This window comes from Rhineura floridana, chromosome 8 (genome assembly GCF_030035675.1).
Source record: "Rhineura floridana isolate rRhiFlo1 chromosome 8, rRhiFlo1.hap2, whole genome shotgun sequence".
NCBI lineage: Eukaryota > Metazoa > Chordata > Lepidosauria > Squamata > Rhineuridae > Rhineura > Rhineura floridana.
This window is the reverse complement of record NC_084487.1, coordinates 11982720-12126898: the sequence shown is the minus strand read 5'-3', so window position 1 is coordinate 12126898 and position 144179 is coordinate 11982720. Positions and strand designations below refer to the sequence as shown.

General features: G+C 42.8%; 1 protein-coding gene across 3 annotated transcripts; it reads right to left on the bottom strand.

Annotated features, from left to right (window-relative positions):
• Positions 1-30470: 30470 nt before the first annotated feature.
• Positions 30471-118125, bottom strand: LOC133390207 (transcription initiation factor TFIID subunit 3-like). 3 transcript variants are annotated; one of them, XM_061638299.1, is made up of 6 exons: positions 118101-118125; positions 75383-77181; positions 67754-67839; positions 40762-41023; positions 34165-34271; positions 30471-32878 (listed from the first exon to the last, which is right to left on the bottom strand). In XM_061638299.1, the coding sequence occupies exons 2-6, from the start codon at positions 77129-77131 to the stop codon at positions 32761-32763; spliced, it is 2322 nt and encodes a 773-aa protein (XP_061494283.1). In that variant the 5' UTR covers positions 77132-77181; positions 118101-118125; the 3' UTR covers positions 30471-32760. The 3 variants fall into 3 exon arrangements, with proteins under 3 accessions (XP_061494283.1, XP_061494284.1, XP_061494285.1); XM_061638300.1 differs by having other exon boundaries at positions 67754-67836; XM_061638301.1 differs by lacking the exon at positions 118101-118125 and adding an exon at positions 88103-88270.
• Between the last annotated feature and the right edge of the window lie 26054 nt (positions 118126-144179).

Sequence of the window (144179 nt, the reverse complement as noted above, 5' to 3'; positions counted from 1 at the left end):
GCTGGGAAAGATTCTCTGCTTGACACCCTGAAGAGCCTCTGCTTTACCTGGGAAGGGAAAGGCTGTGATCCAGAGGGAGAGCATCTGCTTTGCATGCAGAAGGTCCCAGGTTCGTTCCCCAGCAAAGACAGGCAGGCTGGGAATGTCCCTTGTCTGAAATCTTGGAGAGATGCTGCCAAGCAGTGCAAACAATGCTGTGTTAGATGGACCGTTTGGTCTGACTCAGTATAAGGCACCTTCCTCTGCTCCTATTTGGGAAGGGCTGAAGTTCAGTGGTAGAGCATGTGATTTGCATGGACATTCCCAGGGTCAATCTCCGGCATCTCCAGGTAAGCCTGTCCTGAAACCTTGAAGAGCTGCTGCCAGTCAGGGAAAACAATACTGAGTTAGCCGGACCAATGGTACACAGCTATACCAAAGTGTCCTATGTTTGTATTTGGGAAGGGCTGCGGCTCAGTGGTCGAGATCACCTTTGCATGCAGAAGGTCCCAGGCTCAGTTCTCTGCATCTTCCAGAGACAGCCAGGAGACGCTCCTGTCTGAAATCCTGAAGAGCCACAAGCAGTCAGTCTAGACAGTACCGAACTAGATGGACCAGTAGTCTTACTCAGGAGAAAGCAATTTCCCATGTTCCTACTAAGAATGCGCTGTAGGGAGAGCTTATGTTTGTCTGCACTGCAAACATGGTTTGGTTTTGCATCAGTTCAGCCGTCACTGTTCTCTCTCCCCTCCACCCCTGCCAGCTAAAGGCTAGGATGTACTTTGGTGTAGGCATTGGGAATTGTCTGTTAGAGGCCTCAAGTCCCTTTACAAATGTCCAGTTCCCAGGTTTTCTCCTGCAGTTTAAGTTTCCATTGTGTAGCTATATCATGGGTTTGTGGGTTAACATTCCAGCCCCAGGGCTCAAAGCATTCTAAGGCTAGAGAGAATAAGAAGGAGGAAAGTCACACACACATTTTACTACAGTCAATGGACCAGAAATACAGTAAATAAATTCAAAGGTAAAATACAAAGAATATAAATACAATAATGCAATAAAAACATACAGTGCTCTGCAGTCTCAATCAAAACATTAATGGTGTATAATAACAACAGTTACACTGAGCTATTAAAGCCTTGGGCTTGTCGTGAAAGTGGTACTTGCAGTTTCAGGTACAGGCCTGGTGCCAGCAGGAGGCCAGGTCAGGCACTGGCTGAGGGTCCCTACAGCTGGGGCTGGGAGGGTGGAGATCCTGCTCCGTGATCCCTGCCAGCATTGGATCATGGGTCACAACCAGACAGTGGTGTCGATTGCCAGAGTGGGAGCTCCACTCTCCCATCAGACATCAGCCCAGCACCTGCTTAAATATGCCCGGTCGCACCACCTTGTGCATTAGCACACTTGCGCGCATACCTGCCACCATCTTGGGTGACAGCAGACATCCGTGCTGGCACATGAGGTGGCGCAACTGGATGTATTCAAGTGCATGTGCACGTACACAGGGGGGAGAAGGGGGCCCGTGGTGGGCTGGTCCCGGCCAGTGCCGGCCTTGTGCAGGTGTTAAGTTGTTCTCTTGTTCTCACTGCTATTGGCAGAAATGTAGCCACTGTCAATGACACCCTTTGTGTTTTGTCTTCCATTAGATGTTTAAGATAAAATTGAACTGACCTTCCTGGTAAATTGGGCAATGACTGGACAGTCATGTGCTGCTGGACCCCAGCATAAAAGTTGAAAAACAAAAGGACATGTTCAATGGATTCAACCTCCTGATTATTACATGGGCATATCCTTAAAGAAAGAGGGGTGCCAGCAAACCTGCAACATTTGGGATGGTAAAACGTTAAGACTAGCCAGAGGAAAAGCTCTGCAATATTTGGCTATATGTGCGAGTGCTCAAAATAAGCAGCTAAATGGAATGGGCAGAGTGAAAGATGATGCAGAACTGAACTCTGGGTTTTGGCAAAAGAGGGTGATGTGAGAGAAAGTAGCCCTCTTCAGGCATTCAGGTAGCCTGTTAATTTTACATGTGAGGGGGGGTCACAAGCCCCACCCTCACCACAGTTCCAGGCCCCTCCAACTTACGGAGGGGAAATGTCTGAAGTGGAGAGCCCCCACAAATACAGGAGGCTCCTCACTTCACAAGGTCACCCTCCTCAAATTAGAGCAGAACAACAACAGGGGAGCAGAGCTAACGTGCTTTTCCCTGCAGGATATCCACCCAAATGTTAACATGCTGTCCGAACACCAGAAGAGGGCTGACGTCTTGCTGAGTATCCGAGTCATGCTTAGAGTAGACACATGGATATCAAGGGATATCACATAGAGTAGACACATGGATATCAATTAGCCATGTCTGCTAATTTCAGTGGGTTTACACTGAGTAGGACTTTGGTAGAATCTGCTGATTATACCTAACATTTTTGTTTGGTTTTGATTACCTCATTAATATGCAAGTTCCCAGAGAACAATTCTGTTTTCTGTTTCTGTAGCAAGGTTGTGATTGAGGGCCAGTTCTATACACAGCAGCAGAACTGAGTGGCAATGCTTTTTCCTTTTCTTTCCTGAACTTTCATACTCATGCAGTTGGAGCTGCATGCTTAAATGATCAGTTCCCAGCAACAAGAAAACAGCATGTTCAGGAAATGAGGTTCCTTGGCAACATCTACATCAGACATTTATTTCACTTTCAACAGTCCTGCCTTCCCCCAAGGAATCCTAGGAAGTGTAGTCTGTGAAGGGTGCTGAGTGTTATTAGGAGACTCCTATTCCATGACAGAGGTCCAGTGGCCAGAGTGGTTTAACAGTCAGCCCCTCTTCCCAGAGAATTCTGGGAACTGGAGCTCTATGAGGGGAACAGGGGTCTAACACCCAGCACCCTTCACAAACCACACTTCCCAGGATTCTTTGGGGGGGAAGCCATGACTGTTTAAAGTGCAATAAATATCTGGTATGGACGTGGCCCCTGTAACACCACAACCCCTGAAAAAAGAGAATGGCCTGCAGAAACCAAGATGCAATGTGTTTATGAAATTACATTTTAGCTGAAGACTGTCTATTAAAGCACTAATAATTTTGAATCCAACATTTGACATTCAAAAGTTGAGGGTCAAAAATAGTTAATCTGAATCACTTGTGTACAGCAATTCCAGGTCTGGAGAACAAGCAGATTTCAAATGTGATCAAGAAAAGGAGATGGCGGAGGAGGTAGCTGCACTGAAATCCTTGGGATCTACTGAGATGGCTATCAACATTCTTAATAAACAAATGTGGGATGTCACAACAAAACTGCGTAGTAGGCCGACTCCACTAGGTAGAGTGGGCAGCCTTACAGTGGCAAGGACCCTTCTCTTCAGAAGTTCCTATCTCTAAAACAGCTTTTCTCCCAACCTACTGTCCCCCAGATTTGTTTGGCCTCCAACTCCAGCCAGCTTGGCCAATGGTCAGGATGAGGAAAGCTATCGTTTTATTATTTATTTACTTATTTATTTTATTAAATTTATATCCTGCCCTTCCTACCAGGAGTCCAGGGTGGCAAAACACTAAAAATGCTTTAAAACATCTTAAAACAAAATACTTTAAAACATCTTAAAACAAAACACCTTTAAAAACATCTTAAAACAAAACACCTTTAAAAAAATCTTTATTTAAAAAAGACAGCTTTAAAAACATCTTAAAAACAATTCCAAGACAGATGCAGACTGGGATAAGGTCTCAACTTAAAAGGCTTGTTGAAGGAGGAAAGTCTTCAGCAGGCACCAAAAAGATAACAGAGATGGTGCCTGTCTAATATTTAAGGGGAGGGAATTCCAGAGGACATGTGCCACTACACTATAGGTCCACTTCCTATGTTGTGCAGACTGGACCTCCTGATGAGATGGTATTTGCAGGAGGCCCTCATCTACAAAGCACAGTGATCGACTGGGTATATAAGGGATAAGATGACCTTTCAGGTATAATTCAGCTTCATCTGGAGGCTAACAGGTTGTGGTGTGTGTGTAGGCTGCTTCAAAGTGTCCCTAGTTGGAGCTTGTGAATCAAAGGCTTGCCAGGATGCGCAACATCGTGTCACCCAAACGTTGGCAGAATGAGGAACTTATGAAGGCGGAGGCCTGTCACCACCTTTGTCAGGAATCTTGGATGAGTATCTTTTGTAGGTCTTGAGAAATTCAGTGTAGGATGGATCAGTCACCACCAGCTTCATGCTGGGTGGCTGATTTGTTCTTTAAGGTGAAAACACAAGTGGTAGAAATATAAGCACGTTCAGGTGAGGAACTGATCATCCTATTGGACCAGGAGGAGGCAGGTAACACAATTCTAGAGAGTCTTTTGTCGAACATGTTGGCTGCCTCTCATACATTTTATCTCAGACCACCAGTAGGTCAAGTTGAACATGGAAAAAGCAGGGTTCCTTGTCGTCACAAATATGCACTCTCTGTCTCCTCCGTCACTAGGACAGAGGAAGCTGCCTGATAACATTAGACCACTGTGGTCTGTCTAGTTCAGTATTTCCTACACTGGTTGGCCACAGGTCTCCACGGTTGCAGAAAGGAGGCTTTACTAGCCATACCCGGAGCTGCTGGGAATTGATATTGGGATGGGATCTGTCACTGAGCTACAAACCTTCCAACTTCTTGACTTGAGAGCTTTTGCTTGTTAGAGCCATACGACAATGGAACCAATTACCTAGAGAGGTAGTGGGCTCTCCGACAGTGGAGGCCTTCAAGAGGCATCTGGACAGCCATCTGTCGGGAATGCTTTGATTTGGATTCCTGCATTGCGCAGGGGGTTGGACTCGATGGCCTTATAGGCCCCTTCCAACTCTACTATTCTATGATTCTGTGAACCATAGCTCAGTGCGGAACGAATGCTACAAGCATATGCCTTGCCTGCAGAAGTTCCCAGATTCCACCTGTGGTTTTGGAAAAGGATTTCAGCTAGCAGAGGTGGAAAGACCCTTGCCTAAAATGGTACAGAGTTAGCACTGGATTACTTGGACCAGGGAGGAGGAATATTTTACTCTCCAGTTGTTGTTTATTAAATTTATATATCAACAGTCCCTCTAGCTCAGTATTGTCTGCACTGACTGGCAGTGGCTCTCCAGGGTTTCAGGCAAGGGTATCTCCCAGCCCCATCTGGAGATGCTGGGGATTGTACCCGGGGCCTTCTGTGTGCAAGGCAGATCCTCTGCCACTGAGCTATGTCCCTCCCCCAAAGGAGCCCAGAGTGATAATTAATTAAATAAAACATCAGATGCAGACGGGGAAAGATCGCTGCTTAAAATGCTTGTTGGAAGAGGTAGGCACCAAAAAGACAACAGAGACGGCACCTGTCTAATATTTAATAGGAGGGAATTCCAAAGGGCAGGTGCCACAACACTAAAGGCCCGATTCCTATATTGTACAGAAGGAACCTCCTGAGAAGGTGGTATCTGCAGGAGACCCTCATCTGTAGAGTGCAGTGACATTGTTGGAATACAATTCCCATAATCCTTTATGCTGGCTGGGGCTGATGGGAGTTGGGAGTCCAACCACAACTAGAGGGCCACAGGTTCCCCATCCCTGTTAGACAAATGGGCTGCCTGAAGATAAGGTAGCTTCATATGTTGGGATAGAAGTCAAGAATAAGAGAGCGTGAATGGAGCCAGTTAGGCATACGTAGGCTTTGTTTCAACTCAGGATGATGCCTAATTGGGCTACACTAAAGCTGGTTGTGGGAACCTTTGGCCCTTCAGAAATACAACTCCCGTCAGCCCCAGCAAGCATGACTAATGGCTGGAGATGATGGGAGCTGTAGTTCAGCGACACCTGGAGGGCCAAAGGTTCCCCACACCTGCACTAACGCTCCCCAGAGAAGGTGGGCCTTGTGAGAAGGGATTTGAAGCAGCATGATTGCCCAAAGCCATGAACAATCACTGGTCCCGCATGTTATAATCCATACCAGATCACAATGATGGTGGAAAGGAGCCAGAGTCTGGCATGTGACTAATTCGGAAGGGATAGGAGAGTGGCTCATAATAACAGTGGTGGAGCCAGTAAGATGGCTTCCATCCAAGGACCAGGCTTCTGCATCCACTGTGTCCTGGTGTTGCTTCAACAAAGACGTCCTACCTACGCACCATTTCCGTACAGAAGTTTAACTCCCTTCCTACACTCTTTAATCTAGGTTAGAAGCAAATGGGACTACTAATTAAAGAGTCTTTGGTGAAGCCGACAGTGGCCACTGTGTGCTCTTTATTTCCCTGGTGACCACAAATTGCTACCATTAACTGATTGGGCGATAAGCATCTTCCGCGCAAGGAAGAGAGCTTGATGCATCTGCCTGCATCACAGGCAGCACATACGGCATCTCCACCTCCTCACTCTGTTCTTCTTCTGCTACTTCTGGGTTTCTAAGAACTGGGTTTGGAAAGGGGAGGTGCCAGTTTGACGAAAGAGGAAGTGAGGAACGTCTAGATTGTAGAGGTGGTTAAGGGTGAAAAAACACTGTGGGATCGAGATCCGACACAGTCTTACCCAGAAGTACATAGTGGTTACAGTAGGGCAGCTTTCTGCAACCTAATGCCCTCCAGATGTTTTGGAGTACAACTTTCATCACCCCCTGCCTGCGCGGCTGTTGATGGGAGTTGCACTCCAAAACACCTGCAGGGCGCCAGCTTGGTGAAAGCTGCAGTAGGGCATCTATGTTTTTGGCCTACTCTAGTGGGCTTAGGGAAGGGTGCAGGATGCTGACAAAGAGCATGGCTTACATAAATGTGCTTTACAGGCGGTTTCCCTTGAAGACGGTCCGGAAATTGCAACTAGGGCAAAATGCTGGTGGTGGTGGTGGGGAGGCTGCAAGCATATTATTCCTATTTTAAAACAGCTACACTGGTTGCTGATTATTTTGGGGAAACAATTCAAGGTCAGTTATGGCATAGAGAAAAGCTTTTCTTGTCCTCTCCTAACCAGAGGTGTAGTTATCCAGGGTCTCGGGAGGTCCCAGACCTCTTACTTTTTTGAAAGCAGAATCCCAGCATGTCTCCAGCATCCTATGAGCCAATAAGCAGGAAAAGGCAGTGTGTTGGTCACTGAGAAGAGTCTTCTAACATGCTTCCTTGTCTTTTCCTGTTGATTGGAGCCAATCAGAGTGAAAGCAGGTGAGCAGACTCTTCTCAGTAGCTAACACACTCCCCTTTCATCCTTATAGAAGGTTGTTTAATCTTAGAAGGGGGTGTGCTATGAGGGGGAATGGCCATGACTATCATAAAGGGGCCCTGCACTTCTGAATTTATCACTACGCTATTGCTGCTATTGCTAGAAGCCGTGACATCCAATGAAGATAAATGCTGGAAGATTCAGGATAAACAGAAGAAAGTACTCCTTCACAGAGCATATAGTTAAACAATGGAATTCACTCCCACAAGAGGCAGTGACGGCCACCAACTTGGATGGCTGTAAAAGAGGATTAGACATATGCATGGAGGATTCAAGGCTATCCATGGCTAGTGGCCATGATGGCTATGCTCTGCCTCCACTATCAGAGGCGGTATGCTTCTGAGTTTCTAGAAACTGCAGGAGGAGAGAGTGCTCTTGCACTCAGTTCCTGCCTCTGGGCTTCCCATAGGCGTCTGGTTGGCCACTAGGGTTGCCAGGTTCTTGGCCTGAGACTGATCCTGTATCTTTAGAAGAGAAAGTCAGCCAAATGCAGGTGTTCTTGCAACACTGTAATGGGAAAAACCACAAGGTGGAATTCTCCCTTCCCCCTGCACAACTTTTAAAGATACAGAAGACCTCTTGGAGGCTGGGCCTGGTTGTGGTTGTTCCTATTACAGTGTTGCAAGAACACCTGCACTTGGCTGACTTTCTCTTCTCCTAAAGACACAGGATCAGTCTCAGGCCAAGAACCTGGCAACCCTATTGGCCACTGTGAGAACAGGATGCTGGAATCGAAGGGCCACTGGCCTTCTCTGGCAGCTTCCTATGTTCTTAGGTGCTTACTCTGATGTCTAAAGCCCTTAATGACCTGGGACCTAAATATCACAAGAACGCCTTCTCCCATATCAGCCGGCCTATGCTTTCGGATCAGCGGATGTGGCCCTTCTGGTGGTCCCTACGTGGGATGCAGGGCCATGCAGTGGTGGCTCCTTGCATGTGGAACTCTCTCCCTACTGAGATGCGTCTGGCTTCATCTCTTTATTGCCTCAGGCGGCGGATTAAGGCACATCTTTTTCAGAGGGCATTTGGAGAAAGAGGGGCCTGATTGCTGCTGCTGTTGCTGCTATTAGCAATTGACATCCAGTGATATATGTTGTTGTGAGTTTGCTGGGTTTTATGTATTCTTTTGTACTTGTTTTTGTTGTAAACTACCATGTGGCCTGTGCAAAGAGTGGTATATGAATCACCTAGAAATCAACAAACAGCAAACAGTTGTTTCAAAAACAGCTCTGGGGAGACACACACCCTTGGCTTCCCACTCTTAGGGCTGGTCTATGACTCCCACAGAGCAAGGTGTTTGAATGGATCATGCCACTTCAGACTAGAGACAGGGGATGCCACTGTTGAGTGCTCCCTCGTGTCAAAGGCATTCTGCAAATGGAAAGCTAGCCTATGAGGTTCTCATCCCACCCTTTGCCTCCTAGGCACCCTTTGCCTCCTATTTGCAGGCAATGTTTTGTAAACACTGGAAAGCATCCACAAATAAGATTTCCCCATCTGCAGCCTGAAGGGATGCAGTCCATTCTATCAGCCCATTAGGTTGCATGTAAGCCAACCCAATTCCAAGCCAGCATCCATCCAACATAGTTGCCACCACCCACTCTCTCTCTCTTTTGATCTAAGTGGGTGTGAGTGCCAGTCAAAGTCAGACTCCAAACTGACATAGTTCGAAAGATTCTTTACTGGCTCTTTGTGTCTTCATTTGGTGTTACGCTGTGTGACTAGGTTTCTGAAATGTTGTTACCTGCCTTGAGATGTAGATGAAAGAAGGCTATAAATTCCTTAAACAAATACAATATCAGAATAGATCTGTGCACATCTTCCTTTAAAAATTCAGCACATGCAGAGTTATGCAACATATTGCTTCTCTCTTTGCTCTGTATACAGAATCAGAACAAGCAGGACCTGTAACAAAGTGTTGCAGGATGGAGTGCTCGTGCTTAGGGTTCCAGCCAGCCAGCCATGCCCTCTTCAAAGATACTCCATTCCGGTCAGTTCTCCTCCTTCCAGACACCATTCTGTGCCTGCTGAGCATGCTCAGTCCTCATTTGGGTTTCCCCCTCAAATTTCCCCTTGGGCTCCTCAAAGCACGTTGCTACCTCTCTCTTGTCTGCGGATAGTACCATTTTCCATACATAAGGATCGGCACACGGCAAATGTGTTTGCTATTAACTGTTTCTTTCTACACCTAATAGACTGACTCACCTCCATAACTTAGGGCATTACTAACAACAACAACAAAATGCAGAGAACAATCAATTCATGTTTCTGGAAGGCACAGTCTCTTTTCTGTGGCCCTGCCGAAGGACACCATGCGTATTCAGGATCCTGGGTAATTATGCCTACTAAACTGATTACTTCATTTATTTATTTCATTTATTGTTTCCCATGAAACATCCGGAAGCAATTTAAAAAATGAACAATAATTATGGCTGCAACTTTATTAAAGAGGGAGCTGCTTTAATATACGCTGGTGTCACCATACCCACAGATGTATTTTGCACATGCCCAGGGGCAATCTCTCATTTCTGATTCATTCAAGCATTGCATGGCCAAACAATATTGCAGATTGTTTCTCAGGCCTCACCTGGCTTAAATGCATCCTTAGAAACTGCCACTACATTTCCACTATACAATGAGGACTGGGAACTTGTGCTTGGGATCTAGATTCCCTGTTAGCACACACACAGATAGCAGTCCTGTGCTTCCTTCAGAAAGGAGGAAGGTGAAAGCATGTGTTTTTTCCCCTAACTTGCCTGGGAACCATATGTATGTCACTTTAGGTTGGTGAATACAGGGGTGTAGACTTTCACATTTGGGGGGGGCAAGGCTGGGCCAAACCTAGGAAAAGGTGGGTGTGAGCCAGTGGTTATAGTAGTATCACAGCAGTCTTCGGCTGCGTTCTGTCTTTGAAATGCGCTTTTAGGATGCTGAATTTAAGATCTGTGAATGTACATGCATGTACAGAGGACAAATTGGTCAGTCTCTATGCAACAAAATAAATGGACACCAATTTAACTTTAAGAAAGGTAGCACAGAAAAGCCTGTAGGGGAACATTTTAATCTTCCTGGCCATTCAATTGCAGGAGTCTTGTTTCTCCTCCATTCAGAAGGGTGACTTAACAATATTAAATTGACTAAATTATAGCCTTTATAATTTAGGCTATAGTTATAGCCTTTATTTGGTAAATGCATGACTGTAGTCTCTGAGCCAGTACAGAACACAAAACAGTTGCTATGCAGTAACTCAGTTTCTGAGCCATGTACAGAGATCAAAGTATTGGCAATCTTCTTCTTTTCACTTCAGACTCTTAAACAAGTATCCAATAAGAGAGTGCAAGCACATTTGGGGGCAACTCCTAACAATTTTGAAGTGCATCATGACCGCCCCCATAGCCATGCCCCAAGGAAAATCCAGAGTCATGCCACCAGGATTTTATATATCTTGCTTTTCTAACACAATGCTTAGAAACGCCACCTTGAAAACACAGACATTCAAACCAAACCAAATGCTAATAAAATCTCAAAATTAAGTTTATGGGGCATGCCTGCAATCCTGTGCATAGTTACCTGGGAGTAAACACCATCAAACTCAATATCTGTTCCACTGGTGAAACACATTAGGCTTTAATGTGTCATTTGCTCCTGAGGAACAGATGTCACAATATGCTTTGCCTGTTACCAAATCATAAGAGAGCCACTCATAGGTTCTTTCCCAAGTATCTTGGTACTGTTGCCCTGGCTTTCCCCTCCAGATTAGGAGCTCTAATCATGGAAGACTTTCCCTCCGCCTTAGCCACGTTTCCTGTCAAAGAAGAAGTGGTGGAGATTCAGGTCTCCACTGCAGGATGTTGTAGGTGTACCTTCAGCAGTGGGATCATCAGCCTCAGAATGGGCTTTCTGCTTTCTGACAACAAATCTATCCATGGCGAATTGGTGAGAATGGTGGACTGAGCACAATTCAAAGGAAAATATTAGGATTCTGCAGGAGGAGAACCACTGTTGCAACCACTCTAGACCCTAGTATATTCACTGATCATAAAAAACCTGCCAGTTTAAGATCAGGGTTAAAGCTATCTCGGGAATACCATGGTCTGAATGATCCTGACTTTAGTGTTCAGTGATACATCTTTGCATTTGAGAACCTTTTCTAGTTCTCTCATAGCTGCCCTCCCCAGTCCTAGCCTTCTTCTGATTTCTTGACTATTGTCTCCATTTTGGTGAATGACAACGCCAAGGTATTGATAAACCTTGACAAGTTCAATGTCCTCATTGTCACCTTTAAAGTTACCTAAATCTTCTGTTGTCATTATCAAATCATTTGAAATGTGGTGTTGGGGCAGAGCTTTGCGAAAAAGACAAATAATTGGGTATTAGAACAAATTAAACCAGAACTATCACTAGAAGCTAAAATGATGAAACTGAGGTTATCATGCTTTGGACACGTCATGAGAAGACACGATTCACTAGAAAAGACAATAATGCTGGGGAAAACAGAAGGGAGTAGAAAAAGAGGAAGACAAAAAAAGAGATGGATTGATTCCATAAAGGAAGCCACAGACCTGAACTTACAAGATCTGAACAGGGTGGTTTATAACGGAGGCTATTGGAGGCCACTGATTCATAGGGTTGCCATAAGTCGTAATTGACTTGAAGGCACATACAGGAATACCCCGCATTAATGTACGCAATGGGTCCAGAGTGAGTACGTAAACCGAAAATGTACTTAAAGTGAAGCGCTACCTTTTTTCACTTATCGATGCATATACTGCACTGCAATCGTCATATACGGGCATAACTGATGTAAATAATGCATTTATAACTAAAATAAACACAGTAGGCCTTATTTTAAGAAAAAGTTTGTAGTTGGAAACTGATCGGGCAGTGGCGTCATGCCGTTAAGTGTCCGTTCTTGCGAAGCGAACGTACGTAAACAGGGGAATGGTGCTACTGTTAATATGTCCGTACTCGCGAGTGTCCGTAAAGTGAAGGTCCGTATAGGGGGTTATTCCTGTAATAACAAGTCTATCTCTTGTTGGCTCAAGCTGTCAGCTGAACAAGCTCATGTTAGTTGACAAAAACCCTCTATCATATCCACTCTTTTAAGCAGTTTGACATTGTTTCCTTTTGTCTAAATTGCATATAAAAATAGGAGAGGGATAGTTGTGTTAGTGTATAGTATCAGAAAAAAATAAAGAGTCTGTGGCACTTGAAAGACTAACCATATTTATTTTAAAAAGGCACAAGCTTTCTTAGGCCAGTACCTTCTTCCTTAGATGCATGAGTGAAAAATCAGGCAGGGCAGATATATAGTGTTGCACAGACTGCAATTTCAGAGCGGTATGTCAGTTGGAGGGGTTCTTGTGCTTACCTCGGGTTTGGTTTCCTTGGAGTGAAGGTCAGCAGAGAATGTGGCATCTTTAGGATATACAGTTTATTTACACATATATACAACCTGAGTGTCAGATAGAGGGGCTCGGAGCATTAACACTCCAGCAAACCTTGCTTCCCCATTAGGTTTCTCAGGGAATCCCCAAAGCCATAGCATGGGATTCAGCACAGAGAGCAAGCCCCCAGCTTCAGTTCAGACTAACATTAACACAGAGAGGCCACTTCCTTGGCAAAATCCTTACACAAATTAATGGGGCACTTGACAAACCTGGCTGGACCCATTAGCTTGTCAAAGGAACTGGTTCAACTAGTCTAGCAGGTTTCTCTGCTAACTCCATCTATACAGATTCAAAATCAGAAGCTGGAAAGGGGTCCAAATGCATCATCCAGACCAACCCCGCAATAGTAAATTCCTGGCCATTCAATTACAGATCTTAAAGTCATTAAGCTCAGGAACACAAGAGCTTAACTGGAAAACACTCTCAAGATGGCACATGACTCCACTTAGACTAAAACTATTAACAAAGATTGTTTGTTTCTATATTGTAAAACCTGTTATGATTTACAACTCAACAATTTTTTTATAGTAGGCTGTAGCCTACAAATGCTTATGCCATAACAAAAACAGTCTAATGACTATTCCCACATACTATTTGTTCTTATTTTTCTGTTGTCTGAGAGACACCCTCCCCCAACCATAACAAAACGGTTATTGCCCCTATAGAATATGTTGAAGATTTTATTTATATTTAATATTATGGAGGCTCTTGCCTTACCTAGCTCAATCTTCTTTACAGCTTTGCAGTTTGCTGGGCCCGGCTGAGGCCTTGCAGTCTGTTGCTCCAAGGGAGGTGGCTGGAGCCAGGGTTAAGGACTTAGGCACCTGCGAGGGCCATAGGCTCTCTCAGGCAGGGTATTAAACATTCTTAATAAACTAACACACAAACAAACTAATACTAGCAAACAGGAACAATGCCCCAGAGAATCATGGAAATTGTAGTATGAGAGAAATGGGGCAGTCCTTTGCTGCAGCTGCTGTTGTAACCAAGTTTATTGTATACTGCCTGGCGCTGGCTGGCCGAGGGGACGGCTGATCTCCCCCTTGGGGAAATCTAGGGGGGCTTGAGCCCCACAGTCCCCCCAAAGTTTACCCCTATGTGTGAATACCATTTTTAACCTCTCCAGCCCTTCTTTACTGCCCCTGTTCCTGTTTCTGCACCCGGAGAACTGCAGCCTGTTGAGGACTCAAAGGGTTGAGCCAGCCTGTCCCACCCACCATGGAGATCAACTGTAAGAACTTTATTTTTTATTATTATTATTTTATTTATACCCTGCCCTTCCTTCCAGCAGGAGCCCAGGACGGCAAACAGAAACATTAAAAACACTTTAAAACATCATAAAAAGACCTTCCATAAAGGAAGCCACAGATCTGAACTTACAAGATCTGAACAGGGTGGTTCCTGACAGATGCTCTTGGAGGTCGCTGATTCATAGGGTCGCCATAAGTCGCAGTCGACTTGGAGGCACATAACAACAACAACAACAAAATACAATTAAAACAAAACAATGTTAATTTTTTTTAAAAAAAATTAAAAACAACTTTAAAAAAAAGGGTTAAAGATATTAAAAGACATATTAAAAGCAATTCTAACACAGACACAGACTGTGATAGGTCTCAACTTAAAAGGCTTGTTGGAAGAGGAAAGTCTTCAAAAGGCGCCAAAAAGATAGCAGAGATGGCGCCTGCCTAATATTTAAGGGGAGGGAATTCCAAAGGGTAGGTGCCACAACACTAAAGGTCCACTTTCTATGTTGTGCGGAACGGACCTCCTGATGAGATGGTATCTGCAGGAGGCCCTCACCTGCAGAGCACAGTGATCGGCTGGGTATATAAGGGGTAAGATGGTCTTTCAGGTATCCTGGTCCCAAGTTGTATAGGGCTTTGTACACCAAAACTAGAACCTTGAGCTTGGCCCGGTAGCAAATGGGCAGCCAGTGTAGTTCTTTCAGCAGCGGGGTGACATGTTGGCGATACCCTGCCCCAGTGAGCAGTCTCGCCGCTGCATTTTGCACTAGCTGGAGCTTCCGGACCAACCTCAAGAACAGCCCCATATAGAGCGCATTACAGTAATCCAGCCTAGAGTTTACCAGTGCATGGACAACAGTGGTCAGGCTATCCCGGTCCAGAAACGGCCGCAGCTATCTTATCAGCCAAAGCTGGTAAAAGGCACTCCAAGTCACAGAGGTCACCTGGGCTTCTAGCAACAAAGATGGATGCAGGAGCACCCCCAGACTACGGACCTGCTCTTTCAGAGGGAGTACAACCCCATCCAAAGCAGGCAACTGACCAATTATCCGAACTTGGGAACCACCAACCCACAACACCTCCGTCTTGCTAGGATTCAGACTCAGTTTATTGGCCCTCATCCAGCCCACCACCGAGTCCAGGCACCGGTCCAGGGCTTGCACAATGTTATGGAGAAATAGAGCTGGGTGTCGTCAGCATACTGCTGACACCTCACCCCAAATCTCCTGATGACTGCTCCCAAGGGCTTCATATAGATGTTAAGCACCATGGGGGACAAGATGGTACCCTGCGGCACCCCACAGCACAACTGCCAGGGAGCTGAAAGACAATCACCCAATGCTATTATCTGACAGTGACCTTGGAGATAGGATCGGAACCACTGTAAAACAGTTCCTCCAATACCCAGCTCACCAAGTCGGCCCAGAAGGATACCATGGTCAATGGTATCAAAAGCCGCTGAGAGATCAAGTAAGAATAACAGGGTCGCACTCCCCCGTCCTTCTCCCGATAAAGGTCACCATCAGGGCAACCAAGGCCGATTCAGTCCCATAACCAGGCCTGAACCCAGACTGGGATGGGTTAAGATAATCTGTTTCATCCAAGACTACTTGCAATTGCTGCATCACAACCCTCTCAATCACCTCCCTAAAAAGGGGGTATTTGCAACCGGTCGGTAGTTGTCATAAACCAACGGGTCCAGGGTGGGCTTTTTCAGGAGTGGTCGGATCACCGCCTCCTTCAAGGTGCCCGGAACCACTCCCTCCCACAATGATGTGTTGACCACACTCTGGATCCACTCGGTCAAACCCCCTCGGCAAGCTTTAATAAGCCAAGAAGGGCAAGGGTTGAGAGGACACATTGCTGGCCGCAATATCGCAAGCACCTTGTCCACGTCATCAGGCCGCATCAACTGAAACCGTTCCCAAGAAGTTGCAGCACTGGACACCTCATTGGGGACTACAGTACATGTGGTGGGGGCATCAAGACTGCTACAGAGGCGAGCGACTTTACCCTCAAAGTGCCTTGCAAACAATTCACAGTGGGCCTCCAAAGGGTCTAAAACTCCATTTCCTGGAGTTGATGTCAACAGACTCCTGACAATACGGAAAAGCTCCACCGGACACCTACTTGAGGATGTGATGGAGGCAGAGAAGTGGGCCTTCTTCGCCGCCCTCATCGCCACACAGTAGGCACGGTTATAATGTTTTACTCGTGCCCAATCAGCCTCACAGCACGTCTTTCGCCACTTGCACTCTAGCCATCGTCCAGCCTGTTTCATTGCCCTTAGCTCACTGGTGTACCAAGGTGCAGACCGGGCTTCACAATGCCGGAGAGGGCGCTCGGGGACAACCGAGCTGCTTTAGGGGGTGCGGGAGTTTGTTGTATGGGCTCTTGTTTGTGGATGGCAGCTGTGTTTGTGGTGGCCAATGACTGATGATGGTAGAGCATCTTCTTTGCATGCATCCCTGGTAACCCTAGGATGGGCTGGGAATGCCCCTTCTCTGAAACTGTGGGCAGCTCCTGTAGACAATATGAGCTGGATGGACCATTGGGCTGGCTCAGTATAAGACCACTTGCTATGTTCCTATAAATAATATATATCTATTTTTAAGACATACAAGTGGTATGATGTAGACTACACTAACAGTAGCATACATGATGTGAACAGACGGGGGAATAGAAATTGTGTGGGCATGTAGAATGTGTGATGTTTAGATATGGGCAAACTGCACACTTGCACCCCACCCTCCATGAAGCAAACATGCACTATCACTTTTGCAATTGGTGTACATGCCTCCCTACACCAGCCGTGCAAACTGGGCTCCTGCTGGGAGGAAGGCGGGATATAAATCAAATAATAAATAAATAAATAAATAAAATAAAATAAACAGTAATATAATTGCTGCTGACAAATACTGCTTAGCGGTGAAGCTGCTATTGCTGGCTAAGGCCCAAACCAAAAAGCAAACCAGCCCTTGAGTGACACTGAAAATTCAGAAGTGCCTCGTCAGCAATTACTTCCAGATAGTTTCCTCTCCTGCCTGAGCCTGGAAAGGACAGCATGATCATGACAGGGTCAGCATGATGTGATCCATTTGGCTAGTCCTCAGTAGTAATAAAGCTACTGTATTCTGTACTAACTGAAGCTTCCGAGTGGTACTGAAGCGCAGCCTAAAGTGGCCATGTGGTTTGGCCTACTTTGCAGAGGATACTCAACTATTTTAAGGGCTGCCCTGTTAAAGTCTGGTTTACAGATAAGAAGAAAGCAGGGGCTTTGAAGACCATGAGCAGGCACATAGGTCACCTGATCACAGTCTTCTCCACTATCAGGAGATGAATGATATTTCAGTTTAAATCATAGTAATTATTTCTACATTTTGCATCTATATATATAAATTACCATATGCAATTTTTATGCAGAACTACTACCTTCTGTTTTTGGTGTAGCATTTTTGGTGATGCACAAGTAGACAACTTAGGGCAGCCCCAGTTCAACATCCCAGTGGGATGTTATTAAACTATGGCTAACCATGGCCAGATTATCCTTCTCTAGGAGATGAGACAATGGTGTATCAACCATTGCTGGTGACAGATGCTACAGACCATGGACCATTCCAAATTGAGAACTGGATCTTGCAGCATCCCCTCCTCCCAGTTCCAAGCTTGAGTCATAAAAGGCTGAACATTAGGCCTGCAGCATACAAATAGGGTTACCAGGTATCTGGTTTTCACTTGGACATTCTGGAGTTTTGGGGTCCTCTTCAGGTTACCCACTTAATCTCCAGACACTGCGATTTCATTTCTAAAAGATTAAGTTTCTAGGTGCTCTGGTTCAAGAGATATACATCAAAACATCAGCCACCCCCGACTTCCGGGAAGGGTGACTTAGCCTGTGCCTGCTTTTGAGACGGGCTCCTGCCTCAAAAGAAGCTTATTCAGATATATCAGTCAGTTTTTTCTTTTTTTTTTGACTGATTAAACTTCTCCCGGGTAGGGAGAAACGAAGAGATTAACCTCAAAGCCTATTTTTGTTGGGACGACCAGATCTCATTAATTTATGGGACGAGGTCCAGCCGACGAAAGTGGGACGGATTTTCAACAGCAAGCTCTATCTGTTAAAGCGAACGTTCATCTTATCTTCTAAGAGAGAACGCACTAACAGGCAAGCACCCTTCTTTCTATATTTTTCTTTTACTTGACTTAAATTGTTGCTGTTTAAAAGAGATTTGCCAGATTGATCGGTTTTTGACATCTCACTGGGGAGCCGTAACTTCTCTCTGCTACGCACTAATTAATAGCTTATCTCTGTTTTTGTTGCAAAAAGCTGTCCTGGATTTGCATTCTAAAGATATACACAGAAGAGGGATTTCTATTCCAGATTTTTATTTTGAAAAATATTATACTGTTTTGAGACTACTTTCTTTTTGGTCTATTTTATTTTGACGAATCTGTTTCTTGACGATTGCCATTAATTGTTTCGATCCTGGGAACTGCATTTTGTTTACTTAACTATTGGAGAGATAAGGCTGTCTGCTCTGTTTATACTGTGATGTCACCAAGTTTGGAGTATTAACCCAATTGTTGCTGAAATAAGAAGTGGTTTTCCTATATTTTTCTTTTAAAATGGCAATTAAGAAAGTGGCTGAAAATCTGGAAATAACTATGTTTCAGAAAATAATGGATGAGATTGAGATAATGAAAATTGAATTGAGTAAAATGAAGCAGGAGATTAAAGATATAAGGGTCCCTGTGAGAGAGGTGACCCTGGAAGGGGTCCCTGTGAGAGAGGAGACCCCGGAGATTGGAACAGGGGTCCCTGTGAGAGAGGTGACCCTGGAGACTGGAATAGGGGTCCCTGTGAGAGAGGAGATCCCGGAGATTGGAACCAACGTGGAACAGGAACAAGATTTGGAGTCTATGGACTTTAGAAATAAAATCTATTGTTTGGAACTCAATGTTATCTCTGAAGAAATGAATGAAGATTCTAGAGATAAAGTTATCAATGGCATGGATAATCTTCTGGACTGGAATGATGTGATGGAGCCCAATATAGAGAAAATCTATGGAATTAACTGCAGCCATGTGACAATGGAAAAACTTTTAAGAGATGACCCAGTGTATTTTGAAAAAAAGAACAGAGATATGATTTTACAGCAGTATTTCAGCAACCTATTCAGAATGGATGGCAAGAAAATATTTGGGATAGAGGTAATCCCCATCAGACTCTTACTATATGACTATGGCTTTGACAGCAAGATTATTATGGAATACTGATAATGGAAGATTGGATATTGAAATTACTGGACTTAACAAGACTACTGAAGATGGAAGATGGAAAATGGAACTAATAGAGATAATAGAACAATGGCTACTGAAATTATTGAACCTAACAGATTCTGATGTGATGGATTAATTGAAATGTTTATTTTGACTATGGTTATGACAATAAGATTATCATAATTAGTAATGAGATGGATTAATCGATATGCTTATCTGGAAAAAAAAAATTGATAGATATATTTCTTAAAGAATTGAAACCTCTCTTTGACTTTTTGTGGAAAGAATAAAGTAATGTTTATGAGATTTGATGATTAAGTAAGATAACTACTGGAGGAAAGTGATTTTATAATATGACTTAAGAGACAGGATTGTTATATATTATAGACTTATAACTGATTTGATCTTTGACAAATGGGAAGTCAATATTTTACTCTTTATTTTTTATTTTTGTTTTTTTTTTTTCTTTTTTTCTTTTTGTTTAACTATTTTTGATTTTGTTTTTTGTCTTTGAATGTTTTATGATTTTGTCTTGTATGTTTTATGAAAATCTGAATAAAAATTATTGAAAAAAAAAAAAAAAACATCAGCCACCCCCCAACTTCTGTTAAATGAGCTGGTAGCTGGCTGCTCCAACCCCACACTTTCAGGTTTGTAGCCAATAAGCGCAGTCAGGGTTGTGATTGACAAGACAATAACAACAACCCATCTCAAGTCCAGAAAACTGTTGTTTTTTCCTGCTTATCTGAAAATCTCATAAACTGAGTAAGTATATAGCTTTTAATCTTTTTCTCTCTTGTGTGCAGGAGTTGAAACAAGTTTAAATCTTCCTGGGTTATTGAAAAGGGCAGTGTTTTGAAAGCCTTCCCAATATGAAGCTTTAATCCAATACTTGCTTTTCTGGGACTAAAGCTGCAATGCTAATCCCACATACCCAGAGTAAACCCCACTGAATTCAATAGGACTTCCTTTTGAGTAGACGTGGTTAGGATTGTGCTGTAAATTAATGGGACTTTTGAGTGAACACAGCAAATAATTGTTTGTGTTGTAAATCTTTCTCTCCCCCTCCAACCCTATTTTTAAAGCAATTATGCAGGGCTTACTTAGGTATCACTGCTTTTAATATGTAGTAAAACGAATACTGATTAAAAAAAAAAGTTCTGCAATGACCAACTGGTTTTGACAATATATTATATGGGGTGTATGCATTTTTACATCTCCGGAGTGTGTGTATTTATGGAGTCTTTCCAACAACCCTGTGAGGTAGGGTTGCCAACTGGAAACCAAGGCAGCTCATAATAAGAAATAATTCCCTTAAAAATCCAGTAATCATAAAAACAAGTATAAACAGTTGCAAAACAGCTTAAAGAGGCATGATTCTGAATTTTGGGTTGCGTGAGTAAAGTTCCTTATCACTTGTGGTTGCAGTTCTGTGCACGCTTCCCTGTTTGAGTAAGCTACATTGAATACATTGGGACTTGATTCTGAGTAAAAAAAAAATAGGATTGCACTATAAATATCTTTACAGAGTTGTGTAAATAACATCTTTGACATGCATGCCGATATATTTCTTCATACTATGTCATGATAACTATCTGATTTCACACTATGGTTGTACATTATTTCCTCTACATTTTAAGTGTGCCCTTCTTCCTTGGGGTGGTCATGGCTCCCCTCTGTTTTTTTCATCCTGAAGGGCAGATTAGACTGAGAGGTGGTGAGCAGCCCATGGTCACCCAGTATACTTAATAGCTTGTTTCCATTAAAAAAAATCAAAATAATTTACATGCAGGCAAAGTTTATTAAGTAAATCCACACAATACTTTTAAAGCACATCCAACTCTCATTTAAAGCACGTGACTTCCCCTAAAGACTCTTGGGAACTGTAGTTTCCCCCTCTCAGTTATAGTTCTCACCACCTTTAACAAACTACAGCTCCAATGATTCTGTGGTGTGATTCATGTGCTTCAAATGTGTGTTGAATGTGCTTTAAATTAAACAAATTAAATATTATTATTATTATATTATTATTAAATTAATGGTGTAGATCTGCCCTAGGTATGATGTGCATTCATTAGTGAATTGAAAATAACAATTTTAAAAGACATTTTTAAACAAGGGAAAGGTTGTAACTCAGTGATAGGGCATATGCTTGCATGCAAAGGTCCAAAATTCAATCTCTGGAAGAGACTGTTGCCTGGAATCCTGGAGAGCCAGTGCTAGTCCATATCATCAGTACTGAGCTAGATGGTACCAAATGGCCTGACTCGGTACAAGGCAAATTCCTTTGTGCCTAAAAGAGGAAAGAGACCCAAGGGCCACAGTGACTCTAAAATTTATTTATGTATTTTATTTACAACATTTATATACCGCTTTATTGTAAAAGATCTCAAAGCGGTTTACAGAAAGAATTAAAATGAAATTATTTTAATAATAATTAAAATTATTGGCAAAAGCAGTTAAAGGCAGGTATTTAAAAACATTCAAAATAATAAAACCAACAATGAGTGAAAAAACAGATAAAAAACACAATAGGTTCTACATGCTGGGGTAGGCTTGCCTAAACAAAAATGTTTTTAGCAGGTGCATCAATAGGCAGGGAGTTCCAAAGTGTAGATACTGCCACACTAAAGGATTGGTTTCTTACAAGAGCAGAACAAGTACTATGTGTAACCCATTACATGGAAAGCACACCTTGAACTTGGCCTGGGAGCAAATCAGCAACCAGTGCAGATTTCAGAGCAGAGGTATTATGTGCTGATAGGGTCTCACTCATGTCAGCAATCATGCCACATCATTCTGTACTAACTGCAGTCTCCGTGTCAGGTTATGCTGCATAGGGATTTTTGTGACCTTGGCTGACTGGCTGCCAGGATTTTGTTAGTTTTGGTTTTTGGTTAGGAATCCTGCCTTGTTGTGGGATGCTGAGTTTTCTGCCTTACTCACAGAAATCTTGTTGTGGTTGGTATGGTATTGAATTTAGGAAATCATCACTGTCTTTTGTTTTTCTTTTTCTGTTTGCATTTCATTTACTTCTGAACTTACTCCCTTACATCTGAAGAAGCAACAACAGTGGTTCCATGTGGTCAGCTCAGGCTCTTTAAACCACTGATGATGCACCTTGTTGGTTGCATGATGATTTGTTTCTTGCCCAATACTGCTAAAAGAGAATTCACATACTGGGAAATGTGGCTGCAATTGTTCTTGTTCCCAAGCTACTGCCTGTGAAGGTAGACCAAACCATGTGTGTTTTCTCTGTGTCAATTATTATTTACTGGAATTGGGTTGGCTGTCAAAGTGAGTTTATAGCAGCCCACAGGGGAGACAGAAAAGGGTAGAAAATCTTCTTACTCTTACTAATTTTCTGACCTCTTTCTGAATTGAAAGGTCAAATCTGTAAAGAAATTTGGAGCAGCCATGTTAAAAGATAGGGGCAGGGCATTCCAGGCAGGGGGTTGCCAATCCTACTTGGATATGGATATCTTTTCAGAGGATCCCTAGTCAAGCTTTACCAATAGCACAATCCAAACCATATCTACTCAGAAGTAAGTCCTACTGAGTTCAATGTGGCTTAGTCCCTTAGTAAGTGTGTTTAGAATTGCAGCCCTTCAGGGGCATCCATCTTTACTTCTGAGTGCTCCCATCTAACATCTCCACAACACTAGGCTCTTTTCTTCCTACAGTGGCCTTCTGGTGACTGGCCTGGCCTGAGAGCACTTAAATCCTTTTTGCCAGAAGCAAGCTGGCTAGATTAAATGTTCCCTACTCAGGCTTCATCTTTTAGCTAAGATTTCTATCTTAATTTCCAATCAGAGAAATGTTTTTGTTTGAATTGTATGTGCAAAGCAACTGTGGTCAATGCTTAATGTATCATGCTTAATGACATCACTCAGGCCCACTGCTGTGACATCACGGAGGCCCGCCCCTATGATATCACTAGGGCCTGCCCCTGAAATCTCAGGGTTTGGAATGCTTCTGATCTAACAACCCTACTGGAAAGCCATTCAAGATGACAGACAAATGTACTTGCAGAGGCAATTTTTTTAGGTCTCAAGACTGAAGAACCCAGGAGGAACCTCAATTTCACTATGCCAGTTCAGGCTAGGACAGAGCAGCCCCATGAATGCAGAAATATATTGCATTTGTAACTAATACTACCACCAAGATAACCATCTGAGCCATATGGGATGACCATGGAACAGGGCCTTCTGCATTATGGCACCCCTGGATGTGGAAGTCCCTCCCACTGGAGATATGGTTGTCCCCTCCGAATTAAAAGCTGTTAGGCATCTAGTTAAGATGTACCTTTTTGTCCAGTTCTATTGGAGATGGCTGATTTAAGGTTTAGCTCCATTACTGCTGCATTACAGTAGGGCCCCACTCATACGGCGGGTTATGTTCCGGATCCCCGCTGTAAAGCAGAACTCATCGAATAGAATGCCTGAAAACCGCTGTAAAAGTGGAACAAGTGCCATATGAGTGGGGCTTTAGTCTAATTGCGTCTAATTGAGACCGCTGTATTAGCGAAGCGCTGTAAAGCGGGGCCCTACTGTACTGTGTTACTGGAGTATTGTTTTAAGATGTTGATTTCGTTTAATGGCTTTTAGACTGCATTTGTTGTACTAAGAAGAGTCCTGCTGATCAGGCCAAAAGCCCATATAGTTCAGCATCCTGTTCACACAGTTGTCAACCAGATGCGCCAATGGGAAGCCTGCAAGCAGGACTTGAATACAATAGCCCTCTCCTCATTTGTGATTTTCAGCAGCAGGTGTCCAGAGGTATACTGCCTCTGACAGTAGACAGAGAGAACTTTCAGGTTGAAGAGCAGTTTATAAATTCTACTACTGAAAAATAGTGGCTGTTAAGAACCAAATGGAGAATCGTAATGGTCTTTTAAATCCTCTGCCTCACATCCATCTGCCAGGCTGCAGTTATGACATTTGATTTGCAGAGCACATGGCTGAACAGTTGCTTCATGCTTTGGAGAAGACAAGCAGATCCAAGCCTCCCTACCCCCTCCGTTGCATTAAAAAAGGATTGTTTCCTAAAGAGAGAGTTGACTGACACCATTTGTTAAGAGAGAGAGACATTATTCAGAACATTATCTGCTTCATTCTCCAGGCAAGGAAATGCATCCACTTTTAGACTTTTAAAAACTTCTGAACAGAGAGAGAGAGAGAGAGAGAGAGAGAGAGAGGAAAAATACCCCACGGTGATCTAAAGATTGGACATAAAACTATTAGTATTGAAAACTTAGCCAGCGTGGCTTCAGTGAACTTCATTCATTAACATTCTTCCTGGCAAGGTCTCCGTATCTCAGTGTTCATTTTATACTTTAATTTAGTTAGTCGGCCTTTGTTTAATCGTCCTATTCAAAAGGGAACAAAAGAGGTTTAGGTGATACAGAAGGGTAATGCACTATATTTTATCTCTCAAAAGCTCAGGCGAACTGGGGAGGTTCTGATACTCTCTGATTTTCTTTTCTCCCCAGGACATTTGGAATCACAAATCAGGCAGGGGAGGATAAAGATCCCCACTGTACTTAGTGGCAGATACCTTCCAGAGGGGAAAAAAAGAATACCTTGTCATCCACAAAAATTATTTTCTCAGCTCCATAGACTATTCCAAAGGAAGGTTATCTCAGCAGAAAAATTCTACATGACACCTGAAGTTAAGTGCATCACGCTCAGTGCTGCAAATGCCACGCCACAAAAAGTTTTGATGGAGAAGTTATTTCTTTAATGTGGCCTTCTCATTGTAATCTTACTATTCACGGTGGGTTCAGATGATTGTTCCTCTCTGCACAGCAGCAAAGGGAAATCTGTTGCCTTTCAAGTGTCATTGGATTCAGGGCCAGTCCAAGACATTGTGCTTGCCTGTGGCAACGGAGAAGATTGTGCCTCTTTCTGTTCCATGTACAAAAGCAAACCCAACTGTTAGTTGCATCCTACGTTGACACTGATAATGGAGCTGTGGCCTCCACTGCACCTGAGACCAGCAGGTTAGTTTAGGGGGTGCAGGGCTGGTTGTGTGGCACACACAGCGGCACCCACTTCTCACCCCTCCTCTTTCTGCCAAGTGGTAGGGCCGTCCTTGATGGGACTACAGTTCCGATCAGCTCTATCCAGCACAGCCAAGTCAGAGATGATAGCAGTTGTAGCCGAACAACTTCTGTCGGGCCATAGACTCCCCATGCTGGTGATTCAACTCTATACAATCATTCAAGGTGTGTGAAAAGTGGGAAGAGCAGAGTTTCTCTCTCTCTCGTAGTACTAGAACTCAGGCTCATCAAATGAAATTATCTGGCAGGAGAGTCAGGACAGATAGGCAGAGGGAAGAACATCTTCCAATGGAACATTGATTGTACTGTTTATCCATCTCACAGAGTATTGTGGCTACAGCATACACTGGGTTGAATCCAACTAAATCCATTGAAATTAATGCATCTAAGTTAGTTAACTTCAATGGGTCTTCTCTGAGTAAGAGTAGCATTGAATGCCACTGTCTACACCGACTGGCAGCTCAGTTTCAGTTCAGGGTCTTCCCCAGCCCTACATGGAGATGCCTTTTGCCCGCAAAACATGTGCTTTACTGCTGAGCTGCAGCCCTTCCGTTTACAGTGAGTTTTGCTGCCACATGATCTGGTGATGGCCACTAGCTTAAGATGGCTTCAAAAGGGGTTAAGTCAAATCCATGGAATATGGGCCTATCAATGGCTATTAGTCATGAGTGCTTTATGAACACGATGTATTCAGAGGCAGTATGTCACTGAATAAAGTGAAGCCATAGAGGAAGCCACAGACCTGAACTTACAAGATCTGAACAGGGCGGTTCATGACAGATGCTCTTGGAGGTCGCCGATTCATAGGATCGCCCTAAGTCTCAATCGACTTGAAGACATATAACAACTGCTGAAGCTAAGCAGGGTCAGGTGTGGTCAGTGCCTGGATGGGAGACCACCTGGGAACCATATGTAAGCAGCCTTGGGTTTCATGAAAAGAAAGGCGGGGTATAAATGTAATAAATAAATAAATAAATAAATAAGAGAAGTTAGGGGGAGCAACAGGGGGTAAGGGGCTTCATGCCAATTGGGGGCTTCCTGGAGACATCTGGTGGGTCACTGTGGAAACAGGATGCTGGACTAGAGGAACCTTCTGATCTAGCAGGGCTCCTCTTATGAAGCCTCAGGCCTAGCAGTCCCTGCTAAGCCCCCTCTGGCTTTTTCACAGGCATCGCTTGCATCTCTTGGCAGTGATACTGAGTAGAAACATGAACAACTTGGGTCCAGGACACCTTAAGGATTGCCTGAGCCCTTATATCCCAGCCTGAGATCATCCAGAAGAGCGCTGTTAGTTCTCCCCTGTGTAACAGAGGCCCAAGTGGCCTCAACCAGAAGTTGGGAATTTGGGGTCACCAGTCCCATGCTGTAGAACACTCTTCTGGCAGAGATTTGGCACGCATCCTTACTTTTGATTTTAACACTTAAAAAAGAAATACCAACAGCCTATGCAGATGTTTGAAACTTTCCTGCGTAGCTAGTCATTTTAATGATTGTTCTGCTTTTAATTTTTTAAAGGTTTTTTTTAATATTTCTGTGCCCTGCATGATATTTTGTGAGAGGGCAGTATATAAATACTTTTATAAACAAACAAACCTATTTTGTTGATAAAAGAATTTTTGGGGTGTTAAAGTTCTGGACCTGGTGTTGGAGTCTGCACATGCAGATTAGCAGATGTCCAAAACACACAGGACCTTCCCAACAAGATGTATTCACTCCATTTCCAGAACAGCCGGTTCTGGTGGTGGCCTTCAGAACCAGTTGTGAACATGTTAGTTAGGATGTTAGAACAAACAGAGACAAGACCTAGTGCTCCCCCAAGGTGGCCAAGTTGAATCTGGGCAACACCACTGCAGACTGAATAGGAAAAAGACCCTGCTGTAACTGAGGTGTCAAAAAAATGCCTTATTAGATCCTTTAGGGGTCTCCAATGTAACCTGTGGCAGTGAACCTTCTTCATGACAAGAAAGTTGATACCCATTAAGATCTGGAGGGCAGGACCTTCTAATTTTCCCACCAGTGATTGAAGAACACTGAGAAGTGACATGGGACAGGACCTTCTCCATGGTGGTACTTTGTTCAGGGAATTTTTATTTATTTAAATAATTTACATATTGCTTAACACTGTAGTCTCTAAGTGGTGTACAGCAAGGGTAAAAAGATACAAGTGGCATAATCTGTTTAGCTTTTGGCATCGGTTGTAGATATACGTCTTCACCCAGGACTTTGTAGGGAGTTAACATGATGTAGCCAGTCAGTTGTGTTAAGATTGTTTACTTTATGAAAAGGTGTGGGAGGCAGCCCTTATAACCAAACTTGCCCACCATTGGAGAAGTAAAGAAGATTGAGTACCTATGGATGGACAAATCTGTGAATTTTTCCTAATATACATATTTTTGCAATCAATTCCCCTTAATATAGTGCCGTTTCCCACCTTATTTCAGTGACATATATTATTATTTTCAATAATATACACATTTGTGTGGACACTCCGCCCAATCCAAATCTCCTGCTCTGTGATTTTAATGTGTCCATTTTCCATTTAACTAATAATTTCATCAAGGATGTAAAGCTGCAAACATTTTCTTCATTTTTGTCTATCTTTGTTCTTTCCCCTTTTTCCTATTCAGTTTTTGTATTTTACTTGATTATTCTTCTTTTGGGTAACACATAATTACTTAGATTTTATATGATATATGATTTGGTACTAAATCTTTCTTTTATTATAAATCTTATTGTGTACCGTTGCTTTTTAAAAAAATGTTTATTTTTAGCTCTGGCCTTAATGTTACATGGGACTCTATTGTTGCATTTTAATAGTGTTTCGTTTTTATGCTGCAACAAACCTCCACTTATTATACAAAACATTTTTGGGGTTGGAGGGGAGGAAGAAACCAATTTACAAAACATATTGATACATTCAGAAAGGACAAAGTCAGCAGTTCAACGAAGATACGGTTAGATTTGCAGGGGACCAATGGATGCTACTACCCCTCACCATTTCTTCCAGGTTAGCAATAGAGAGAGAGATGAAAGAGTACAGCAAGTACAGGCTGGGTGTCAGCAGACGACAGCCTCAGGCGACTGCCATGGCCACAGAATTCTGGTAGCCCCCCCCATGCCTGTCCAAGCACCTTGAACAATAGCAAAAGGCTGTGCCTACCAGCGATCACTTAAATTTCCCACAATGCCCCTAGCATAGCATCACTCAGGAGCATTGTAGGAAATATAAATGGTGGCTCCTGGCCACCCAGCTCAGATGGGGGGGGGGAGTATGGTTTGCTGAGGGCTCCAGCAAACCTAGAGATGGCCCTGGGCAAGCAAAGGAAGGTGCTCTGGCAGAAAATGGCTAGCATTTACAGCTGGGGGGGGCAGAAGTGGCAAGCTGAAGCAAGGTACTGGGTGTGTCCCTAATAATATCTTAGTACAATATTAATACCGGACATGTAAAAGAATATATTTGCCAACATTGGCACAATAATTTCTATTTCTTCCCAGTATTTGCTTGTGTCCAACGGGTGGAGTTTTGTGTCTGAATGGCATTTTATTGCTGCATTAAGGCCCCATCTGCAGTATACATTTGAAGCGGTATCATACCACTTTAAACACCGAGGTTGGCTGTAGAAACCCTGTCCAAGTGCTTGGAGTCGGTGAGTGCTTGGATGGGAAGGAATAAGCTGAAACTGAACCCTGACAAAACCAAGGTACTGCTTGTGGGAGACAAGGGAGGGTTAGGGGATTTGGACCTGGTCCTCAGTGGGGTACAACTGCCCCTGAAAGACCAGGTCCGCAGCCTCGGGGTCATTCTTGACTCCCAACTGTCCATGGAAGCTCAGGTCTCGGCTGTGAGCCGGGCAGCACTTTATCAACTCCATCTGATACGGAGGCTGCCCCCCTACCTTCCCAATCATCTGCTCCCATCGGTGGTACATGCCCTGGTCTCCTCTCACCTTGACTACTGTAATGCGCTCTACATGGGGTTACCCTTGAAAACGGTCCGGAAGCTGCAACTGGTTTAGAACGCAGCGGTGGCCTGATTAAAGGCAGCCACCGGTGAGATCACATAACTCCAGTGCTCAGAGAGTTGCACTGGCTACCAGTTGCTTGCCGGGCCCAATTCAAGGTGTTGGTTTTGACCTTTAAATCCCTACACAGTTTTGGCCCCGTCTATCTGAAGGAGCTCCTCCAGCATCATCAGCTATGCCACCTAACAAGATTGGCCTCAAAAGACCTTCTCTCTATCTCACCAGTCAAAATAGCTAGACTGGTGAGGACTAGAGAGAGGGCTTTTTCAATTGTGGCCCCCACCCTATGGAATTCCCTTCCAAATGATCTCCGCCAGGCCCCCTCTACAATGAGTTTCTGCCGGGCCATGAAAACCTGGCTCTTCAGGCAGGCCTTTGGGGTGGGTTAGATTTTATCATTATCGCTTTTAGATTTTAATGTTACTGTATTGGTGTGTCATTTTGTGTTATTTTGTTCATTTTGTACGTTGCCTAGAGTGGCTGGATGGCCAGCCAGATGGGCGACTAGGAAATCCAATAAATCCAATAAATTAAAATTAATTATGGCTTCCCCCAAAAGAATCCTGGGAACTGTAGTTTGTGAAGGATGCTGACGGTTGTTAGGAGATTCCTTTCCCCTCAGAGAGCTACAATTCCCAAGTGTTTTAATCCCCTTTCCCAGGGAATTCTGGGAATTGTAGCTCTGTCAGAGGGGAATAGGGGTTCCCAGGATTCGTTTTGGGAAGCCATGCCTGTTTAAAGTGGTATAGTGTAGATGGGGCTTAAGTTTGGGTGTTGCCTTTGTATGTCTAGTGGGGAGGAAATCTGGCCCTTGCACCCATCCAAGTTTGTCATCTGTGCTTTTTTTTTGGACCACAGGTTAGCTGAAATTTCTCTTGGGTTGTATGCAAAGGTTCCCTTCCTCCAGACTGAAAAAGCTTTCTCCAAAAGAAGGAGTCCTTCCATTAAAGGAAAGGAACATGTGTGTCTGGCATTTGAGTGATGGTGCTACTTAGGCCATGACTCTGCCCACTTTTTGTGGCAAGTGTCACCCTTTAGCAACAAAGGGGTGATGGTGGTGGAGTCTGCCAACAAAAGTGGGAGGGATTTAATTTTTTTTTCATGGTGGGATATTAATGGAAAAACCAGGGCTAACTGATACAAATTGCACCAAGATTCCTGACCCAGGGAGAAGCCTGTTTCTTATGGAAAAGCAAAGCAGCAAGTCTTGTTTATACTTCCTTAAATGTAAAGCAAGATTCACATTTTTACAATTGTTTATTTTCCTCTTCAGGAAATGCAGTAAAATATCCAGCATTGTTTACAAGTTTTATGGCGAACGAAGTTTTCTTCTTCTCTGACAAGGAACATAGATAACACACACCTTATGAACACACTGTCTTTGCATTTTTTAAAAATGCATGTATGTAAAAGGTTCACAAAACAATTACAGTTCAAAAGCAGGAAAAGGGTGGTTCCTATGTTGACTCAAGGAAATATGAATGCGGTGAAGTCTGTCAACAGACTTACAACAATTTGGAAATAGGGAGGTGATCCCAGCTTAAACTTCTTTTGCTACTATTAAATTTGGTAAACTCTGCTTTTGCACAGCTGACGTACTTTCTGGCACTTGGGCTTTATATACAGAATACTGTAGCAGACATTATTTAAAACTGTGGTCGCCAAGAAATATGTGCTGTGCTGCAAATCATTCTGCTATCTCAGAGCTCGTGCAGCACATGCAATTCAGAAAGAGGATGCATGCCTAAGACCTCCCCCACAGTTGATCTTCACAACATGTCACATTCAGCTTCTAGGTTGGAGAGAAAGCTGGGAAGTTGCTGGGACAACCTCTTGGCACTGCAAGGATGTATGCCTCTCCCTCCCCTCCCGGCAACTTTATGAAGATTATAGAGGACATGGTAGGTTCAGTGAAGCAGTGCGCAGACACTAGCCAGGGACACAGTTCAGGTACTGCCTGTGATGGAGAGGTTACCCCTGATTTATCCTGGAACAAGGACCTGAACGCTGGCCTGTCAAGATGGCTGGCCTTCCCAGGACACATGAAAGGAAAGAGAGGACACCCCCCCCCATCCTCAGTTTAACGAGTTTATTCTTCATCCTGTGTAATCTTCTACAAGCATCATTCAGTTCCTTCACACCTCACTTTTTAAAACTCTGCTACAAAACACCACAAAACTCTGTGTTTTAATGGTAAACCTCATGCATGGTATTTATCTATTGCAAAGGGTGTATGTGTGTTTAAATAACTACATTTCCTCAGAATATACAAGGAAGTGAAGGCCCAGTCCTTTCTCAAGCATTGGCTCTGTGGACATCGAGGAAAAACCTGGTCACTGAAATGCACAGATGCACCATTCACGATTGTCGCCACCGTGCATGGATTTTGCCATTTAAACCCAAAGGGCATTCTCACATCTGCAAGTATCTATAGGTACATAAATGACTCAACAGAGAATATCTTTAAAACATAACTTGTAAAGCAACTCTGAAGATAAGGTGTATTAGGGTAAGCATTTTCTAGCCTCTCTCCCTCCATATATGCTTGCAGAAGTCTAGAAACTGTTAAGCTCTACATTAAAAAATAATGAAAATTACCCTGTTGCAATCTTTGAAAATAACTCAACAATACCTCATAGAAATCTACTTGAGTAAAAACCTATTCATGTGAAGCACTTGGACGCACCAGTGAAATGAACTAGCAACAGAGAGAAGACGACAGAATAAACTCAAATGGGAGGGACACGGGGAAAAGAATTTGTCTTATATTATTAAGAGACTGAAGGAGCGCAAAAAACAAAACCAGCCAACCAACCAAAAAAAAATCCAGACACACACACTAAGAAAGTAAAATGGCCACAATAGAAACTTTTCTGTTTTTCTTTAAAAAAATAGAAGTTATTTCACAAAAAGCTCAAGCATGTTTATTAATGTTAGGTCTTAAAAATCAAGGAAGGGGCAGGAGGAGGAGGAAATGAGGGAGCAACATGAAAAGTTTTCATATATTCTTATCAGAAAAATATTTACCAGCAAGCTGCCCCACCCCATGTCATTAATGATTATCTGGCTATGTGAAAAGAGGAGGCTGGGAGTCACAGAAATCACTCGAGTGGCTCCCAAAGGACAGTCGCTTGCATTCGGGAGTCCCTCCTATTCCTCAAAGAACAGACTCCAAAGAGGAAAAAAAAAAGCAACTGGAAGAAGGCAGCAATATTTACAAGTGTCACTGCTGTGGCCGACGGACAGAGCCTCCTCCTCCTCGGGCTCTAGACTTCTCAGCTCCCTGCTCTTCAGCCGGTGAGTTCATGGCAGACAAAAATTCTCTATCAAGGCCAACACCATTTGATGAAGGAGGAGGACGGGAAAAAAAGCCAGCTCAGGGTGGATTGTGTATGTTTGTTCCTGATTCTCCCAAGAAACATCAATCCTCAAAACTTGACGGCGATGGGTGAGGTGGAAGAATCCCACCACAAAAGAAGTCAGGGCAGGAGTGCTGAAGCAACAGTCTGACAGAACTCCGCAGTGACTTCAGTGTGCTTTGTGTTTCCACTTCTTGTGTTTTTTATTATCTTTCTTTTTGCTCGCGCATCTGGAGCAGAACCACTGTATTTCTTCTGGGGGAGCAGCCGTAATTCCGACGCAAAGCCTACGTGTTTGACAACACACAGACAAATACAAGAAAATGGATTAAGGTTCCCAACAAGCACAGCACCTGCTGTCATTTTTAAACTTGGGTTGCAAGCTCTACTTTCTGTGATTAATCGACAGAAGCTTGAATTGCAGATCTAACCCACTTACACTAGGGGGGAAAAATCTCACTGATCCAAAACTTGGGTCAGCCACACTCAAATTAAAACACAGGTTAAAAAAAAGAGATCATGCTAGACTTGACAATGACTCCATTGTTATTTGAAACAACAACAACAACAGGACTTTGCATTATGGAGTACTGTTTACAGTAAAGAGTATAATAAAGGAATGATACCTGGGTTCCATTATGACCAATCACAATTTCACAAAATGGCATCTCACAGACCTTTGATAATTTTCTTATATACTCCTCTCTTTTCAAAACCTTCTAGGGCTATGAATAAAATAAGATACTGAATGGCTTACGGTGAGGCTCCCCCTCTCTGTTAGCTGTATATAATCTTAATGTATTATATTTATGTCACCTGGCTTGAACTGTATTTTGTGAATAGTTTTGCAGTTGCTCATTATCAGGAGTATGTTATAGTCAAAATGAGTGTCTGCAAATAATTATGATTTTTCTTAGCACATTTTAAGGTCTGTCTCTCTCGTTTTGGCCATTTAGGTTCCCAATTCCTTGTGTGTACAACACTGCAACCCCCCAATTCATTTTAACTGGGCCCTACTGCCCTTTTAGTATAATCCTTTAAACACACATGCACAATTTAGAGCACTGGATCCTCTTAATTTTAGAACACAGGAAATGACACTGGTTTTAAAAAAGTTTTAGATTTCTTTTGTACCCTTTGTGTGTGTGTGTGAGTTATAACTCTAAATATGTAGGATGGCTAAGAACATCAGTTAATTGAGCAAGTCACACAACTTGTGGAACAGGTCCAATTTTGTTGCTGAAAAAAACACTCCTGAGATTTGCTTAAGCAAAGGAATAGGAAGTTCCAGTAGCTTCACATCCCAGCCATATCAGTGGCCTTGTGAAGGGAGTTCAATACTGCACACAGTTTGAACAGCCAGCACACATCTCTTAACTCTGTCCCTGGTAACAAGCCTGTTTGTTTAAAAATCGTAGCTGAGCACCACTGACTGGGACAATGGAACCATCACATTGTAAATAGCCAAAATCATACGTAGGTGAAAATACTGCCTGCTTCATATAAGAGAAGAAGAAATTAAGGAGAAATATTCCACAGCTTGACAAGAGACAGGCAGGCTTGAAGCACTTACCAGTGATACCAGTCATCACAGTCATCACAGCCAATCATCGCACTGCCATCATCCGGCTTCTCACAGCCAGGGCAGATCCAAATCTTGTTCCCCCATTCGTCTCGGATCTGGCATAAAGAGGGCAGAGAGATATTGATGGGTTTGGGGGTTGAAAAAAAAAGCAGCTAAAAGCTTTGGGAAGTAATTGGCTGCATTAACTGGAGAGCAGATTACATGCCAACACACTCTATTTACATTGGCACAATATATGAATGCACACGTACACCTCCCTCCTATAAACTTGTTTCTATACAAAACTGTTTTGTGCTTCCACATGACTTAGGAAGCTGAACACATGCAGGCAACCTGATCATGACAAAATCTGAGTTCCCCGTCCCCTTTTAAAGTATACATCTTTTGAGAGAGGAGTATCAAAGAATACCCAAAATAGTTACAGTACTTCCACAGCACCTAGAAAGTAGAAATTTGCTGCATACACAGCCCAAGATATTCTGATTATTAGAAAAGTCTAAAAATAGGACTCCTCACCTCCACCTTGCAACTAACAGCGGGAACGTGGGACAGACATTTTATCTCACAATCCTGGCCAGCAGAGACCAATAAGCTCTGTAAATGGGATGGAACGCTGTGCAGGGCAACACTGCCTGTCACACTCATGAAAGAGAAGGTCTGGGTGGTGGGTCTTCTGTAAGTCAGGAAGTAGTTCTACCCATAAAGAATTGCCATCCCTTTATCTTTGCATCTGGTAACTTGAGCTGTGTGCGCGCAGTTGAAATATCTGGTTTGTGGGGGGTGCAGAAGTGCCATTAACGGTTTGGGGGTATACTTTGATATTTGTCTCTCAAAAGATGTATTCTTGACTTAAACAGACACGCACACACCCCTCATTCATTTACTTCAGTTGTTCAAGTGCTTCACAAACAGGGACTGATGATGGTGAGGGCACTAAGATGCTTTAACCTCAAGCTGCACAGGGCTAAACCATCAGCCCCTCCTTCCACTTCAGAAGACAATCTTGATGACGTGCCCTTAATATATACAGTGCAGGGTGCATGTATTGCTGTGTTATTACTTATTAGCCAAACCCTTCCAGCTCAACTAACTGATAAGATCAAGGGTATAAAAATTGTTACTGAGTAACTTTCCATTCCTTTGACATTTATGCCACAGCTCCATTTACTGAAGGGTAAACGGAAAAAGAGAGAAGGTAGAAGGTTTACAGTATTCAGCAACAGATTGGTACAATCTGCCTCTTCCATTCAATATGGCTGTACATTAAGGATTCAACATTTCTGGCATGACGTGCCCTGGGACTGTGTCAACAGCAGACTGTTTCAAGCAATTTCTATAGCACATGTAAATGTGCTTCCCAAATCTTATGCCATTAATTTTTACACAAACACTGCAAAATGGGAGGGCTAAAACTCTGAAGAAAATCTAAAGAAAAAAATTATAGGATACATTACCAAACAAGTATTTACAAAATAAGTATCTGACAGAAATCACACAAATCAGTCATTTTTAGACTTAGCTGACTTTAAAACCTGTATGAAAAACCTACATGCTAGAAATAAGGCTACAGTTATGGACACACACAGACAGCTTTTGGTCTTTCGCTTTTGCTATACAAACCGCCTTACTCATGGTTGCTTTATTTTACAACTTGGGGGATTTAAAATGCTTATGTAGATGTACACAAAAAAGGTGTTGTTATCATTTGGAAAAAGAAAACCCCACTACTTGGACCTCCGAGCACTGGAGCAGAACTGGGGGGGAGAGAGATTTAAATCCACTCTCCACCATGAAGATCAGTGGGTGACCTTGGGCCAGATAATATCTCTCACCTGGCCCTACCTCACAGAATTGCTGTGAGGATAAATAGGAGGCAGAATCACATACGCTGTCTCAAGCTGCTTAGAGCAAAAGGCAGGATATAAATGAAGGCACATGAGGCGACCACCTTGCTTGAAGCTAAGCAGGCCTGGGTCTGGTCAATGCCTGGATGGGAAATCTCCTGGGAACTCAATGTATGAGAACTTGGTCTCCATGATGGAAGAAAGGTGAGACATACAATCAGAAAAAGTTGCCTTATACTTAATTCATCTAGTCCAGGGACAGTGATCCATCTAGCCCAGGGACAGGGAACCTGTGGCCCTCCTCCAGATCCTGTTAAACGCCAACCCCCATCAGCCCCAGCTAGCATGACCAATGGTCAAGGATGATGGGAGTTGGAGTCCAACAACGGGGGGGGAGGGTCACAGGTTCTCCATTCCTGATCTGGTCCAATACAGTTTCCTGTAACTGGCATTGCAGAGGCCATTCCCAATTCTGCTTCCTAAGAGCCTTTTACTTGGGACTGTAAGCAGGAACCTTTAGCGCTCTACAACTAAGCTATGGTATCTCCAATAATGAGAGTAACTACACACGCACGCACACAAGCACCCAGAGAGCCATCCTTTTGACTATTAGAATGAATGTCCTTGGCAACATAAGGTAAAGGAATCAGCTGAGGTCACTGTAATTTAGGGGACTTTGGCTTTATGGAATGAATACCTACAACTATTTTTTGCAAAGATAAAAAGTCCACTCTTGAAATGAACTAATAGTCTGCTGGATCACATACAGAAATTTCACTATTGATTTTAAGCAAACTAGCTCAGCTAGTTGCATTATGGAAACATTGGACAACTTGGACCTTTCTAATCAAAGGCAAACATGGATCAGTTACAAAGGACTGATTTGCAAAATTTTCATTCCCGTTTCACAGAATGAGAAGAAATAAAAACAGAGACTCGTGTCCCACTGCTGTATTTCAGCAAAGTGCTTTCTGACCAAGATGGTGGTTTTGTGATTAAGATTTGAATTGGAGCTAAATCCTTACCTCAAGCTTCCTGTTCGGCTATAAACAGGCCAATCATTCCTCCTGTGGTTCAGTTGTTCACTTATGAAAGGGGGAGGGAACTTCCTTTCTCTTTCATGTTCCTATTTTCTATTTCCCTTCTCTGAGTCACTTTAACCTACTTTATTGCAGATGTATTTCGGGCCAGAGATTGTATGACAGGTTAATATGGCACCTAGGGAAGAGAGTTGTTGTCATTTGCTAAAACCTTGAGATGTATTCTTGAAATCCTAAGATTTGGAAAACAATACATTTAGGGTTTATCTTAGTGATAATTTAATCTTTAATATTTCTGCTGTTGTTTTTTTTAAATGATGGATTGGATCTAGAGCAGGTTAGCTGCACTTACACCCTACTGAAATAAATGTGAAAAGTTAGTCACAACTAGCAAATGATTTCAATGGGATCAAAGTGCAACCCTGGGGTGTGTGTGTTAAATGTTTGTTTTTAAACACATCAGAACTGTACTCTCAGGAATCCATTATTTATTTATTTATTTTTACCCCGCCTTTCGGCCAAAGGCCCTCAAGGCAGCTTACAAAAAAATCCAACACAAATATAAAAATACAATATAAAATATATCAATAAAACAATACAATTTACAAAATACAATTTACAATCATACAGTTCCTCCATGAATGAATCTGTCATCCTGGCATCTCTTTTATAGAGTTCTTCAGTGTATTGCTTTCATCTTCCTTTTATTTCATCTCTGTCAGTCAGTGTGTTCTCCTGTTGATTATTCAACATCCCTACTCTTGGCTTAAATTTCCCTTTCATTTCTCTAATCTTTTGGAATAGGGCTCTTGTTCTTCCCTTTTCGTTGTCCTCTTCTATTTCTATACAATAACTATTGTAATAGTTCTCTTTATCCCTACGTACTAGTCGCTGTATTGTTGCATTTAGGGTTCTGACTGTGTTTCTATCTCCTTTTGCTTTTGCTTCCCTTCTCTCTTTGACCATTTTAAGAGTTTCTTCAGTCATCCATTGAGGTCTTTTTCTCTTTATAACTGGAGGTATTGTCTTTTTGCATTCTTCCCTGATCATGTCTCTGATTTCACTCCATAGTTCTTCTGGTTCTCTGTCAACTAAGTTGGAAGCCTCAAACCTGTTCCTTATTTGATCTTTATATTCTTCTGGGATGTTATTTAAATTGTATTTTGGCATTATGATTGCTTTGTTGGTCTTCTTTAGCTTTACTCTGATATTCGATAAGACCAGTTCATGATCTGTACCGCAGTCTGCTCCTTGTTTTTGCAGCAAGTATGGAACTTCCTCCGTGGCGCAGAGTGGTAAGCGGCGGTAACGCAGCCGAAGCTTTGCTCACAGCCGGAGTTCGATTCCAACAGAAGGAGGAAGTCGAATCTCCGGTAGAAGGGGTTGAGGTCCACTCAGCCTTCCATCCATCTGTGGTCAGTAAAATGAGTACCCGGCATACGCTGGGGGGTAAAGAGGGGCCAGGGAAGGAACTGGCAAACCCACCCCATACATACAGTCTGCCTTGTAAACATCGCAAGACGTCACCCTAAGAGTCGGAAATGACTCGCACTATAAGTGCGGGGACACCTTTACCTTTACGGAACTTCTCCATCTTCTGTTGCCAATTATATAATCAATTTGATTCCTATATCGACCATCTGGTGATGTCCACGTGTATGGTCGTCTTTTTGGTTGCTCAAAAAATGTGTTCGCAAGAAACAAATCATTGGCTTCACAGAATTCAGTAAGTCTTTCTCCTGCATCATTTCTGTCTCCTAAGCCCCATTTCCCCACAATTCCTCTCTGTTCCCTACTTTTGCATTCCAGTCCCCCATGATTATAATCATATCTTGTTTTGGTGTGTGATCAATTTCCTCCTGTACTTCTGCATAAAATCTCTCCAATTCTTCTTCTGCGTTTGACGTTGGAGCGTAGACTTGGATGATGGTTATGTTAATAGGTTTCCCATTTAATCTCATTGATATAACTCGCCCAGACCTTGCGTTGTAGCTCCTAATTGCTTTTGCTACATCACTTCTCACTATTAAAGCAACCCCGTTTCTTCTTGATTTCTCATTTCCTGCATAAAATATTTTATAGTTGCCTGATTGAAAATGTCCCATTCCCATCCATTTTAATTCACTCCCGCCAAGTATTGTAATGTTGATACGTTCCATTTCTTGCTTGACGATTTCTAAATTTTCTTGGTTCATGTTTCTCGCATTCCATGTTCCTATTGTGTGCGTCGTACAACTCTGGACTCTCCTTTTGCATCTGTGTGCATCAGCCTCTGGGCTTCCTTTCGGCTTTGACCCAGCTGCGTCATTAGCCACAGCGCTACTCGTACTTGTCCTTTGTTCTTCCCCAGTAGCTTGTTGAGTGCCTTCTGACCTGGGGGTCTCATCTTCCAGCACTATCTCGTGTTGCATTTTGGATACTCTGTTCATAGGGTTTTTGTGGTAAGATATATTCAGAGGTGGTTTACCATTGCCTTCCTCTGAGTTTGGATGCATCTTAGTCTGGTGTCTCAGCTTTGACCATTCCGCCTTGGGTGCCCCTGCTAGGAGTCTAGCCTCTTGGTCTAGACTCCTGACGGCTTTGCTCTCAGCTTCTTCAACACTCTCAAACCCCCTCACCACGGTAAGGGGTGCATCCTAGAGGGAGTGTGAGTGTTCATATTTGCTGTTAATTCTTAAGCCTTTAAAGAAGGCCAGTGCTAAGTATAAAAAATCTGTATATTTACTTGTTATTTCAAGGTCTCCCAAATGTCTATGGTAAATAAAGAAATTTCAGTCCCACCATTATTGCAACTGATCAAGGAACAGGTGTAAATGGTGAATGCAAGATGTAAAAAAATCTGTTTTGGGGATTTTACCAATCTGTCATGGTGAATGTTGGTCTTTTACCACTATATTATGGAAATAAGGCTAAAATCTGGTCATCAGGCACAGGTGATTGGTCAGCCTTCAACTATCAGTAAATATCAGGAATGCTTGCCTCACATAGCTTGTTTTGGACATTTACCAACAAGCCTCAGTAAATTTCCTATTTTACTCACAATAAACATTCTTGCTGAATCTTCTTTTGTAACCAAAGATTACCACCATCCTTTCAATGCACCTAAAATTCTCAGTGTGTAAAACTGTACCAGTCATTGAAAAATGAAGACTCTGACTGTAACTATGGAGAGAATATTTTTTAAAAATGTATTATGAATTTAAAAAACTGAAGACCTTGTATATTAAGAAAAAGTTTTTAAAAATCATATTATTTGCAAAGTAACTTCTATATGAGATATGTCAAATGAGTTTTTCTTTAAAAAGCCATGTGGGCTATTGCTAAACACTCAAACGCCAAATCATTTAGGATAAAGAGTACTTTACCCTAGGAAGTGCTTAAAAGCAAAATAATATTTCATTCATTCACAAAGTGCAAACTTAAAAACCAAAGATGTTAATCAGCTTGGCATGAAGCATTTTGAAGGAGGTCATCAAACCCTGAACATACATACTGATTTTATAACAATGAAGCTAAACTTAGCATGGGCTAACTGTGATATTATTTGAGTTCAGTTTACCATAAGAATTAATAGCTCTTAAGAGTTTCATGTTAACAAAATTTTATATAAGATATTGAAATGATTTGTTAGAAATGGGTGGACTTAAGCTCCAACATTTGAATCAACACACGTTTAACATGAAATACGTTAATATACATACCACATAATTACTGACAGTCTCTGTTACCACACTCCGTACTGGAGCTTTGGATCCTCCCATAGCAGACATTGCAGGAGATGGTGGTGGAATCACAGCTGGGGAAATGGCGGCTGGAGGCAGAGGAGGAACTACCGAAGGAGGAGGAGGAGGGGTTACATGGATAGGAGCTGGTGCTGGTGCTGGTGGAGGGGGTGGTGTTTTGGGCCGAGCTAGAAGAGCAGATGGTTTAGCCTCCGGTGTTGACACCACTTTGCTGATGACACTGTCAGACAAAAGGAAAAGGAAAAGAAAGATGTAACAGTGCCCAGAAAAACAGAGGAAAAGGGAAAAAACCCCACAGAGTTTTATTAAGGAAAGAATAGATCATTGACAGATTGTGATAGCCCTATAATACTTTTTCCTGCCATGCTTGTATAAGACCATATAGTGCTGAAACCAAATATCCAGGATGACAAGGGCAACTGTTACAAACTTCGACCCTGCTGCACCTCATGGGTTGACGGTGAGAAACAAAATCTTGAAATCACATTACTAGCAACTGAAAACTGCACAAAACATGCATGCCAGTTCTAAAACCATCCTACTAAACGACAGTCCCCTATGAAGAGGTTCAATTTATTATAGAAAATGTATAATGATGGGGCATAAAGAAGGAGACACACAAGCAGGAATGGACCTGGGTTGCATCGGCAGCCAAGGCAGGAAGCAGAAACAGCTATGAATCCATATTTGCAGTACAGGCTCCTTTCCCCTCTATAGTCTGACTGCCCCATATCAGGTTGCTCAGAAGAACCACCTTGCTGGATCAAGTCAAAGGTCCATCTAGTCCAGAAACTGATTCTAACAATGGCCACCCATATGCTGATGAAGTTTACAGGTAGGGCATGAAGGCAGCAACAATATTTCCTTGTGGGATATGTGTTTTGTGATTGAGCATATTATCTTTGTCCAATCCCCTCCTCGCACCTAAGTTTTCAATGATAGAAGCCTATCTAAGCTTTCCTTGAAAGTCTCAAAAGCAAGATTTCACACCTTCCCTAACATCTCATCCCATGGCAGAACTGCTTCTGTAGTTAACAATCTGTTTAGGTATATAAAGCCCTTAAGAGATTGGGACCAGTTTACTTGCAGGATTGCCTTACCCCCATGTGCCCACTCGACTGCTTTGATCTGTGGAACTGGCACTGTTATAGGTGCCACGTAATACTCGTACTGCACTTGGAAGAAATCAGTCTTTCAGTGCCTACTAACATCAGTCAGACGCCTTTGCTTTTCGGTGCCTGCTTAAAACATTTTTCTTTAAGCAAGCCTATTGATGTGTTTTAATCTCTTTTTAGTCTACTGTTAATTTTAAATTGTCTTTTAAATGTTTTAATTACTTGCTTTAGCTCGTTTTATTGATGATTTTAGTACTTCTTGTAAATCGTTGAGAAGTTTGATTACAATCAAGTGGTATATACATTTTGTTAAATAAATAAATAAATAAATAGATCCAATTAGATAACATAGCTTCATTTGATGGGGAAATGGGCACCAAATTCAGGTATCCAGTTGCAACTGGATACCTGAATTTGATAGCGCCCCCCCCCAAGCATTCAAGATTAGGTTGGAGATGTGTGCTTCTGTGTGGTTCCAATGCAGACATCAACAAGGATTTTGTGGACATTTATGGTTCCATTCAGACCCTAGACACAGTAGTCCTCAATCATCTTCCTTGCTAGGAAATTGCTGACATGATTAGCCCAGACCTGGAAAAGGAGGTCTCTTTTCACAACACGGCCTCAAGTGCCTGACCAAATTATAGCTTCCTATTAACATGCACCCTTTAATGCTGCCAATAGTGGCCTTACAAACTGCTGGTGAAAGAAATGAATGGTGGAATATGCCTGTTGAAGCTTTCAGAAGAGGCTCTGCTCTATGTCCTACCATCATCAGAAGTCTGAATGGTCAGAATGTGGACCTTTCCATAGTTGCAGTATTATGACCATGGAGTTCCCTCTTCAAGGAGGCTCATTTTGCTCCTTTCTTATTGGTCTTCAGATGCTTAACGAAAACTCTTATTTTGACAGGCTTTTAATGGCTACTAGCAATGATGACTATCTTTTATCTCCACTCTTGGTGGCAGATTGCTTCTGAATATCAGTTGCTGGGAATCACATGTGCGGAGAGTGGTGTTGCACTCGGGTCTTGCTTGTGGGCTTCTCATAGCTATCTAGTTGGCCGCTGTGAGACCAGGAAGCTGGACTACGTGGGCCATGGGCCAGTTCCAACAGGGCTCTTCTTATGCTCCTAATACTGGCCATCTGATTGGTTGACTTTTTCTTTTTTTGAAGCTGCTGGTTTTTGCTGTTGATTTTGCTGCTGTTTTATTGTTTGGGGTCTTTTATATTAAACAAAGACCATAAAAGATCAGAGCAATGGACCAAAAACAGGAGCAAAATCAACCACAAAAGCCAGCAGTTTCAAGAAACCTCTGCTACTATGTGTGGGGTTTTTTTTGGGGGGGGAGGGGAACATAATTAATCAATATTGAAAGATTGCTTGCTTTAATCTTGCTGATTTTTGAAATTGCATTTTACTGCTTTTTTGTACATTGCCTTGATAGCCCTTTTGAGTGGAAAAGGAGCTTATAAAGTTTAATTTAAATAAATGAATGGTAAGAAATAGAGGAACAGAGAACTCACTGATTGTGTTCTGTGTCAAACTGTTTAACCACCATGTGATAAGAATATTTGAAAAATCTGCGTTATTGCTTTCATCAGATAACTAGGGAAGCAGTCATCTCTCTGTAGGATGAATAATTGATATTCATCACTCAAATATTAATTGCTGACTTTGGAATCTGAAGCAGGATACTGTCATGGTAAATACACACTAGGAGCAAATCACTGTGCTGGTTGGGGATTCATGCAATTAATATTTATTAATGGGCAACAAGTTACCAAGTGGAGGGGAAAATGCAGCTTGAGCAGACAGTGGGAGTGGTGGGAGAGAGAACCCACAAGACTGCCCAGAGTGGAGCTTACAGACCCAGCAGCCTGTAAAGCAGGTGTGAGGAACCTTTGACCCTCTAGATCAGCCTTTCCCAACCAGTGTGTCTCCAGATGTTGTTGGACCACAATTCCCATCTTTCCTTACAATTGGCAATGCTGGCTGAGGCTGATGGGAGTTGTGGTCCAACAACATCTGGAGGCACACTGATTGGGACAGGCTGCTCTAGATGTTGCTGAACTACAACTCTCAGCATCCCTGGCCATTGGCCATGCTTGCTAGGGCAGGTTAGAGTTGTAGTTCAGCAACTTCTGGACGGCCAAATGTTCCTTCTGTTGTATTAAGTAACAAGCAAGACAAAGGCCATATCAAAAGATCACAACTAAATGTTCATACGTAACGCTCAATTGTGCACATTTAGCTGATCAGAATGGGCTCAGGCCAAGCACCAAGTCCAGTCTTGATACAGAAAGTAGAGCACAGGGCAACGGGGCTGATTTTGCAACATTAGCCGGGGACTAGAAAGGGGAGGGTCGTAAGCATGAACTTAAGGAATACAGGAAGCAGATCAGAGTTGTCTTTTCAGATACAAACCAGCTTTTCCTGTCAACGTGAGATCCCAGAAGGGCTAATAAATAATATTAAATAACAACAACAACAGAGGACAACTAGAGTAACCCATCTTTGGATTTTCAATAGGAGCAAGAACAAGACTGGTGAGTCAAAACCTCACTTTTGTTTTGAGAGGAAGTAAATAGAACAATGCCTACCAACATACATGAAATATTTTCATTAAAAGGGGATAAGGGATCCTTTAATGCCACAACTAACTCTTGCTGACAAGACTGCCCTCAACAGCACACTGCAGCTATTCTCCTGTGTGGCTTAAAGTACAGTGGGGCTAAAAGCTTCAGCCAGAGACCTGCATCCAGTAAACATTTCATGTTATGTTCCCACCAAGGTCTGAAAGCAAAAGTTCTTTTCTGCTCCTCCCTCCCCCCAAAAAACAACATGTTACTGTTCAGCAACAAACACAAGCACTTTGCGAATTCTAGGCTGAGGATGAAGAGTTATGCACAAAAGAGGAGGGCTTTTCTAAACAGCTGCACTTCAGATGTAAAACACCCTCTCGGAAAAAAAGGCTCCAAAAGAGACCTTCATTGTTTACCTTTGGTAAACAAGATAACATAGGTTCATTTGATTGGGGAGAGGGGGGAGAAAGGAGGATACCAAATTATTTTATGAGATAGTGTGTGTGTGCATGGCTTCAGTGTCTGCTGCTATGGTGGGCCTATTTGGAGACAGAAAGTGGGATATAAATTATGTAGACAGATAAATAGATTAATGAGGAAGATCTAAATGAGATACAAGTTTCAATAATCAAAAGAACTGTTGCTCTGTTAGAACATTTTGCCTTCACCATTAACTTGTACTCTCATCTGGTATAGTGACAGCTGGAGTAGTGTGGCTAAGTGTGATCTGCAAACATGTAGTAGTAGCAGTAGTAACACTACTACTATTGATATTTATTTCATTTATGAATGGCTTCCTATGAAGCATCTAGACGCTATTTCACAAAATAAAAACAACTGCATGTATAAAGGCAAAAAACATTGCATATATAAAACCAATCATAGGTCCAATACAGATACTGACTGGGATAAAAATATCCATTTAGATGGCTTGTTGAAAGGGGAAACAGATGCTGAAAAGACAACAAGGATGCTGCCTGTGTGATATGTAATGGAAGGGAGTTCCAAAGAGTACATGTTGCCACACTAAAGGGCTGATCCTGATATTGTGTGGAATGGACCTCTTGATGATATGTGCAGGATGCCCTCGCCTGCAGAGCACAGTGATCGGTTGAGTATATAAGGGATGAAAGTCTTTGAGGTCAGGGATTCCCAACCTGTGGTCCATGGATTGCCAGAAATCAGCAAGCTTCCGCTTTAAAAATCCATACTGATTTTTAATTGGATTTTAAGTGCTTTTTATTTCTTATTGTATTTTACTGCATTACAATTTACATTCCATAGAATACAAATTGTAATGCAAGAAAATACAACCTGTTTCAGTCACACAAGTGAAATTGATCAGAAGCAAAACTATAGAATATTGTAATGTTCCAAGTACATTTTATTTCCCAACCCACTTCTCAGCTTTTGTGCACTTATTCATGCCCAAGCCAGGTTGTGTCCAAAAGGAATCATTGTGGCAAAATGAACACGCAAATACTGGGCGACAACACTATGAACTTGAATAGGGTATGGAAATGCATTCAGAACATTTGCTACCTAGCTGCAAAGACAACTGCTGAGCACACAACATTTTGAGCCTGGAGAGCATAACTAGTAGACAACAGTCTAAAGAACATCTTCTGATGTGGAAGACTCAAATTCATTGCTCACCTATGAAACCAATTGAGTGGATGCATCTTGGGCAAGTGATTGATTCAGCCTGACACAATCTACAAGGCTGTTGGTAGGATACATAGAGGTAAAGATTCAGTGTAATCTGTCCTGAGCTTTTTGGATACAGCCAGAAAGATTTAAATATGTATGTAAAAAAGGTAGAAGCCCAGCTTAGGCTTAATTACATCCTAGTTAAAAGAAAACAGAGAAATTCAAAATATATAGCATGTGTCAACATGAGCACCATCTTACAAAACTGATAATACTAAGTGGTGATCAACAAACATTAACAAATACATACTTGTGTAAGAAGGCTGTGCTGTTTGTGCTAATACAAGATACATGTGATGTGCATCTGGGTGCACATACTAGCCACCTACATCTGACATGCCCCTTCTTGTGACCTGTGTTTGTCCAGATCCACAATCCTCAGCCATGCAAAGGTCTCCTGCTCCCTGAGACAACTCTACCCATCTTCGCTTGCTACCCCTTTTGCCTCCCTGAACACCTCTGTACAACCAACTCCTTTATTTCCCTTAAGTCTATCCTCAAAGGTCACCTTTTCTGGGATGATTTTAGAACATCCCACCCACCCCCAGTCCCTATAACTTTCAATGAGCCAGCATGGTGTAGTTGTTACAGTGTCAGACTGGGACTTGGGAGACCTGGGTTTAAATCCCTGCTCAGTGATGGAGCTTACTGGGTGACCCCGGGCCAGTCATGTTTGTACACCATCTTGTGCTCCTCGGAGGAAACATTCCAACATTTCCCTGTGTCTATTTTAGACAGCAAGTCCCTCTGGGTAAGGATTCATACCTGCTCTTTGTAAAGTGCTATGCACATAGATTAAATAATATTTGCATTGCATTGCTTCTAATGCGCATTCAATTGAAAACAATGCAATGGAGACAGCATCTCAGATCTGCAGTGCAGATGCTGCATTGTTTTCAACGGAATGTGTCCTTGGAGGTGCGTCTGAGTGCACCACCCACTAAGAGCCATGCACGCTTGGAAGTGAATCCAATTTGCCTTACAGAATGTAAATGAGTTGAAAGAATTCCAGGAGGATGCACATTCTCTGAGGCCAATTCCTCCTCACCCCAGGTACTTAAAATGGCAAAGAATACCTCCCCCTTTCAGTTTAAAGGGGCTTATTGGAGGGGAGGCATGAGGGCTAGAAGGATGCATACTTGAGGGTACTTAAGCTTCCACCTTAATCTCCCCTCCTCACAGCCTAGACTGAAGGCAAACAGGCAGCACACTGGGCTGTACTCAACTAAGTCCTATTCAGAGCAAACCCACTGAAATCAATGAGCCTAAGTTAACCATCTCCATTCACTTCAGTGGGTCTACTCTAAATAGGTCTTGCAATGAATACCATCCACTATTTGCTTCCTTGCAGCCTGTCAAACACCCACCCCAGCCAACAAAAGACCGTGAACCATTCCTGCTCTTTGTTGAACGAGTCCTTTGGCAATACACATGCATAACTTCTGTTCTTGGTCAGGTTTTTTGGGTGATGGATGGCAAGGGTTCTTTGACATTTTCCTGCAGATCGGGTCACACTTCCCCACCTACAAGGCTCCACCTGTACTCTCCATGGGCCTGCTTTTGATCCTCATGCCCACACGCTCAACTCCCCACTTCACTAACAGAGAAGTGATTGATTGGCTTTTGTTTGAAGTGCATGCTTAGAGCACGTGTATGACAACATGTCTGGCCTGTGTCTCTCAGCTATCATATCCAAGATCTGTCTGTAAAGAACACATGGTGCAGCCTGGCCACCACTCCCTTCGGCTAATGAAGCTCTGGAGTAGCAGACACAGAAACAGTTTTGGCTTACGCCATAAGCCATTCGATTGTGATGGGGTAATCTCAGAGAGGGGTGGATGCCTTCATCATCCTATTGAAGGGAGAGGATGCAAGAGTGGCAACATGCAGGAGTAGATAAATCAAAGTCTAAGGATGCCAAACAACAACTAAGGTTACTTCAGTCTTGCCTTGAACACTAAGGGCCCAGAAACCAATTTATAAGCACAAGCAAAATTTTGCCAGCTACGGGGAGGTAGAGATTAGGAAACTAAAGTGTAAGGACTTGCACAATTTCACAGACCAAATCAACAACATACTTGAATGTTAGATCACACACCACTGGACTTGCTGGTGGATTCAATCAGTATTTTATCCAAATAAGGTTCAGTGGAAGAGCACATACTTTGCATGCAGAAGGTCCCAGACTCGCCTCCTGGCATCTCTGGCTAAAAAGATCTTGGGTAGCAGGCAGAGCGGTTTCCTGGGTGGGACAGAGTTACCGTGCTAGCTTCCTGGTAGGTGGCTCACTGGCGCTTGCCGGGAGGGAGAGTGGCAATGTCATGGGGAGGCTGGCGTGGTGCAATGCACTAGGAGGAGCACTGGATTGGCTCTGTCAGTGCATCTGCATCCTGCCAAACTCCCTGCTCCTTCCAGTAAGCAACAGCAACCCATCTGCCTGGAAGTTAGAGTAGTGGCTCTGTCCCACCCAGTAAGCCGCTACTGGTAGCAGGGCTGCAAAACTATCAGGGCTGCCTGAAACCTTGGAGAGCCACTATCAATCAAAGGAAATAGGGGGGATGCAGGTCTTACTTCAGCATAAGGTAGCTTCTTACCTACCAAGCAGAGACTTTCCCCACCCCACCCCACCGCTCCAGGGTGATAACCAGATGAATGCACCCATTCTGAGTCTTCAACGCTCATTTGGCTCAGTAGCGACCAAGATTTTCAGTAAAATGAAGTTGGAGGGTGTGGCTTATGTGCTCTTATATGCATGTTGGCAGTTTCAAACACTTCTTTTCTCAGGACTTTCTCCACACAAAAAGAGAGCAAATAGTAGTAAATAGTGAAATGGCTTCATGGCACATAACCAAAGGCCTTTACAAATAATAACAAAAAATAAATAACATTAATAAGAACAGAAAAGCACAAGAAAAGCCCCGCTGGATTAGACCAAAGAGGCGTCTAGCTCCATTTCCTGTTCTCACAGTGGCCAACCAGATGCCACTGGAAGCTCTTAAACAGTAACAAAAGCAATAACCAACTTTAACACTTGTTGCACCTACAAAGTTAGTTCCTACACTTTGATGTTACATCAGTATCCACAGGGATGCTACACCTGATGAATATATTGGGGCTAGGTAGTCATGGTTTATAAAAATGTAAAGTATTATTTGATAAGCTTGCTCACTTTTGTAGAAAACGGACTTGAGAAATAGAATCCAACTACTTTTTTGTATAATAATGGGAAACCATGGTTTCACACAATGAAAACAAAGCCTGGGAGAGTTGTAGGTCAGTGGTAGAGCACAAGTCTGTCTGACGGTGGTTCCAGGTTCAATCCTCGGCATCTCTAGGTAGAGCTGGGAAAGTTCCCAGTCTGAAACCCAGGAGAGTCACTGCCAGTGTAGACAGTACTGTGTGAAAAGGATTAATAGTATAAGGGAGGTCTGTATGTTCCTATGCTGTAGTGAACCTTGGGTCATGTTCTTCCTCTCTGCTCTTTTCAGATGCCAGAGGAGACTGAAAGATTATATGTTCAGTTTTGAATAACCACAGTTTACAGTGATGTCCGAAGCCAGAGAATTGTGGTTTGTTTAAACTGGGATTAGTGAGAACAAAGCAAGATCAAACCATGGTTTCAGATCCTGGCTTGCTCTCACACTAATTTAAACAAATTCCCCAAGTTCCAATGACATAGGAAACTCAAGTGAGTTTAAAACTGAAAGCAGAAGCTTCCAGTTCCTTCCTTTGTCATGCGAAACAGGAGTTGGGGGAAGTGTCTGAGACAAATTCTCGTAGCTGGAAATCATGCTTTCCTGTTATGGCTTGAACTAGGCCTTACTCTTAGGGCTTATACCCACAGAATTTATATAAAAGTATACCTGCACTGAGCAGGGAGTTGGAGTCGATGGCCTTATAGACCCCTTGCAATTCTACAGTTCTGTGATTCTATGATACCGCTCACACACATATACAAGGTGAAAGTTTGTTTCCAGACAGAAATAGCTTCCACTCAGAAACCGATGGCTGTGTCACATAGCCAAATGTTGCTGTACAGTACATATTGTCAAATTATCCAACACACATACCAAGCATACAAAATTATGCAAAGTGCACAATTCTATAAACGTGCACTTTTTCTTTTAATTGCATATTTAATGTTACCAGTTGTTGTCGTTGCAAAGACTATGGAAATAACTGGAGTGAAAGAAGGCTTTGACTAAAGGCCTGGGATCTGGACAAGGGCTATAATTTGGTTGTATTATGTTATTCTTAATGCTGGTTAGGTTTGATTTTTTTTTTTTAGATCTGTTGTTGTTTCTGTATCATTTCTGTTTCATTTTGCTTTGTACATCGCCTAGAGTGGCTGATGGCCAGCCAGATAGGCGATTAATAAATGTAATAAATAAATAAATGCTGGATACTCCACTTCAAACTCACAGAACTTTCCCCAAACACTACCCTTCCTTTTGAAGCCTTCAGCAGATAATGCCCACATGTGTAATTTGTAGTCATGAGGGCCAGGACCTTTTTTCATTTTTAAAGTAAAAGATGGAAACTTGCCCCCAAACAAAAACCAATCCAGGTGCTGCCTTTCCAAAAACGCCACTATACTGCATTCCTTCTGAACTGGTACTCAATATATAATATGAAGTTGGGCACTATTTACATATTGAGGGATTCCATGGTCACTCCTACCGGTTCAGAAGGAATGCAGTATGGTGCAATATATATATGTATATATAATATATGTATAAAACCAGGCCCACACAGAATCTGCTCAAAGCACTGAGATCACAGATTAGCTTCTTGACAGGCTGCTTCCCTGGCAGTGTTTTTTGACACAACGATGCCCTTCATTAAGAGATTAAAAAAGACAAATTAAGGGATATTTTCCCCCTCCCAACAGAAAAATCTCCACCCCAGAATGAAGGAGGAGTGTGTGAGAAAACCCTTGAAGCCTTCTTGGAATGAGTTTTCAAGCAACCACATCAACCTGAAGTTAAAGAGGTACTACACACCCCTCTCCCTTTCCCAGTGATGTGAGAACGACAGAAGGCTTTGACAAGCAACTGGTCTTGTCCTAAGTATCTTTTTCATCCTTTTCTTCTGGGTATCATAATTCTTAAAAAATGATTATTGGAGCACAAGCCACACAATTCCTAACATTGCAGTGTAATACAGATAGTATGCTTCTACTGTAATATAAAACAAAATGGTTTAGGATGACTGGGTATTACTGAAAGCTTTAAGTGGGCTGGACCTTCCCACTGGCATCCCCCTTTGCGCATGAAGAGCATTTCCATGCTCACAGAAGATGACACCCTCCATGTATGCATCAGAACTACGAGGCTGAGGTGCTCCCTTATTCATCCTTTCAATGAGCTTGAGAGGTAAGATGCTATTATTCCTAATGAGAACCTGAATGACTTCCTTTGCAGCTGTCTTAGGTCCACCGTGGCTGACATTTGACTTGAGCTGCCAGACTCCAAAGCCTAAAACACTATCCATCATGGCACAGCAAATCTAAGTGCAACCTTTTTCTAAAGTAGCCAAGGGCAAATATGCTTTTTTTCGTATTCAGTCTGGACTTGAAGCTTTCATTCAGTTCTACTGAACTCAGCTCGCCAAGCAACACATTCCCAGGAAAGGCAAAACCTTCAACCTGTAAGGGCAGAGCGAGTTCTACCAGTCATTATAATGCCACAGGTAGGTAGGTAGATTGCTTGGGATGTAATTGGCTTGCGCAGACACAAGCTGTAACATGCTGCATCTGAAGCACAACAAGACTCTGAGATGTGAAATAATTTCCTATCTTTGGAAATAATTTATTTGATTTCAATCTCATCCTTATAGGCCAAAAGCCTCATCACTGATTAAAATAAAACGGAGGTGCGGAGGTGGGGAGAATGACACCCTACAAGCACTAAAGAGGAAGCAGCTTTTAAAAGTCAGATGTGATTCCCAGGCCTAAAAGGCTGCTGTGCGATCAGCAATCAGCAAGGAATAAGTGCAAGGCACTACTGTGACAAAACATGAGAAATCTAGTTTTTGCCTTGAGGATCATGAAAAGATCTGCACCTGATAAACAAACAAACACATCTAAATCTAAATTCTGTGCAAAGCACTGTGGCAGTTCTGTAAATTTACCAATATTCTGATTTGTTCTGCGGTTATTATTTGGAATAAGAAGAGACCTCTGTTAACTTTGTGGATGTGTGTTTGAGGGCAGGACCTTTTCTGTATGCAGTCTGCCCTCAATGTCTTGCACGCTCCCATTCAATACTCATGTTTACATCTACACACATACAGGCTAGCAGCTGATGAACTCTTCAATACTACTGCCTTTCTTGTTGATCCTCTTTCCTACCAACAGTCCACAACCCCATCAGACCCTAGCCTAGGCTGCTAACGTCTAATGTTTACACTATTCGCAGGTACGTAAGTCTCATTTCAATCAATTGCTGCTAGAGTTTTCATAGTCAGTAACTACAGAGATTTCAAAAACTGCAGCATGCATTTACCTTAGTTTTATTACTGAGTTTATCTGATTGTGGGGATAAACTGCAAAACCACTAAGTTTTTATAAATCTGTGTTCTTGCTTTAATATCATATCTCACTAGAGCTCTACAACCGCAGAAAGTACCCTAAGAGATTATCCAAAGATGGCTTTGATTTACTATATACATAGATTGCCATAATCTATATAGCCTTTTAAACAGGAGATAAATAGTGGTCTCTTTTACTTAACAGCACCACCCAGCCACACACTTGTTGACAGTCTTTCCATAAAATCAGTTCATTGTACAATAAATATGCATTTGTTTCTCACACTATCCACAATATTCATGGGTATACTTTGGATCTATGCACACTGTACTTTCTGAGCACTCTGCAAGTAAACAGTTTTTATTGGGGGTGGGGGTGGGAATGCAACTATTGTTGCAACTGGAAAGGTGACTTGTGCGAGTCCTGTGCAAAGAGTAGAATAGATTTGGGACATTCTTTGATCATGCAGAAAGGCTCTGAGAAATAACTTGTTTGAGCACCTATTCCAATAGTTATCAAGAGCTAATTCATAAAAACAGTGTCTAACTGTGTGCATAGCATCATATAGTTTAGTCTAGCAGTGGGGAACCTCCGACCTTGCTAAACCTCTGAATTTGGCCTGTGATTCCATTTTGGGCAAACCACCCCTACCTGTCATTCACCTGATGATCTCTTATCTCCATGCTAAGTGCTAAGACTGGAGAGAAGGGATCTTTACCTCCAATCACAGTGCTAAGCACCACAGCACTTAGACTGGAAATAAGCTTATCTTAGTGCTGGGAAAGGGCCATAGCTCAGTGGTAGAGCATCTGCTTTGCATGCAGAAGTTCCCAGGTTCAATCCCCGGCATCTCCAGGTAGAGCTGGGAAAGACTCCTACCCGAAGTCCTGGAGAGCTGCTGCTAGTCAGTATAAGCAATAATGAGCTAGATGGACCAATCGTCTGACTTGCTTTAAGGCAGTTTCCTATGCCCCTATGATTGGAGAGTAGCCTCTGCCAGCTCCCATGGCAATCACCAAATGTCACATGTGAGCAGGTGATTGACAGGTGGGTGGCCTTGTTCACCTGTCAACATTGCCCAAAGAAGCCATTTTGTTCCCCACTCCTGGTTTTGTCACTAGGTGGCACCGGGCAACTTCCTGCATAATGTCAAAAGTCTCCTGTTCCTCTTCCGTTCTTGTTTAAGAGAGACAATCCATTTCTGGTTTAGCTTCCTGACTGATGGGTCCTCTAGCCTTCTATGACATGATGTCAGAATTCAAGTTTTAAACCAACGAATTCGTAACAAGACAAAGAAAATGGCACCATTCCCATCTCCACAGAGGCACAACCACTACTGAAATCTATCATGTGTACCAGATCAGAAGGCTGTCTTGACAAAGATACAGGACATGAAGTCCAATGCCCGAATCTTACGGTTTTTAGGATGCCAACAGGCCCAGCTGTGGTTAGCGCTGAAGCAGACTGCTACAGACTTGTGGAATGCTGCTAAGAGTGCATGGTTCAGCACGATGCCAGTCGCATTCTTCTCCAGAATTTTTACCACAGCAGATAAACATTAAGCACAAATAAAAAAGGAGTGTCTTGCTAGGGTGTGAGCATGTGAAACCCTTTTTACAGACACCTATGTGGTCTGCCTTCTTGCAGAATCTTCACAGACTATGAATTTTTGATGAAGTTGATTAAGGGGAAACATTGGGCCAAGCACAATTACTCAAGTAATTGTGTGCTCAAGTGAGAATGATGAGATTCAACTCAGTAGCTGAGTATATCCCCAGAAAGAAGTTGGTCATAGCAGACACCTCATCACATAGCTAGACAATGCAAGTAGATATTTAAAAGTTAGAGATGGACATCAAGGCTTATGTTCATGTTTCTTCATCAACAACTGAAAACAGGCTTCCTCAGATCTAAATGGCTGCTCATGGAGGTCCAGAACTTCAACAAGTCTTACACTGTATCATATCAGGATGACCTTAGCAATGCTTCAGAGATGAGTACAAAGTACTTTGCTGACCATGGACAATTGAATGAATTAGAAGGCCTAATATGCATCATATTATTTATTGAAATAATTAATTATTAACAGAAGGGAACTGTATTGTCATGTCATGGTCTACGAGGAGGGAAAGCCTAGTTTTTATTCAAATTCAGCAAGTGAGCCAAGCAGACAGTATGGTATATTGGAAATTACATAAAGAACAAAATCTTACCATGTGACTACTGCAGAAGAAATAGGTCAACACAACAAAATGAACTTTTAATCACTACAACCTTACCCAACAGGCCTTGGAAAAAGCTAACAGCTGACCCGTATGAACTTGGACACCAATACTATTCAGTTGTCATTGATTACTATTCAGGGAATAAGGAGACACTCCCCTTGCTTGGCACTACCTGCTGCAGTGCTGTTGCTTAACTGAAGCTTACTTTCATTTGCTTTGGTATTCCAATGCAACCTGTTTATAGAATCAGAATGCCAGTCATTCCAGACATCCTACAATTTCCATCATATTACCACTGGCCTTCACTACTGATCTCAAGCTAAAGGTGAGACAGAGAGCAGTACAGACTGCCAAGAGACAGAATGGCCCACATATTGCTCATTTAAGCTACAGGTTAACACCACCAATTGCAATTCTGCTGCGCCACATCCAGTAGGTAATAAGAGAATACATACGGTCATCATCCCATCCGTAGAGAAAAATCTCACTTCCAAAGTAGCCTGACGTGGAAAAAACTTTTTTTTCAGATTAGGTAGGAGAGGTAATGATCATTTGTACAACTGGTGCAATTCAGTGTGAGAGTTATGACATAAGAGCAGGGAGAAAGAGTTCCTATAGAGAAGATGGGGCAGATTCAGACTACCTTACATGGAACAAATGAAACACAGAGATCATATTCTGATGAGATCTCCGATATGGAATATTTAACAGAACCCAACAACGTCTTCCTATTTCTGAGAAGGTACAATTATCGAATTAATTAATTAATAATGAATAAAAGTATTTATAAACTAGGGCTGTGCACCAGATTCGGCACACAGTCCCAAGTGGAATCGGGCCTATTCTGCCATTTTTGGCCCTCAGCCGAGTTGGGTTCTGACAGCCAAGGTTTGCTATGGATTGGATTCAATGACCAAGAGTGAGCTGGGGCTGTTAGGGGGCAAGGCATAGGGCAGGAACGCAGCCACCTTAGTCAGAGGTGGCATGCTTCTGAAAACCAGTTGCCGGAAGCCTCAGGAGGGGAGAGTGTTCTTGCACTCGGGTCCTGCTTGCGGGCTTCCCCCAGGCACCTGGTTGGCCACTGTGAGAACAGGATGCTGGACTAGATGGGCCACTGGCCTGAGCCAGCAGGCTCTTATGTTCTTATGTTCTCCTTCCTGCTTGATGAGCAGAGGCAGCACTCCTCCAGGGTGTGGAAAAGCCCCTTCCAAAACAACATCGCACAAGATTGCTGCCTCTGCTTATGAGCCAAGAGACAGCAATCCTGGAGGATGCTATTTTGCAAAACAGCATTGTGCAGAGTAAATTGATCTCGCTCTCCTTCCCCTCCATATGTTTAATTAGTTTTTTTTTACCCTAGTAATATATGAACCCCAGCCCCAAACTTATTCAGGAGTGGCCCCGAGCCAAGGCGGGTGGTCCCCAAGTTGCCCTAGGGTCGGCTAACCTGATGCCCCCTCTGGATTGGAGCCACAGGGCGGATGGGGGGAATGTGCGCAGCCCTATTATATGCTACCCTCTCACAAAACATCAGGGCAGTTTGAAACAACCTGAAATCAAAACAAAACAATCATAAAAAGGTCTAGCTAGTTAAAAAAAAAAAAATTAAGTAGCACAAAAATACTCAAAAAACCCCCAAACATTTTAAACGCCCAAGTAGTACCTGAAACTCCATGTTCATCTACTGCGAATCTGCCAGAGCCATCTTGAAAGACTTATAGCAGTGTTATTACTCAAATGGTCACACATTCTGGCTGAGTTCTTCAGAAACCTTTGAGATTTAGATATGGGAAAACACCAGATGTCCCAACTTAATTGTTGTTTCTTTAAATGAAAGGAGAAAGATGTGCAAAAAGCATCATTACATAGTTTAGCCATTAGGTGGCAATGGACGTAGTTGTATCTGGGTGAGTCAGGTCTGTTTCCTGCTCTGCTCTTGTCCAGCTTTCTGACTGGAGACAAGGATGTTTGCGGGGGGAGGGACGACTCCCCCTCTCAATTCTAAATGTACTGATGGATGGAGTGGGTTGCCAATGACCCGCAGTAACAATTCATAGAGCTTGCTCCCCCCCCCCTTGCAATATTTCTGTGGACACTCTTGCTGGTGGGTCCTCTAAGCCTTCCATGATAATACCTCACATTCCACTAGAAAGAGGTCTGCTCCATGCTCTTAGAACTTAGCTTCAAGTCAAAGGCAGAAAAAGTCTTTATGAAAAACTATCCAATATTTGTAGCCTAATGCCATCTGTTCTATATGTTTCCTTCCAAAAATCAAACTATCACCCTGAAGTTGCATCTAGCTACTCCATAGTGGCTTTTTTTGTATTAAGTCAGGGTTTGGGATACAGTGTTCTCACTCAACATGGACCTTGGGTGAAGGGGGCTAAAAAGAAGGGGGTGGACAGGTGGTAAAGAGCACGAATCCCCAGGGAAGGGCAGTAGCTAAGTGGTAGAGCAGTGGTTTTGCAACCAGAAGGTTCCCGATTGAATCTCTGACATCTCCAGGTGGGGCTGGGAATGTCCCCTGTCTGAATCTCTGGAGAGACCCTGCTAATCAGTGAGCTAGCTAGACAGATGGACCAATGGTGTAGGGTAGAAGATTCCCAACATGGTGCCCTCCAGATGTTACAGGATGCCATCTCCCCATCAGCGGTGGTACCAACTGCAGCAGGCCTGTAAGGGTGGCGGTGGCGATGAGACACTACCACTTTCAGGTGCTTAAATAGGTATGGCCGCATCAGTGTGCTGCGTGTGTATGCCTGCCATCACCCAAGATGGTGTGTGAGTGTGTTAAAGCCCCCGCTGCCATCTTGGGTGATGGCAAGCATGCTCACACAGCGTACTGATGCAGCTATGCAAAAAGTGGTGGGTCCAACCTGGGCTGGATGAGGTGTTGCCTGAGAGGGTGGCTCCCATTCCGTGCCAGTATCAGGTTATGGGGCACATGCTCTGTGACCTGATGCTGGTGTGGATTGTGGAGATGGAGCTACACCTGCCCAGCCCCAGCAGCAGGGGTCCCTCTGAGCAGGGGCCCCTGGCCAGTGCCCAACCTGGCCACCCACTGGTGTCGAGCTTTCCCATCAGCCCCAGCCAGCATGGACTGTGGTCAGGGATGATGGGAACTGTAGTCTAGCAACATCTGGAGTGCACCATATTGGCTATTCCTGATATAAGGCAGCATCCTATGTTCCTAATAGGGGACCTCCAGGGAAGCAAAATGCCTAAGATAAACAAACTGCCATCACCTAATTTGTATCAACCTATAAGAGGCTGTTTACTATCAACAGAAGTACAAAGGAATAGGCTCATAGATGCTCTGTTGCACTGCTTGGGAAGAGGCAGGGGATGGCCCAGGAACCCATGCTAAAACCAACACATTCGCCAGTGGAGGAGGAAGGGAATTGCCTCTCTCCTGGCAACAGTCCAGGTCTTCCCATGAAGGCCACCCACCCACACTGAGAACCACCATTCTACACCTCTACAGGGTAACATAAAAATACCCTGCCATGTGATGCCCTTTAAAAAATGAAATTCTGTTATAATGCAAGCCCAGCACAACAGGTATGCTGTGCAGATCTGTCAAGCAAACAATGCTTTATTTCATTTATTTAATATTTATAGCCAACACTTTTCATAAAAATACAGGGAAGTGGTATACAACTACGGTAAAAGATCAATAAAAGCACCGGTAAATGTTGTTAGGGAGAAAAATCCTGTTTCAAAGGCCGGTCTGAATAACAACGTTTTCAACAGACACCTGAACGTGGGTAGGTAGGGATGATTCCTGCTGGCCTCTACCGACAGAGAGTTCCACAGGGTAGGGCTGACCACACTAAAGGCTTGGTCCCTAGTAAAGGCAGCCCAAACCTCAGGGGCATGGGGGAATCACCAGAAATGCTCAGCCGAGTGGAACACAAGGAATGACATGGTCCTGTAGGCACGTTGGGCCCAAGTTGTTTAGGGCTTTGTGAATTAACACAAGAACCTGGCCCAGCAGTAAAGTGGCAACCAGTGCAGCTCTCTCAGCAGAGGGGTAACACGTTCCTAGCAGCCTGCTCCTGTGAGAATATTACACACACCTGGGGAAATGCATCTGGGGGCCTTGGCATAATTGTGTTTCCCTGACATATTTTGTCTGTTGCCCACACTGTGTTGGTGCTGCAAGAGGCAATGCTGTACACCTGCAAACATGTTTTGAGCTGCCTTGGTTACCTTTGGCTACACAATACTGATAGGTGTAGGCAACCTAACTACATTTAAGGGAGGCATGTCAGGGGAGTTCTGTTCGGTGCCACCAAGCTGTGTAATGAAGAAATCCTGCAGGCATCCACCTTCAGTTTTGTGGCCTTGGCATGATAAATTTTTGGTTGGCCCCTGCTAGTTCGTGCACAGAGTCCTGCTCAGGCAGGTATATGTCTGAGCCTGCCTGAAGTTCTCTCATTGTTGTTTTTTAATTGAGATGCGCACATTACACACGCGCCTCCATCACTCTTGTGCAACAGAGAGCAGAATCAAAGAATCTTGCATCCAGTAATTGGGCTTTCCTTCCCAATGACTCAAACCTCTTTATGGATTCACTTTGGGAGTCACTGTTTAAGTGTGGCCCAACAGCAGAACGAAAACAATTTTGCCTTTGCTCCCCACCTAACACAACCCAGTGGGGTAATTGGTGTGGTGGCTTCTATAATTAAAAGGAGGGAAGAGGACCTAAATCAACGCTGGGACATGTTCTCACGCTTAAATCCTAGGCTGCCTTTAGGAGAAAGGTAAAAGGGTGAGAGGAAAGGAAATCAAGTGCTCTAGCTTCCTCTGTCCATGTAACCACATGATTTTACAAAAGAGAAAAAATGTCCATGTCAGGAAAGACATAAAGGCTTGTCAGTATTCCTAAATCTTACAGGACACCAACTTGTGTTAGCCACACATAACTGTTAAAGACACTGTTTTATTTTCCCTTCCTCTTATTTCTACAGGTATGTATAAATAAGGAGAGAAGATTTTAAACTCACCCTAATCCCAGAGTCTCTGGGCAGGGTAATACATAGCAAGATGGCCTCAAAGCAGACAAATTAAAATGAATCAAATCAATACAAAATGCTCAGTGGTAGAACCACGCAATCCATCAGCTTAACACTCTTTCTCCCCCAAAAGATGCCAGCCTAAACAAAAATTCTATCAATAAATTGCTTTTAACCAGTCTATTCTCTTTCCTGGACTCAGAGAAAAGGTTGAAAAATGGGACCCACTGAAGCTTCCATTCTGTTATCCCACCATTAGCACTGAGCCATTCACTGCTAAGTGCTCCTTTGTGCAATAATTGGGCTCACCATTAGGTCTGTAATCAACAGAAGACACTCACTGCCTGCACCGTCTCCTGCCCCAGCTGTGCCTTCTGCATTCTATATTTCACCCTCCCTCCCAAGTATCACTTGTTCCCTGCTTCCCTGTTTAATTCCACAGTCAAGTTCTCCTCCAGAGCTTTCTGCTGAATGGGCAGTGTCTTCTTGCAAGGTAACCAACACCGCCCACAGCTGCCTCCCACAATAGCTCCCTCATGCTTGCATTACAGCTTGTGGGAGAGTTGGTCATGGTGCCCTAACTGCGGCAAACAGTGGTCCAATTCATAAAAACATGCAGGAGGAGGGGCTTTCCAGCGGGATCCCTTTACCTGTTTCCCCACCACAAAACAAGGAACTAAATGGGAATGGGTCGTGAGCGGCTTGGCCTGTAACGCAATCCCACTGCCTGACAAGTCAATAAAGAGCCAACCCTTCTCTCCCCAGCCACACATAGAGAGACAAGGTTAGAGGCAAACACAATTTGGATAGGCCTACACAGGGAGCTTAATGAGCCCCATTATTTGGCTATTGTGGGCAAACACTATGAAGCCAGTAATCTAAATTACCAAAGTCTGAATAACTTGTCGCTAAATGGCACACTGAGTTCAAAAGAAACCTTACAATGGCTTACTTATTTACTCTTTCAGAGGAGGACTATTGTCCCACCAAAAGCCTAGAAGTAAGAAGGCAAATTCTGAGTGCTTTAAATATATATGCACCACTGAAACAAAACTATATTGTTATGTAGTGTCTGAACACAACACATTCTCCATTAATTTTTTTTTTTAAATTGTATGCCCCTCTACGAGCAGGGCACTATATGGACAAAAAAGCAATACATGCAGAAATTCTGGATTGTGTCTAGCTATTAGCCTCATGGTTCTCATGACTGTGTCTATCAAATTGCTGCTTTTTGCATTGGTCAGCCTTGAACATTCTGGGTATGAGTCAAGCCTCTCAGGACTTTGGAGCTCATTATGACCACTTCACCCTGGGGTTTGCCATTGTGGTATACCCATTAAGTGAGCAACCTACATCTCCAAACTCCTGGGGACTGGTGCTGGAGAGCTGCAATTGGCCACGGGCCCCCTAGAGGACATCCACCATGTGTTGGGAGACAAGCATCAATCTGTCACATTTTGTGTGTTGGACCACAGCAAACTCTGCTGCAACCCATGTCAAATGCAATTGCTGAATACTGTGTGGAATGATGTCAGACTCTGCTCACATGAATTTCCCTATTTTGTGCATACATATAATGCAAAGATATATAAAAAATAGCTCCCATAAAAGACAAAAGCAAATTGTACTGCTATGCAATATTCATACATTGCTGTGTGGATTTAAAATATTTTATAAAGTTTAGAATAAGATTATGCAAAGCATAAGTTTTAGAGAGCTGCATATTATTCACACATATATCAGCAGTGACTCTCTATTTTGAAGACAGAATGTCAAATATGAGCATCACTGTCATGCAGTGGTAAAGAGTCCCCAGTTCAAATGCTGCCTCTCAACTCAGTAGGTGACCTTGGGCAAACAATTCTCTCCCAACCTCAGTTTTCCTATGTGCATTATGGGGACAATATAATATCAACCTAGTGTACACGTTTGTTGCAGGGTTTACTGAGCTACTGTATGTGAAACACTTTGATCACTCTATAGTGTCATATAAGTGCCTGGTAATGTTCTGTGTAGGCCAGAGGTAGGTTGATTTCAAGTTTGTATGAGAAACTAAAACCCCCAGAATACAACCAATGTGCTTTAAATTTACAAACCAAGAATGCACAGGATAAGTTGCTGGCTTATCCAACGTGGTACTCTCCAGATGTTATACATCCCCAGCCAACGTGGCCAATGATCAGAAATGATGGGAGTTGTAGTCCAACAACATCTGAAGGATACCAAGTTGATACCCTTGATTATGGTATAACTAAATTTGATGATAAGTATGAACTCTCGCTTTAAGGACTGCCCCACGGGACAAGATCAAGGCCCACTGAGTCCAGCATTCCTTGCAAGAATCCCAGCAGTCATTTGGTAGTCCAGCAGAGATTGGCCAGTGGTCCACCAATGGGTCACCATCTACCTTCTTTAAACACTGGTTTGGGCCACCAAACTTTTTTTTTTTTTTTTACTATAGCAGTGAATGGAGATGTCAAAGATATCCCACTGGTGGAAAAGCATTCTCTCTGTGTGAAATATTAATATATCTGCCAAAAAATGGTTAACTAGGCAATACTTCTAACAAGCCAGTTTGTGACAATGGTGCACATTAGGTACTCAAAAATCTATTGGCAATTTAAGTTCAAGAATTCCACACAAGCCTTTTCTAGATAACCAATCTTATACTTCCCTACAGAGACTGCATTAGTGATCTTGTAACTTGATAACACAGGAAAACACACTCATATGCACCAGATCATTCAAATCAGAAAAAAACTCACAGATTTCTTTAAAACCCAGTAAACTAATAAGTCCTGGATCCATTAAGGATAAGATCTTTCGCCACAAATTAAATAAAACAATTTATTGAGGCCTGGGCTTGAGATAAAATAAATTTACTGGTTGACCTTTTATTCATTTAAAGAACAAAATTAGCTCTAATTGCATTAGAATGGAATCCAGTAAATTTCTTCTAATGTGGCATTTATGCAAGTGTTGCTGTAATTGTTTACTACAAGGATATAAATGTTCTGATTATAATCTATTTTTCACTTGGTTTTGACTGTGCAGTAAAAGCACTTGCAAGAAGCCACCACTTGGAATATAATACCTTGCTAGATTTATTTAGAAGAGCTGCATTTGAATGTCCATCAACCCAAACTCCTATTTAGATGATTGCAAAAAAACCCCTCATTTTTATATAAGTTGATCACCCAACGGAGTAGGCCAGTCTTTCCCAACTTGGTGCCTTTCAGATATTTTGGATGACAACGTCTGCCAGCAGTCTTTTGGTATCTGTAAGTTGAGCATTTTCAGTATTTATATTAAAATGTTTAAACTGTATGTTGTCATTTTGCATGTTCCTTGCTGAAAAGCCAAATAAAAACACACAATAAATAAACCCTTCAAAATCCTCTCAATGTTTTGTTAATTTTTCTCAGCCCAGTCAGCCTCAATACAGATCTCTTCTGCTATCCATCTCCCAAAGAGAGCCTCAACTCTTCCACCTCCATGGTGCTTCCATCTTTTCCTATCTGTATACTCTTAGTCAGATATGGGAGTGCTGCAAGGTCACCAAGTAGCTGACATGTTCTTTAATCAATCTACTACCCCTCCCACACTCAAAATCCAGGTGCTACCGTAGACTGGCAAGCATGATGAGTCCTGGCATTCCTCCCAAACTTGGAGTAGAGGAGGGGGAGAGGATTGTCCCCTGAGGTGTTCTGCTCTTCAGAAGCACTCTGAGCATCTTGGAAGCACAGTACGGTGCAACTGCAGGGAATAATCCGATATCGAAGAAGAGTCACATTTTTAAAATAAGAGAAAAGTAGTAAAAAAAAAAAAAAGTACAAGTGAATGTGTTACAGTGGAGGCATGCAGAATTTGGCTATTCCTCTTTCTACAATACAATAATAAATCTTCAATACATAGAATTTAAAAGCAAGACAGTTCTGCCCACACAACATTTACACAATGCCCAACTAGCTTCTGAAGCTTTGACAGGCTCTTAAATACCCCTCCCCACTTTCATGAATGTACTGCAGATTTAGCTGCATACCAAGGACAGGGTATATGGGGAGACCATCGTTGCGCACACTGAGCAGACATGTATGGCACACATACCCTGCAGGCTCCCCATGAGATCTTAGAGACATTGCCCTTATTGCAACAGTACCTGCAAGTGCAATGCTTCAATTTCCCATCAGGCAACCATTAATTTTCTAGAAATAATTGTACTTGTGGGGCAGCACCTGGTTATGGACTAAACCTGCTCTTTGCTATGGGAGAAGGAGCAAGTTTTTCTCTTCCCAGATTGCAGCCCATTTACTTTGTCCAACAGAATTCATTAGGATCCATTAAGGGTCAAAGCCTGCTTCCACATTCATATCCAGAACTGGAGTTCAATTTCTTGGTCATGCTAGAGTGCTGAACTGGTAGACAGTAGGGCCCCGCTTTACAGCGCTTCACTTTACGGTGCTTCGCTAATGCAGCAGTCTCAATTAGACACAATTAGACTAAAGCCCCACTAATATGGTGCTTGTTCCGCTTTTACAGCGGTTTTCGGGCGTCGCACGCCATTTTATTCAATGAGTTCCGCTTTTCGGCGGGGGTCTGGAATGTAACCTGCCGTATGAGTGGGGCCCTACTGTATACATATTGCTACCCTAATCTCCTTTGGGAGAAGTGTTGGCAGGCTGGCTACAAGCCTATAAACCTGAGAGAGTCTCTACCCCAACATGGCCTACATGATTTTTTAGACGGCTTCAGTTTCGTTCATTTTGCAAAGAGGCTGTTTGAGACCTGATGGAAAAAGTACCTGAAAGAGCTCAGGTTGTCATCTCAACTGAGAGGATATTGCCAATCGTACGCACAAGACATGGCATTTAGCAAATCAGTCAATGCAATCTCCAAAGCATTTATACAGCGCATTACAGTAATCCAAACTGGAGGTTACCAGTGCATGGACAACAGTGGCCAGGCTATCTGGGTCCAGAAACGGCTGGAGCTGTTTTACCAGCCGAAGTTGGTAAAGGGCACTCCTAGTCACTGAGGTCACCTGGGCCTCTAGCAACAAAGATGGATCCAGGAGCACCCCCAGACTATGGACCTGCTCTTTCAGAGGGAGTACGACCCCATCCAAAACAGGCAACTGAACAATTATCCAAACATGGGAACCACCAACCGACAGTGCCTGATGAGCCTCACAGCACATCTTTCGCCACTTGCACTCTAGCCATTGTCTAGCCTGTTTCATTGCCCTTAGTTCACTGGTGTACCAAGATGCAAAGTGAACTCCAGAACGCCGGAGAGCGTGCTCAAAGGGAACCATGTAAAGAGTCTGATGCATCTCATTGTTTCACAGCGTGACAAGGGCTTCAACAGGGCATTCAGGAATCCAGTGGATTCCATTAGTCTCCAGGGGTGAACCACCTTAATCTGTCTACCATCCCTGCAGGGAAGGACTGGAGCCATAAGTCTAAACTTCACCAGAAAGTGGTCTGACCATGACAATCGAGTGGCAATTGTAAATGTTTGGCCCTCACGAGCAGAGCCCACTGTTCAAATCTTATCAAGCTAGCTATAAAGTGAATACCACCACTTGCCTTCACAAAAGACAAGCCCATTGCCGTGACCATATGACTCACAATAGGTACTGAAATTAAGGAAGGGCACCTGCCTGATCCAATCGGTGTTGGATTCTCCTGTGAGGCTTTTGTTCAGAAAGGTATAAAAACTGGACTCCAAGAGCCATGTTCTGGGTTCTGAATTCTGGGTCCTGGTTGTCCGGTTCCACTATGAAATCACCTGCTGAATCACTGTACTGGTTATCCAGTTCTACTCTGCTGAATATCACTCTATCTGAAATCACCCGCTGAATCACTTAGCCCACCAGAACCCACTCCTTCACTGGACCTCTGCTGCTGACACAGAGGTCCCCGCTTGCTGAAGCTGCGTTAAAAGTCCTTTTCAGAGCTCCACTACTTTTCCTGCTTTCCCCGGACCTTTGCTAGCCAAAGCAGATATCCAAGAAGCCATTTCAGGGCCTGCCTGCCTGCTGCATTTGCTGTTTTCCTGACCTAAGAATTTCAACATGCCCCAGTTCTACTTCCAGATTGCCCACCAGGGCTGCAAAAGTTACATCCTGCTCGCTATCCTGTCTTCTGGAGATCCTTTGCCTACAAACTGTAGCCTCCACATCTGCTCCCTCTTCCTCTCTTTGACTGTGTGCGACTGTGTTTCATAGGCCAATCTCTGGTCCTCCCTGCCCAGCTGTGCATGACTGAGGCCTTGTCTGAAAAATGAGACCAGAGAGAGAGAAAGGGCAGGCTAGTGTGCCTTCCTCAGTTGTGCAGAACTCACCCCCCCATTTCCTCTTATGCCTTGGGTGCTTGCTCCTTCACATGTGTGTATGTTGAGGGTGTGTGTTTAGTTATGATTAAGATTGTTTAGTTAATTCCCTCACACATATTGTTACTGAGCTATCCCTATTGATGTTAATAGCTATGCATTATTGCTGAGCTATTCCCCATTGAAGTGTTAAATGTGTATATCTTCATTCTGTGTATGCTCAATAAATATCCCCATTTCTAGACCTGCATGAGTGTACGTTACTGGGTAAACTGCCAAGACGCACTATTGCCAATGTCTAAAGATGCTAATTCACAAGACTCCTAGAATGTGTGAACATGAAACAAAGGGTGGGATATAAATTCAATAAATAATATATGTATGCACACTGGCTGTTTTGGAACACAAGCTACTGATTGCATGGTCAGTGGATGCAGAGAAGTTGCCCAGGCATGTTTTTGTGACTTTCACCCAGGTGTCCTCTGAGCTGCTTTAGCTGCAGCAAAACAATCACATGGAATGGGAATGGGTTTAAATGTAATGCCATATAAGGCAACTGCAATTGCACCATATATGAAAGGCAGTAAACACTGAAGTGGCAAGAAGGGCTCACCCTTTGGGAAGGGATCCATCTAAGAACTCCCTGGTGAGCAGAAGGGAACAGAAAACTCTGCTGCTGGGAAGTGGTATTTTAGAATTCTTATATGGCTCCCCACCATACCTCAAGATTAATGAACGTGTAATATCTAGTTGATGTGATTTTATACAAATATTTCCCTGTTGCATTCTGTATGAGTGCACTCAGTTTGCTTCCGATTCTGCTTACTTTTAGCGGTGGAATGAAGTTTCAAGCAGTGGTTTGAATTTTTCACACCTGACATCACATAGGATGTCAAGCCAGGGAAAGGTGAGAGTGGTTTGCCCAAAACGGCCTGAAGGGCCAACCTCCAAGGCCTGGCGGGCCTAATTCGGCCCATGGGCTAGACATTCCCTGCCACGCATTAACCTTTAAACCAAATGGGATGGACATTTACTTTCTGTCTCATGAAAGCTGTACTGCCACACTTCATTTCTCAAAAACTCTAGGCACTTAGTACTTCAAGTAAGAGATCTTGCTTAATGTCCTTGCATGTGTATAAGGAGAGACAAACAGAAGCCCTGAATTTATATGCAGGCTGCACTAGTGGAGACTTTGGATTATCCCCTGGAGTAATAGAAAGGATCTATTCAGATGCAAAATTTTAAAAGTTTTTAATCATGACAGAAACTAATCAGCACGCACATTTGTTAAGGAAATATGTTCATTAAAAAATGGGAACTAATTTATTAAATGGGATTGGCCACAACCAGGAAATAAAGAAATCTGATAACACCACACCAAGCCCCCTCCCCCCACAATTTTATCAAATGGGTTTACTTTGTACTTACATCTTGTCCTGACCAGCCCCCACTCTCAGTGTCAGCCTGGGAATCACAGGAGACGGCGCAGGAACAACGGGTTCCACTTTGATCTGCTAAAGGGAACACATTTAATTGTTAAACGTGCTGCATCTCCTAAAGAGATATTTAACACTGACAGTGGAACTATGTAGGATTTTTTTTCTTTGAGAAAGAATCCATCTAACTTTACCACAGAACAGGTTCCACTTAAGGGAGCAATCCAAACCCAAGATTCACTGAGATGAGCATGCTAGAATTGGGTAGTTCTCCAGTTGAGTGAGCTGAATGCTGGCTCAGCCGGGGCTATGCCAGCAATAAGTCCCTCATTCTGGTCCAGCTGAGGCAGGCATAAGTCTCCAAAAAGATGTATTCTGGGGGTGCGGCGTGCAGGGGGAACTTATACCGGATACTAACTCCGTTCAGCTCAGTTACATGCCCAGGCAACCCAGCGGAACTTACACCAGTAAAAAAGGGTGGCACAAGTAAAATTTTTTTTGTAAAGGCTTGTTTTCCCTCTGCCAAACTTGGACCAGCTCAGCCAGCCATAGCTTTGCTCTTGGACAGGGTTTGGATCTGGCATACTTTACACCAGCTTAACTGAAGTTGGCCTAAATTACAGTGACTTCCCATACTTAGGATTGCTCCCTAAAATGAAAGAAGGCTGCTTGAGAGATTTTGCAGTGTCCCATTTACTATCTACCACAATATAGTTTGGCATGATATTTTCCTGGGGTTCCTTCTATCTCGTTGTATTTATCTGACACTGCACTGGGTAAATGAACAGACAGTGCCACCCCAAAGATTTTTTTGCACCTGGAAGCAGAGCCCAAATGCCTGGTCTGAAATGGAGCCTAAATAAAAAAAACCCTACGGTAAACACTTTAGAAGGTCTTGCTGCAACATTCAGAACCTCCTTACCCCAGTTCAGTTCAAAATGTCCAGAATGGCTCATAAGTAAACTCAATGTGCATCCTCATAAAAATAAAATAAACTGGCACCGCCAAATAAAGAGAGAGCAGGATGATGGGGGGGAAAAACAGAATTAATTGTTAGCTAAAACTAGCTACGTGGCATACTGGAAGGCAAATAAAAAGGTCTTTGCTTGGTGTCAAAAGGATAAACAGGTTTGGCAGAGGAGGGGAAGGTGGAGCATCTGCTTTCAATGAAGAAGGCCCTAGTTTCAATCCCTGGCATCTTCAGTTAGGAGAAGGGAAAAAAAGGGGGGGAACCCCCAAGATGCCAAAAAGTGTATTTACGAGAATAATTCCAAAGCAGTTTATTAAAAAAAACAAGCCCAACGCGTTTCGGCCACTTTATATTTTGGCCTTTGTCAGGGGCGAAGATGGAAAGTAACTTTTGCTGAAGAGATTTCAAACAGTATAGCTAAAGGTTCTTTGTAAAAGGAAAGTCTCCGAGTGCAAAGGTTTTACAAAGAACCTTTAGCTATACTGTTTGAAATCTCTTCAGCAAAAGTTACTTTCCATCTTCGCCCCTGACGAAGGCCAAAATATAAAGTGGCCGAAACGCGTTGGGCTTGTTTTTTTTAATAAACTGCTTTGGAATTATTCTCATAAATACACTTTTTGGCATCTTGGGGGTTCCCCCCCTTTTTTTCCTTCCTCTGATGAACTAGATGCCATCCACCTTCGCTGCACATCTTCAGTTAGGGACAGAAGACACTCCTGCCTGAAAGCCTGGAGCATCACTATCAGACAGTGTAGACAATACTGAGGTAGATGGATCAGTGGTCTGATTCGGCATAAGGCAGCTTCCTATGGCACCATCCCAGCCTCCCTGGGGACGGCATCCCACATACTGGGTGCCACAACTGAAAAGGCCCTCTCGGTCACCACCTACTTAACTCCAGAAGGCAAGGGAGTCAGAAGAAAACCTCAAAAGAATTCCAAGTAGTAGACTGAAGCTGAAACACAGCTGAAACTGATACACTAGGTCTTTAAAAATCTACCAGCACTTGAAGGGCCTTGAACTTGTTTATTTGTGGAAGCCATTCTGGCTCTGGCATGTTCGGCTACAAGGGAATATTTCATGTTATATTTCTAAGTGTTTTTTTTTTAAAGAAATATTGATGATGGCCTTTCCTTCTACTAACGAGTGGTAGTTTTTCTCTCTCAGTTCTTTATGTCTTTACATTTAAAACTGTGTCTTTCCTGAAGAATCCTCAGAAGGCACCTTCACCAATATTTTGCAATATGGTATTCAAAGCAGTGGAGGCTCGTCCATCAGGGCACACAGGGCACTGCCCCACTAACCTCAGTCAACCTTCAGCCAGCCCCCACCTGCCTGCCTTCTTACTCACAACAAGCCCAAGGAGTGGCACTGCTTGTCGGCTTCCTCCTCCTCAAGTCTGTGTTGTCCTTGTAGAACTCAGCAAGGGTAAAGAGGATGGGGACAAAACCAGAATGAGTTGGTTGTGCCTGTCATTGGCTCTGGCTCCACATTCTGTTGGGCTCCCTGAATTCCGCCCCACCACTCCCAATGGGCACCAGCCATCACTGATTCCATGGTAATTGGCTGAGAGCCTGTTAATAATTCAGTAAGGAGCCCTAATAAACATCATTTATCTCCTTCCTCTCAGTCTTGGCTTTGTGATTAAATGCAGACATTCACAAAGGAGGCTAGATTTGTACATCATTGTTTGTTATTTATTCAGTGTGCCATATAACAGCAGTGGGAAAGATAATCTAGTGTTCTGTTTCAACAACAGCCAGCCCTGTTGCATTTGTGCCCGGCATGAAAATGGTGGCCTTCCTATCTTGTTTGCTCCCCGCAACTGGTATTCAGAGGTATACTGCCTCTGTATATGAAAGTTCCATTTGGCTATTATAGCTAGTACTCATCATTTGTCTGATGTATGATTATATTCTTTGTGGAAAGCCCCAAGGAAGGATGTGTGGAGTTTATCCCAATCTCTCAATGAGAGCTTGAGTTTGGTTGGGGAGTAGGGTTGCTGCACATGAACACACATCTATGTGATTGGTGTGTGGGAGACAAGGCACTTGCTATAGTACTGTTCTGTTGTGGGTATTTCTTTTGGAGAAATCTGGTATCCTGGCTATGCATTTTAATGGATTGATTTGAGGGAATGATTACTAAGCATGTGTGTGTGTCTTGGTGGTGTGAATGTAATAATGTTCACTTTACTTTTTAGCTGCTAATTTATAATTGTTTGATTGATGATTTGCTAATTATATTAGCAAATATAAATATTTTTTAAAGATGCTTTGTCTTAACGGTTGTTCTGTTTTCATATATTTTAAAGTCTGCTTTTATGATGTGTAAAAGTGTTTTAGTGCTTTTGTTTGCTGCCCTGGGCTCCTAGTGGGAGAAAGGGAGGGATATAAATCAAATAAATTAAATAAAACAAATAAATAATAATAAATATATTATACAACTTGTGTGCTGTTGTATGTGACATTGTATTATGCTGCTGTTGTTTACTGTTTGTAAGCCACTTTGGGATTCACTTGAATAGAAAGTGGCATAGAACTGCAATCACTCAGTCATCAATAGTCCTACCGAACATGAATTTGTCAACCTTATTAAAAACCATCTAAGCTAGTAGCTATCACCAGTCCTTGTGATAGTGAATTCCATAAGTTACACAAATGGTGAAACACTTCCTTTTGAGCCTTCAGGATCTGCAGCTATTCAGCTTCCAGAGGTAAAGCTCTAGTAAAATGCAATAGGGAGAAAAATGCATGACTGTATGTTAACATTTAGTTGGCATCTTAAACGCTGCCTCATGTATGTTGCTTTATCATGCTCTGCGGCCACAAAAGATACCACTGTATGAACAATGCTAGGAACATTTAACGAATAAATTTAAAGTATCAAAATTAGTTGCAGCAGACGTTCTGTCTAATCAGAAAAAATATTTTAACAGAAATCATGTTTTGATTTTTTTCAAAAAATGTCTAGTTTTCAAGTATGGAGACCCACTTGAAAGTTTGCTTACTTATGGGGTTAACTTTTGGGTCATCCTGCCGCAATCTGGAAAGGAAAGGCTCCAAACGGTAATTTGATCATTTGCATTTAATAAAAAACTGGAAGGTTAGAAGAACCTGTGTGGGTGGGTGCGTGGGTGTGAGTGTACACACGCATGTGTTTCGGAGAGAAAATATATGAGGGCAAGTGCAAGACATGGACCTTTTTTCTTTTAAAGGGATGTTAAAGAACATGAGCTTTCTGTGGTTAAAAATTAAAGAGCTGCAATTCTGGAGTAATGCTGGAAATTCGGGCCAGCAGAAGAGCATTTACAGTGGATTACTAAGCCTCCCAAATCACCAAAGAGGTAAAGTCCAGCAATATAAAACTTCTTTGTAGCTAACTAAAAATACATTGTCAGTGGATTTGTCCAGTTCTATGTATAAGCAATACTTCTTTCACCTGAACTAATACTAGTAGTCATATAAGCCCCTTATTGCCATGTGCTGCATTTTTTTTTTTTTTTGCTAATCTTCAGGGATTTAGCTTCTTTGCCACATACCTCAGGGCACCAACTGATAAAGCTCTAACTCTCCGTTTTTCCAGGACACCAGCGGAGCGGCCTTGCAAAAAATGAAAATCACTCAAGAGATTTAAAAGGGGGGAAATTTATTTTCAAAATCCTGACTTGCAGCAAAGAGGCGGACTTTTTCCACCTCTTTTTTTTTTAAGGCTTATCTGTCTAGATCAGTTTAAATTTTAATTCTATCTAGGGACTCTTTCATGCAGTCTAGCTTTAAAGTTTATCTTTCGACAGGGACTTTTCACCAAGGTAACAGGAAGGTTTGTCCATGTAATCTGACCAAGCTTATGTTGCTTTCCTTACAATACAATATATTTTAGGGCTACAAAGAATATACTTTAATAGGTTATAAAGCTGCATTACAGTCCTAATTTTATGTTAAATTCTAAAAAAACAGGAGACAAAAACTAGACAAGAACTAGTTATGGAATGAGAGGAATGGAGTGGTTTCATTTTGTTCTATATTCATTAGAATCATTTGAGAGTTTGTTCACATGGTACAGCCCCTCTTGCAGTATTGGGTTAATATGTGAAAATACTGTGGTTATGATCAGTTATGCAAAAACTAGTCACCCACAGATATTTTTTAATATGTGGTCTCCTACTAGGTAGGCATAATTCTCTACCTAGTTTGGGTATTATCAGGACTTAAAGAACGATTTCCTACCCTGAAGCTTGCAACCTTAAAATAAATAAATAAAAAGAGATCATGGAGACAGAGACCAATGGCTGCGGTGGATGGAAAAAGGGGAAGGTCGGAAAATATGAGCATGCAGTTACCAAAACCCAAATGACCTTATTTTCTCACTAAGGGAATCACCTCTTCATCCACCTTCTCCTCAGTAGCCTGCCTACCCTTGAGATGGAACAAACTTGCCCTTCCTAACCCTGTTCTTTCCCCAGTCCTCTTTTCTCAAATTCTCCTGGGCTTTTTGTACAATCTACTCCCCTTCACAGAGAGGAGTGCTGCCTCCCTGAAATCAGGAACAAGACAATCATGAAAATTCAGACGCCTCTCGCTAATCTATCTCCCTTCAGTCCCCATTGCAGATGGTTAGGCTGCAGGGGAAGTTTTACTAACTAACACAAACAATTGTTATTGATATTAGTTACCTGGTTCGCATACAACATGAAACCATGGTTTAGTGCTAAGTGATGGAGCGTACGCAGGGCATGAGAGTAATGTGATTCCCCCATCCTGTCTCTTCCTCGCAACAGGACCAGGAGGACTTGTATCGGGTTTGGTCCCACTGTTAAAGAATCTCAGCTTAGCATCAATGTACAAACTAGGGATCCTGGTTTAAAATAATTGTTGGTTTAATAATGCATGGTTTGAAGTGGACTTATCAAGAAACTTATTGAGTGTTTTAAATTAGGATGACTAAACTGAGATTCTTTGAAAGTGAAACAGGGAAAGCAGGTGTGTGTGTGTGTGTGTGTGGAAGCCCAGGGCTTCACTCAAGCTCATGGAGGCTCGTCCACGTAATGTTAAACCACAGTTTAGCATTATGTGTGAGCACAGCACATGTAACAAAGCTGGTATGAATTAATTTCTACAGATAAGCACATAGTTGGCTAGTTTACACACTGAAGAATACTCAAGGGTATAATATCTCTTACTCTTAAAAGCAAGTGCATCACAACCCCAAACTGTACATCTGAACAAGACTCAATAATTCCTTGCTGAAATCATTTTCCAGTTTTCTAGGGGAAAATCTACCGCAACCACAAAATTTAATTTCTAACACCTCTCTCAGGGTTGAAAACATATTTTTCACAACGTGGGTTTATGATTTCATTTCCCTCCGCTTTTGGCATGGTGAACTGATAAGGTCAGCAGAGGGAGCCCAGTTCATAGTTCCACCATGCTTAGAAGTTTGTAGAGGATGGTGGTGGCCCAGAAGGACATTCACTGTGACAACCCCTAAACTATAACTGGCACCTTCATTACGTAGCTTTCATCATATGCTGAAGACATACCTCTTTACGCTGGCCTTTTACAATGGAAAGATATATATTTTAGGATCCATCCTATTCTTGTGACTATAAATTGCTGTATCTATTGCCCAATGTATCAACCTTATCAACATAAGAAACATCATCTTGTCCAGTGTCTACTCTGACTGGCAGGGGCTCTTCAAAGTCTGAGGCAGGTGGTCTTCCCAGTTTTGCTACCTGAAATCCTTTTAATAGGAGATCCTTTTCTAACAGGGGATTGAAACTGGGACCTTCCTGTATGCAAAGCAATGCGGTACCACTCAGCTACGGACCTTTGTTATATATTGGGATTCCAACTGCTCTAAAACCTCAGCATATAGAGAGCAATCTAATGCCAGGGAAAAGTGACGGCTTGATGTAAATAGAGATGATTAATTTATGAAATTGGCATGCAGGACAGACAATGTAAAAGACCTTTCTGAGATACAGTGCTGGACCACTGAAAAGATAAGAGATAATAAATAAAATTTCCTTGCCTCCGACCACTGAGTTGTCTTCCTGTCCAAATTTAGATTGCATGCTTTTTTGTGCATGCAACTTCAAATAGTGCTTTGAAAACTGATGTGGTCCCCTTGAACTAATAGCACATAATGCTCAGAGAAGACCCATTGAAATGGATGAACCTGTTAGTCACGTCATGTCCATTAACTTCAATGAGTCTACTCTGAGTAGGACATGTGTTGAATACCATCATTTATCTTTAAATATTTTATTGTTTCAGTACATTATCAAATATATCGTTAGACATTGCTCCAACATAATTCTGTTATTGTGAGGAAAGCTGAGCAATATTATTATTGTTATTAGTTGCTTGCTACCCAAAGTGCCTCACAACACTGTTAAAAACAACTCCATCATTCCATAAAAAAGCAAAACAACAAAACGGCAACCACCACCACCACCTCTACACAGCCACAGAAAGCTTTGGCAAGCACACTAATACCAAACAGTATCATCCTAGGCTGCAATCCAATACACACTTACCTAGGAGTAAGTCCCATTGAACTCCTCCCTGGGGAGTGCATTCTACAGATGGGGGAGTCACAACTGAACAATAAAGAACCCCCCCCCCAAATATCCCAACAGCTTACTTTTTCATGTTTGTGTTTCTCTTTTTCCTTTTCTTTCTTCTCCCTCTCCTTCTTCTCTTTTTCCTTCTCCTTCTTCTCCTTCTCTTTGTCCTTCTCCCTCTCTTTCTTCTTCTTCTTCTCCTTTTTGTCTTTCTTCTTTTCTTTGGGCTTCTCTTTCTCCTCAAACAGCTTGTCGGGAAGCATTGTCGAGAGAGCTGGTAGCAGCGATGGGAGTTTCATGGCAGCTGGGGTGCTAAACAAGGGCAAGGACAGGTCTTTGGGAGGCAAAACAAGAGGGGTCGATGAAGCTTTACTCTTTTCTTTATTTTTATCTTTCACTTTCTCTTTGTCTTTCTTCTCTTTCTCTTTCTTGCCTTTCTCTTTGTCTTTCTTCTTGTCTTTATGCTTCTCTCGCTCTTTTTTGGAACTGCCATCTTTTACCTTCACTTTTGGGTCATCATCAAAGTCTTTAATTTTGAACTTGTAGGGATCCAAATTGTCATCTCTGATCAGGTCCTTCCATGGAAATTTCCCTTCTTTGCCTCCATCCTTGTCTTTATCCTTGTTTTTCTCCTTGTCTTTGTTCTTGTCTTTGCTCTTCTCCTTGTCTTTGTTCTTCTCCTTCTTTTTCATTTTCGTCTTCAGCTCTTTTTTCAGCTTCTTTTTGACTTCTGCTGAGGAAGCCAGCTTAGTCTTCTCCTCGTAAACTTTGAGCAGAGGCTCTGGAGTTGGTGGAGAAGCAGAAGGAGATGAGAAATAAGGAAAGTTTGCAGGTAAATTAGCAGGCGGGCCCATATTTGCCTTTCGAATGACCTCGTCTATTGAATCATCCATTGTCCATGAGATGTCTGAACTTGACGTTCCACCAGAGGGAGGAACTGGGGTGCTTCCTGCTTTATTTAAGCTGCTGTTGGCTGAAATAGAAGCTTTAGGGATTGTGGTCTCTGACACAGAAAGTCTTTTTGGGCTGGTGAAAATATCTCCTTCTGATTCTGACCCTGAGGAAAACTCAAACGGGTCTGGGTCCCGTTCGGCACATGCACGGGCAATCACAGCATCAATGGAATCATCTATTGTCTTGTCAAGCACTACCACTTTCTTTGCTGGATTCTCACTGTTTGGTTTCCCGGGGTCAGCTGGGGTTGGCCCTTGTTTTATTTGGATATTCTCTTTCCCCATCTTTTCACTTAATGCTGCCAAGGGGGTTCTGCTTGGTGTCTCCTGCTTAATCGCTGCTTGAGGGACATGAACCGGAACCTTTGGACTCTTAGGGCTTCTGGGGCTCTTGGATCGGCCTGGGGATTTCTTCTCTTTCGGTCCAGTTTTTGGTGAGCGAATGGGGCTCCCACTAACTGCTGGTGATGGAGGAACTTTGGGCATTTTAGTTTTCTGCCCTGGAGAGTTTGTTTTCACCTTTGCTTTAGGTGTCAATGCTCTTGATTCCAATGGTTTGGAAACCGGCAACTGTGATTTTGCAATGGGAGCCAGTATGGGCGGTTCCGGAGAGGGAGGAACCAGATCAGCATTATCCTGAACGCAAACTGGGGAAAGCATTGGTGGCACCTTTTGGGCATTAATTGAACTAAGAGGCTCACGTGGTTCCACTGTCCCATCTGAGGTATCCCCTTTTATGCTACCTAGTTTTGGCCGCTTCATGGCAGGCATTTCCTCAGATTCGGGACTTTCTAGTGGTCTCTTACTTAAGTAATTTTCATCATTAATAGCCTCATCTTCTTCCATTTCTCCCTCTTCCTCCAAAGGAACTTGCATGGCTTCTGCTGAAGTTCCTCCATCAGTTGGTACCTGTTCCTCCTCTTCCTCTGTTTTGAGAAACAAGAGAAGGGAAACTTATTAGCTCGCTTAAAACAACAACATAGCTTGCTATAGGGAGAGTTACAAAGCATTTCCCTACCATAAATATGCAGATTAAATTATATATAACAGAAGGTTCCTGCTTAATATTTATTTATAAAAATTAGATTTGTTTCATATTTTCAAATAAACACATTCCCAAATGGAGGCCCAGGAACAATTTGACAATTGCTATCCTTCTCTTCAGTGGGGTTGGGCTGTCCTTTCTGAAACAGAAGCACCGCCACACTGGCATTCATCTACCATGTCAGCTGGAGCCAACTGGAGTACCTCCCCCACCTCTATGTGATTCCCTAACTGTTCCTTTGGTGCAAATAGCCTGATCAGAGGAGATATGCTAGGTGTGGTAGATTTGCACGCAGACGGCCAAGACAAATTTCTTTCTTTGTCTTTTTTTCTTAGCCTTCAAGACCATTTCTTTCTTTAAAAAACATTATTTTTACCAAGTTTCATTAAAGCTATATGTCAAGTAGCAATTAATGAAAGGGGAAAATAATGGACCAAATAAACAGAAGCAAAACATAAACAACTCCAGTTTGTAACTGGGTGTTGTATCCAGAGGTGGGTGAATGGTCTTCCGCTAGAGCAACAAGACTTCCCATTTTTCTCCTAGGAACATAGGAAGCTGCCTTATACTGCTCTCCTCTCCCTGTGCCCCCCACCTATTCCAGAGGGTCCCCCAATCCTCTGGAGCAGATTTTGAAGGTGTGTGGGAGGCAGCAGGGGAGTGCAATCGGGATTCTGTTGTGCAAATCTATGGTGCGGCCGTATTTGGAATATTGTGCATAGTTCTGGTTACCTCAGCTAAAAAAGTGTATTACAGAGCTAGAAAGGATTCAGAAAAGGGAAACCAAAGTGGTCAAGGGGTTGGAGCACCTCCCCTATGAGGAAAAACTGGATGCAACCCTGAGAGTATATGTACACCGCTGCAAGAAAACACAAGCAGATGGAAATACCATTTGTCGTCTGGTCCTGTCAACTGGAATAAAATGTTTGCTAAAATTGGGCACCTTTTGTTTTATGTGCAAGTATGTAGTTTTTAAAAGCAACATAGCTACATGGGGTTGTATTCAATGTTAGTCACACTCAGGAGAAGACCCACTGAAATTAAAGAACAAGACTAACTTAGGTCTATTCATTTCTGTGGATCTACTCGGAGAAGAACTTAGCTGGCTACAACCCATGGTTCAATCACATAATGACTTCCTAGCTCTACTACTGTTACATAATCTCTGCATATTGATTTACCCAACTTCAAAGAGGAGTAAAGGCCTTTTCTGCTTTCACTTTAGCAATATGGGAGCTGGTGAAGTACATGCTCCTCTTTCGCTTACTTAAATAGAGGCCCTTATTATCCTTTTCCATCAAGCTGCTTTTGAAGCTTAGGAACCGCAAAACGTTTAAAAACTCCTGAATAAAAGTAACCTGTAGATGCTATTAGTGAGGAATACCCAGAATTAGCTGGTTTTTGGAAGTTGGTTGTGAGGAAGAAAGAGCATGCAATGCTGTTATTTTAACAAACATTTTTAAAAAATAAAATATTATTCTGAAACTGTGCAGTCTTCCTTTACTCTGAACCCAACTTAAAGAATCATTTGGAAGAGTTTCCTTTCAGGCTATGGGAGGGAATCCCCCCCCCCTAAAATGTGTCAATGCCTCAGTTTGGGAGAGTTGAGTCAAGAGCCCTGGGCTGAAGCATGGATGTGTGCCAGCATCACAAATTAAGTAAAATGAGCTAAAAAGTCGAGCTTTTGCCAAGGCCCAGAGGATTTGCAGCAGGCAGTCCAGAGTGGAGACTTTGCCCGAGGATAAAGCCTTAGCCTTCTGTGGAAAACAGAAGAGTGTTAGGCAGTTCAGTTTTGCTTGGATGGCCATGCACATTTCTGTCTCTTAAAAAAAAGAAGCAGCAAATCACTCCTGAGTCGTCACCTGCTACCGATAGGCTGAACTGCCAGTTTTTGCGCTGCAGGTTTCACAAATCTGGTTCAATCGTTATCTGATCTATTATGGGAATGAAATATGTTTCCTTCCCCGATAATGGTATGAATTAAGAGAAAAACGAGTACAATTCGTTTTCAAATTTATGGTTGTCAGCTTCAAAGCTATAGACAGCAGCCCAATGCAGGGCTGGAAAAATACCACACAGTTCCCTGCATCAAATTCTAAGGGGCCCAAACTATAATTTTTCTGGCCTCAGAAATTACCTCTGATCACCTCCAAGAAGTGTTCAATAGCTAATTCCCACCGCCCAAATATAATGGCTGTACACCAAGAGTTATTAACAAGTTCTCTATAAGGTACTGCAGACAGATGTTGAACACATTTGTAGGTGTAGGGAAGCTATGAAGAGATTAGTATTCACATTGCCTGGCCCAGACTGAGGCCTAGTTCTCACAAGAGCAGCTGAAGAGGTAAACCTCTTTCTGGGCTGCCATCACTTCATATTAAAGGTGAGTGTTCACATGATAATGTTTTTTCACAGCAAAATAAACAAATGCATTTTTTTTATTTATAGAATTGATAGGCCATTCTATAACCAATGCTCTGCAGGTGGCTATAGATACATCTGTGCACATGGAAAACCAGATGTCAAGGGAAAGACTAGGTTAGACCTCTTTTTCCTGACATGCTAGTTTTCAGGGTGCAGGAAATTTTGTTGGATGCAGGAGCATTCAGTCTTATGAGCCCCCCACCTGCAGTCTGCAGCCCCCAAACATGTTTAGCTCCTTATCTGCTCTTTGTGAGTTCTAGGCCTGCACAATTGTTCATTACCACTCTTTGGTACCCAAGACAGCTGATAAATATTTTCAAGCCATATTGCTAAAATCCAGCAATCTCACAGTAGCTCACAAGATGTCAGTTACCTGGGAAATCTGACCTAGCTGTCAGGAGAGGAAACGTGGCCCTAATGAAGTGCCTCATCCTTCCTAAAGGTCTGAGTTTCTCCATTACTAAAACAGAATAGTTTGAGCAAGCCAAATGTTAGCCTATTATTAGTGATGCTGCAGCCGGGGGGGGGGGCGCTTCTCAACCCACTTGCTGCAGTCCCTCATGGACAAACTTCGGAGGTGCCAGTGGTGGGCGAGGCCAAAAGCAAAAGTGTGTGGGACAACGGGGGAGACTCGGGCTACATTCTGGTCATGCAAAAATCAGACATTTACTTACACACACACACACCTCCCTGCCTCCCTCCTTCCAGGTAGGAAGGAGGCATTATTCTGGATCATGCACACATTTTAATCAGGCAAAAGCACTCAAAGACGGCAGAAGCAAGGCTGGTGAGGACTGTGGTTTAGTGGCAATTCAAAGTATTTTGCGTATAAAGAGACTCATTTTGAAGGACAAAAAATGGAAATGGGCTGCCTTCAAGTCGATCCCGACTTATGGCAACCCTACGAATAGGGTTTTCGTGGTAAGCGGTATTCAGAGGTGGTTTATCTCCCCCTTTGTGTCCGAATCTTTCCATAGGATTGCCCAGTCTCAACGCTGCAGCGATGGCAGAAGACAGAGCTAGAAGATGTCTCCTCTCTGCAAAAATTTGTAAGTGTGCAGGACCTCCCTTGGGACCTGTTAAAATGGAAATGGTCTGCCTTCAAGTCGATCGGACCCTGTGAATAGGGCTTTCATGGTAAGCGGTATTCAGAGGTGGTTTACCATTGCCTTCCTCTGAGGCTGAGAGGCAGTGACTGGCCCAAGGTCACCCAGAGAGCTTCATGGCTGTGTGGGGATTCGAACCCTGGTCTCCCAGGTCATAGTCCAACACGCTGACCAATACACCACACTGGCTGAAGCAGCCCTAAAACCAGGGCTGGAATCCTCACTACTGATCCAATAACTTGCTGTGTGAACAGGGACACATGTATCGTAATAGTAAAATATAGTTTTGACAGCAACTGTTACACACAATTCTGTTTTCTCAAATCTTTCCATCTTGTTCAAAATCAATTTACCCTCTAGAGATTTGCCGTATCATCAGAATTCCTACAAACTGTTTCTCCAGGCATACCTAATATGGCTACCATATTTAGCCTCAAACGAATGCATTATCTCTCAGCATCAAGCAGATTATGGCTTATAATTGTAAGATCTAGAAACTCTAATTATATCTTTAAAGATTTAATTCTCAAGAACTGCCTCAAACATTATTAAGAGGCAGATTATACATTTATAAGTAACAGGCATATCCCAGATTCTGAACTGCCCTTGCAAATTTTTTAAAAATGTTACTTATTAATTAAAACATTTATATCGTACCCTTACGGTGCAAACGCAAACATGCCCTCCAACATTTCACTGATGAAATAAGAAGTATGTCTCCATATTTCTAATACCCCTATTTCCATACCTAACCTAGTCTCACTGCTTAAGCACTCCTTCTTCTCCAGCTCCCTTCCACCCATATTTGCACACTGCTAAAGGCTTTTCCCCACTTGCTATATACTGAGTTCATTTAGTTTGCAATCGCCTGTAAAATATTGGCTTCTGAAAGCAGAGTGCCAGTAAACTGATCAGAGGAGTTTCCTTTTATTTATACCCTGCTTTTTGCCTGTTTAAAGCCTGTAAAAAGAATGTACTGTATGCTTCCACAATAGATCTGGCTTTACTTTATTACAGAAGAGCTGCATCTCTACATTATTCAGTAAGAAACATTGTTATTGGATTGGTAGTTACAGTCTTTGGGATGGGGAGAAAGAAGGAAGGTACAAACTTGTGCACTAAAAAAAAAAAAAAGGCTTCCCCAGAATCTTCCCCAAATAAGGACAGTGTTTTACCAGGACCAGGTACAGTAAACAAGGACTGTCTGTCCATAATGAATAGGGCAATTGGAGCATATGTGAATTCCCCCCCCCTTCTTCTATGTGTGTGTATTTGAACATAAAAATATAGAAATAAAAATGGAAATGGACTGCCTTCAAGTCGATCCTGACTTATGGTGACCTTATGAATAGGGTTTTCATGGTAAGGGGTATTCAGAGGTGGTTTACCATTGCCTTCCTCTGAGGCTGAAAGGCAGTGACTGGCCCAAGGTCACCCAGTGAGCTTCATGGCTGTGTGGGGAATTGAACCCTGGTCTCCCAGGTCATAGTCCAACACTCTAACCACTATGCCACACTACAGAAATAAACCTCCCTTTTAAATGTGCCTTTCTGTCTTTATTTTTACACTGAAAGTAAAGGCACAGGTATGCTTTTTTGGAAAAGGCTTAGCCTTACTTTGAGCATCCTTTAGACATTAAAGCAGCATAAAACAATAATAATGAAAAACAAGAACACAACTTTAGCCTTGCAGATCAAAATTCAGGAGCACATGAATATTTTTCTTGGCTCTCACCTTTTGCCTAAAGAGAAGCAGGACATTCAGACAAAGACCTAACTTTGGGAAGGAGGTTTTCAACTACAGGAAACTAAGAGAATGAACCATGTTTAAAACATCACTATCAACAACATCAGAAGTTGACATTTCCTAACTTTCAAAGGAAAAAAAAGAGGAAATCCTTCTAGAATAAGACACTGTCCTACAATGTACAATACCTCTACTTCAGCAATTTCCTGAATTCCACAAAGGCTGGGTTAAGTGAACAAGTGACTCTTTCCCCTCCAACTCCCATCACAACACAGCACAGCCAGGTAACAACTAGAGGGAGGGCCTACACACACCGTTGAGATTTCCAAGTGCTATCATGGCAGCATGGAACAAAGCCATGGCACACTGGCACACAGTTCTGGTTGCCTAACCTGAAAAAGGATATTGTAGAGTTGGAAAAGGTTCAAGAAAAGGCAACAAAATGATCACAGTAATGGGGCAACCCCCCTATGAGAAAAGGATGTTGCATTTGGGCCTTTTCAGTTTAGAGAAAAGGCGACTAAGAGGTGACATGATAGAAGTGTATAAAATTATGCATGGCATGGAGAGAACAGATAGAGAGAAGTTCTCCCTCTCTCATAACCCTAGAATGTGTGGACATCCAATGAAGCTGAATGTTGGAAGATTCAGGACAGGCGAAAGAGAGTACTTCTTCACGCAACACGTAAACTATGGAATTCGCTTCCACAGCAGGCAGTGATGGCCACCAACCTAGATGGCTTTAAAAGAGATTTAGACAAGTTCATGGAGCATAAGGCTATCCATGGCTACTAGCCATGATGGCTACGCTCCACCTCCATGGTTGAAGGCAGGGTGCTTCTGAATACCAGTTGCTGGAAACCGCAGGAGAAAACAGTGCTCTTGCACTCAGGTCCTGCTTGCAGGCTTCCCATGGGCATCTGGCTGGCCGCTGTGAGAACAGGGTGCTGGACTACATGGGCCGTTGGCCAGACTCAGCAGGCTCTTCTTATGTTCCTGAATCACCGTAGTAACAAATGAAGGGGACTTTGGCTTCTCAGAATGCCAGCTGATTGATTGGCAACTACTGTGACAGGGAGATGTTAGATTGTAACAGCTAAGACACTGAGCGGTGAATTGGGACGCTTCTGGCTTGAATCCCATCGCTGTCACCACGAATTTATCAAGCTGTCTAAAGGAAGGCATGCTCTCTCAGCCTCATCTCCTCATCTGCAGCACAGGAGAGCTACTACTGACCTACCTTACACAGGGTTGTTAAAAGGATCACAAGACAATGTGAAGTTCTTTGAACACTCTAAGGCACCCTTTCAATTTTTTAAAATAATAATAATAATAATAATAATAATAATAATAATTTATTTATTAAATTTCTTAGTCGCCCATCTGGCTGGTTCTCCAGCCACTCTGGGCGACGTACAAATTAGTATATCAGTGCAATAAACATTAGAATCTGAGCCAATAATAATAATAAAATCTATCTACACATCTAATAACACAGCAATCCAGTAAACATTAAAATCTACACCAATAATAATAATAATAATAATAAAATCTAATCCTCCCCAAAGGCCTGCTTGAAGAGCCAGGTTTTCACGGCCTGGCGGAAACTCATTATAGAGGGGGCAAGGCAGAGATCATTAGGGAGGGAGTTCCACAGGGTGGGGGCCACAACTGAAAAAGCCCTATTTCTAGTCCTCACCAGTCTGGCTGTTTTGACTGATGGGATAGAGAGAAGGTCTTTTGAGGCTGATTTTGTTAGGTGGCATAACTGATGATGCTGGAGGCGCTCCTTCAGATAGACTGGGCCAAAACCGTACAGGGATTTAAAGGTCAAAACCAACACCTTGAATTGGGCCCGGTAAGCCACCAGTAGCCAGTGTAGTTCTTTTAACACTGGAGTTATGTGATCCCACCGGCAGCTGCCTTTAATCAGGTGCACCGCCGCATTCTGTACCAGTTGCAATTTCTGGACCGATTTCATGGGTAGCCCCACGTAGAGTGCATTACGATAGTCTAAGCGAGAGGAGACCAAGGCATGTACCACCGATGGGAGCAGATGATTGGGGAGGTAGGGGTGCTGCCTCCGTATCAGATGGAGTTGATACAATGCTGCCCGGCTCACAGCCGAGACCTGAACTTCCATGGACAGTTGGGAGTCAAGAATGACCCCCAGGCTGTGGACCTGGTCTTTCAGGGGCAATCATACCCCATTAAGCACCAGGTCGAGATCCCTTAACCTTCCCTTGTCTCCCACGAACAGTACTTCGGTTTTGTCAGGGTTCAGTTTCAGCTTATTCCTTCCCATCCAGCCACTCACCGACTCCAGGCACTTGGACAGGGTTTCTACAGTCGACCTTGGTGAAGATTTAAATGAGAGATAGAGCTCCGTGTCATCCGCATATTGGTGACACTGCAGCTCAAATCTCCTGATGATAGCCCCCAGCGGCTTTATATAGATGTTAAATAGCATCGGGGAGAGGATGGAACCCTGCAGCACCCCACAAGTGAGAGGCCAAGGGTCCAAAACCTCATCCCCCAATGCTACTCTTTGGTGCCTATCAGAGAGGAAGGAACAGAACCACTGCAGTACAGTGCCCCCTATGCCTAACCCCTCCAGGCAATACAAAAGGATACCGTGGTCAATGTGATGTTCCTATATTAATGTATATATGGTAAGTGTTGGTTGTTTAGAAGATACATGGTAAGTGGAGTGAAAGAGGAGGGGGAGTGAATGGGCAGTAGAATGCTAGATGATTGGCTGAGTGTTTAAAATGGCTGAACGTATAAAAGGAAGAGTGAGAGTGGAATCTGTGTGGTGGATGAGGTGAAACTGAGTGGGTTGTTTGGTGGGTTTGAGAGAGTGGTTTGCCAGGAGAGAGTGGAGAAGGAGGGGGGTGGAGTTCGGATTAGTATTGAGTAAAACCATATGCTTATGTGCCTTAAGAAGAGATCTTGTTAATCTTGTTAGCTTTGTTATCTTTAATAAATACTTAATTTGGTTTACCAAAGGCCTGATCCTTGGCTGGGGTTTCATAGACCAGAAGGGAGGGTAAGGTAATGACCAAGGCTGAAGGGGAACTGTAACAAATGGTGGCAGCGGTGAAGAGAATAACGATACCAGTATTCAGAGTCTCTGGGAATACTAGTATTAGGACGTGACTGGTGGTTGCCTAGCAGGGGGATCTGTTGAGATCTGTGCTAGAGCGGGGAGAGAAAAAATAAAATAAAGGACAGTCCGGACTGGTGGAGTCCCTGGTGGTGCCTAGAGACAGGCAGTAACCACGAGCAGGTAGGAACCTGACAGGGAGAGCCAGGGAAGGGCTGTCACAGTCAACGGTATCAAAAGCCGCTGAGAGATTCAGGAGGACGAGGAAGGTGCATTCACCCCTATCCAACGCTCTCCTTATATCATCCACCAAGGTGACCAAGGCTGTTTCAGTCCCATGTCCAGGCCTGAAGCCAGACTGAAATGGATCCAGATAATCCGCTTCCTCCAAGCATGCTTGCAACTGCTTTGCCAACACCTGCTCCACTGCCTTGCCCAAGAATAGTAAATTTGAGACTGGGCGAAAGTTATTCAAATCCTGGGGATCCAAGGAGGGCTTCTTTAAGATTGGTTTTATTACTGCCTTCTTGAGAGCTGATGGCATCATGCCCTCTTCCAAGGACGCATTTACCACCGCCTTGATCCCCTCGCCCAGTCTGTTCTTGCAGCTCGTAATGAGTCACGATGAGCAAGGGTCGAGTAGGCAGGTGGTTGGCCTTAAGGTTGAAAGCACCTTGTCCACTTCCTCGGAAGGGAGAAGCTGGAACCGATTCCACACTACCGGAAAACCATTGGCCGCCTCTGGCTCACTCACTGTATCCACAGTGTGCGGAATCGCACTCTTTAGACGATCGATTTTATCTGCAAAGTGTTTTGCAAATTCATCACAGGATGTCTTGGAATGTCCCATTGGTTCCGAAGCAGCTGGACCGACCAGGCTTCGGACCACTTGGAACAGCCTCCTGGGACAGCACTCTGTGGACGCAATAGAGGCAGCGTAGAAATCCTTCTTTGCTGCCCTCATCGCCACGTGGTAGGCCACTGCAGCCGCTCTAACCCGTGTCCGATTGTCATCAGAGCGAGTTTTGCGCCACCGGCATTCTAGCCGTCTCACCTCCCATCTCAGAATTCGCAGCTGTGGAGTATACCATGGTGCGGTCTGAGTTCTATTCAGGGGGAGAGGGTGTTTCGGAGCCACCCGGTCTAATGCCCCAGTGATTGCCTCATTCCACTCCTCCACCAGGGATTCGACTGAGTGCCCGTCTGCAGGTTCCATAAAATCCCCAAGCGCATTCAGGAATCCATCAGGATCCATCAAACGCCTGGGGCGGACCATCCTAATGGGTCCTTTGCCCCCACGGAGGGTGTGTGGTATCGAAAGGTCTACTCTCACCAAATAGTGATCTATCCATGACAAGGGGGTAAGAGATAAAGCCCCCACTTTCAGATCACTCCCCTCCTCTCTGGATGCAAATACAAGGTCAAGTGCATGCCCAGCTACATGGGTGGGCCCCATGGAAATAAGGTGCAGCTTCCAGGAAGCCATGGTTTCCATGAAATCCCGAGATGCCCCTGTGAGGGCAGCCTCAGCATGTACATTGAAATCCCCCAACACCAGCAAGTTTGGGGATTGCACCCGCACATCCGAGACCACCTCCAGCACCTCAGCCAGGGAGTCCGCTGTGCAGCGGGTGGACAGTACACGAGCAGAATCCCTAAGCTGCTCTTTGGGCCCAGCCTCCAGTACATGCAGTCCGTAACCCTGGTCTCATGGAGAGGAGATCTGGTGAGAAACAAGGACCCCCGATAGATGACTGCCACTCCCCCTCCCCATCTTCCGACCCTCGGCTGCTGCGCATATAGGAACCCAGCTGGACACATGGCCTCAAGGATGGGAGCCGTGGCCTCATCCAGCCAGGTTTCCGTAATACATGCCAGGTCCGTGCCCTCATCCAATATCATGTCATGGATGAGAGATGTTTTTTGGGCTACGGACCTGGCATTGCACAGCAGCAGCCAAAGGTCGGAGCATGGCATCCTGCATCCCCCAGCAATCTTCCGGTGTTGGGCAGGCAGATATTACGTATCTCTCCCTAGTTCCTCTTTTCTGACATGGCCTGCCACCAGCACCCCACCCTGAAAGGAAATCATACAAAGCAGTACAAAAAATTGAAAGTGTAAAAATAATAGTAATAAAAGATTGCAGGACAACAAACAGGAATGTAAGACTAAGATGGCGGCGTAGGCAGATGCTGCGGTGAGAGCTCCGCCGCCTATCTCATTTTTTAACATCTTTTTCCATCTTTTAATATCCCTTGGGGCTCGTATGGAATTTGGGTATGCAAGTACCCCTATTTGGACTTGACTGGTTACCCATCCTCCCTTGCCCCTTTGTAAACTGTCGTGAGGGTGATGGCGAGGCACTGGCAATAAGAACGCCGCGGAAAATTGAAGCCGGGGAGCGAGCATGGCCTACTTACCCCCTTGTTGCGGGGTCGACGGAGGCCGGCGCTGGTGAGGAGGACGTGGGGGACAAGCGGACGCTGGCCGTGGGGGCTTCGCCCGGCCTGTGCCTTCCCGGCTTCTTTGCCGTCGCTGGGACCTGCGTTCCCCGCCGCTTGGCTGCCTCCTGGACGTTGCCTTGGAGGCTTCGGGCTACTTCCGCCTGGGCCGAGGAGCTTGCTGGCGGCGGGTGTGGAGTAGTGGGCCCAGATTGTGGACGTGGCTTGGGCTGCAGTGGCGCCACCCCCGCTTTGTCTCTCAGCATCTTGTCGGTGACAGAGGAGGGTGAGAGCTGTGACATCGGAGGCGTGCCATGACGCGCCCTCCATTGGCCCGCGACGTCGGCGGTGCAACGCAACGCATCAGCCCGCAACAACGGCGGTGCGGCGTGAGCTGCGATGGCGCCACCCCGCTTTGCCTGCTCTGCCCCGCTTTGTTTTCCAGCATTTTCTCGGGGGTGGAGGAGGGCGAGAGCGGTGACATCGGTGGCGCGGCGCGACGCTCCTTCCATTGGTCCACGACTTCGGTGGTGTAGTGACATACGCCCTCCATTGGCCCGTGGCATCAGCGACGAGACGCAGTGCGCCCTCTATCGGTTGCTTTTAGAGGAGCAGGTCTTGAGAAAGGAAGAAGGAAAGAAGACAACGAGACGCCTCAGTCGCGATGCGGTGGGCTGGGAAAGCGGCAAGGAGTGGAGATGGCTGCTGTGGTGGAGGCCCAGGAGTGGTAGGAGACGAGGGGCCCTCCGGCAGCAGACGAACTAACTCCACGTGGTGGGCAAGAGAGATATGGGACATCTATTTGTATCTATTTAGGGGCAGAAGGCCTGCCTGATTGGCGGACAGGGAGGGGGATATGTGTAGACCGGAGGGGGATACTGTGGGGAGGGTGGGGAGCCATGACATTAGAAGGCTAGGCGGCAGATCCTGGAGAGGCGCAGGTAGCAGGCCACGCCAGTTTAGGGGAACAAGGGATAGATGCGTAATATCCATCCCTTGTTCCAGGCCTGTCCACAACCAGAAGATAACTGGGGGATGCAGAACTCCTTCCAATCTTCGACTGCTGTTGTGTAATGCCAGGTCTGTGGTGCAGAAAACATCGCTCATCCATGATATGGTCTTGGATGAGAACGCAGACCTGGTATGTATTATGGAGACCTGGCTGGATGAGGCCTCAGCTCCTATACTTGAGGCCATGTGCCCAGCCGGTTTCCAGTACACACAGCAGCCGAGGATTGGTAGGCGGGAAGGGGGAGTGGCAGTCATCTATCGGGGGTCCTTGGTTTTCGCCAGACCTCCTCTCCTCGAGACCAAGTTTGTTGATTGCATGTACTGGAGGTTGGGCCCTAAGGGCAGTTTAGGGATTCTACTTGTGTACCGACCACCCTGCTGCACAGCAGACTCCCTGACCGAGGTGCTTGAGGTGGTCTTGAGCGTGCGGTTGCTTTCCCACAACCTGTTAGTTATGGGGGACTTCAACGTACACGCCGAGGCTGCCCTCATGGGAGCCCCTCGGGATTTCATTGAAACCATGACTTCTTGGGATCTGCACCTTAGTAATACAGGGCCCACCCATGTAGCCAGTCATGCCATCGACCTTGTGTTTGTTTCGGGAGGGGAGGGAAGTGTTCTGGAAATGGGGGCTGTTTCTGTTAACCCCGTGTCATGGTCAGATCACTATCTGGTGAATATAGACCTCTCGATGCCACATACCCTCCGCAGGGGACATGGACCTATTAGGATGGTCCGCCCCAGACGCCTGATGGAACCTGAGGGATTCCTGAATGCGCTGGGTGATTTGGAGCTGACTGAAGGTCGCCCAATCGAAGCCCTGGTGATGAAGTGGAATAGGGAGATCACCAGGGCAGTGGACCGGGTGGCTCCGAAACGTCCTCTCCCCCTGAACAGAGCTCAGACAGCGCCCTGGTATTCACCACGGTTGCAGGGTTTGAGACAGGAGGTGAGATGACTTGAGTGCCGGTGGCGGAAATCTCACACCGAAGACAATCGGACACTAGTTAGAGCGGCGATAGCTGCCTATCAGGTGGCAACAAAGGCAGCAAAGAGGGAATTCTTTGCTGCCTCTATTGCGTCAGCAGAGTGTTGTCCCAGGAGATTGTTCCAGGTGGTCCGAAGCCTGGTCGGTCCAGTTGCTCAGGAACCCTTGGAGCATTGTAAAACCTCCTGTGATACCTTTGCTAAACACTTTGCCGATAAAATCGAACGTCTGAAGAGCACGATTCCGTTCGCCATGGATACAGGAAGTGGGCCAGAGTTGGCCAGTTGCATTCCGGCCCGCTGGGATTGGTTTCAGCCTCTTCTTGCTGAGGAAGTGGACAAGGTGCTCAGTACTGTAAAGCCAACCACCTGTCTGGTTGATCCTTGCCCTTCGTGGCTCCTTATGACCTGCAAAGAGAGACTGAGCGAAGGGATCCAGGCAGTGGTAAATGCATCCTTGAAAGAGGGTGCAATGCCATCAGCTCTCAAGGAGGCGGTGATAAAGCCCATCTTAAAAAAAACCTCCTTGGATCCCCAGGAGCTAAACAACTTTCGCCCAGTCTCTAATTTACCATTCTTGGGCAAGGTGATTGAGTGAGTGGTGGCTAAGCAGTTACAGACACACTTGGATGAAGCGGATTATTTAGATCCATTCCAATCGGGCTTCAGGACTGGACATGGAACTGAAACAGCCTTGGTCGCCCTGGTGGATGATATGAGGAGGGCGTTGGATAGGGGAGAATATACCTTCCTCGTCCTCCTGGATCTCTCAGTGGCTTTTGATACCATCGACCACAGTATCCTTTTATATCGCCTAGAGGGATTGGGAATAGGGGGCACTGTTTTACAGTGGTTCCGTTCCTATCTCTCAGACAGGCATCAACGGGTGGCATTGGGGGATGAGGTTTCAGACCCTTGGCCTCTTAATTGTGGAGTACCACAGGGTTCTATCCTCTCCCCCATGCTATTCAATATCTCTATGAAACCGCTGGGGGCTATCATCAGGAGTTTGGGGCTGCAGTGTCACCAATATGCGGACGACACTCAGCTCTACCTCTCCTTTAAGTCCTCACCAGAGTTGGCTGTGAATACCATGTCCAAGTGCCTGGAATCCGTAAGTGGATGGATGGGCGAGAATAGGCTGAAGCTGAACCCCGACAAGACCGAGGTATTGCTCGTGGGAGACAAAGGAAGATTGGAAATTACTGACCTGATGCTTAATGGAGTGAGATTACCCCTGAAGGATCAGGTCCGCAGCCTTGGGGTCATTCTTGACTCCCAACTGTCCATGGAGGCTCTGGTTTTGGCAGTGAGCCGGGCAGCTTGGTATCAACTACACCTGATGCAGAGGCTGCGACCCTACCTTCCTTCTCATCTGCTCCCACGAGTGATACATGCCCTGGTCTCCTCTCGCTTAGACTACTGTAATGCGCTCTACGTGGGGTTACCCTTGAAAACGGTCTGGAAGTTACAGCTGGTACAAAATGCGGCGACACGCTTGATTAAGCGCAACCGTTGCTGTGATCATATCACTCCAGTATTAATAGATCTCCACTGGCTACCAGTTGTCTACCGGGCTCAATTCAAGGTGTTGGTGTTGACCTATAAAACCCTATACGGTTTTGGCCCAGTTTATCTGAAGGAATGCCTCCAGAATCACCAATTATGCCGCCTGACGAGATCAGCCTCGCAAGACCTTCTCTCGGTCCCACCGGTAAAAATAGCTAGGCTGGTGCGGACTAGAAAGAGGGCATTTTCGATTGTGGCCCCCACCCTTTGGAACTCCCTCCCTCTTGACCTGCGACACGCTCCCTCCCTGATAGGTTTCCGCCGAGCCTTAAAGACCTGGCTATTCAGGCAGGCCTACGGGATTGGGGTGGATTAGATTTATGATGCAGTAACTGATGCTGGTTTTAGATTGATTATAAATGTTTTTGATATGTATATTGTATTTTATATTATTATTATTGTACGTCGCCTAGAGTGTCCGTTGACCCGGACAGATAGGCGACTAACAAATAAAAGTTTATTATTATTATTAATACAATGTGAATGTTTTCAAAGCAACATATATGAAATCTTTAAAAAGGTGATATTTGATGAAAGCATCATCCATAATTCTATATTGTGAGGCTTTTTTTGAGGTCACTTCAGGAGCTCCAAGTCAGGGCATTTTAAAGCAGATTTTTAAATAGGAGGAAAAACTGCATTTAAGTGTTTAACTTTTTAAAAAGTTGTTATTTGCCCTAAGCAAAAGAGTACTGCACAGTAGAAAAGTTTAAATTTAATTGATTTCTGCATGGGAAGCTCCTGAAGGGAGACAGGAAAAAATGTTTTGATTGCCATAGTGGCTCCGAATCACTGGTCTGGTTTTTGTTTTCTGTCTGATATCATTAAGTACACTCAGCTGCTACATGGAAATATGATAAGAACACAGTAACCACCACCACACATTTATATTCTGGTAGCTTTAGAGCACTCAAGGGAATATTATTTTTTTTTAAAAAAAAGCTTATGTTGTGTTGTCCTTGTGGTGGCAAAGCCTTGCCATTTTTATTATTTATTTTATTTTATTTATATCCCACCCTTCCTCCCAGTAGGAGCCCAGGGCGGCAAAAAAACACCACAAAAACAAAAAAAACACCACCAAAAACACTCTAAAACATCTTAAAAACAGTCTTTAAAGTATGTTAAAACAAAACACCTTTAAAACATATTAAAACATCTTTAAAAACACCTTTAAAAAAAGCTTTAAAAGCATCTTCAAAAGCAATTCCAATACAGACACAGACTGGGATAAGGTCTCTACTTAAAAGGCAGAGCTTGGAAGTAACTAGTTACAAGTAACTAATTACTTGTAATTCATTACTTTTTTGAGTAACGAGTAGGTAATTCCTTTACATTTTGATTGCAATAGAACTAGGAGTAATTTTACTACTTTTGTGCAGTAATTGTAACATTTCAAGAATTACTTTTGGGCATTACTTGGGGGGGGAGGGAGCAGGGGAAGTCTTCTGCTCCTCTGATTTGTAGATGAAAATCATGTGCCTCAAACTGTGCTTCTGTGCAGTGTTGCTCTTTCCTCATGCTCTGTGGATGGGGAGGAGGCGACGAGGGAGGCGGCGGAGAGTGAGACGGGGTGGAGTGGAGAAAACAATTATTTAAAAAAATGGATAGTGGTGGTGAAGAATGGAGTGGAGGGGAAAAGGATCTGGAGGTCAAGAACATGGATAAAGGAGGAGAAGGAGGCAACAGCAGAATGGAGATAAAGAACTGTGGAGGTGAAAGATGACAACGTACGTGTGTGTGTGTGTGTGTGTGTGTGTGTGTGTGTGAGAGAGAGAGAGAGAGAGAGAGAGAGAGAGAGAGAATACTGTGTTTGCACTTGGCACGCAAAGTGGCCTCCACCACCCTCTCTGGCTACTACTTTTTTGCATCTCAGGGGAAAATGTTTGCTTGCGTGAGTGTCCCTTAGTTGGTGGCAGGACAGGGTATGGGACGTGGTTAAGTGAGAGAGATTATGCTGGCTGGCTGAGTGGGAGGGTTGCACTTGGTTTGACATGCAAAGATCTGAGTAGTGGCCTCAGCCTCCCTCCCCACCACCCTTACCAGTGGAGAGACCACCATTGCTATCTTGAATAAAAATAATTATTCTACTACCTCTGTATGTGTTTGTTAATTTTTAATGTTGTTTTAGGCTATTTAGATGTGCAGCAGCCAAGGCCAGCACCTTGTAGGTGTTTTTTTTAAAGTAACTGAAATGTAATTGTAGTGATTACTTTGGAGGAAAAGCAAAGTAATCAGTTACTTTCAGAGCAATTGTAATTGTAACGGTAATTACTACTTTTTTGGGCCATGTAACTGTAACTGTAATTTATTACTTTTTAAAAGTAATCTTCCACGCTCTGTTAAAAGGCTTGTTGAAAGGGGAAGGTCTTCAGTAGGAGCTGAAAAGATAACACAGATGGCGCCTGTCTAATATTTAAGGGGAGGGAATTCCAAAGTGTCAGTGCCACACCAGTAAAGGTCTGCTTCCTATATTGCGTGGAACAGACCTCCTGATAAGATGATGCCATGAGCACCATTTATGTGCCTTACAGAGGAGAAGGAAGGACGGAGCAAGAAACTGGATGTACTATATGCAAGAGAAACACAGTGATGAGCAACACACATAGCAAGGGAGACGGGGAACGTAGCACAGCAGTGACTAGTGGGCAATGACAAAGGAAGGAAGACAGAAATGGATGGTACGTGTAAGACAGACAGATATACTCTATATACCTGGCAGACATGGGGGCAGCGTGGAGAGAAAAGGACACTGAGCGACAGAAAGGAGTGGCTGGGCTCACAGGAGAAAGAGGCAGAGCAAGAAGGCAGAGAACGCTGGAATTAACTGAACAGGAATTTGCTGCAGGCTAATAATTATAATTTATGTAGTGCGTTTGAGTGTTCAAAATGCCTCACAGACATTATCACAGAAATCCTTACAATAACCCTGTAAGGTAGGCCAGTAGCATTATCCCCATATTACTGATCGGGGGGGAGGGGAGAGAAGGCTGGTGGGCGGGACACAGGAAGCTGCCTTGTTCTGAGACCATTGGCTCAGCACTGCTGAGTGGCTGTGGCTCTCCAGGGTTTTAGGCGGGCAACATTCCCAGCCTTAAGCGGAGATGCTCTGGGGATTGAACCTGGGAGTTTCTGCATGCAAGGCAGATGCAATCTAGTCGCCCATTAAGCACCTTTTCCCTCTAAAATCTGCAACTTACAGTACAAATAAAGTCTCATCTTAGGAAGAATGACAACAACCAATAAGCAACAACAACAAAAATGCACGGAACCGAAAAGCCTCAGAAAACAACACACTGCAAAGCTGAGCAAGTTATATTTGCAACAGGCTCTCTCCTCACTCTACCCGCGTTCTCAGCAATAAATCAGGTTTCTTGGGCCAAAGAACTCAGTAAAGTACATGCACTGTATTCCTTGTTTAAACACATTTCATTTTTTTCCTGTTAAAAATGAAATTATTAGCAAAGACAAGGTAATTAGGCAGTGACAACTTGCACGCTGCAACCAATCAATAATGGGAGTATATTAACTGGGCTGACAGTTGTGTGACGCTGATGGGTTATAAATGGCTTGAGACTGACCTGCGAAAATGCAGCTTTTCCCTAACATTCTCCACAATAAAAAGAAGAGAGTCCTAAAATGCTATATAAGCAAGCTAACCTGAAATGACACCTAGTATTATAAATGGGCTAATCTATATGTTAATATGGTTGTATCACATAACTGCAGCAAGACTAAGATAACAATATGACTTTGGGGTTTCTATGGCTACCATCCTGGGCGAACGCGCCGGAAAGTGCCTCATTGCTGACACCACACAAGCTTTCCGAGGGCTTCTCTTTGGTTATTTATGATATGATTTATGATAACGACAACATCTCCCATTTTCTCCCCTCGTCAGATACAATAAATTGCCATCGTTAATCACTGCTCTTGGTTCAGGCCCGATTACAATAGTATAATAGGGGCACAGCTATGGTAATAGTGTGCATTAAGGTGAGATTTCACACACCCGGTCGTTCCCGATAGAAGAAATATGAATTTGGAGATCATCCGAGACAATGTCACTATCTGGAGTATTTCAATAATCTTCCTTTCAAGTGCTCCTGGGGCTGGAAAATTTCTGAGCCATGTAAGATTCTCCACCGATCCTCTGACAAAAGGTCATGTTTTGTGATCTATAGATTGGGAATCCAGTATTTACACTTCTCAAGTGCATTGCCAGTGGAATGAGTTGGTGGGGAGCCTGTTACCTGTTTAATATTGTGGGGAAGAGGCAGGACTTTCCAAGCTAGCACCGACAATGTCTTATTTAAAAAGAAATCTCAAACCAACTCATTTAAAAAACATACATGCAAACATGCATCACCAAATGCAACAAGGCAAGCTATCTGCAGTGCTCTGAACTGTCCCTTCCTTCTTGCCATCCTATTATCTGACCACCAGGGAAGACCAAAGGGAATGGTAGGGGACCTGTAGCAACTCAGGAGTGAGTTACCCTTTTGAAAAACAGCCAAGTCCTATTCATGACAGCTGCTTTCCCCAACCTGGTACCTTCTAGATGATCTGGATGACAAGAACTCCATTAGCCCCAGACAGCATAGCTCTGCTGGGAGTTGTAGCACAAAACATCTGGAGGGTGGCAGGTTAGGGCAGGCAGCTGTACAGAAAGCAAGCACACACAGGTAAATGGCCCATGGAATCTCAGGAAATGTTACCACCTTATTAGCAGCTTATATCAGGGTCTCACAGAGGCATAGTTCTGACTGAGATGGTAAACCTTCTGTATCACCTTATACAGCAGAAGGGGTGTGTGTCACCTGACTGAATCCTCCTCTGTATGAAGTCAGGGAGAAGGCAAAGCTATAACTCTTCTCTTCAATGTCTAGTTTTGGAGGGGCAATTTTTCTTTGTATGGAGGACCATCCCATTATGTGAGCCCCTTACCTAGTCTGAAGTGGTACAGCCAAGAGACCAGTTTACCATGTCTGTGTTAACTAGGTCCTAGATTTGTATTATTTTTCTGTTTGAGTAACTTATATTTAGGAAGTCCAAAATATGTTTGGCTTTGAGGTGACCCAATTTGTTTAGGAAATAATTGTTTGTGCCTGCCTTTGCAAACATAGGGTCCAGTAAGAAGCAAATCTGGTAGTATCAGAGCGTGATGGCTAACATTAGTCACACTCAGAGCAGACCGAATGATCAAGGGACTTCAATAACTTGGGCCTGGGTTCAAATATCCATGTAGTCAAGAAGATGGGCTCATCTAGCTGCTGTTTCTCAGGATTCCCATCCCAAAAGGATTAATACCTATGAAGTGACTTGGATATTGAAATCAGGGAGTCACCACAGAGTTATCTGAATAATACAGTCCTAAAGGTGGTGTAACACATATATGTAGTGAACCAGATATGTAGTGAACTATAAAGCTCACTGGATGGCTTTGGGGCAGTCACAGGACCAACGTGATGATTGGATTGGGGGGGGGATGGAATGCCACAGAAGAAGAGTGGGGGAACAAAAGCAAGAGACAGCATACCAGTCCTTGGGGAGGGGGTAACTTGTATGTGCAAGAGGGAGTAGGGAAGCCACTACAATCCTTATAAAAGTAGGAAATCCCACCTGAAGTAATATAAGTTGACTTGTATTAACTTCTCAGGGCAGGGAACTATCCTTTTTGATGTTACTCTATAAAATGCCATAGCTGCTGATAGTACAACATAAATAGCAACTGAATGCCAGCAAAGACACAGGAGGTTATCAGGCCAAATCTCACTAGGATGCAACATATGTAATACATACATCCCCAAAAGAGTAGTACCATCTGCATCAAAAAGTCTGCAACCCAGGAGAGATCTTGGACAGGGGTTCATGCAGGACCACAGAGATATTTGAGTAAAAACAGAAATGGTTTGCGGAGGTCACAATGCACCAAGATCTACTTCAAAAACCTCTGTTTTCTCTTTCTACAATGTTACTTAGGTCCACTTTGCACTTTAGATCACTAATCTTCAACTGGTGGGTTGGAAACCACTACTGGAATGTGGCCTGATGTAAGATGATTTGCAACAGCAGCATTAGCACCTTACAAATTAAGTGTTTTAAAAAAGTAAGTAATGCATCCCCAAATGTATGTTTGGGTTGAAGGTAGGTCCTGGGTCTGAAAACAGTGAAGATTACTGCTTCAGATAGGGGTAAACCTGGATGTGGCAAAAAGACTAAAACAAGTTTATTGCATTCATGCCCTTTTAGGTGTAAAGCTTAATGAAGCAATGTGTGACATGATCTTTGGTTGTCCCATCCATATATTTTCAAGGACAGGGACGTGGTACTTAAATAAAAGAAAAGGTGCTGCAATAAGACCCAAGCTACACACACCCTCTACAGGCTTCTTACGAACTTCCCTATCTAAACACAAACTCTGGTAGAGAACCCTGACTTCAAAGGACTACATTCTTTCCCAGCTGCTTCCATAGCAGGCTGCTAATGATACCGCTCTTGAGTCACACTCTTGTTAGACGTTTTCATTCAAAGCAAGTTTCAGATATCATGGTGAGAGAAGGCAGCGTGAAAACCTAGATGGAAAGATATTAAAATCTGTGCAGCAGCCCCCCCGCACCAGGTGTTCCTACAAATTGGCAGCAAACGACAAATTGTTTGTGTGTGCATACAAGTTGTTCTGCCCCCGCTAAAATAAAGTGAAGGCACTTTTTAAAAAAAATATCAATACAGGTGCTTCGCTTCTGGCATATTGCATCAGAGGAAGGTATTCCAAGCTCAGTTAGCCAAGTATCTTTTGGCACAGGGTAGACTAGATCTAGGCTAGGCTAGATCTGCAAAGAACTACTTACAAAAAGCAGAACTGTCACTGCAGCTATCATGTTCTTGTTCCTCAACCCTTAATGGATTACTAGAATTAGAACATCTTGTTCACTGCAGGAAGTTGACAGCATCCAGAGGATTTATGGGGAGCCTGACAAGATTTCTGTGTTGCCAACATTCTCGCACTCCCACGTGCCCCCAAATGAAGGGCATAAATTCTCACAGCAACAAAAGACCTGCAGAACTGTGGAGTTCTTGCAATATTACAAACCTGCAGAAAGTAGATAAATGGGGAAAGGTATGACAAATTGAGATGGAAGATACGAAATCAAGTAGAGAGGTTGTGTTGCACCAAAAGGGTCCCTCAGACCCCAGGACAGGCTTTTTGGGTTTGAGGGGTATGTGAAGTTGCCTTGTGTAAGTGTTGCATTGGATACAATCCATTATGCAAGAATCAAAAGGATTCACATCCAGATAGCCATCACAACCAAAATGAAAAACCACAGCAGCAATCCACCTTGCATTGTTCCTCTCTTAAGTTACACACTGGAAGGAAGATGGAAGAGGACAGGGCAGGGACAGCCTCTCACTTCATGCCAGAAGGAGTGGAAGTCTCTTCCACTGCTTCTGGTTTTGCATAAAATGCCTGCTACAAAGTTGCTGCACCTTCTACTACTAACTTGGCGAGATTCTCCTTGTGACATGAGACTGCCCTCTCCCTTCGATGGGAAAAGTGTAGATTAGCCCTCCCACTCCGACATGAAGTGCATGTGATACATGGAGAACCCAGGAGAGGGGTTTAATTTGGGTATCCGGGGTGAGGCGGTCACCAAAAAAGAATGATGGCCACTGCTACTGCTATTTATGGGGCCTCTGCTGGTAGTTATGCAAGTTTATGCTAAAACTGATGCAAGTGACGTTATATCATAATTCAAAATGGTTGACAAATGAACAGCCCTCAAATTTTTCCACCCTCAATTATAGATCTGTGTGCATATGCATAGACACAATATTATTTATAAATAATGGAAGGTGAGGGGAGGGAGAGAAATAGCATGCACAAGTTAAAGCACTGTATAAACCAGTCTGTATGTGTGTATGGGGGAGAGGAATCCGTGCACAAGTTAAAACACAGTATAAACCTGTCTATGTTGTGTCTGTGTCTCTCTCTGTGTGTAAGAGGAATCCCTCCCTCCATTTTTCAAACATAAAACTTTAAGAGAGTGTATCACAGCTTTGAAAGGAGAAGGTCCTATCCTTCCAGTTTTATCACTCAACAAGAACTCAGCTCACTTCTCTTCATGTTGGTCTCTGCGTGGCCTCTCCTTCCAAGGCTGTGGAGTCGGTACACCAAACCTTTGACTCCAACTCCTCTATTTTTCTACTATCCGACTCCGACTCCACCCAAAATTGCTTCCAACTCCACAGCCCTGGAAAGGGCTATAAATGTCTTTTTAAATTGGAAGTTCTCATAAGAGCATTTTTATTGCTGCCTGAATATGCGCTGATCTTGGCATCACAGCATTTGTCTTCATCTGGGTCCCGTGTCATACACTGACACACAAAATGTTTTCCATCTTGAGTTATGGTGAAATACTCAACTACAGCTGACTTCATGGGAAGCTTCTTTGACATTTTGAATTTATAGTTTTAAAAATTTGTCAATCAAAATTTATTTTGAAGCCGGAGTCTGAGTCGGTACATTTCTACCAACTTTGACTCCGACTCCACCCAAAATTGCTTCCGACTCCGACTCCATGACTCCGACTCCACAGCCCTGTCTCCTTCACTGTGTTTTCTCTTGCTAACCATTCCCCGTCAAATGCCCCTAGGAACCGAGTTTGGGGTGGGGGAGAGAGAGGAATGATCAGGTAGCATTATCTACTCTGCAGCTACACAGCAGCACCTCTCTGGCGGCACTCAACAGCCATTTGAAACTGGAGAGGAGAGCCCTACTCTCTGTCAGCTTCAAAACGGTGCTGTCAGCACCCCTGGAAAAGTGCTACCAGAGCACCGGGCAATCACGCTGAGTAATAATTCTGCAGGCAGTTTTCTCACTCAGGCGAGCGATGAAATTTAGAGGGCATGAGAAAAATTAAAACCACATCCACCTGAAGGCCTCTCACTGTTTACAATGACCTTAGGTTTTGCAGAGGAGGGTACAGAGATCTACTGCTTCTCCTCCCAGAACGTCATGCATCAGAGCAGGGTCTTCAGATAACTCTCTCTGCTGATGTCCTGGAGTGGAGCACTCTGCAATGGAATGGGGCTGCAGAGTTGTTGCAGGAAGAGGCCAAACGGGCAAGGTGAAGGGCACGAGTCAAGGCCCAGTTTCAGAAATGGTATTTTCAACAGCTGTCACCCTTTTCTGGATTAAATGAATAGTCAATCAAATTTTCATATGAGCAGTTCAGAAGCGCATGCACATGCACACAAAAACACCCTGAACATCCCTCCCTGTATGAGCCTTACCATGAGTTGATATAATCTGAAGAGCCCCTCCTTAAAATGAGTGCATATTTGGATTTTACACAGAAATATCAAGGAGAAATTCCAACTATTTGTGCTTCCTGAACAATATCTGAGCAGGATATTGCAAGTGGGTCTCCTAAGTTGAGATGCATGAGATTCAGATGCTGACATGTCGGCAGACCTTTTCAGTGGTGGCACCTGAGCTCTGGAACTCCTTTCTCTTTGACATTCGGTTGGCTCTCACACTGCTGGCTTTAGGTGCTAAGTAATAACATGCTTTTTGTTCAGGCTTTTGCGATTCTGGTGTTTTGGGTTTTCAAATACGGGATTTTAAATTGATAGCTACTGTTTTCATTGATTTTGTTGTAAAGCACCTAGAGATTTTTGTATATAAAATAAATAAATAAATGGTGCACATATGTACTCTAGCAGGCATCACCTTAGAAAAAGCAAACCCTCCTGTCAAACAGAAAAAAGGTCTATTAAGATAACGAAGTACTTAATACAAGTGCTTGTATTAGAAAAAACAACTGCTGCCTGTAATTGGGGTATCTTCTTTTAAAAAAATCAATAAAATCTAACTAATAAATCTATTCAGCATTGTGCCCCTAATATGTGCACATTACAATTTATCCCACTGAACTTTCTCAAGTCATAAGAAAAAAGCACTGGCCTGGTTCATTCATTCATTGTATTCGTATACTGCCCCATAGCCAAAGCTCTCTGGGCGGTTTACAGTAACTAAAAACATTAAAAACAAATATACTAGTTTAAAACACATCTTTCTTTCTTTTTTTAAAAAAATATAAAACACACTTTAAAAAATTTAAAACAATTTTAAAAAACACATGCTAAAATGCCTGGGAGAAGAGGAGGCAACACTTAAGCCATTGTTTGTTTAGCCAAAGTGTAGTTTGTCTGCATGTCTGGATCAAGCTCAGCAGACTAACTATGGTTTGTTTTCTACTAACAAACCACAGCTTGAATGCTAATGCTAGGGCAAGCCACAACTAAGCAAGAACATGCAGGTACTCACAGGAAATCACAGCTGCTTTGTTCTTGTCCCAGTCTTCATGGTGTTGCATTACCTAGAGCTAAGCCACGGTTTGGCTTATCATTATGCCTGAACCTAGGCGCATGATTTATCTTACTCCAGACAAACCATGGGCCGTAGCCAAGTTTTGTTTTTGGCTTATCACTCATGGTTTGTCTTGTGGAGAGAAACTATGAGCCTGGGTTCACACATAACACTAAGCCAAACCATGGCTTAGCTTCAAGTAGCACAGCACCAAAAGACTGGGCAAGAAGCAAAGCAGCTGTTGAGAACCTGCATGCTTGCCTGTTCTCTCTTAGCAATGGTTTAACTGGGCTGCTGTGTCTAAAAACAACAGTTTTGCCTAACCGTGGTTTGTTTCGTCACCGCACCCTAGATACCTACCAAGCTACTGAAGCGCAAGGCAAGCACAGCTGGAAAACCAACCTAGCTTTGTTTAAAATGAGTAAAGGCTTTTCGGCTTCCCTGTGAAATGATTTGTGGTTTGTTGGACAAACCATGGATTAGCATGTGTAAACGCAGCCACTGTCTTTCTACAAAAACGAATACAGGCCAAACTGCTTTTAGGGACTGCCAAGACTGAGGGTGTCTTTGGATGTTATATGTAAGCATCAAACAGCAATTCCCACTTCCTCTATTTGTGCTTCTCTGAGAAATACCTGAGCAGCAACTCATGCAAGCATGTCTTCCATGCTGCGAAGTTGGCGATCCAGATTTGCAAAGAATTTATGCCTCTTGCCACAGGAGGGCGTAGGGCAGGGGATACGCTAACCTATGCTTTAGTTTATCTCCAGTTCCATTTTGCTTGAGGAAAAGGATGTCTAACTCCAAATTTGGTGACTGCGCAATACCAAGAGAAGGTAACCCACTTGAAAAAAAGGAAAGGAAAAGAAGAGAAAAAGGACAAAGGTATCCAAAGCAGTCCAATTTAAAAACAGCCCTCTTCACTCCGCAGCAAGGCTTGGCCCCTGGTGCTCCAAATGACCTTGACAAATGAAAGGGGGGGGGCAAGTGTCTTAGGACCTGGGGCTCTAAAACTCTTTTAGAATGAGCTTTGAATTAATTGTCCTACAATATGAATTTCCTGATTAATTGCTTAAGATAAGGTCTCCTTTTCCTTGCTGGCCTCTAGTGACTCCCCCTACTTTTCATAATCACTTGTGTCTCATCCCCACACACACACACACTGGGAACGGCTGAGAGAGAGAGAGGGGGGGGGGAAATGAGATACACACAATTCCATTACTTGAGGATTAGCCAAAAGATAACCCTACGTATTCCATTACTGACCATTATTTGAGTAATTATGCAATCAAATTGAGTCAGTTTGAAAGATACCCTAATTGTTTTCCAAGGTTTGCTCAAGCAATGCATCCAACTAAGTCAAGTTGTACCTGTCCACAACACGAAACTACATTCAGATTGCCAAGGAGAAATTAAAAGAAAAGCATTGCACTTTCCAGAAAGCTAATTAGGCTGTTGAAAGGACCAACCATATAAAGCAGTGAGTTAAGGATCTAGTCTGATCAAGCTTATGCTCCCAAGTTACCCATGATAGTGTGCAGAACCTGCATGGAAAATTTCCAGGTGTGGCCTTCCCATCTACATGAACACTAAAATTGGATCTGGCCATTACGTTTCTGGCAGTGGGATAGCAAGTGCAAACATTCAAGGAGAAGGAAGAGGATACTATCTAAAGCAGGTGTGGGGAACCTTTTGGCCCTCCAGATACTGCTGAACTACAACTCCCATCATCCCTGGCCATTGGCCATGCTTGCTAGGGCTGATGGGAGTTGTAGTTCAGCAACATCTAGAGGGCCAAAGGTTCCCCAACACCTGACCAAGCATAGGCATGCATATTACCAAACTTGGTTCCCAAGACTGGAAAAACAGGTGGACAAATGTCATCCCCAGCTCCCTCCTACATATTTCAGAAAATTTGCAATTCTAGGCATTAAAAATCTGGAAACAGGAATAATAAAATCTAGCCCACCCCAAAAGCCTGCCTGAAGAGCCAGGTCTTCACGGCCCGGCGGAAACTCATTAAGGAGGGGGCATGGCGGAGATAATTTGGGAGGGAGTTCCACAGGGTGGGGGCCACAACTGAAAAAGCCCTCTCTCTAGTCCTCACCAGTCTGGCTGTTTTGACTGATGGGACAGAGAGAAGGTCTTTTGAGGCTGATCTTGTTGGACGGCATGGCTGATGATGCTGGAGTCACTCCTTCAGATAGACTGGGCCAAAACCGTACAGGGATTTAAAGGTCAAAACCAACACCTTGAATTAGGCCCGGCAAGCAACTGGTAACCAGTGCAACTCTTTTAGCACTGGAGTGATATGATCTCACTGGTGGCTGCCTTTAATCAGGTGCGCTGCCACGTTCTGTACCAGCTGCAGCTTCCGGACAGTTTTCATGGGTAGCCCCACATACAGCTCATTACAGTAGTCTAGGCGAGAGGAGACCAGGGCATGTACCACCGATGGGAGCAGATGACTGGGGAGGTAGGGGTGCAGCCTCCGTATCAGATGGAGTTGATACAGTGCTGCCCGGCTCACAGCCGAGACCTGAGCTTCCATGGACAGTTGGGAGTCAAGAATGACCCCCAGGCTGCGGACCTGGTCTTTCAGGGGCAGTTGTACCCCATTGAGCATCAGGTCCAAATCCCCTAACCTTCCTTTGTCTCCCACGAACAGTACCTCAGTTTTGTCAGGGTTCAGTTTCAGCTTATTCCTACCCATCCAGGCACTTGGACAGGGTTTCTACAGCCAACCTCGGTGAAGATTTAAATGAGAGATAGAGCTCCGTGTCATCTGCATATTGGTGACACTGCAGCCCAAATCTCCTGATGATAGCCCCCAGCAGCTTTATATAGATGTTAAATAGCATCGGGGAGAGGATGGAACCCTGCAGCACCCCACAAGTGAGAGGCCAAGGGTCCAAAACCTCATTCCCCAATGCTACTCTTTGGTGCCTATCAGAGGAGAAGGAATGGAACCACTGCAGTACAGTGCCCCCTATGCGTAATCCCTCCAGGCGGTCCAACAGGATACTGTGGTCAACGGTATCAAAAGCCGCTGAGAGGTCCAGGAGGACGAGGAAGGTCCATTTACCCCTATCCAAAGCTCTCCTTATATCATCCACCAAGGTGACCAAGGCTGTTTCAGTCCCATGTCCAGGCCTGAAGCCTGACTGATATGGGTCCAGATAATCTGCTTCCTCCAAGTGCACTTGCAACTGCTTCGCCACCACCCGCTCGGCTGCCTTGCCCAAGAATGGTAAGTTTGAGATTGAGCGAAAGTTGATCAGATCTTGGGGATCCAAGGAGGACTTCTTTAAGATTGGTTTTATTACTGCCTCCTTGAGAGCTGATGGCATCATGCCCTCTTCCAAGGATGCATTTACCACCGCCTTGATCCCCTCACCCAGTCTGTTCTTGCGGCTCATAATGAGCCACGATGGGCAAGGATCGAGTAAGCAGGTGGTTGGCCTCAAGGTTGAAAGCCACTTCATCAGAAGGAAGAAGCTGGAACTGATTCCACATCACCGGAGAACCACTGGCCGCCTCTGGCTCACTCACTGCATGCATGGCGTGCGGAGTCGATCGATTTTATCCGCAAAGTGCTTTGCAAACTCATCACAGGAGGTCTTAAAATGTCCCATCAGTTCCAAAGCAACTGGACCGACCAGGCTTTGGACCACTTGGAACAGCCTCCTGTTCATGATACCCTGCCCCAGTAACCAGTTGCACTGCAGCATTTTGCACCAGCTGCAGCTTACACACCAACCTCAAGGACAACACCACACAGAGGGCATTACAGTAATCCAACCTGGAGGTTGCCAGTGTATGGACATCAGTGGTCAGGCTATCCCGGTCCAGAAACAGCCACAACTGTCTTACCAGCCAAAGCTGGTAAAAGGCACTCCTAGTCACTGAGGTCACCTGGGCCTCTAGCGACAAAGATGGATCCTGGAGCACCCCCAGAATATGAACCTGCTCTTTCAGAGGGATTATGACCCCATCCCAAACAAGCAATTGACCAATTATCCAAACTCAAGAACCATCAACCCATGGCACCTCATTCAGCCTATCATCGAGTCCAGGCACCGGTCTAGGGCCTGCACAGTCTCTCCTGAATCAGATCTTACAGAGAAATAGTGCTGGGTATCATCAGCGTGCTGCTGACATGTTCACCCCAAATCTTCTGATGACCGCTCCCAAGAGCTTCATATAGATGTTAAATAGCATTGGGCACAAGATATAAACGACGTTGGGCCCAATGTCCTGTAGGACCCTGCAGAATTGCGTAGCGGAACGGAGAGCATTGAGCGAGCTTATGTGTGTGTTTGAATCTTTGCTAAGATTCTACCTTCCCTGCAAATTAGTCAGACAGAGACTTTAAGCTTTAAAATAAGAAATAACTACTTTATTCTGGAAGTACATGTTTGATAGGAAAGAGTCCTATATCTAGCTAACTAGCTAAGTTGGAGCAACGAGCACTGAGCCCAGTACTCGCCCTCATGCCAGATGAGAGGGAGAGACAAAGGAAAGATGTCTGCTCCCCTCTCGAGAAAGAAGAAGACTAGGAAGGAGGGAAGGAACTGGGATCAACATCCTTTGCATATCAGTCTAGCAGGAAGGGAGAAACAGCAAGAGATCAAAGGGATAGGTATAGCCTAGCAACCAAGAGGTCTCCTCTCTAGCTACCCTTTTTAACCCCATGCAGCCTCAACCCACAAGTTGGAGTTGAACCTCATACATTCCAACAAGATAGAACCCTGTGGCACCACAAAGCATCACTGCCAGGGTGCTGAAAGACAATCACCCAATTTACAATATTTACCAAGGGTCCATTGAATGTCAGAGAGACATCTGCTGATGGGGAGGCACATTCTCCTTCAGTCCATTAGTGTTGGACTAGGACCTGGGAGACCGGGTTCAAATCCCCATTCAGCCATGAAGCTTGCTGGGTGACCTTGGGCCACTCACCCACCCACTTATTTATATAGCGCCATCAGATGCACACAGCACTGTACATAAAATAAACCAATAAACACAAGTCCCTGCCCCAAAAGGCATACAATCTAAATGAAATAAAATGAGGACAACAAAGGAAGGGAGGGGAACAAATAAAGGACAAAGCGAGGACTTCAAATACACATACTTAAGTAGCCAAATTATTTATTTATCATTACATGTATATCCTACCTTTCCTCCAAGGAGCTCAAAGCGGCATCCAAACACGGTTCTCCCTCTCCTGATTTTATCCTCACAACAACCTGGTAAAGTAGGTTAGGCTGAGACCCAGTGACTGGCCCCGTGAGCTTCATGGCCAAGGAGGGATTTGAATTCTGGTCTCCTGGGTCCGAGTCTGACACTCTAACTAATAATTAAAAAAAACCTAAACAGAAATCCCAAAAACTTTGGAGAAAAGGATTTTCAATAAGACTTAAAAACTGAAATTGAGGGAGCAGTCCACAAGTCCTTTTAGTCGTACTGTGGATAAAATGGACAGGGGGGAAAGTATGTCTGCCACCTTGAACACCTTTGAGGAAAAGTGGGACATATATATGAGAAAAACAACTGCAGCTGTACTGAGGCCACCGCAAGCCTTCTTCAATAGGTGAGCATGCTCGGCTGGGAACGTACCTGCACATGCACACACAGAGGGCTGCCTTGGACAAACTCCACTGTGCAGACGGGCCAACTCACATTGCTCTCCTATGCCCACCAGACTCACCTGCCCAACCTCCTGGCCCCCTGAATATCCCCGAGCTGGCATAACACTTGCACAGGGCCTATTCTAATAAATGCCAATAGGGATACACACTATACAAATGACTCCCACGACTGGAATACACTGATTGAAGGATATAGCTAGTTCAAAAAGAACAGAAGGAACAGAAAGGGAGGCAGAGTCGCACTATGTATGTTAAAAAAATATATCCCTGCACAGAAATACAGGAGGATGAGCTTGATAGCTCCACCGAGAGTATCTGGATTAAAATTAATGGGGAAAGGAATAAAAGGAACACGGTATTTGGAGTCTACTACCCAATCAAGGAGAAGACAAGGATGAAACTTTTGCAAAGCAAATTATTTATTTATTTTCATATCCCGCCTTTCCTCCCAGTAGGAGCCATGGGCAGCAAACTGCTAATGTTTTGAGGAGGCATGATGTAATAGTAATGAGGGACTTCAGTTACCTCAATATCTCTTGGGAGACAAATTCTGCCGAACACAGCCCCTCCAAGAAATTCCTGACTTGTGTTGGAGATAACTTTTCCTACAGAAAGTGGAGGAAGCAACTAGAAGATCAGCTATCCTGGACTTGATTCTAACCAATAGAGATGATTTGGTGGATGAAGTGGCAGTCACAGGACCACGCTATACTAGAGTTCTTGATTTTAAAGGAAGCAAAAGCTGAGAGTAGCCATACGCGCATCCTGGACTTCAGGAAAGCTGATTTTAATAAACTCAGAACAATGGTAAGTAAGGTTCTGTGGCAAGCAACCCTAATGAGAAAAGGAGTCCCAAGATGGGTGGGAGTTTCTAAAAAAGGAAATTCTAAAGACACAATGGCAAACAATTCCGTCAAGGAAAAAAGGGGGAAGATAGCAGAAGAAGCCAATGGGGTTTCACAAAAAACTTAGAGATGACCTGAAAGGACACATACAGGAAGTAGAAGGAAGGCCAAACCACAAAGGAAGAGTACAGACAGGGAGAACGGAATTGCAGGGATAGCTAAAGCTGAGAATGAGCTGAGATTAGTGAGAGATGCCAAAAGCAACAAAAAAGCTTTCTTCACATACATTGATAGTAAAAGACAGAGAGAAAAATGGTGGTAGAGTTACTCAGCGAGGATGGCAAAATGATAACAGATGACAAAGAAAAGGCAGAAGTGCTCAATTCCTACTCTGGCTCAGTCTTCTTCTAAAATACAGTCTATGACCCTCCTGGGAAATGTGTAACTGAAGGGGCAGGATTGGAGCTTGAGATTGATAGACACATGGTCAAGGAATATCTAATCACTTTGAACTCGTTCAAATCTCCAGGGCCCGATAAACTGCATCCTAGAGTATTGAAGGAACTTGATGAAGAACTCTTGGAACCACTGTCTATTACCTTTGCGAAATCATGGAGGATGGGTGAAGTGCCAGATGACTGGAAGAGGGCTAATGTCATCCCTATCTTCAAAAAGGGCAAAAAGGAGGAACCAGGGAACTACAGACCAGTCACTCTGACATTGATCCTTGGGAAAATTCTGGAGCAGATTATAAAGAGGTCAGTCTGTAAGTACCCTGAAAACATTGCAGTGATTACTAGAAGGCAACATGGATTTATCAAGAACAAATCCTGCCAGACTAATCTGATCTCATTTTTTGATTGGGTGACCTCCCTGGTAGACTGTGGGAATGCTGTGGACATAACATATCTTGACTTCAGCAAAGCTTTTGACAAAGTTCTCCATGATATTCTGATTAGCAAGCTAGCTAAATGTGGGCTGGATGGAACAACTCTCAAGTGGAGCCACAGTTGGCTACAGAATCTTACTCAAAGAATGCTTATCAATGGTTCCTTCTCAAACTGGGGGGAGGTGACGAGCAGGGTACTGCAGGGCTCGGTCCTGGGTCCAGTGCTCTTCAACATTTTTATTAATCATTTGGAGGAGGAGGTGCAGAGAATGCTTATCAAATTTGCAGATGACACAAAATTGGGAGGGATAGCTAATACCTTGGAAGACAAACAAAACTCAAAGAGATCGTGATAGGCTGAAACACTGGGCTGAAAACAAACAGCAGGAAATTTAACAGGGATGTGCAAAGTTCTACACCTAGGAAAAAGAAACCAAATGCACAGTTATAAGATGGGGGATACTCAGTATACTACATTTGAGAAGGATCTTGGGACTGTTGTTGATCACAAGCTGAATATGAACCAACAGTGTGATGTGGCTGCCAAAAAGGCAAATGGTATTTTAGACTGCATTAACAGAAGTACAGTTTCCAAATCGTGTGAAGTACTTGTTCCCCTTTATTCAGCACTGGTTAGGCCTCATCTTGAGTACCGCATCTAGTTCTGGACACACTTTAAGAAGGATGCAGACAAACTGGAACAGGCTGAGAGAAGGGTGACGAGGATGATCAGGGGACTGGAAACAAAGCCCTGTGAGGAGAGACTGAAAGAACTGGGCATGTTTAGCCTTGAGAAGAAAAGACTGAGGGAAGATATGATAGCACTGTTCAAGTACTTAAAAGGTTGCCACACAGAGGAGGGCAAGGATATCTTTTCAATTGTCCCAGAGTGCAGGACAAGGAATAATGGGCTCAAGTTACAGGAAGCCAGATTTTCATTGAAAATCAGGGGAAATGTCTTGACTGTTGGAGCTGTATGACAATGGAGCCAATTACCTAGGGAGGTGGTGGGCTCTCCAACTCTGGAGGCATTCAAGGGGCAGCCACCTGTCGGGTATGCTTTAATTGGGAATCCTGTGTTGAGCAGGGAGTTGGACTTGATGGCCTTATAGGGCCCTTCCAACTCTATGATTCTATCACACCCACGTGTGGATATCTGATGGGCTTGGATGTGAACAGGCATTTCTGATAGGTAGACCAGGAATGCGCAATCCAGCTATCCTGACATACACAGCCTCTACATACATACTCTCAAAAGCTTGTTATAAAAACAACTGCCTGGTTTATTTAGTCTTCCCTTTCCATCTCATAAACCTTTTTTTTTTTGCCCCCCACCTTGAAACAATGAGCAGGTCTATACCTTTGAACGCGGCAAGAACTGTTCTTAGTATGTTACTGTTTACTTTTGATTATATCCTCTATTGTCAGTCCAAGATATTATCTGGGTTGCCAGCTAACATCTGGGTTGCCAACATTTTTGTTTTAATCACGTAACTGTCTGGCTTTGAAATTAAGTTTTTTTAAACAACAGATTTATAGCCCACCTCATGTCACGAGCCTCTGGGTGGACAAAAAGCTCCTTATTTAATTTATTCTCAAAACATCCCTGCAAGGTAAACTATGAACACCCCTCCCCACCCCATTGCACAGATGGGGAACTGAAGATTGAGATAAGGGTCTTGCACAAAGCCACCTAATGAGTAGCTGCCTGATACTGGATTAATTAACTAATTGAAATATATATTACCAAATTCTCAACAGAGGCATGATTTTGAGAGTGCTAATGAAAAATGCCACCTTTGCTTACTAAACAATAGAGACAAATCACTCAGCAGTTGGGAAACACCTTAAATCCATTGCCTCAGCCAAGAGATGTACCAAGATAGTTTACAGTTATCAGGGCTGGAAATGCAATATATAAAGGACAGAGGGACCTGAAATAGCTTGGCACCCTGCACAGGGCTAACAGCCTAAAACCTGATACCAAATGTTAAAGAATTTGAAATATTTCTTCTGTCTTATTCCCAACATTAATTGTTTATTTGCCTGCTGTGGATGCATCTGCAACAGCTGCTTTCAGACTTGAAACATGAAGCAAAATGCCCTCCAGATGAGACAGACTGAGAAGATAACACTTGCAAGTCTTGGTGACTGTAATCTAAGCATTACATTGCCATTCAGTCCCCACCTCACAATTTTCTCATTTATACACCTGCCAGCTAACATTTCATTCCAGGCATCTGACAAAGTGGGCTTGAGTCTACAATCACTCATGCCACAATAAATTTGTTAGCCTTTAAGATGCTGCAGGACTGTCATTTTTTTTTTACTACAACAGTATTCCAGTAACAAAATACTTTTATTTATCTTCTTTTTTTTAGGTACTGTAGGAGGCCTTCCTGAGCAAAACCCTGCCCCTTACTCTGCGCCGCTTCCGCTTAATGTTCACGACTCCCCGCCCCAGGGTTACAACAGGATTGTGTGAAGCAAATCACTTCCCTTGCTCCCTCCTAAGGACGGAAGAAGCATTCAGCAGAGAGTGCCCTTTCAAAAGGCACAGGTTGTGCTTGTGTGCTTCTCATGTTGGCCACTGTGAGAAGAGGATGCTGGGTTAGACGGACCGTTAGTCCTATCCAGCAGGGCTGTTGTGCTTCTGCCCTTATCTTGGATCTACCAGAGAGCTGGACCATTCTGCATCTAGGGATTGAACATGGAACCATATTGCATCTCATGCCACCCTACTACAAAGCATTAAGACGGTTATCAACACCTCTCTCAATTGGCCCAACAATAACCACGCAAGATATTTCTCTATTATTATTCACCATTTCAGTTATAGAGGGACACAGAGTGGGGCCTCAGACGTTGAGCAGACTGCGCAAAGAAAAATATATGGGAGAAAGCAGTCCATAAGGCACAAAAGTTTCTAGGCCATTTAAAGCTTTTTTAAAAAACCCAGCACCTTATATAAAGCTTGAAATGAGTAAAGATTAAACATTTATTATTTAAATTTATATCCTGACCTTCTTCGGAAAAGGGAGCCCAGGGTGACAAGCAGTGACAAAACACTAATTAATTTTTTTTTTAAAAAGCAAAACTTAAAAACAGTTCCAACACAGCTGCAGAATGGGATAAGGTCTTTACTTAAAAGACTTGTTTAAAGAGGAAGGTCTTCCGTAAGCACCTGAACGACAACAGAGATGTTGCCTATCTAATATTTAAGGGGAGGATATCAGAGTGATATTCTGTGACCAATTCCAGATAGTCTGGGAGCAGCATTTTGTACCAACTGAAGTTTCTGGATGCGTTTCAAGAGCAGCCCCACACAGAATGTGTTCTGGTAGTCCAGCATGCAGGTTACCAGGGCATGAGTGGCTGTGGCCAGATGAGATTTCTCCAGGTCGTTGGAGCACCAGCAGCCGCAGGTAAAAGGCACTCCTAGCTGCCACTGCTGCCAGGTGAACATCCAACCAAAACATCAGACCAAACAGCATCTCCCAAATTGTAACTCCACATCCAAAGCAGAACATACATCTAGAGGTGTATCCAAAGCAGCGCCACATGAATGTTCCATCAGTGCAAGGATTTCTGTTTGTGCAACACAACATTCTCCCCCTCTCCTCCCCCTGCGTGCCCCCTAAATCTGTTCTAAGGATTCTCCCAACCCCCCAGAGCAGATATGGGGAGGGTGTAGGGGGCACGTTCTATTGCACAAGTGTAAATCTTTGTGCTAACAGAACAAGTAAACTTGATACCACCCTTAGTTCTGGATCAACTGATTCCTCCAAACAACAGTACTTTCAACTAATCTGGATCAAGCTTTACCCACATACTGTTTCTCACTGCTGTCAAGACAGAAAATGAAAAGAAAAGACAGATCTGGGCGTCATTCGCATATTTACAACACCTCTGCCCAAATCTTCAGATTACTTTACTTAGAAGTTTCATGTAGATAGTAAAAGCACAGGGGACAAGAATTCTGCAGTACCCCGTACACTAATAGCCTATGGAGCAGAGTTTTAGTCCCCTAGCACTGTTTTCTAAGGTATAACCTACAAGGTATAGCACACACCCAAATTTCATCATTACCCAGGATCCTAACATGCTCATCTGTATGTGCTCCATGAGGTAGAGGGAATCTGCTGCTCCACAAGCTAGAGGGAGCCTTCAGCAGACAAAGCGTCAAGGCAAGTTAAGCAGCATGGTGAGAAGAGGACAAGTAACACCCATTTCTTTATTTAATTAAAATAGCTCAGACTAATAAGGACACTGTAACGTCACTGTGTGCTAGGAGCCAAATCCTGAAAGACCTCATAACTCAGGAGCTGAAGTCTAGGGCTAGGAAGCCTATAGATATGCATGTCGGGGCAAAAAATAAAATAAAATCTTAATTTCACATAAAAGCATTTCAGGCTTTTGAGTTTAGAGAAAAGGCGAGAAAGAGGTGACATGACAGAAGTGTATAAAATTATGCATGGCATGGAAAGAATAGATAGAGATCTTTTTATCCCTCTCTTATAACACTAGAACTCATGGACATCCATTGAAGCTGAATGTTGGAAGATTCATGACAGATAAAAGAAAGTTTCTTCATGCAGTGCGTAGTTAAGCTATGGAGCTGGCTCGCAAAAGAAGCAGTGATGGCCACCAACTTGGAGGGCTTTAAAGGAGGATTCAAGAAATTCATGGAGGATAAGGCTATCAGTGGCTGCTAACCCTGATGGCTATGTTCTGCCTCCGTTGTCAGAATAAGTATACTTCTGAATACCAGTAGCTGGGAATCATAAGGTGTGCTCAGGTCCTCTTTTCATGCTTCCCATGGGCATCTGGCTGGCCACTGTGAGAACAGAATGCTGGACTAGATGGGCCATTGGCCTGATCCATCAGGCTCTTCTTATGTTCTTATGTGCAAGATACTTCTGTGTTCACACAAAGAAAGCACTCCCCAGCTTTTCCTTCTGGCTGCAGGCCCACATTGCTCAAGGAAAGCCAATCCAGAAGATTCCCTGACCTTCTGGGGTGACTTCTCATGTAGGCTGCCACTGGAAGGGGGAGGCTGAAAAGTCCTCATTGTGCACGTGGAACATTCCACACAACCTTTTTGGGTCACATCCGAAGTCTTTCACATCATGCAATGAAAAATGTCAATGAGAATAGGAATTAACCAATAAAACAAATAAGTAGCATAAATAAACAAGGCATTCACAGTTATTGGCTCTTGAACATTTTTTTGTAAGGCACACAAAACTTTGTCCACAGAGTTCTGGAAGATTTTTTTTTTGCATACTTCTTGAATGGGGGGAAGAGGGAGAAGAGATTTATGGCGTGGAGCGTGAACTGTGGATATTCCCATGATTCGGTTAGAATGAAGAGTGAATCTTCTCAGCCGTAGCTGGGCAACTTCTTCCAAGTTAGGATTAAAGCCACTGCTTGGGAAGCTTCCCTTTTAATGGATAAGAGAGCGCTGCAGAGGCTGCTCAGCCAACCTCCACCACTGCTTTACAATTTGCTGATGAGCAAGGCTCGAAATTGGGTGGGGAAGAGTGGCAGGGGGCAGGGAGAGAGACAGAATTATCCTCTTGCTGCAGCTTGCCATGTTGAGGTACACCCAACCTATTAATCTAGTTATATGCCAAACAGTAAGCAGTAGTTTGATCAAATCCTATTAGCAACAATATGCCTTTGCCCACTTCCTCTCCCCCTACCCCCAGTCCAATGATTGGTCTGGGATACTTCAGCAAAGAACACACAAATGCAAAGTGCAAATAGTAACCTTCGCAGTTTCATAAATCAGACGGCATTCATTACTGGGTGGGCGGCTACAATGAAAGGCTGGCTGAAGGTTTGCCCTCATCTCTTCCAGTTCCCCTCAAAAGTTCTTCACCCACTGGAGAGGATGTGCTTTCAAGCATTAGCCTTTCATATTTGGACATATCTTGGGGCAGGGTCGTGCTCTTTGCTTCAGGTTACAGCTAACTTTTGGGAGGGCTCCACTCCTAGTTCCTAACAGGCAAGGGGTTCGTATTAAAATAGAAAAAAGGACTGTGACCCCAAAGGCAAGGAAAATATGATGCATAAGTAGCCACTTGTCTGCGCATAGGTAACTGGGAACAAATGTGTTTGCAAATTTTAAAAAATGGCAAGGAAAAGTCTTCTACCTTTATTTAAAAAAATTGTTTTCTGCATTACACTACAAAACACTGAAACAGAGATTGCCTTGCCAACTTTCTCCTTTGACAACAGTCTCTCCAAAAACATTTGACTCTTGCCTATTTTGGCTTGTACTGACTGTGAAGGAAACCAAATGAGTGGGCAAACAATAATTCAACACTAAACAGTGAATACTCTTTTAAGTCAAAATTAAGCAGGAAGAAAATCTTGGGAGTTTCTAGCATGACCATTTATTTTTAAAGCTTGTAAGTAAGTGTGTGTGTGTAGGGGGGGCACTGTGGAATGAAAAAAACTCTACCTTATTTGCAAGTCTGCAGATAATATTCTGATCACACATAAAAAGTTAAAAGATCCGTATTTCTTTTCCCAAACAATGCATTCTAGGCAATCCATCATCTAGATTACATTTTACAGATATCCTAGGAATGGAATAGGATTTTAACTAACAACACACAGTAAGACAAATCTACACTTTCCCAACGCAGTAGTCTTCAAGTGGGTCTCACTGTTCTCATTCACTAGTTAAAAATCATGTGAATCAATGTTTTCTAACACGAAGCATTTATAGAACATTAACATAATCTGACCATCTCTCACACATGAGACTTATGACAGGTGAAAGCTTAATATTATAATGTACTGAGGAATTTTATGATGGTGGTACTGATGAAGTCTCTGGCAATGACTGGATAAGCTGCCCTGTTTATTTATTTATTAAAGTATTTATAGGCCACACTTTTCATAGAGTATATTAAGGCAGCTTACAACATACAAAGGCATAGAAAATTTTAAAACCATAAAGAAATAATTTAAAAAATAGTAAAAACATTAATAATACTGTATTGGTTGGGGGTGGGAATCATGTTAAAAGGCCTGATTAAAAAGTTCATTTTTTTAAAGACACCTGAAAGAAAGGAGGGATGGTTCCTGTTGAACTTCTGTTGGTAGGGAGTTCCACAGTGCAGGGACTGCCCCACTAAAGGCTTGGTCCCTTGTGGAGGCCAACCAAACCTCAGTAGCATGGGGAACCAGCAAACATGCCCCATCAGAAGATCTCAGTGACTGAGATGGAATATAGGGAGTCAGGCAGTCCTTAAGGTACTTTGGGCCTAAGTTGTTTAGGGCTTTGTGAATTAGCAGGAGTACCTTGAATCTGGCCCGGCAGCAGATTGGCAACCAGTGCAGCTCTTTCAGCAGCAGGGTAACATGTTGCCAGCAACCTGCTCCTATAAGCAATCTGGCTGTTGCATTCTGCAGTAGTTGCAGCTTCCGGATCAGATACAGCCCCAGATAAAGTGCATTACTGTAACTGAGTCTTGAGGTTACCAATGCATGGAGCGCTGTGATCAGGCTGTCATGGTCCAAGAATGGTCACTTCTAGTGACACATATGGATCAAGGAGTACCCCCAAGCTGCATGCCTGCTCCTTCGCAGGGAGTGCTACCCTATCCAGGGCAGGGAATTGGACCTATCTCGCAGACAAGGGAGCCACCCACAGGCTCTCCATCTTTCCAGGATTCAACCTCAGTTTATTGGCCCCCATCCAGTCCATCACTGCATCCAAGCACTGGTCCAGGGCTTGCACACTCTCTCCTGATTCAGAGCTGGGTATCATCAGTGTGCTGATGGCACCTTGCTCTGGGACTCCTCATGACTGTTCCCAATGGCTTCATATAGATGTTGGATAGTACAGGGGACAAGATAGAGCCACCGCAGCACTGTACCATGAATACCCATCTTGCAGAGCCGGTCCAGAAGGATACCATGGTCAATGGTATTGCAAGCAGTGGAGAGATTGAGCAGGAAGAGCAGGGCTGCACTCCCCTGTCCTTCTCTCTATAAAGGTAATCCATCTGGGCCCTAATACCACAGAGGAGGAGGACCAGGAAGAAACTTATCTGAAGGGCCGTGGCTCAGTGGTAGAGCATCTGCTTTGCATGTAGAAAGTCTGAGGTTCAATCCCTGACATCTCCAGGTAAGGCTGGGAATGCCAGCTGTTTGAAACCCTGGAGAGTTACTGCCAGTCAGTGTAGACAATGCTGAGTAGATGGGCCAACGGTCTGACTCAGTTCCCTACGTTCTCTGGCTGCCAACATCTGAGTTGCTCAGATCTTGCTGAAGGCCAGGAAAGGCAGAAAGACCCAGTAAAGAAAGGGGATAGAAGTAGGGGCCTTGGAAAGTGGCAGACGGAGGCTCGGGGAAGGAGCAAAGCGCGGGAAGCACAAAATGGGATGGAAGGATAGGAGAGGTGGAGGAGGGAGGAGGCCAGAAAACTGAAGAGATAACCAACAGAGGCAGCAAGTGGTGGAGGAAAAGTGAATGAGCAGGAAAAAAGAGGTGTACATGGCCAGAAGCTTGGGGTGGTGGTAGAATAAGGATGAATTCTGCATGGTGATTTTTAAAAAAGTTAACTAAGGCTCTGATGACAGAGCCCCTAAGTCAAGACAGTAGTGAATGGAAAGCATCCATATTGCCAACTCACCTGTACGCAGCAGAACATGCTTTTTCTGCGAACACAGGCCTTAAAGTTTCAGTGGCAGCAACAGTCTTACACAGAACCCAGGAATGGGGGTTAGGTCTAAAATAGTACTGTGTAATTTCAAAGGAATCCAGAAAACAACATTCCAGCAACAAAGAAAGCAAGTACTTAACCTCTGTGAATACTGAGCAGTATTTCAAAACGTAGTTTTGACAAATCAGCTGGGAAGTGTAGAAGGGGGGGTTGGATTGAACTAATATAAGAACAGCCACAGTTTGACTGGGTAAAAATTAACACAGAGTCCAAGAGATCACAAGGCACTAAGTCTCAGTGCCAATGGAAATGTTATTTATGACTTTATCTAAGTTTACTTGAAAAAGTGTGTCACATTTTTTCAGTATTAAAATACCAAAGCAGTATATATTCTCAGGTTGTATTATTTTATATTCCAGTGCTGGAAGATAGCTTTGGTGGTTTGACTTTTATGTGTTTTTTTTGATGAATGTGTAAAATTATTTTCAGGGAATCTTAAATAAAAATATTACCAAAAACAAACAGCCCAAACAGTGGTACTGTACTCAACCCATACTACGCGACTGGTTCTTGCTTTGCACCTCCTCCTTGTGTATCCACTTTAAATGGCTTATGAAAAAAAGTCATTTTTCAATTCCCATTTTTTTTGGGGGGGGGATTAAATTTGCAGAGCTCCTCGAAAGCATACATCTTAAATAATCAATATAATAATAATCACTTCCAGGTTCCCCTGGGCATAGACAGGCTTTCTGGAAACAATGTGTTGATTCATTTCATTAGCTCTGTTAGCAATATGCTAGTATTTGAGTTATACCTAATTCAGAAACGTTCACCAACCTACTGCTAAGGCTTAGATGAAGTACTTACACAGAAAGGTGTTCTACAGACTTTGGCACTTCTTTGCTGGAAGTTTTAATAGCTGTAACATTCTGCTCCTGTCCTTTCCCCCCTTTCTGAAGATTAGGGTGGAAGAGAAGGAAGAATTATCTCCAGAGAACTATAAAAGCTAGAATTGATTTTTGGTAAGAAGCCTGTAGAAGTTCTTAATACTACCTTATCTTTACTCTTCCACTGACTAAGCCCCTATCTTTGGAACTATCCTTTCCAATGTTATCTATCGGAAAAGTAGCTTTTGAGGATGGGAAATAGCATTAAGTTCCTCATTGGCTCAAATATGGCTTTGTCCGAACTTGTAATGTCGACTTTAGGCTCCACGTTGGGAAGGTGTACCCTGCGAGTTCAGCATATTCAGCAATTTTGCTGCTGTGGGAAAAGCATTGCGAGGCTTTGACTAAACTTTTTGCCATGCTGCTTGATAGAATTAAACTGATGTGGACTGATCAGGGGCAACTGATATGGGGCAATGTTGTGCCACTGTATAAAACAAGCGATGTATGAGAATCAACAGTGTGTTTACCTGGGCTGGAGAGACCTGGGCTCAAATCCCCAGACAATCATGAAGTTCAGTGGGTGACCTTGGGCAAATAACACTCTCTCAATCTAACCTACTTCACAGGGTTGGGGTAGGCATTTTAAAAGGGGGCATCTTACTACTATGCTGTCTTGAAGGGCAGATACAAATGAGATAAATACCTTACATATGCTGAAAAAATCTCATACATGCAGAATAATTTCTTGATGTGGATGCAACAGCCATATCGAAATCATTATTCCAAGAAGCATTTTTACACAGCTAAATTCCCGATGTCAAACAGCTGAAGGACTGGTGGAATGCAATGCCCTAGTCTGAAAGGTCTTGCTTGTACACCAAATCCATTGAAATGTGTGTCAGCATCTGAAAGTCATTGTCTTCTTGCCAGGCTGGGGTTATGCATATGAATAACAGCTTCCTTTTTATTTTTGGAATTACCTTGGCAACTAGCACAGGGAATATGGAGTGGGGAAGAAGAGTCTTGCAGATCTTCACTAAAGACCCACAGCTGCTGCCTTGCAGACTCTCCAGAGGGAGGAACAAGGGAACTTTTTTGTTCATCTACCGAGGCAAAGTATTTCTGTCCTTAGGACTTCCAGGGTTTCTGCTATCTGATGGAATTCTTAAACTGAGACTTCATTCCCCTGGTGGACTGACTCACAGCTTAGATGGTCCGTTTTGGTGCTCAATGAGCTCTTGTGCTGTGTTTGAAGAAATATGATTTTCTGGCCAGCTTGAAAACTGACACTTCTTCCCACTGCAGAGATTTGCACCCTATTCTGGCCAGCTTAAATACAGCACAGTTATTTTTCCTGATATCACTAATATGTCCTTTCCCAGAAATGCAAACATTTACAAGACACAGTCCAACACGGATTTGGGGACTGCGCCTCAAAATGCTTACTCTGGAAGAATGCCAATGGAATCAATAAGGCTACTCCAGTGAAAGTGATATGAGGATCCAATCTAGATCTCCAGTACAGAATTGTGAGATTCACCTCCTTCCCCAGGAAACAAAACAAACCCTTCAAAGAAGCCTTCTCTTCTGCAGCTAGGTTATTTTATTTATTATTTATTTAACAAAACTTTATAGACTGCTTGATTGTAAAAAAACCTCTAAGTGGTTTACAAAAATTGCACAGACGAGGCCTTCCCTGTAGCCTCTTTCATTTTCATTAGTGGTTATCAGAGTCCCAGTCTCAGTCCTGCCCCTAGTGTCAGTCAACTGACAGCCCCCAAATTCCATTTTCCTCCTGATGTGTTCCCATGTGCATGTGTGAACACTTGGGGGAGTGTGTGTGTGTGTGTATGGGAAGCTGTTATTAGACAGTAAATTATTCTCCCTTGCTTCTTTCTCCCTATGCCTGAAACACCCATGCATAAGGTGCTACTCTCCCCCCATTTCAAATTCTTCCTTAAAACCCACCTTTTCTATGGAGTCTTTGTTTAACTTCATCCACCCCCTTTCCCATACCCAACTAAAACAAAGTTTAAACTCATTTAACTGCAAGTGCTCACAATCTTGCCTCTCCTCTCATTCTCTGCCAAGTTCCCCTAAGGCAGAGAATGGACTTACTATTTTCATATACTGTAAAACATAGTCCATAAATAAAAAGAAAACAAATGGCTAGGTTTTTCAAGTCTAGTTGAATGAGTATTTCATGTGCCTATGTGTGGTACAGTAGAAGTCAACAGCATGGCAAATGTTGATGTTTACCAAAACATTCTCAGAAACATGAATGCCGTGAGGCTTTTAAAATATATATATTTACACCAGTGGCACAGTAGATGTCCTTTGTCCTTAATTGGGTGACAGAGGGTTGCAGGACCCTTCAGAGCAGACAGGGGTGCACATGCAGGGGGAGGAGAGCAAGGGGAAGTCCCATCACGCCTAAGGGCACATTACTCATTAGCAGCAGTCCTGTCATGATAGAAGAACGAGACTGCCATTTTGTTCCTCTGTAAAGTTTTCCTCCAAAGTCTGGTTTGGTGAGCTGCACCATTTAAAAAAACTGTCCCAAGTAGTTTTTATCAAGCAGCATTAAAAAAAAAATTCTCCTGACAAAGAGCTCCCTCGAAACACCTTGGGAATCATATCCATCTGTTCAACGGCCTTTTTCATTTTTCCCTGAAGCTGTAATTGATCTTTCTTTTTTTTTAACATTTGAGTGTATGGAGACAACTTGGCAAGCACCACTCCTGTTGAGCTTCTTACACATAACAAAGGAAATACAATATGTGGCTGGTGCCCTTAATCAGCAGAAAAATGGCATAACAAGCACTCTCCCAAGGCAGTTTTGTGAATAAGCGGTAGACAAAAACCATCTCTTTGCAATGTCTTACACACACCAAGTGAGTATTTAAAAGCATTAGTGTCTCTTCAACCAAGAATAGCGAAATTACACTGGCATACTTTATCTGAGAGGGGGGGAAAAGCAAAGCATGGTCCTCCTCTATCTGAGAGGGGGGAAAAGCAAAGCATGGTCCTCCTCGCTCATATCCCAGCACAGCAAAGCAACTAGTAATCCAACCTATAACCCAATTTAAAAAGTAGTCTACATCCTTACTCCAAGTAGTTATGCATGCAGATATGTTGGGGATGAATAATTTACATGGGCAAAACTGGAACAAGAATTTCAGCACTTATCACTTTGAGATGTAATGATTAATTTCAGATTCAGGTTGATTATGGGCCTTGCACAAAGGCAACTTCTTATAGTACACTTTTCTCAAAATCACTGCTAAGTTATCAAAACATCCCATAGGGAGAAAGACGGCCAATGTAGGAATAGTACAAGAAGGCCGAAGCACTGGAAAACCAGAAACATTAATACACTCATTTTATCACCTATGGCGAATAAGAACGGCCTCCAGATGAACAGGCAAGCATGAAAGCTGGTTATTTTATTCCTCCCCCCTTGAAGTTGACAACGTCCTACCAATAAGTTGCATAAATGTGGAAATAAAGGCTAACAAATTTACAAGATTAAGCAACCTTTGTGGACGTATTTGCAAAGATCCTTTTCCACACACACCCTGACTAGAGACCACTTGAATTTTTGCCATACAGATTTTATAAATTTATACCAGTCTTTCAACAATGGATCTAGACCGTTCTTTTCTTTTTTAACAGTAACAACATCAAGAATGGCCGGACCAAGTTACAATGACCCAAGTCTGAAATGGTTTCTCTGAAATCAGTGGAGCTGAAATTTATATACAGGAGAGTGGATTAAGGTGTCAGAATGTAGTCCGAAAAAAGTGAACTAAAAAGGGGTTAGAAAGAGGATGCTCGGAATTGATTTTTCTAACGAGGCATTTACAGGCACTCAAAACATAATCTCCACTTAAAACATAAAATAGTCATTGTGCTGATTTGCTATAGTACGGCTTCCTAAAGGATTTGATTCCACATTATCTGAAACTAGGTAGTTATCCGAAGTCTCATCTTCGTAATGGAATGGAATGTACAAAAGCAGAGCATTCAATTTAACACACAATATATTATCTATACAAATTGGTCGTCATTCAACAGACAAACTTAAAAACCAAATTACAGCAGCATGCCAATTTGTTAGATTCTTGGCAGAAGGGAAAAAAACACTCACCACCACACAACATTATTAACACCCGCTAACTTAGTGATCTACGGTAATTCTTTTTTTTTTCTCCCCAAATAAATTGCAAGCTACCCTAACTACATTTGTACAAAAGTTATGTTTGTACGGTGTTTCAGCAGGTCAAAAGCCAGCATTTAACTAATGCTTAAGTAAGTAGAAAGTAAACATTTATGTTTCCTGGCAAGCACACAAAATGATTATTACTATGAATTACAGGAGAACAACTCTTTTTAAACCCATGATGATACTGTATTTTAAAGAAATTGTGACGATGTGCATGCTGCTTGCAGGTACAAAGGATCATTTCCTATCTATTAGATATACTGTCCTCTTCCAATATAACTTACGTGATTTCTATTTCAGAACCACAAGAAATTGTTCTCAGGGTGCATTGCAAATGATCAGCTGTTAACAAAAATCTGAATTTACACTCTGTAAAGCTTAAGAGAAAACTGCTGCCCCTGCCCAGATATGTCATTAAGGCATTACTTTTCTCTACATTTAAAGTACCTTTTCACACAAAAATACACAATACTATTTTTTAAATTGTTGCCACCCACTCAGGGACCTTATTGCGAAGGGGGAGGGGGTTGTTGCCATTGTTGCTGTTGTTGTTAACTACTACTTGTTATGATGGCCACTACTTAGGAGGCCTTAAAAAAAAGACCTATTCTCCATGACTTTGTCCAATTAAGTGGCACTAGCAAATGATAGCTAAATGGACCCTCCATGTTCAGCAGCAATATACCTCCAAAACACCAGATGCTGAGGTCAAGCAAGAAGGGACAGCCACCACCTTCATGCTCTGCTTGTGAGCTTTTCAGGAAGCATCTGGTTGAATGCAGATATGGCCTACGAAATTTGTAGACCCATCTAAATCATTTATGATACAAACATTCATACAGTATCTAACAAAGAAATAGCATTTCCCTTTAAACTATCAAGTAACTTTGAAAGTCAGAAGTGAGAGATCAAGGATTTCTCACAAAGATATCATTAGAGTGGTTCTTTCTCTGGACTTGCTTATGGCAGTGTAAAGTCAAAAGAAGAAGCTGTGAGATCAGGCACCATATGAACTGCATATGTGGTATTACAGAACTTTGCGCATACCACGGACTGTGAAAAAGACCAATAATTGGGTGTTAGAACAAATTAAACCAGAACTGTCACTAGAAGCTAAAATGATGAAACTGAGATTATCATACTTTGGACACATAATGAGACGACACGATTCACTAGAAAAGACAATAATGCTGGGAAAAACAGAAGGGAGTAGAAAAAGAGGAAGGCCAAACAAGCGATGGATTGATTCCATAAAGGAAGCCACAGACCTGAACTTACAAGATCTGAACAGGGTGGTTCATGACAGATGCTCTTGGAGGTCACTGATTCATAGGGTCGCCATAAGTCGTAATCGATTTGAAGGCACATAACAACAATATATAATTTGAAAACAAACATCTGGAAATTCCAATTTCAAGACCAATTTTAATTTTTTTAAAAAAAACGCTATATTACTACAATTGAAACACTTGCAACAATCCTACTTCACACTTAAAATATATTTTTCTCTCTATTGTTTTCAATAGCCTTTAACCTTCCTCTATTAGAATGAACTTTATCAGATCTAGCCTGAAGGGTGTTGTGGTTGTCTTTAAAGAAAGGTTTGCACAAACACAACCTTCTCATTTTCAAGTGAGAAACAATCAAAATATAATCTAGTGCTTCCTGCTATATGAAATAACTGAAATCCTTATAAACTCCTGTTCCTAAGTAGCTCAAAAGATGGAAATCAACATAATAAATGGACCCCATTCAGAAGGGAGTTTAAATGTGTTTCAGGACGCTCCCTTTGATTTATCCTTCTGACAACCTCCACAGGTGCTGGAAAACTTTGCTTTTTTACAAGTTTATAAATGAATTATTATCACATGATTAGCAATTTTCAACAGAATACCCTGAGTGTGAAAGTCCTATTGACACATGACTCCAACTGTGTAGAGACTATTACAAACGCGTGGAGAGAGGGACCCTGTTCATATAGTTACTGAAGAAGTCCCAACTAGGGTCTATTTAAACATCTTAGAAACATAACAGGTAGTTTGGCCCTCACAACTACCTTAACTGAACTTGGAAGTTGCTTCTTCCAGTTGGTTGGGTTGTGACGAAAGAGACAACAGAAGAGGTTTCTACGGCAATCATAAACCTCAAACACAATAAGGCACCTGGACCAGATGGCTTTAATAGCACATTTTATAAAATCTTCAAAGATATCTTAACTCCACACCTCACACAATTATTTAATTATATTTGGTCAGGTGGAATTATTCCAGACACCTGGAAAACATCCCGTATAATAGTTATACCCAAACCAAATAAAGATAAATCAAAAGTGGAATCCTACCGCCCAATAAATCTTCTTAACCAAGATCAAAAATTATTTACTTCTATATTAGCAAATAGAATCAATTCAATGATAACTGATCTTGTTCATGTAGATCAAACAGGATTCATTAAAGGAAGACATATATCTGATCCCATCAGAAGACTGCTTAACATCATATATCACACCAAAACAAACAAAAAACCATTAGGTATTTTATCCTTAGATATATACAAGGCCTTTGATTGTTTAAACTGGAACTACCTAATTAAAGTACTAGATAAATATAAATTAGGAAATAGGATACTAAACATGATTAATCGATTATATGACATCACCACTGCAGTAATTCGCACTAATAATCTGGATTCTGCCCCCATAATAATACAAAGAGGCACGAAACAAGGATGTCCTCTCTCTCCATTACTATTTGCTCTGGCTCTGGAACCTCTAGCCATGAAATTACGCTCACATGCTCAAATACAGGGATATAAAATTAATACGACTGACGAAGAACATCTATTAAATTTATATGCAGATGACATGACATTAATGTTAGGAAACCCATCACAATCAGCCTCAGCACTTGAACTGATGCTTGAAACATTTACAGAAATATCTGGTCTTAAAATAAATTTCAACAAATCCTCTATAATGTTTTTTCATGTTGGCCCTCAAGACCAATTGATCACTCGCAAAATACTGGGAATTAATATATGTAACTCTGCTTTTAGATACCTGGGAGTTTTAATTTCCAAAAATACATCAAAACTGTTTTATATTAATTATTACCCTTTAATACGAAAAATGAAACTAGATCTCAATAAATGGAAAAAACTCAATATAACCATATTAGGCCGAATAGCGACCGTTCGCATGAAAATAATCCCCAGATTTCTTTATTTATTTCAAGTACTCCCTCTTCTTATTACACATACCACTATTCGCAAATGGCAAACCATGATAAATAACTTCATCTTTCAAAATAAAAGACCAAGACTAGCAATGACATCCTTTTACACACACACAAGTTCTGGAGGTTGGGGTCTTCCGAATTTACATTTATATTACATAGCATTTCAACTTTGCCAACTTAGCTTCATCATAATGAAATCAAAAAAATCTTGGATTAGATTAGAAGAAAATATGTTATCGAAAGGCAAGATTTGGAATCTACCCTTCTTACCAATCACCCACACATGGATTAAAACTATTAATAATCCATATACAAAATCCACATTCTCCATCTGGAAACAATGGCAATTAAATTATCTTCAATATACTCCCCTTTAACTCCCTTACCTGCTTACCCAAAAGCAGGAGATGACTTCTTGAAAAAATATATAGAAATAGGAGAGGAGAAAAATTGTTTTAGATTGAGAGATTTTTTCCCACAAGGTAACCCAATCACTATTCAACAACTAAAAATTGATATTCCATCTTGGAACTTAGATTGGTTACATACATACCAATTACAAACTACCCTAAAGGACCCTCAAATCAAAACATACGATACTAAAAATATCACACAATTTGAAAAAATATTACTAGATAGTGGTCGCTCTGGTAAAGGAATAGTCTCTAACCTATATAAAATATTACTAGAAATTGATATGGGAAAACTGACAGGTCTGAAAAACCAATGGAAAAAAGATCTGGGATATCAGCTAGAAACATCTGAATGGTCTTCAATCTTTCATTCTAAACACAGCAGAACAATCTCTGCAGCACATAAAGAAACTATGCTGAAAACAATTCACAGATGGTATTATACACCAGTACAACTCTCTCATATATCTTCATCAACATCTCCCTTATGTTGGAGAGGATGCAATCAGAAAGGAACATACTTCCATCTATGGTGGAGCTGCCCACAGATCAAAAAATTTTGGACTTCAGTACATACCGAACTTAACAACATTACGAAAGAAAAAATACACTTAACACCGGAACTATTTTTATTATCTTTATTCAAAGATGAAAACAAAACATTAAAATCAAAACATCTGCTATGTAAACTACTCATAGCAGCGAGACTAACAATATTACAATACTGGAAAAATCAAGATGGACTTAACTTGCAGATTTGGTTCAACAAAATATGGACGATAGCTATATTGGACAAAATCACGCTGCATCTTCGATTTCTAAGAGGTGCTGCAAAACCGGAATTGTTCACGTCAGTATGGTGGAACTACATGGAATACACCTCACAACGAGACCTACATACCCAGCTTTCTTCATCTGCAAAAACTATCCGGTTTTCCTAAACGAATAATAATACTCCTACAATTTTAAACCATCTCATGTTAACATTGTATTTAATTTTCATTCACTACAATAATCACCTGTATACCAATACTTACCAATATACTTTCCATAACATAGCACATAAACCGAATCAAAACAGGAATTGGCTCTAAAGTGGGGGGAGGGGGGAGGGCATTAAAGTTAAATGGATGTCTTTTTGTATCATTATATTATTCATGTTAAATTACTATGAAATCAATAAAAACAATAAAAAAATTAAAAAAATAAATGAATTATTATCACATGATTAGCAATTTTCAACAGAATACCCTGAGTGTGAAAGTCCTATTGACACATGACTCCAACTGTGTAGAGACTATTACAAACGCGTGGAGAGAGGGACCCTGTTCATATAGTTACTGAAGAAGTCCCAACTAGGGTCTATTTAAACATCTTAGAAACATAACAGGTAGTTTGGCCCTCACAACGACCTTAACTGAACTTGGAAGTTGCTTCTTCCAGTTGGTTGGGTTGTGACGAAAGAGAGGAAATTTTCAGCTGCGGAACATACGTATGTGGAATCCCTTTCCTTGCAGTGTGCCCCTGGTGTCAAATCTGATGTCCCTCTGGTGTCAGACAAAGAACTTTTTGTTTGCCCAGGCCTTTGAATACATAATTGAAACTGGCTTTAACTGATGGTTTAATTGGCTCTACTAAAATTTATTATTCTGCTATTTTGTCTCTCCAAGTATTCTTGAATATTTATTGGATGCATTTTATCAGTTTTTGTTTGCCATCCTGGAAGTTCAACTGGATGGTGGCATACTCATTTACTGGGAATGGTCCAAAACCACACTGTAACGCATTAAAAATTTCACAGGTTTTTCTGTCCTAGCCCAGTACAGCCTGTTAATTCTGACAAATTACTGCACAACATATAGGCCTCTGGCCCCATTACATTGTGTAGAGCAGGGATGGGGAGCCTGTGGCCCTCACCCCAGATGTAGTTGGATTACCACCATCCTGGCCATTGCCCATGCTGGCTGTGACTGATGGGAGTTGGGTGTGCAACATCTGGATGGCTTCATCCCTGGTTTAGATTAATAATACACTGTTACAAATAATTGAAGTGGTAAATCTAATTCTGGTTGCCTGTTCTTCCCACTGTATGTACGAGAAGATGCTGCAGTCACAGAATTCTACCATGCTTCCACCATGATAAATCCTGGGGTTGCTGCATGTGCATGTACTTCCTTCTGAGAGGACAAAACGAGTGCATACATCTTGCATATGTGCTGGTCACATAGTTGTCTGGAGGTAGTCATCACTTCTTGCAAGGTACCACATTAAATTACAAGAGTGAGATAAGAACTTGCATCTTAAAAAAACCAAGTCACGTGAATCATTACTAAAGAAGTCTGTTCAATAATAAGGGCGTGCTCCTTTAACCATTTCTATGGTTCAGATTAAAATTCAATTCTAAATCATCTGGGACTCTATCTATAGAATCTATTTGGAAGCTCCAACTCATCTTCTCTCTAGTAGACGAAAGGGTCCAGAGGGAAAATGGCACTGGAAGACCAACAAGCCCTGTATTTCATGACTGACTGTACCCTTATGAATAATATGTTTTCCCTTACAGGAAGTGAATGTGTAAAGTCCCAATTTGGATTGGCACAGGGTTACTATCAAGAATGTATTTTCAGCAGAAACTAGAGCTTTTGTGTGTGTAATGCAGTGCTATAAGGGACTTATAGTCAATGATCAGAGGAATTCTTCTGGTAGGTGTTTATTTAGGGGAAGTTTCTCTGAGCCTACACAGGATCTGGATGACTCAGACATCAACTCTTCCTTGCTGTGCTTAGTTTCATCTCCCCCCTCCCATACTTCTTTTTATTTTTATTTTTAAAAATAAAAGAACTCTTAAGATAGGGAGTCAAGTCTTTCAAAGCATTTGCCATCTACAACATTTAGCACAATTATTTTTTTCCCTAACCAAAAAGGGAACACAATAAGAGAGAGCTGGGGGGGGGGGGGAGAGAAGGAAACTTTCTAGTATCAAGCTTCAAAACGACCTGCACGAATCATTGCTGTGTTTGTCTTTGGTGTTGTAAAAGCAGACTCAACAGCAAGAGGAATTTGACTCACTGTAAAACTGTCTCAAGAAAACAACTAACTAGTCAGCTGGCACCATAGCAATGTGTTGATAGATGGAAGTAGAACTAGATGGGTCAAGTGCACCCTAGACGCCAACAAACCTAAGTTATAGTGGGGCAGAATTCTTTCAAAGTCTACAGACATTTTGTTTGTGAATTTAAAAAGAAGAGCAGGAATACCACCATATTCATTTTCATGATCTAGTTCCTTCCGTCCTGAATCCTGATGCTATTATCATTTACGTTTTTTTCCTACCCCAACAACTAACGACATGGAGGAGGGATAGAAACATACACAAGGTCATGATGTCAGGACCTGACGTAAGTTAAATTAGATATTACAGGGAGAGGAACTGGACACAGGGCTGAGGATTTGGGCGGTAGCGCTGGGTTCATTCTATAGCATTCAAAAGAAATATATAGGACTGGATCCAGACTCAGTCATGCTTAAAGGCAGAGCCGTTGAAATCAATGGGACTTAAGTTGGTCATGATTAACTCAAGTTCCACTGATTTCAATGGGTCTACTCTAAGCATGACTAAGACTGTATCCAACCCATAATATGCTTTTAAAAACAAGGGCCAAACAAAGAATGACAGGGCAGCTAAATTTGTGCTTCACACATTTGCCACATTCATATCTAAAAAGTGGGGTGGGTGGAGTTGGGTGGAGGGAGACACTGATTTTTACAACAAAAAGTGTGCATTGGGTGAGGGAACCTGAACCCTCCCCGACTGTATCTCTTCCCACTCATCCATTGCAAACACTTTTATCCCAGCCTGGCACCAATACTAGAAATGAAGTATCCTGGGGAGAGGTCTTATAGCAAAAAGTAGACCCCCCCTCCCAACCCCAGAGCCAAGGTGTGTGTGAAAATGGGGCAAGCATGGCTATCCTGGCCACATTAAGTTTGCTCCCAAAATTGTTCTTTCCATATGACAGAGACAGGACTTTTTTCTTTTTTACTTGTTCTGCTGAAGAATTCTCCATGGCAAACATGAGCACTCTAATATCACTGCAGCCTGTCTAGTTATTTTTTATGTTCGTTTCCCCAACCTACTCCCATTTCATATTTTGGGACCTACACAGCAAGAGCAAATCCTCTTCCAAATCCCTGCACCAAATTTCACCTGCAGCCGGAGCATGTGCTGGGCAGCCAAGCTTCTTCCCTTTCAGTCCTGCAGATTCTCCCAGCCCAGCACCAACCTCAGAACAGCAAAATAAAATAAAAATAAAAATGTCCCAACAAATGACACGTTCAGAGAAATGACCACTGATGACATGCAGCTATGGAATGCATTTGCTGTCTGCTGTACGGAATGAAGAGTGGTCGGTGGCATGACTGTTGCCAGCAAGTTACGTCCTTGAGTCTGTCATCAGGTATAGAATAAGCCTTTATAGAGCAGTCACACTGTCCCACTTCCTGGCTTCTGTCAAGCTAACAAAACCCCAAGTACTAAACACATTTCATGCCTTGGAGTATCAAATGTTCTTTGCTAGCAGTCGAAATGGAACTCTGTTCATTTTCATTACTGCTTCTTATGAAAATGTTAGCTCTATTCATATTCCACATTCAAGATGTTTAACCTGAGCCCGCTGTATGAAAAGTCAACCATGTGTGCATAAATTCAATATATTCTTCCCATTTATGACAATACAATAGCCTACCTTACAGACAGCAATGTTTGTATATTGATTCAAAACTGTTCTCTTCTCTACCTGCCCAATTCATTTGGCATATTTGAGCAGAAGTCAGGGATATTTAGGTTAAGCAACAATTTTATCATCACTCAAGATAATTTTATCATCATTGCCACCTTGGTCTATATACCAACACGCGGAGCTTGGGAAACAAGCAAGGGGAGCTTGAAGTCTTAGTGCATCAAGGCAAATATGACTTCATAGGGATAACAGAAACTTGGTGGGATGACTCCCATGATTGGAATATAGCCATTCAAGGATATAAACTCTACAGAAAGAATAGAAGCAACAGAAAAGGATGGGGAGTAGCATTATACGTCAAAGACAAATACACCTCTATGGAAATCCAAGACAGCGAACAAAGTGGTCCAATAGAGACCATTTGGGTAAAAATAAATGGAGAAACAAATAAAACCGACATGGTAGTAGGTGTCTACTACAGACCCCCTGGCCAAGAAGAGGTGGTAGACGAGGTCTTTCTCAAACAAATCTCTGAAATCTCAAGGAGGCAAGAAGTAGTAGTGATGGGGGACTTCAACTACCCGGATATCTGCTGGGAGACAAACTCTGCGAAGCACAAAGCCTCCAACAAATTCCTGATGGGCCTTGCTGATAATTTCCTCTTTCAAAAAGTAGAAGAAGGAACAAGGGGATCAGAAATCCTGGACCTGATCTTAACTAACACGGATGAATTGGTCACGGGAATTAAAGCGGTCGGTACCTTGGGGGAAAGTGACCACATAATGCTGGAATTCGGGATTCTGGGGAAAGCCAAAGAAGAATATAGTCAAACATGGACCTTGGATTTCAGGAAAGCCGATTTTAGCAAGCTCAGGGAAATGATGGGTAGCATCCTGTGGCTAGATAGACTAAAGAAAAAAGGGGCCCAATAAGCGTGGGAGTTCATGAAGAACGTATTACAAAAAGCGCAATCGCAAACAATTCCAAAGAGGAAGAAAAATGGAAGACATCGGAAAAAGCCAATGTGGCTACACGGAAGACTGGTGGAGGAGGTAAAAGTAAAAAAGAGCATGTTTAAAGAATGGAAGGAAGGACGCATCACCAAGGAAGAGTACTGACGAGCGGCTCGGGCTTGCAGGAATAGCGTAAGGAAAGCTAAAACCCAGAATGAGCTGAGGCTGGTGAGGGAAGCGAGGAACAACAAAAAGGGGTTTTTCAGATATGTTCGAAGCAAGAGAAAGACCAAGGAAATGGTGGGACTGCTGCTCAATGAGGATGGCAAAATGTTGACAGATAACGAGGAAAAAGCAGAACAGCTCAACACCTATTTTGCCTCCGTTTTCTCCCAAAAAGGGAACAGTGTGCAACCTTGCATCGGTAGCAATCTCAGTAAGGGGTCGGGACTGCAGTTCGAGATTGATAAGGAGATAGTCAGGAAATACCTAGTTAACCTAAATGAGTTCAAATCTCCAGGGCCTGATGAACTGCATCCCAGAGTATTGAAGGAACTTGTGGATGTACTCTCGGAACCTCTTGCCATCATCTTTGAGAAATCCTGGAGAACGGGAGAGGTGCCGGAGGATTGGAGACGGGCAAACGTCGTCCCGCTCTTTAAAAAGGGTAAAAAAGAAGATCCGGGGAATTACAGGCCGGTCAGTCTGACTTCAATACCGGGAAAGATTTTAGAACGGATAATAAAAGAGTCCATTGGCAACTATCTAGATGACAATGCTGTGATTAGAAGGAGCCAGCATGGGTTCGTCAAGAAAAAATCCTGTCAAACTAATCTCATCTCTTTTTTTGATCGGGTCACTAGCTTAGTAGATGGTGGAAATGCTGTAGATGTCATCTATCTAGATTTCAGCAAGGTGTTTGACAAAGTCCCCCACGACCTTTTGATTAGCAAACTAGTCAAATGCGGACTACATGGAAATACTGTCAGGTGGATTCACAACTGGTTGGAAAACCGTACTCAAAGAGTGGTCGTTGGTGGCTCTGCTTCGGACTGGAAGGAGGTCTCGAGTGGAGTGCCACAGGGTTCTGTCCTGGGGCCAATACTCTTCAACATTTTTATCAATGACTTAGATGATGGAGTGGAGGGAAGCCTTACGAAGTTTGCGGATGATACGAAACTGGGAGGGATAGCTAACACAATGGAAGAATAAAATCCAAAGGGACCTGGATAGACTAGAAAATTGGGCTGAAATTAATAAAATGACATTCAATAAAGACAAATGCAAGATTCTGCATTTAGGCCACAAAAACAAAATGCACGGGTACAGGATGGGAAATACCCGGCTTAGCAGTAGTGCGTGTGAGAAGGACCTTGGAATTGTAGTGGATCTCAAGTTGATCATGACCCAGCAGTGTGATGCTGTGGCAAAAAAGGCAAATGCGGTTTTGGGCTGCATAAACAGAGCTATAGTTTCCAGGTTGAGAGAAGTAATAGTCCCACTATATTCTGCATTGGTCAGGCCTCATCTGGCATACTGTGTTCGGTTCTGGGTGCCTCATTTTAAGAAAGATATAGACAAGTTAGAGCGGGTTCAGAAGAGGGCGACGAGGATGATAGCTGGTATGGAGAACAAGTCTTATGAGGAAAGGTTGAAGGAACTTGGCATGTTCAGTCTGGTGAAGAGAAGGCTGAGGGGTGATATGATTGCACTCTTTAAGTACCTGAAGGGCTGTCACATAGAGGAGGGTACAGATTTGTTCTCTGCTGCCCCAGAGGGTAGGACTAGGTCTAATGGTTTTAAGTTGCAGGAGCGTAGATTCAGATTGGATATTAGAAGGAACGTCTTGACAGTAAGGGCGGTTCAGCAATGGAACCGACTGCCTAGGGAGGTGGTGGGATCCCCTTCGCTGGATGTCTTCAAGCAGAGGCTGGATAGCTATCTGCGGGAGATACTCTAGCTGTGGATTTCCTGCTGTGAGCAGGGGGTTGGACTCGATGGCCTACAAGGCCCCTTCCAACTCTATGATTCTATGATTCTATATAAATCAAATAAATAAATAAATAAAATAAGGCACACTGTGTTCAGCACAAAAACAAAAGCCCATACAACCAAAATATGGAGGAGTTCCACTTCAAAATCATGTTGTGAAAAAAAAATTTTTTTTAAATGTACTTTGCTGATAAACAGGAAATATATTTTTGCCACAGTTAACATTTTTAAGGTAAGAAAACAAACACTTTAGCTACTGTTGTGGGTTTTAAAATCAACTGTGGGGGAAAAGTTAGCTAAATCAAAACCACCTTTCAAGTGATAAAAATGTGGGACATCCATGAACACTATACACTGAGTGAGTCATGAATAATATACCAAAAAAGATATGCTGTAAGGGTTATGGTGGTGGGGAGCAAATATTCACAAGGAGAAGCTAGGTAAGTAAGAATGCTTTGACTTAAGTGCACAAAATAACTACGATTTAAACTGGCGGTTTGAAGTCACAGAGGGCAAAATCATTTCAATCGTATCTGAAAAGCAGTACAATGTAAGTTGTAAGGCAGGCAGTATGCGACAAATAAGCAGTGGTGAGGTCCAGACCTAACAATCGAACCATGGTTATGGCAACATGAATGACTCAGGCTCATGCACTCTCTGCTCCCTTCTTATGTTCCAATTCCTTCCCTAGTTTGAGCAAACCATATGTTGCCAAGCTGTCTGAACATGGCAAACTATGGTTTCTCAAACCATAATTGGAAAGTTGGTTCAAACTGTTCTTTGCAATTCTGATCTGGAGGCAATGGAGGCAAACAGTGATTTGTGTACAAAGAGAAGAGGAAAGAGAGTGTGAGCTTCAATTCTATTCACAATAGCCAAACGATGTTTTGGTTGCAATGGCTAAATTGTGCTACTGAAACAAGGATCCTAAAAATTCATGTATTTAGTAATTTCCACTACAACAATCTGAGTTGCTTCAAGTTAAATCAGCATGAAAACAGGAAGAAAGCAGTGATGTGAAGTAGAATTTCACACCAAAACACAATATGGAAGCTCTGGACAAACTAAATGTTATAACTAAGAGCAGAATGGTGTAATGGTTAAGAGTGCTGAGAAAAGGCCTGGGAGATCAGGGTTCATATCCCTACTCAGCCCTGAAGATTACTGGGTAGCCTTGGGCCAATCATAGTCTCTCAGTTTAACCTACCTCACTGGATAGTTCTGAGCATGAAATAGGGAGGAGGAAGGTCACCTTGAGCTCCTTGGAAGATTGCCATCAATGAATGCCAATGGTGCAGGCCACATGGTTCTCCAAGTGGGCAAAACCAGAGCCAATGGCACTCCATGTCTGAGATGAGGGGCTGTGTGTTACTAGGCAATCTTTTGCATTAGCAGCACAGAATGCACAGCGGCTGCTTGGAAGTTAGTGCTGGAGGCTATAATTATGCAAACTCAGGAGAGAGAAGGGAGGGAACTGGCGCAAAAGATTATGATGTCATGAGGACACTGCATACACAGAACAGGTTGGCTGTGGTTTTCTCTTCTATAATTCTTATGCGTAAAGAATTTTTTCAGGGATGGGTTTTTGGGGGTGAGGAGAGAGTTTGGAAGCAGTCCAAAGCCAAGTTACCATTCCCCCCCCCAATCACTTCATCTTCCTTCTGAGGTTCCCAAAAGGGATCTCCTACCTGGACAAATAATAGTACATAGGATTGCAGTCTTGCTGCTGCTTGCTATAATCCTGCATGTTGCCAAGAAGCTGAGCTTTCTGAGATATGTTCTAGACCTACAATGGCTCAGCCAGTCACCAGTTAAAGACTCACCCATATACACCTTTTTTCTGGCGTACAAAACAAAATTAATGCTTCACAGTTCCTTGTAAAGCAAACCAAAGTGTTCAGTTCTGAGTAACCACGACACACCAAAGTGATTGACACTCACTGGCAGTCAAGACCACCTGCCTAAAAACGGATCAGCTAGAAGCCTGTTATCCTGAGCAGAAACAAGGCCTGAGCACATGGGGGTATTTGAGAGGCTCAGCCAATGTTAAATGAGTCCTAAATATCATGTCCTGGTTAATCATGTCAGAGCAACAGCTGAGTGTTGCTTTTGTGAGAAAATGCTTATGAAATTATCCTTGCAAAAACGGTGCCAACTAAGCAGTATGTTAAAACTTCCCTGCAGCTCCAGAATATCTAAAACAATCACGCCGCATACATTAATTGCTTGACAAGTTTTGTCTTTCAAATGCAATTTATCCTTGATGGAACATCATAGGAGTGTCTCAGACTAAAACGCTATTTATTCCTAAAGTCTCCTCAAAAGGCAAAAGTAAAGTTTAAAAACTGCTACAAATAAGCACCTGGTATATTTATTTTACCTTCTAGTGTAAAACTATAGAACTTATTTCTCTGCAGTACAAAAACATTTTGTAAGGGAAATTCTTCTGATGATGTCACAAGTAAAATAAAACCCAGTGTAGATTTATGGTAAAAGGCATAGTGAACAGAAAGCTGGATTTAGACAGATGTCAGTTTCAAGTTGCAGTTTGGTCAATCATTAATATCCTATAGACCCGTGGTTCTCAACCTTTTTTGCTCCATTCCCCCCTTTCACCACTGTTCAGAATATAATTCCCCCCTTCCCAAGATAGTCTCTCATAGCATGTTGACGTTTCGCGAGTGACGGTGGTGTTTCTCGTGAGAGAAAAATTTCTTAGTTTATATTATAACAGAATTTCTTGGAGCACTTTCTGGTCTTTAAATAATAATTTAATTTTGCAAATGAAAATAATGCTGCATGTTCAAGAATCGATTTTAATCTGTGACATTCAATAAACTTTATTGAATGTCGCAGATTAAATTAAAAACAAACTACAATTTTACAGATTGTACATAATCTACAGGACATCACACTTTGCTGAATAGTGGTCCCAATTCCCCCCCGGAACCCTAAAATTCCCCCCCGGGGGGGAATTCCCCCCTTGTTGAGAACCCATGCTATAGACAATAACCTGAGAGTAAGCCCCACTGAACACAGCAAGGCTTACTTCCAAGTAAATATGCATAGGATTGCTCTACTTATCTCAGTTCTCCTGTAAAAAGAAGAAGAAACAATAGTATCCTATCACAGGAAACATTTGTATTACATAGCAATACAAATGTTAACAAGTGCTGTTAATAATGATATTATTCTTGAAATCTAACTTGTTGCAACATCAAAAAATACTCAACACTGGCATAAAAACCTCACTGCAGAGAGCATAGCAGAGCTTGACCAAAGGGTGGGGTGGGAGATAATATACTTCAAAGTAAAACTAATTATGTATTTCACTAATTACATTTCCAAAAGACATACAGAGCATTACCAATGAACCCCACAAAATGGACAAGAATGTCTACAGCTGCCCAGGCCTGGAAAAGAGCTCTTGAGAATTACCTAGGGATTCCAACTTCCCTCAAACACAGCAGCACTAATATCCTCCAGATTTGCTGGCCCAGCTTCGAACCATCTCAAGAAAGTGTTTACATTAAAGTTGGGTTCATCTGGAAGGTCAGCTAACTTTTAAGGCTTTTGAAAAAAAATAGGCAGCAGTCTCGTCTCCTCTAAAAAAGGGAGGGAGTAAGAATTAAAAAGAAAATAATTAACCTGACCCATGAATGAAAACTAATTTCACCCTATTTGCTACTAGAGGGTTTAAAAAAGCCCAGTCAGTAGAGAAAAACACCCCTCCCTTCCTAGAAACATTAAACTTCATATTCAGAAAGTTTAATGCAATACTCTAAGAGCTTTTAAGCTGCAGCTACTGTATCTTGTCAGTTTGAAGTCATAATGAAAATAAAAAAGGTACTATCTCACACAATTAGCTATGATTTTTTATCAGGTCTTTGGCTTTAAACCTGCACATGTATATCAGGTAAGCAAGATAAGACCTTTAGATTGCACATATTCAGACTGTATTCCTGAAAAACAGCTTCAATGAACACCAAGGAGATGTCCAGAGATTATTTGCCAGTTCATTATGTCCAAAAAAGGATCAATGCAAGCCATTTTTATTTGGGTCAGCCAGAGAAGGCTACAAATTTACATCTTGCAACTGATAAATGATAGCAATAAAAGTAAAGTCTGAAAGAAAACAGCGAGCCCCTAGTTCATCTAATCATCAAAAGTATCTATAATGAAGTGAAAAGCACAACTTTTCCAAAATGTTTTAAAGGATTTGTGTAATCTAAGCAGATTGCAAGCTGCATTTTTTAACACTGAAAAGAGATAACTCATAATGTTGTTCAAGGAGCTAAATAATAATTATAAAATGACATGAGCACATGTAAAAAAATAGAGCTAGAAAGCTGTCAAGATTAAGTTTGTGTGTGTGCCCAAAAGGTAAAATCATTTAAATACTTTTGTAATTTACAATCAGTTGTTTGAATGGGAAAATAATTTATGGCTGCTTTTAAATAAGTTTAAGTCAAGGAAGATGGAGAGCAACAAGCAAAGGAACTGCAACAAAGCACAAACATTTTTTTAAAAAATAAAGAAATGTGTTCTGTAGAAAGCTGCATACTTTTTTCAAAAGTCCAACATACGAAAACATGCTCCTGAAAAATTTGTATATCAGCAATAACTTCAATCCTATACCCACTTACCTAGTAAGTCCTACTGAACTCAGTGGGGCTTGTTTCTGAGTAGACATGTACAGGATTGCATTGTTAGAGACCCTAGCTTTGAACAAATATCAAAAGCTTTTATTAACAGTATTTTGCTGTAGTAAAAACCAGCAGAGATCATATTCTGAGTCTTTTATTGTAATTACGTCATCAGAAAAACAAGTATTGCTTAAACACTAGTGTGCGTGTCGGAGTGGGGGTGGGGAGAATGAAGATATCAACATGCACAAATCAAGAGGGGGTAGAGTTAAGATATCTAATTTGACCTTCTGGATCAAACGTTTTAGAGGCAGGGGGTCAAGCAAATTGAAATCTGGGGGAAATTATCAATTATGAAACATCTCAGCCTTAAGCAGGGAGTCTTTTTGCTGAAGGAGTGCCTGGCATCAAAACCATTTCCAAACCTCTCTGTCATTTTGACACAAAAGGCACAGGAGACTGTTTAGACTACTAATAAGACAGGAACCTTTAAAACCATGCTATGCTATTCAGTAGTGGATGGCGGCAGTGAAGAAAACAATTCCACGGAGATGAAAGCCACCAGCATGTTCCCTCATGTAGGAATCCTATACCACCGGGGAAGAGAGAGAGGGGGAGAGGGAGGGAGGACGCATACACATTGCATACACATTAAGCAGCTTCAAATCACTCTGGAGTGCCAATCTTTCTTTCCTACATTTCACCTTAAGTGGGAGACTGGCATTGGTTTCAGGAACCCCAGCTGACTGCCATCTGCTCTTTTCATACCTACGTGTAACATTACAGCCTGTATGTTTGCAACTTCTTTACAATTAAACTGGCACACAGTGACAAAGCACAAAAGATGACCATCTCCATTTCAATAAATATTAGAAGGCACACTTCTTTAGAGAGGTAGAAGAAAACAGTTAAATATGGTTGCAAAAGTAACTTTTCCCCCCCATTATGAAGCAACGTGAGACAACACTCAAGCGCTCCTTATGAAATTACAGTAATCTAAAACCCGAGATCTCTACTAGCGCCAGACTAAGTAACTGCGGAACTTCATAATTAACACGTCCCTCCTATGTGTTTTCAATTCTGCACATTTACAGCTGAAAACAATTCCATGTAACACAATTTAATTACATTAAAAATGATGTCATTTTACTTGCTCAGGGAAAAATTATTATCCAGTCACGTCCTTGTCTAACTTCTTTTAAAAAGGGGTTCAAAAATCCAATGAGTGTTCAGGGACAGTTCAAAAACCAGGGACTGATTAGCTCCCATGCAAAACATTGGATCTGTTTCACAAATTTTGTTTATTATTGGGGGGGGGGGAGAGAGAGAGATAATACCAATGGTAAACTTTGCTATGCCAAAATAGAATGAGTTGGATGTATACCTGCCTTCAAATGAGCTAAAATGATTATATTGTAAAATCATTAGTCAGATATACTGTCGATAGCCTTGCTTTAAAAAATTAATGATACATGTATTTTTCTTCACCACACAAAAAGCATTATATACATTTGCATTTCCTTCTGAATTTGGAGGTTACGCTGCATTAAATGTGGCAAATAAAAAGTGTGTTAAGGCTGAAAGTGGTTCTGGCGCAAAACAGGCATGTAACAAAACTGCCTGCTCCCCTTGAAAATGGAAATGGTCTGCCTTCAAGTCGATTCAACTTAAGGCGACCCTATGAATAGGGTTTTCATGGTAAGCGGTATTCAGAGGTGGTTTACCACTGAAGCATCATTTAAAACTATCTAAATAAAAACAGTGATATAACAAATTTTCAAACTCTAGGGGGTTTTTTTTGCAGCCAATGTAGCTACAGACTACATTTAGAAATAATTCCCTCCTCACTATAAAGAACAATGAAAACAATTTGACATGATCTCAGCAATTCTTGAAAATATACAGTATATGGTTCTGGCCTAGCAGAGCTGAGATCTATTTTTGATAACTTCAGATGCAGTGCGATGCTACTTTGCCAGATCTGCCTGGGAAAGGAAAGTCCTTGAAGGTGCCAAGAGGGCAGTCTTCACTTCTAGGATGCCTCCTCCAACCAGGAGGTACAGCTATTCTGGAAGTGAGAACTCAGAAGGAAGTGAAAACCCTCTTGTGATTTCTCTACACATGCACAGTAATGCCACTCCCTATTAGTTTCCACATGGTAAGCTGAAAAAATGGAAATGGACTGTCTTCAAGTCGATCCTGACTTATGGAGACCCTATGAATAGGGTTTTCATGGTAAGCGGTATTCAGAGGGGGTTTACCATTGTCTCCCTCTGAGGCTGAGAGGCAGTGACCGGCTCAAGGTCACCCAGTGAGCTTCATGGCTGTGTGGGGATTCGAACCCTTGTCTCCTAGGTCGCAGTCCTGCACTTTAACCACTATACCACACTGGCTCTTGTGGTAAGCTGTGATCTACCAATAGTCAAAAGGTGGCTGATGACCAAGTCTTCTGGCTATCCCGGAGGCATTTCAGGCAATGCCATGCAAAGAAATGTCAGAACAGAAAGAGTCACAACAGCAGCCTAACTTGAACGGAGGCCCAGGAGGCCCATCTAATCCAAAGTGGCCAGACAATGATTCTGTGAAGATTGCAAAAACAATGTAAAGGTAACAGCCTCCCTCCCCTAACTGTTTGTCTCCAGCATAAGAAATTCATGCTCTTGGTGTCTCCAGAATAAGAACATAAGAAGAGCCTGCTGGAACAGACCAATGGCCCATCTAGTTTAGCATCCTGTTCTCACAGTGGCCAATCAGATGAAATATTTGAGAGTCTACAGAGTCTCCCTACCCCCAAATATTTTGAGCTTGCATACATCTCAAGTACCTTAACAAGGAAAGCTAGTATTACTAGTCTCGTACTAGAGATTAAAGCTGAGATACAGGCTATGGAGGCTTGACGAGATGAAGATAGATATAAGATGGGAAGTGCCGAATTCAAACTTTTATGCACTATACTGCACCAGTTCTTTGGACATGGGGTGATGACAAGGTATTCCACCTTGAAAATTTTGTTCGAAACAGCGTGCTTTAAAACACATAGGGGAAAAGGTAATTTGTTAGAATGGTGTGACCATCATAATGGGATGTCTGTTTCAAATGCTGAATGAGAAGCACCTTACAGATCCTACTGCAAACAAAACCCCATGTTCAATGAAAAATTCTCTGACATATATTTTTTAAAAAGAATATAATCAGCAATTTACCTAAAATTCAAATTGGGTTGGCAGACAACAGTAGCTACCACTGTGCTTTCTATGAAATGTAGGCGCAAAGCTCCCCAAGATTTCCTTAACAATTGAACTTCAGTCTTCTCATCAGTTGCAAAAGAGAGCCCTCTTCTTCCCTTCCCACACTCCCAAACCACAGGCCCCAAGTCAATGTAATCTGAGCATTGTTTCTAGGGACAGAACTCTGCATCTGGAAGAAGGCAGAAAAGACAGACCATCTTTGTCCAGCACCTTATTGTTTTTAGAATGTATCCATTTGAGTGTGTTTGTAATATTTAAATGAGACTGGTAATGAAGAGGAGAACTTGGAAAGTACAGGCTAAGGGACCCCCAAATGTGGATTGGGATGGCGGGAGCAGGAGAGACTGTTGAAGAGAGGATGGTGGTATTTGGTTAGGGATGGAGGGCTGTCTTATATTTCTGCCTAGATCACTCTGGCCTTGAAATCTCTAAGGGCAGGGAGAAAGGTACATATAACTATAAACAGGCTGCTACTGCTCACCATCAGTCGGGTGGGGTGAAGCTAGATCTGCAGTTGTCCCCCCACCCCAATCTCTCAAGGCTATCCATCTGCTCAACATGGGACAAAGAAATATTGCCCCAATTCAAAACACCACTCCAAGAAAGAAAGCTTAACTGTGGTTTGATGTGATGTGTGAATTGACAAGCCATCAATTGCAATCAGCTAGCAAACCAGAATTAGAAACCATGATTTGAAGAGCGTTTTTAAAACATGGTTTGCACTAACTATTGGTTTGGCATTATGTCCGAACTGACAAATATATAAAAAGATAAACGTAACTTATGAATTAAAAATGAATCTATTGCACACACAAAACAACTTTAAAATAATTTATAATATCATAGCCCAGCGACCAATAGATTTATCCCCCTATGTAATAGCATTGACAAACTGGACACATGTGGACATATAAATCAATTAAAATGAAATAACTTGTGCAACTGCATGAAACAAATATGTTCCAAAGCCAATAAATGAAGATTATCCGTCTGAAGTTGTTTTGTGTATATAATAGATGTATACTTAATTCACAGGCTACCTTGATTTTTTAAAATATTCATTAAGTATTGATCAGAGTACACATTCTCTGGTTTGTTCTGGTCTGAACTGATGAACCATAGTTGTTCCCTCTTCAGAGGCCTTGCACCATTGAAACAGGAGAACTGAACAAATAGAAAATGAAAAGAGAGAAACATCTCTAAATTATGGTTTGCCTGAACACTTGGAAGCAAAGGCACAGTTTTAGGTTTTAATTTATGGTTAATTGCAAACCATGATTTGGTGTGATGTTTGAATTTAGTCAGAATGTTAAGAATTGGCTATTATTGACAAAAATTTACATAACTGAATGTTACATATGTGAATTTGTTTTGTAATGTGAATTGTGAACCTGAAGGCTCAAAACCTAGGGATTTCTAAGGAACAATACTTCAGCCTAATTGGGGATTTCCTTACATGCTTTAGAAGCAATGATATGAACATGGAGCTTTGCACGTCCTATGTGTAACTCATCACAACTTAGTTACTTGCAGGCATCCATGAGTGAAAATCAACAGCAGGCCAGCATAAGTAACATTTCAGTCTCTTTTTGAGCCATTTTTGCAAGTTAAATGATTATCAGATAAATGCTGGTGACAGTAACTATTAGCGTAATGGAGGGTCCTGGAATAAGTATGGCTTGAAAATGTTTACAGGAGAATCCACTG

Bases quoted from the DNA above. Each gene is read 5' to 3' on its own strand.
- LOC133390207 (XM_061638299.1), bottom strand. From the start codon at position 77,131: ATGCAAGTTCCTTTGGAGGAAGAGGGAGAAATGGAAGAAGATGAGGCT. The intron at 34,272-40,761 runs GTATGTATATTA...TCTTTATGCCAG, and splicing joins AGACTGTCAGTAATTATGTG to ATCCGAGACGAATGGGGGAA. The intron at 32,879-34,164 runs GTAAGTGCTTCA...TCAAACACGTAG, and splicing joins TGTGATGACTGGTATCACTG to GCTTTGCGTCGGAATTACGG.